The sequence below is a fragment of a genome, unplaced genomic scaffold (genome assembly GCF_019419815.1).
Source record: "Pyrus x bretschneideri cultivar Hongxiangsu unplaced genomic scaffold, Pyrus_bretschneideri_v1 Contig11, whole genome shotgun sequence".
Classification (NCBI taxonomy): domain Eukaryota; kingdom Viridiplantae; phylum Streptophyta; class Magnoliopsida; order Rosales; family Rosaceae; genus Pyrus; species Pyrus x bretschneideri.
Genome location: NW_025999402.1, coordinates 4,148,993 through 4,289,756, shown reverse-complemented (window position 1 = coordinate 4,289,756; position 140,764 = coordinate 4,148,993). Strand labels below are relative to the sequence as shown.

The 140,764-nt window shown below is 36.6% G+C and overlaps 16 protein-coding genes, 1 long non-coding RNA gene and 1 pseudogene across 22 annotated transcripts in view; 11 read left to right on the top strand and 7 right to left on the bottom strand.

Annotated features, from left to right (window-relative positions):
• LOC103962152 (F-box/LRR-repeat protein 3) overlaps nt 1-1,535 on the top strand; it is a 3,924-nt gene extending 2,389 nt beyond the window's left edge. The window contains exons 6-8 of the mRNA XM_009374826.3: nt 235-529; nt 619-870; nt 1,141-1,535. Coding sequence (XP_009373101.1) covers nt 235-529; nt 619-870; nt 1,141-1,194 — 601 coding nt within the window. The 3' untranslated portion in view covers nt 1,195-1,535. The remainder of the gene's footprint in view (nt 1-234; nt 530-618; nt 871-1,140) is intronic.
• Nucleotides 1,536-6,596: 5,061 nt separating this feature from the next.
• On the top strand, nt 6,597-8,952 carry LOC125473081 (probable WRKY transcription factor 33). Its single transcript, XM_048575365.1, has 5 exons — nt 6,597-6,890; nt 6,981-7,160; nt 7,283-7,875; nt 7,982-8,146; nt 8,242-8,952. The coding sequence occupies exons 1-5, from the start codon at nt 6,612-6,614 to the stop codon at nt 8,585-8,587; spliced, it is 1,563 nt and encodes a 520-aa protein (XP_048431322.1). The 5' UTR covers nt 6,597-6,611; the 3' UTR covers nt 8,588-8,952.
• LOC103962154 (CASP-like protein 4B1) lies at nt 8,793-10,992 on the bottom strand. Its single transcript, XM_009374828.3, has 3 exons — nt 10,530-10,992; nt 10,285-10,420; nt 8,793-9,742 (listed from the first exon to the last, which is right to left on the bottom strand). Exons 1-3 carry the CDS (start codon nt 10,832-10,834, stop codon nt 9,551-9,553), a joined length of 633 nt encoding a protein of 210 aa, XP_009373103.1. The 5' UTR covers nt 10,835-10,992; the 3' UTR covers nt 8,793-9,550.
• A 10,004-nt stretch (nt 10,993-20,996) lies between these two features.
• On the top strand, nt 20,997-23,056 carry LOC103962151. Its single transcript, XM_009374825.3, has one exon. The coding sequence runs from the start codon at nt 21,333-21,335 to the stop codon at nt 22,902-22,904; it is 1,572 nt and encodes a 523-aa protein (XP_009373100.1). The 5' UTR covers nt 20,997-21,332; the 3' UTR covers nt 22,905-23,056.
• Nucleotides 23,057-29,790: 6,734 nt separating this feature from the next.
• LOC125467962 (probable protein phosphatase 2C 65) lies at nt 29,791-32,800 on the top strand. Its single transcript, XM_048572612.1, has 4 exons — nt 29,791-30,328; nt 30,683-31,241; nt 31,474-31,697; nt 32,101-32,800. The coding sequence occupies exons 1-4, from the start codon at nt 30,101-30,103 to the stop codon at nt 32,593-32,595; spliced, it is 1,506 nt and encodes a 501-aa protein (XP_048428569.1). The 5' UTR covers nt 29,791-30,100; the 3' UTR covers nt 32,596-32,800.
• A 4,222-nt stretch (nt 32,801-37,022) lies between these two features.
• LOC103962149 (patellin-6) lies at nt 37,023-39,791 on the bottom strand. The gene is made up of 4 exons (XM_009374823.3): nt 38,877-39,791; nt 37,993-38,117; nt 37,604-37,745; nt 37,023-37,488 (listed from the first exon to the last, which is right to left on the bottom strand). Exons 1-4 carry the CDS (start codon nt 39,573-39,575, stop codon nt 37,222-37,224), a joined length of 1,233 nt encoding a protein of 410 aa, XP_009373098.1. The 5' UTR covers nt 39,576-39,791; the 3' UTR covers nt 37,023-37,221.
• Nucleotides 39,792-53,815: 14,024 nt separating this feature from the next.
• LOC103962148 lies at nt 53,816-60,579 on the top strand. 3 transcript variants are annotated; one of them, XM_009374818.3, is made up of 12 exons: nt 53,823-53,940; nt 55,050-55,262; nt 55,400-55,562; nt 55,968-56,149; nt 56,264-56,938; nt 57,046-57,132; nt 58,054-58,375; nt 58,458-58,657; nt 58,797-58,873; nt 59,266-59,367; nt 59,924-60,110; nt 60,192-60,579. In XM_009374818.3, exons 3-12 carry the CDS (start codon nt 55,403-55,405, stop codon nt 60,285-60,287), a joined length of 2,088 nt encoding a protein of 695 aa, XP_009373093.1. In that variant the 5' UTR covers nt 53,823-53,940; nt 55,050-55,262; nt 55,400-55,402; the 3' UTR covers nt 60,288-60,579. The 3 variants fall into 3 exon arrangements, with proteins under 3 accessions (XP_009373095.1, XP_009373093.1, XP_009373092.1); XM_009374817.3 differs by having other exon boundaries at nt 55,367-55,562; XM_009374820.3 differs by lacking the exon at nt 55,050-55,262 and having other exon boundaries at nt 53,816-53,940.
• An 847-nt stretch (nt 60,580-61,426) lies between these two features.
• LOC103962146 (protein SIEL) lies at nt 61,427-66,129 on the bottom strand. The gene is made up of 8 exons (XM_009374816.3): nt 65,455-66,129; nt 65,268-65,345; nt 64,652-64,885; nt 64,378-64,569; nt 64,033-64,173; nt 63,868-63,957; nt 62,691-63,211; nt 61,427-62,376 (listed from the first exon to the last, which is right to left on the bottom strand). Exons 1-8 carry the CDS (start codon nt 66,127-66,129, stop codon nt 61,449-61,451), a joined length of 2,859 nt encoding a protein of 952 aa, XP_009373091.1. The 3' UTR covers nt 61,427-61,448.
• A 5,398-nt stretch (nt 66,130-71,527) lies between these two features.
• Nucleotides 71,528-73,458, top strand: LOC103962145 (macrophage migration inhibitory factor homolog). Its single transcript, XM_009374815.3, has 2 exons — nt 71,528-71,868; nt 73,102-73,458. The coding sequence occupies exons 1-2, from the start codon at nt 71,758-71,760 to the stop codon at nt 73,327-73,329; spliced, it is 339 nt and encodes a 112-aa protein (XP_009373090.1). The 5' UTR covers nt 71,528-71,757; the 3' UTR covers nt 73,330-73,458.
• Nucleotides 73,459-75,336: 1,878 nt separating this feature from the next.
• LOC125467895 (macrophage migration inhibitory factor homolog) lies at nt 75,337-77,336 on the top strand. 2 transcript variants are annotated; one of them, XM_048575337.1, is made up of 4 exons: nt 75,337-75,525; nt 76,569-76,769; nt 76,862-76,920; nt 77,055-77,336. In XM_048575337.1, the coding sequence occupies exons 1-3, from the start codon at nt 75,415-75,417 to the stop codon at nt 76,913-76,915; spliced, it is 366 nt and encodes a 121-aa protein (XP_048431294.1). In that variant the 5' UTR covers nt 75,337-75,414; the 3' UTR covers nt 76,916-76,920; nt 77,055-77,336. The 2 variants fall into 2 exon arrangements, with proteins under 2 accessions (XP_048431294.1, XP_048431299.1); XM_048575342.1 differs by lacking the exon at nt 76,862-76,920 and having other exon boundaries at nt 75,344-75,525.
• A 2,092-nt stretch (nt 77,337-79,428) lies between these two features.
• LOC125473061 (PRA1 family protein B4-like) lies at nt 79,429-80,381 on the top strand. Its single transcript, XM_048575332.1, has one exon. It carries the CDS (start codon nt 79,429-79,431, stop codon nt 80,101-80,103), a length of 675 nt encoding a protein of 224 aa, XP_048431289.1. The 3' UTR covers nt 80,104-80,381.
• A 1,643-nt stretch (nt 80,382-82,024) lies between these two features.
• LOC125473058 (probably inactive leucine-rich repeat receptor-like protein kinase IMK2) lies at nt 82,025-85,120 on the top strand. Its single transcript, XM_048575326.1, has 2 exons — nt 82,025-84,136; nt 84,259-85,120. The coding sequence occupies exons 1-2, from the start codon at nt 82,273-82,275 to the stop codon at nt 84,879-84,881; spliced, it is 2,487 nt and encodes an 828-aa protein (XP_048431283.1). The 5' UTR covers nt 82,025-82,272; the 3' UTR covers nt 84,882-85,120.
• Nucleotides 85,121-86,798: 1,678 nt separating this feature from the next.
• On the top strand, nt 86,799-89,848 carry LOC103962137. 3 transcript variants are annotated; one of them, XM_048575319.1, is made up of 3 exons: nt 86,799-87,776; nt 88,194-88,284; nt 88,399-88,744. In XM_048575319.1, the coding sequence occupies exons 1-2, from the start codon at nt 86,877-86,879 to the stop codon at nt 88,248-88,250; spliced, it is 957 nt and encodes a 318-aa protein (XP_048431276.1). In that variant the 5' UTR covers nt 86,799-86,876; the 3' UTR covers nt 88,251-88,284; nt 88,399-88,744. The 3 variants fall into 3 exon arrangements, 2 of the variants coding, with proteins under 2 accessions (XP_048431276.1, XP_009373082.2); XR_007254976.1 differs by adding an exon at nt 89,365-89,848 and having other exon boundaries at nt 86,800-87,776; nt 88,194-88,550; XM_009374807.3 differs by lacking the exon at nt 88,399-88,744 and adding an exon at nt 89,365-89,848 and having other exon boundaries at nt 86,800-87,776.
• An 8,161-nt stretch (nt 89,849-98,009) lies between these two features.
• Nucleotides 98,010-101,437, top strand: LOC103962141 (annotated as a pseudogene).
• An 82-nt stretch (nt 101,438-101,519) lies between these two features.
• Nucleotides 101,520-105,291, bottom strand: LOC125473050 (protein DETOXIFICATION 44, chloroplastic). Its single transcript, XM_048575302.1, has 13 exons — nt 104,929-105,291; nt 104,712-104,836; nt 104,331-104,468; nt 104,102-104,244; nt 103,540-103,675; nt 103,360-103,456; nt 103,141-103,241; nt 102,894-103,057; nt 102,695-102,766; nt 102,446-102,562; nt 102,235-102,330; nt 102,035-102,156; nt 101,520-101,959 (listed from the first exon to the last, which is right to left on the bottom strand). The coding sequence occupies exons 1-13, from the start codon at nt 105,213-105,215 to the stop codon at nt 101,899-101,901; spliced, it is 1,659 nt and encodes a 552-aa protein (XP_048431259.1). The 5' UTR covers nt 105,216-105,291; the 3' UTR covers nt 101,520-101,898.
• Nucleotides 105,292-109,925: 4,634 nt separating this feature from the next.
• Nucleotides 109,926-110,749, bottom strand: LOC125471815. The gene is made up of 2 exons (XR_007253892.1): nt 110,423-110,749; nt 109,926-110,353 (listed from the first exon to the last, which is right to left on the bottom strand). It is a non-coding gene; the product is annotated as an uncharacterized LOC125471815 (long non-coding RNA).
• A 5,803-nt stretch (nt 110,750-116,552) lies between these two features.
• Nucleotides 116,553-119,666, bottom strand: LOC125471813 (protein trichome birefringence-like 35). The gene is made up of 6 exons (XM_048572599.1): nt 119,263-119,666; nt 118,842-119,121; nt 117,940-118,111; nt 117,511-117,707; nt 117,255-117,404; nt 116,553-117,043 (listed from the first exon to the last, which is right to left on the bottom strand). The coding sequence occupies exons 1-6, from the start codon at nt 119,471-119,473 to the stop codon at nt 116,713-116,715; spliced, it is 1,341 nt and encodes a 446-aa protein (XP_048428556.1). The 5' UTR covers nt 119,474-119,666; the 3' UTR covers nt 116,553-116,712.
• Nucleotides 119,667-135,094: 15,428 nt separating this feature from the next.
• LOC103965099 (abscisic acid receptor PYL4) lies at nt 135,095-136,978 on the bottom strand. Its single transcript, XM_009378119.3, has 2 exons — nt 136,083-136,978; nt 135,095-135,361 (listed from the first exon to the last, which is right to left on the bottom strand). Exons 1-2 carry the CDS (start codon nt 136,751-136,753, stop codon nt 135,343-135,345), a joined length of 690 nt encoding a protein of 229 aa, XP_009376394.2. The 5' UTR covers nt 136,754-136,978; the 3' UTR covers nt 135,095-135,342.
• Nucleotides 136,979-140,764: the final 3,786 nt, after the last annotated feature.

The following is a 140,764-nucleotide window of genomic DNA, read 5'->3' as shown; positions in this document are numbered from 1 at the left end:
TCATTTCCCCTTTGTGCACAGAAACGTACCGAATGCTTAATCTAAGTCTAAGGTCTCGTTGATTTTGAATCATGCTGATCTATGTCTTCAAAGGTCTAACTAATTTATATAGGAAACAAATCCCAACTTCTCCACAAGGTCTTCTGTGTTTGTGCTCGAATATTTGTTTGTGTAAACATATATTCATAGACTGACAGAACAAAGCATTAATGTGAATGTGTTTCTTTTGTGTAGATGCACAGGAATTTCAGACTCAAGCATGTCAGCTATTGCTAGAGGTTGTCCTGGACTTGAGATGATTAACATAGCCTACTGCAAAGACATTACTGATAGTTCGTTAATCTCGTTGTCAAAATGCTCAAGTTTGAACACCGTTGAAAGTCGAGGATGTCCTCTTATCACATCGTTGGGTCTAGCAGCAATTGCTGTGGGATGCAAGCAACTGACCAAGCTGGACGTAAAGAAGTGTTCAAATATTGATGATGCTGGGATGATCCCACTTGCTAACTTTTCCCAGAACCTTAGACAAGTACGCTTTCTCATTTCTCGCTTTCATGTGAGCTTACAGTTTGATAGAGAACACTTGTTTTTGACCAGACGGTTCATATTTTCGTGCAGATTAATTTGTCATATAGCTCAGTTACTGATGTGGGGCTGTTATCCTTAGCCAGTATCAGTTGCCTACAGAGCTTAACCATCTTGCACTTGAAGGGCTTGAGCCCTAATGGACTGGCAGCTGCCTTATTGGCCTGCGGGGGGCTAACTAAAGTAAAGCTCCAAACAACCTTCAAGTCATTGCTACCCAAAGCTCTTTTCGAACATTTAGAAGCACGTGGTTGTGTGTTTCAGTGGAGAGATAAATTCTTCAGGGTAAGTGTTTTTACTTATCAATCATCAAATCCACGAAGATGCCAACTTTTCCAACAAATTTGTTTAGTCTAATGTCATTAAAGATGTAGGACGTAACTGCAAATATTTTGTGTTTTCATAACAAACAATAATCAAGTTACACGTTCTTTGCACTCACATTCGTGCTTCCGATCCAATATCACCGCAAGAGAAGTCATAATATATGGCTATATGATTTGTTTGTTGATTGTACTTGACTATCTTATTGACTTTAGTTTGTATGATTGACAGGCGGAATTGGACCCTCAATGTTGGAAAATACAGTTGGAAGATATCATGGCGTGAGTTTTTCCCACGACTATTTCGGTTGAGTTGTTTAGGTTCTTTGGACTCTGTTGTGAAGAAGGCAAAGTCCTCGGGTTGCTCGATGTATAGTACTGGTTATTTCTTTCATTTGTCACAGCATACTGGATGTATTTACAAGTTTTTCGAAGTTGCGAACCCCAGAAACGTGGGCTTTGCTATGTAGTCTCTTGACTCTGCCACCAATCTTACCAAATCCGTTGAAAAGTTTAATGGATGGATGGTTTGGATGCAATGTTAAATGTTGATTTTCCTTGTAGCTAACGTACGTTATCAACTAATGAGTTTGGTTAATGTGATATTTGGAGCATGACTTTGGACGACTTTGATTTATGAGATTCATGTATGAAGGTGGTGAGTAAACGTTCTCCTTATTTGATAAATTTTCAGTGTGCCCGTGATATGGAGTAGTACACCACGTGTTATTATTATATAAGTGCATGAAAATTTTAGTTTTCAAGTGTCTTTCCACTTGTATTGCACCATCTCGTATTTCTGGAACATTGAAAAATCTATCTTCCTTATTTTTGCTTAAGTTAGAAAAGGGGGGCCAGTGTGATATTAGACAAGAACACAAAGTGTTTTAAGTTAGAAAAAGGGATTAAAAAGTCATGTGGCTAATGTATACACATGGTCGCGGTCTTTTTCGGTCACAAAAACTTTGTGTCATATTTTGTGAACCCCGATTGTATTGACACCACGAAAAAGCTCTTGACCGCGTTAAGCGACCCTTCCACGGTGGGTGGCCTTGACCAACTTTTGTATATGTTCAGCTCCTCTCCTACTTGCTTCATGTTGGCGCATCTGTTCTTGAAGCAACATGCTCGTATCTTTGTTGTAATCGTCGCTCGTCAACGATCTTATTGACACATCAGACATCACATTCAAATAAGTATTGGTGATCATATCGTATAATAACAATTTTCAGTAAAACAAGTTTATAGTGAAACATATTAGGGTGGATTGCCAATTTAGTCTCTGAATTATCATCTCAGTGAAAATTAGGTTCTTAAACTATTTTTTCAGAAAAATTAATCCTTGAATTATAAAAATCTACCAATTACATCCCTAATATTATATTCGAAGCTACTATATTCAATTTTCCTTCAATTTAAGTCACGTTACTTGCATGTGATACACATTAGAGGGTAGATTGGTAGTTTTCCATGAAGAAATAGTGTATGGAGTTAACTTTAGAGGGTAAATTGGTAGTTGTACATATGAAATCGTTTAAGTTAACTTTGGAGGGTAAATTAGATGTTAGATTCGCAATCTATATGAAATGTGAAGGGCTTATAGGCGAGAAAATGATAGTATTACACTTTAACGTGTGTCAAGTAACTTAAATTGAAGAAAAATTGGATAAAATAGCTTTGTATAAAATCGTAGGGATGAAATTAGCAATTTTTAATGCATTTAAGAACTTATTTTACCGAAAAATAAATTCAATGACCTAATTTTCACTAAGGTAATAGTTCAGAGACTAAAGTCACACTTCATCCAACATATTAAAAATAAAATAGTCTCGTAATCATTCGCGTATTTGAGAAAAATAAAGCACAATATCTTTTATCTTTTGTGCCTAGATTCCTTCTCTCTCAATTTCTCATGATTCGTGATTGTTTAGCAACCCTGAGTGTTGGAAATTACAGTCAAAGATTCATGCAATCGGCTTTCTCACTTTTCTTGTAGGTTGAGATGTCTTCTTCTTGTGACATTACTTTGGACATGACATTGAGAGATGGTCTTTGTACAAAATGATTTTTCATAACGTTAACATAATTTCTCAACATGCATTAAATGAGATTATAGACTTCTTCAACATGTATCGTATGATGAATACATAGATGAAAACCAAAAATTAATACTCATACTTTTTCTCACCTTCTATTTCTCTTGATTGACACCGTTGAAAAAGATAAATAGAATCATTCATTACTCTCGTTTTAGTTCAATATCTAACAAAGTTTCGTTCTCACTTTATTTTTTATAACACAATACCACCGCAATTCATTTCTTGCGAACTGTTTTCCATAAAGATTTCTCATGACCAAATAATTCTTTATTTCTTTTGGCTCATGTAATTAAGATATGGTGAAAAGAAACCAATTTGTTGAAGCATTGTTGCTGTCCAAAAATTTTGATAAAAAACAAAAGGACCCGCAGGGAATCGAACCCAGGTCGCTGGATTCAAAGTTCAGAGTTCTAACCAATACACAACGGAACCTTTTTCGTTCAAGAAGCGCCTGCCTATTAATTTAATTTTCCCGCCCTTCTCCAGTGAAACAGATTTATTTATGGGATCTTTTAGTTTAAGTACTATGTTTTTGTTTAGGTGCTAATGGAAAAGTCAATCAAAATAATTCTATAAATACTACTATAATTCAAAATAATTACATGATTGCTATTCAATCCTAACACGTTTTCAACCGGCCAACTTTTTCCTGCAACCAGTTGATCAAATTTTCCGGACTCAATATACTGGTCAACAATGATCTTAAAAAAACATGTTGAGTAATAAATTTTTTCATAGGTTCTCTAATTTTATTATGTATACATGTAAAGGAAAAATAAACTCACATCAAAACATACTTGAAGATGAAAAAAATGTGCATATTGTTTTTTTAGTTAATGTTGAATAACGACTTGAAGTTTTTCGCCGATTGGAAAAAAATTTCGACCACAATGACGATGACTAGTGGCAATTTTCTAGCACTATCACAAATGGGATGTGGCCCATGTGGGTCATGTGCAATAATTGTATTTGACCACAAATTTATGGCTAAATTAAACAAAATGGGAAGAGATTAACAGTTTTCTGAATTTGCCTTTTAGATTATTTCATATTTTGACCTAATCAATCATTAGTTACTATTAAATTGAATTCATCATTTTTTTAATAATATTAATGTTTCTATCGATTTGCCTACAATAATTAGCTTTTGAGGGATTTTGTCCTCTATATGAAAGCAATAATCAAAGTTTAATGATATTAATTTTTTAATGATATCAAAGTTTAATGATATCATTTTTTTAATGATATTAATGTTTCTTTATCATCTTAGATGACAGATGAGTTAGACAAGTTACATCATTTAATTTCAATTTTCTTATTAATTAAAACACTTAAATAAGGAAAATTGCAGACTTTAAGTTCTCCCTCTGACTTTACTAACTTAATTGGGCATGAACCTTAATCCGATAGACAAATTTGATTTTGACTCCTAATTCACATGAAAGCTAATAGGCATTACTAAATGAAATAATCAAATGAAATCCTTCTTTTAAACCACAATATATATATATATATATATTTTTTTTTTTTGAAAAGAAAGCAAAAAAAAAAAAAAATCACAAGATGAACAACCATGGAATACCAATGAAGATTGGAGACATAAATACTTGAAAGGGAATGAGGATTGGGGCTACGGGGCATGAGTCTGGAGATAGAAATCAATGGTGATTGTGGTATACGAGTAAATTTTATAAAGCTTGACCATAATCAAGGAAATCAACCGAAATCAATAAAAACAACTGGCATGAAAACGAAAAGGGAAGGAAGAAGAAGCATAATGGATAGGGGAAGGAAGAAGAAGACTCCTCATATACCTTAATCATCATTTAATTAACAATATTTTTATTAATTATTGATTACCAGTTTGAAATTACATGCTAATTAATTTAGATGATGTGGATGTCCATATCAGATGCCACCTAATATGGTATACAATTGTGGTACAAAAATATGGTAAAAATAACATTATTGATAGAGTAATGCTATTCATACTATGTTTTTGTACCACATTTTCATACTACTTTAGGTGACATTTGATGTGGACAGCCACATCATTTGAATTAATCAGATTTTTAAATTTAGTTCATTATTTAATAAACTAATAATTAAGAAAAACTAGTTAATTAAATGATGATTGTGGTATACGAGAAGTCTTTCTCCTTCCTTTCCTTGGGTTTTGGAAATTTTTCAAATGATGTGGCTTTCCACATCAGATACTATCTAAGATGGTATAAAAATATGGTATAAAAACATGATATGAATAACATTACTCTTGATATAAAATCTCTACGTTGTATTTGCAAGCATTGGGGACTTTTATTACCATAGGACACATAACCATATCCAAAAAACAAAAGAACATAAACAAATATTTTAATAAGAGTTCATTAGTAATTTCTCATTGAGTTTTACGTTTGTTCCACGTTAGCCGCTTTTACGTTTGTTCCACGTTAGCCCCTCATGTATTTTCTTTGGATCCTAATCTTTAAAAATATGGTAGATGAGAACAACAATGTCAGCAGTTACAAAAGTCGACAGAATTAGTAGTGGATATAGTTCAATTCGGCCAGTTTTTGTTGGAAAGGACCTTGGTATTGACTACATCGCTCATGAAAAATTTTCGTACCAACTCCAAATTGTTACAAATTTACATACCACAAAAGAAAGATGAAATACATAGAGAGTGGGACACGACACATTCTAGGTTTGACTTCTGGCGCTGGTGAATCATATGATGGTGTGCAAAGGAAGACTGAAATACCTCTATAAGTCTTTTCAATCATTGAAAATGTGGTATGCCGTGGAGAAGTCACCAGTTGATCTCTTTTTTCCAAAAGAAAAAAAAAATAGATAGAGAAAGGGGTGACATTGGTGGGTGCAAATTAAATAAGAAAAGAAGAAGAGGAGACAAGGGTTCTGGATTGATGAAGTGTTTTTTCAAACCAATGTAACTCGAAACAAAATCACTCAAATTGAAACACATCTAAAAAAATATATGTAAATTGAACTAATCATTCATAATTAAGGCCATTTTGATCAAAATAGTTGGGTAACCAAAATCTTATTTGAAAAAGGAGTCGCGTGTGTTATTTAGCTGACGAAGTCAGTTTATATCGTTATTAAACACACTTCTGAAGTTTGTGGATAAATTTCGAAAGGATCAAATCGAAAACATCCCAAAAGTTTGGGTGCAAAACGTGAAATTAACCCTTATGATGAGTGCCAATAATTGCCACTCTTTCAATTTTCAAGTTTTGACAAAAGAAAAATACCTTTTTTTTTGGTTTTTCATTTTAAATACATTATCACATAGAGCAAAAAGATCCCCAGCAGCCTCTTCTAACTGCAGAGCTTGTGTATCATGAGCCGCCACCTACCATACGTGGGCACTCTTCAAAGTCAAGTCAAACCCACAAGCTTTGACCGGAATTATTTTTCCCATTTTCCACGGTCAAACTTCCCTGAGCTTCTCAGAAACATCCAAAAGTGACCAAAATACCCTTCCTCTCTCCTCTGTCTCCCCTATAGTTGTGACTTGCATTCAACCCTTTAAATTGCTATCCTCACCCCTCTCATTTCTCTCTCACACCCGGAGGCCATAAACATGACTTCTTCATTCACGAACCTCCTCACAAGCAACATGGAGAACAACGGGATTGGACAGGACAGGACTAATTGGGGGGGACAATTCTCGGACTATTCGTCTAATCCGAACCGGTTTACGGACAGAAACGGGACTGAAATCCCCAAGTTCAGGTCACTCCAGCCTCCTTCTCTGCCTCTCTCCCCTCCCCCTGTCTCCCCTTCTTCTTACTTGGCTTCCACGCCGGCTTTTAGTCCCACCGATTTTCTCAGCTCATCCATGTTCCTCTCCTCCTCAAATGTAAGCTTTACAAAATTCATATGCTTCTAAAATTTCAATGGTTTTTTTTTTTTTTTGGTATGTTTATTGATGGGTTTTTTGTTTCTGCAGAATCTTGAATCTCCAACAACTGGAGCTTTTTCGAGTCAGGTTTTCGATTGGATGAATAATACTAAGGACACCCAGCAAGTAATTAGGGAGAGCGAGTCGAAAATGTTCTCCGATTTCTCGTTCCAACCGGAATCGCGGCCTGCAACTAATCTGCAATCTTCTTCTAGCATGGTTTCAGTGGTAAGAGTTCTTTACTTTGTTTAAATTTCCAACTGAACTGTAAAGTTTGAAGCTTTTTTCTTCATTTTTTGAACCGCGATTAGGCGATATCAGAAGCTTGATGATTGTTTTTGTTTGAACAGGAAGAACCATTTAAAAGGGAAAGGCAAGCGTGGGACTTTAGTACAACAAGGCAAGCTGATTCCTCAGCTGAGAAGACAGCAGTCAAGTCGGAATTCGAGCCAATGGAAGCGAATACGCAGAGTAATGGACTTAATGGTGCTCCGAAGTCCGATTACTTGCATTCTACTCAATCTTCGCAATATGCTCGAGAACAAAAATCGGATGATGGGTTCAATTGGAGGAAGTACGGGCAGAAACAAGTGAAGGGTAGCGAAAATCCGCGGAGTTATTACAAGTGCACGTTTCCGAATTGCCCCACAAAGAAGAAGGTTGAGAGATCATTGGATGGACAGATTACTCAAATTGTGTACAAGGGTAGTCATAACCATCCTAAGCCTCAGTCTACAAGAAGATCAAGCTCTAACTTGATTCAGGGTTCTTCGTATGTAATCTCTGATCAATCCGTTCCAACGTTATCCAATCCGAAAGTTGAGTCCATCACACTGCAGGAGGAGTCTTCAACCTCAATGGGAGAGGATGAGTTTGAACAGAACTCTCCAATAAGTAATTCAGGAGGAGCTGAAGACGAAAACGAGCCTGAGGCGAAAAGATGGTAAGTTCATGAAAATTTCTGATTGGGATTTGCCAATTTTGTACGTGTTCATAGCCAAAACTTTATAAATTCAATTTTATTTTACTTATATGTTTATATTTTGCAGGAAGGGAGAAAATGCAAATGATCAAGCCTACGCATCTTCTGGTAGTAGAATTGTAAAAGAACCAAGAATTGTGGTGCAGACAACAAGTGAAATCGATATTCTGGATGACGGGTATAGGTGGAGGAAGTATGGACAGAAAGTAGTGAAGGGAAATCCGAATCCGAGGTAGAAACCCTATCAATGAGTTTACTTTAATTCCAAGCAAACCCTTTTGAAATCAGCTGCCAATTAGCATTTCCAATTGTTTTCCCAATCTTCAGGAGCTACTACAAATGCACATCCGTGGGTTGTCCGGTGAGGAAGCATGTGGAGCGAGCATCGCATGACGCAAGGGCGGTGATCACCACGTACGAAGGGAAACACAACCACGATGTTCCTGCAGCGCGTGGGAGCAGCAATAACAGCAATGCAAGTAGACCTGCTGCCGATAATAGCAGCAACAATGTGTCCATGGCTGTGAGGCCCTTGGCATTGCCTAACCATTCTAATTTGAGGTACCTCAACTCTCTTCAGAACACAAGGCAGCCAGCAACCACTGAAAGCCAACCGCCGTATACACTCAAAATGTTGCAGAGTGAAGGAAGTTATGGATTTTCCGAGTTCTGAAAGCGAATTGAGAGCTCTGCCAATCGGTAACAATGTTACACGAGGATGTGTCTTCTGGTCCAAGGAACCAAGGGACGACGCATTTTTGTAATTTGGGATCAAATCAAGGCGCTTGAAAGATTAATTAGGGTTTAGTGTGTTGTTGTATAGTTCCTAAGTAGTTGTCTAAGGAGTCATTAGTATTGCATTTGTTTATTCTTTTCGCACCATGTTGTAATAGTAAGTCTAAGCTGAAGAGAAAATAAGAGGTAGAATGATATGAATTAGGAATTGTTCAAGTTCCAAAAGCACTTTTTTCATTAGAAAAAGCAAATACAAACCTATAGGGCTGCCCATATAATGGAAAAGTGAAATTGTTTCTGTTTTTCAAGAACTCTTTACATATACAAAATATACCACTTCTCTCAACCTCACTCTCAACAAGGAAGTTCAGTAGGCCAGTCTGACTACATGGTTGGTCGGTCACTCTCACAAAGAAACGAACTTTTGTATTTGGGTACCGGCCCTACATAATTACATCCCAATGTAAAGTTTTCGAAAACTTTACCTCTTACAAAAGAAAGTTACTCTATTGTTTAACACACATATTGTCAGAACACAAGCATTCAACTCAAAATCAATTGTTAATAACTGAAGAAGCCCCAAATCTTTGCTTTTATAACAAAAAGGACTTCTGATATAAAAAGAAATTTAAAAAAAAAAAGAAAGAAAAGGAATGGCAGAATCCCTCTTCTAAAACTTTCTTACTTGATAGAAGAAAAGTACACATCTTTCTACTGATGTGTAAAACAAGATACATATCTCATCATATTATTCACACTATAAACCCTAATGATCTAAACTCCAATCAAAGATGAATTAATGTACACTCCTAATTACAAGACATTTGTGACAATTAATGAAACTATATGGCACACAAACAATAAATCTTGAAATCGAAGAAATTAAGCCCGTAATAATCTATCAGATGTAAGATTGAGTCGATAATTTGTGACCGGAAATTAGAGCCGATATTGCAAGAGCTACGAAAGCAAGAAAGGCCATGCTAATGGCAGATGCTGCAGCGTCTGTGAATAGGTTGTCTTGATAATTTCTCATATTATTCGTCAATGGAATCGCCGAAGATGACGATGATATCAATAGATAGGCCATAATCTGCAACACACCATCAACTCACAAATCAAATTTTTGTCGATTATTTCATTTGTATTTCTACCCTCTCTTTTTGTTTTTTTTTTATTTTTTTTATTTTTTATAAAGACCACAAAATGTACCCACACCCAAAGAGTAGGACTAATCTCCGCTCGAGATTCGACTTGTCTCTGACCATAAAGTGCTCCCAGCTTTCGAAACTCTGCCAGAAAGGCACCGGGGAAGGTTGGCATATTGCCCATCGCACACCCTTGTTAAGTAGTGGTTTAGCTTTTTGCTTAGTTGGCACTCACATATCAAAAAAGTCATGGTCTTTTTATCAATTTCACGATCACAAATTGGTCTACGAACGTCCGTTTCATAGCTAGACCATAACGAGAACCTTCTTTTCTTTATTACTTTATCGTCATGATTGGAAGCTTCTTTTCTTTTCTTTTAAAATTCTAAACAAACTCGACTCAAAAAAAAAAAAAAAAAAAAATTATAAACAAATTGCTTACTCTAAACGCATTTTAGAAAAATGAAGGATATGAAAAACAAATTACCTGATCGCCGATGAAGTCAGCCAACGCCGACGTCCGTCGCTGAAACATTTCTGTGCCGGTGGAAAGTTCGTGTGCATGCCGGAATGCTTGCGCCCCTGTGTACAACGTCGCCAGAATCGCTATTGCCAACACATACCTATCAAATTAAATCACAAAAATGATTTAACAAATTATTAATCGCAATAAATTTTCAGATTAACAAAATAATCACCGAATTTGATCAATTTAATTGAATTATCACCCACCTGTATTCTTCATATTCATCGAAATTCTTCCCGTAGCCGTGTTTGTTGCTGGCCATGATGATGAAGGCCAGCAATGAAAAAACCAGAGCAAGTCCCCTCAGAGCCAGCGACCCTTTCCTCAACAAGTCCTCCCTCTTCCACCGCCGCAGGATCCCCGCGACCCCAAACCCTGTCCCAGCATTTCTGGCCTGGGAGGGCGTCTGGTTCTCCACGTCAGCGACCGGTGGGCGCGTTGGGACAACCGGCGGCGGTGATCCAACCTCTTGTTCATCGAATTTCGGTGGTGCATCGTCTTGATTCTTCATCGACTCTGCCGGGGAATGAATTGGAATTGGAGGAAAGACAATAGGATTTTGAGGAATTGGGAGTTTTGCCGAGTGACAGGGCAGCGTTTAGTTTTGGCGTGCCGTGTGGGAATCACTGCGCTCGCACACACCCAACAGAACGCGTGAGTGATCGGGGTAACTTTGCAAATGGGAGGACGTGGCAGACTGATTGGACAGCAGGTACACATATATAATTAGTTGGTGGACTGCTGGGCGATTGTAACTAACTAACTTCCTTGGTGACAGGGTGTATAAGGACTACAGCTGCTGCTGGTGCAGGCCAATGGTTCCGGATGATTCCAAGATCGATGATGATTGTTTTTGTAGAAACCAAGGTAAGGACAGTCTGTCCCTTTATCATTGATGCATGCAAAATATTAACATGCAATGAATCTATACGTAAACAACTATCGCTAACATATTAAATTAATTTAAATCAAAATTCAATTTATTTTCGTTGAGGTTAGTCATTCATCTTCACCGAGTGGCTCGAGGATGCCTCTATACATCACTGCAAGAAGAGTGAGCGACACGACAACTACCCATATAGTGGCTATTTGGGTGTTTTTGCCGGGTAACAATGATGTCAACGTATATTGTAATGTATTAGTCATCGTTGCGGTGTACTTATTATTTAATTTTTTTACTTTTATGACATACAAAGACGTTAAAGTATATTTTAATGCATCAGTCAGTATTGCGGTGTGGCTATTACTTAGTTTTTGGCTTTTTATCACATATTTTTTGTTGACAATATTATTGTTGCCCCAACAACAGCAACCAAATATATGAGGTAATTGTTGCTCATTTTTCTTCTTGTATGCATACGTAAAACATGATTGACCACAAAAGCCAGTTTAAAAGGTCAGAAACGTGTATGTATCAGAATGCTCGTGATAAACAGTTGTAATCGAATGATTAAAAGGTGCAATTTATAATTCATCGAAATCATAATTTCAATTCCTAATAGATGCCCATTAGTTGATTAGTTCAAACTTCAACCCTCTAATTTATTCAATGAACTTGTAAACATGAAATTCATGTGACAATCAACCAAGAACACTTGTGCAAAATAAATTTTGTATTAATGTAAATGTAAAGTCATAATATCTAATTAGGAACCATGACTTGATTTGAGGCTTGATTCATGATTTTCACTCCATCAAAAAATCTTTGATTTAAATCAAATAAATCAATCACATTTCATCCTTTATTTGACCATCCTTGATTTGGCATTTTAAATCAATTAATTTGTTTTATTTAAAATAAAAGTAATTTAGATAATTCCTTAATTACTTTACAACAAGTGTAGCGTGTCATCATTAATGACCCGTCCAGTTTTGATGAGCCACATGTAATATGTAAGATTTGTGAGACACATGATTCATGTCGCGTAAGCCCTAACACATCAAAATTTTAATATATTAGTAAGTAATTATTTTATCAAAATTTACATGTCTACATAACTCCCTGATTTATGCACAAACGAATTGGCTTGCAAGTTGTAAATAAAATGTGGCATCTAACTACAAGTTTTGCTTCCAAGTATTAATATTATGGTTGTCAATGTCTACAGCGCAGCAGCACCAAAGGAATTGGTAAGCACATGATCTGTTGACATGTTCAGCTCTTCCATCCAACCAATGGAAATACCACATAAAGAAAGAAAGAAGAAAAAGGCATGTTCACATCTGATTGCGATTATCCTCTAGAATATAGTCTTTTCCTTTTAATTTTGTATAATCATGTTATTTAACGTGGAGAAAATTTTCGGTCAGTGTGTTTGACCACGTCAACTGTGCGATCATTTTAATAAATAAATAAATAAAAATTATAGTAGGACATGGTGCCCTAGGTAAAAGTAATAAAAGCGGTGAAATGACATGATTGAACCGCCTCACCTAGAATTTTCTGATCAAAACTGGAATCTGTTAGGGACTTAGGTTAATACATAACAGTGTATAAAGCCCACTATAGCATTACTAGGCTAGGCCCAATCTTGTTGTCTTAGACTAATGCGATGAGCCACTGTATTCGTTAAATTAGGGCGAGGGCCCAGGGTAGGTCGTTCATCGCCCTCTGACAACAATTTTGACGTCTTTCTCGCGTATGTATAACATTGAATCCATACGATTTCTAAGAAGGCTTGCAAATCGTCGGAGATTTTGCTTAATAGGGAAATGATGGATTTGTAATCTTAGGATTAGTAATCATTTCTAAAAATCGTATGAATTCGGTCTTATAAATACACATAAAGGATTTCAAAAACCGTAGATTTTATCAACGTCAACATGCTTACCACATGCATCAACAGTCAGAAGTCACTTACGAGCGCAACCGACCAGCCATAGCATACATCTGCTTGTTATTCGGTATGCTGTGAAGGGGGTGGCTGCTAGAAAACCCGGGTCCCTTGTGTTGTTGTGCCCTTGTGGCTGCATCCATAAATTTCTGATACCAATCCGACACTTATTATTTACTAGTTGAAAGTGAAACGCCCCCACCAGCATCCAGACCAACTCATTTGTAGTCATAGACATCTCATCCACGCACATGGAGGTGGCTGAAGGGTAATCCAATTCGAATTTATGTGTTTTTTTTCCCCTTTTTTTGACTACAACGATATATTTTTACATTAAGAAGAGGGGGAGTTCGGCTAAACCATACAATGAGTAACCTAATTTTTTATCGAATTCGCAGTCCACGAAATTCGAACTTAAGACCTCTTACTTACAAGTGAAGAAGAATAAAATCAGACGGTAGTTAGTGACAATTCCAATTGATGATTATTCATGAAAGGCAATCTGAATAAAAGCAACGGCCATCAATCACCGGCTACTCAAGTGAGCATATTACATGTTCTATGTGTTATCATGTTTTTGTTACAATTTGACGAACTGAAATGACTCATCTCCAAATATAAATTCAACATGGTCAATCCATGCGTTAATTACAACTTGCAGAGTATTAAACATGTAAACATGAGAGCCCACGATTGACCTCATATAAGACTTTATGGTCCGTTTGATAATCATTTTCTTTTCAGTTTTCACTTTATAGCCTTCAGTTTTCAGCATGCAAAATTTTGGTTGATGGCCTACCAGTCATAGATAACAAGAAGTTTTGAAACTCTAGATTCATTTTAGGTTTTTAGAGCAAAATTTTTTGTGCAACTGAGTAATAAGCGACGAGAGAGACAAGCATAGAAGTATAATTTGTACATACATCCATTGGAGCCCAAGTTTGTCTTCTTCTGCCCTATATTTGGATGGGGAATTTTTACGAAATTTAAGCTAAATTTGTCAAAAATGCACTTCAAAAATTTAGACAAAGAGACTTAAATAACTAATTGCACTACATTTGATAGAACTTTCAAATGACACCATTAAACGTGTCAGATTGAAAGTCCCTTAACATCTTAGTTTGTAGTATATTCGATTATTTATAGCGTGAGTAGTTCGTTACCATCACATGATACATGGAAAAAAGTACTTTGAAAGTCCCTCGTCCCAACAGATTTTCTGACTCGCTTGATTTGGATTAGTTATTGATGAGGCTGTTTAATTTATCGATCCCAAGGAAAGAGATCGATAAAGTTTAACGGTACTGTATCACGAGGCGAGTTTAATTTATCTGGAGGTAGCAAAGCTGCTGCATCTGCCATTGCTAGCTAGCTACAAAACTGCGTGCATGGCCAAAGTTTAACGGTACTGTATCACGAGGCGAGTCCCATCTGCTGCAAAACAACAAAAAAGATCGATCGATCGAGAAACATACAATTGCATAATCAAACAGGGAAAACGTACAAATGCGTAAACGTGATGTTGATTTCCTCTTCATCCTCCAATGGTTCTGAAAATGTTCACATGGGATCCTCCATCTCGGTCACATTGAATCCTCCGCCATGTTTGACAAAAATAATGAATTAGGTCCAGTGCAAGGTAAATCTGCAAACACTAAGGCCTCGTTTGGCCGTTACGATCGTGTTAGATTGGATAACTTGGTGGAGCTTAAATTTTAGTTTAGAAGGGGTTCAAATATCTCAATCTAAAATGCTCTTATGATCTTACAAAAATTATTATCTTATGTGGTTAGCAACCAGCAACATCGTTTGGGTCGGCATGGTGTTGTCCTCATGATCCTCTTCATTAAACCTAAACCCAAGCCCCTCTAACTTTTTTCCTCTCTCCCTCCATTGATCCCCAAAAGGGCTAGACCAAAGTCCTCATTAAAACTCACAAGCAAAAAACTGCCTAAACTCCTTAGGAACCACTACTCTCAAATCAAACCCGACAAAAGAAATTAAAGTAAAAATGTCGGATTAGACTCTGAGCCTATGAAAAACCTTAAAAATCATAAACATAACATTAAATTTTTCTGCATGAAAAAGATCAAGATGGGCCTGATCCATCTTGGTCCCTTCGTCTTTGCTCGTTATGTTAAAGATAATTGTTGAAAGAAATGAAAATAGAAGATGAATTATACATGAAGGAGATTTAATCATCCTTTCGAACTCCTTAATATGGTAGAACGAAAAAGAGTTTTTTTTCATGTCTAATCTCTTATTATGCCCTTGATCAAGTGAAAAATCATTCACCTCGGATTTACTAAAATATTAAATTATATGAATTATCAAGCTCAATTCGAATCTAACACCAAACAAGCACCTCCGAAAACTAAAATTAAATATGACTCGGTGGTTTGTTTATGTGATGTGATCATTAATGTCCAATACTACAAAGTCGTCGCTTGAAATATTGTTTATGAATATAATCTACCTCCTTAAATGCAAACAAATGAAAGAACCAGTGAATGATGTCTGTGATGACGGAGGTCTCGGTTCAATACTCCGAGTTAATGAGTCCGTTTAATTGTGATTACGAGTATAATGAAATTTTCCATAATTTCTTTAAACACGAAAGAAATGGATCACTGTAACTTGTCACTGGGTGTCATCTTTTTTTTTTTTTTTTTTTTTTTTTTTTTTAATAGTGAATGATGTCTATGGCCTGATGGGATGACATGCATATGTGAACAACCCTATAAAAAAAATGAAAGGGCACATATAACATGCCTACGTTCTTCAATGCTACCTGCAGCGTGCCTGTTAATAATTGTGTCCTTTTTGGTCAAACTTGTTGATAACTCTCAACTTATACCATGTTCAACCCTCAGATAAAACTTAAAAATTTAGATGCCACTTAGTACTACGTTTTAGTGATATACATCTTCATTAGTAAGCGAAAGATGTTAGGTTCAATTCTCGCTAATGGTGAATTTGAACCATATTATTGTTAGTTTATAGTGGGGCTAAGCCCACCTCTCCCTTTAGTATAGATAATATCGATTGTTAAAAAAAAAAAAAAAACTTAAAAATTTAGGTAACAGAATTTTAAGCCATAACAAATAAACAATTTCTTCCTCCAATAGTTATAGCTTAAAGCTTAAAACTAATATTATTAAAGAATGATTTTAACTTAATTTTTTTCGTTAACTTTTTTAAAAGTGAAACTTATTTACATATGGTATTGAGTGTTACTAGATCAATATACTGATATAGTTAGTTAAACAAAACAAATTTGATTACGTACAAGACACAAAACTCATTAAGCGAATTAAAATCCCAAACACTTAAATTACCGAAATGTTTATTACACTTCAATATATTATGTTATCCGAAGTTCGTAGCCTTTAAATTTTGATCATCTTGATCCTAAAAATTTCATGAAATTACAACAATTATCAGTCGAAAAAAGGGTTTTCAACGAAACCCTCTCGATTGATTGTGAGGATGATAAGAATCAAAGAATGTGACTTAACTAGACTATAATGGCACATAGATGTTGATGATGATAAGGAATGAGGATCCTCTCTGAGTCCTCTTTGTGAGTATTTCGAAATTCTTTTAATCGTGTTCGTTTATCGCACATTGTGCGAGTAGTTTTCGTTAAGTATTATTTGTGTTTAATTTTAAATAAAAAAATTAAAATAATTTCTGATCTTGCGATGTACGATAAATGGACACAATTAAAAAATCCTTAAAATCCTCACAAACGATGATTAGGTGTAAAAAAAAAAACGCACAAAAAGGAGGTTAGATGGGGTGTGGAAAAACGACGAGTCAATAAGGGCGTTGATTCCGGCGACGGCTACATTGCACTTAATACGACATGTGGACCTCCGCTCACTCTTTTGCTCTTGACTTCCCATATACGCCAACAGCGCTGCCGTGGGAACCATCCTGACCTCCCATGTCCCACGCGTAATACTCCATTGCCCGTTCACATTCATAACTGCCTCATCTCCCTAATTCAATTATGTGCTAATTGTCAACCAAACCACTTCATCACGTGTCGTGTAACCACTACACCTCACTTATTGGAGCTTACGTAGCAGAAAATGTTACTGTATAAAAAGTATTAGATTGTCTTGATAGTTATGATTTTCTTCTTCAATTTACTATGGATCGAGTTAGAGCTGTTTATGCTAGAAATATCACTTGTATAAGTATTCAAAAGAATGTATTGACATACAAAAAGTTAAGATATACTATGATACACGATAAGAAAATTTATTAACACTGGCAATTGAACGAGGTGAATTGTTAATCCACTCATGTTTGTATTTTGATATCACTTAACCTTACACATGTACAAACTACAAACCCTAACACAACGGCCACACAACTTTCTTAATGGCTTATCTCTAGACTTTCTCTCCCCCTCTGATTAGTTTGCTTCGGTCATGGCGTTCCCAATCGCCTTTCGGGGCGGTTCTTTTCCCATCCTTTGTGGCAACTTCTTCGCCCTCGGTGGTGGCCACCCCATCCTATGTGGTGCTTGTTACCACTGTTCAGGCACTAGGCAGCTAGTCACTGTCACGATTAGTCCTAGGTGTTTGAAAATTAAGAAAGCACGTCTAGACCTGCTTAGGCGTCTACCTAACCAACCTGGATCGCAACTCTGACTTAGACATAAAATTGATAACTTTCATTTTGCATTTTAATTTTTCAATAAAATGTAAAAGACTTGTTGAATACTTGGATGAACACTCATTATATGTTTATTCTCCATGTTTTTAATATGTTCTAATACTTTATAATTTATATGTCATTTGAGTTTGCAATTTATGTATCCCAATAAAATTATGTGTGTGTTTTTAAGTATAAATAGGCACTTATTTAATCAATATGTAATAAATGTACTTAAATTCGCCTAGGCCCCCACCTGGTCTGCCTAAGTGCCTGCTTAGACCCTTCCTAGCCATTAAGCTTCAACCTGCCATCCGATTAGAGAATAGCATCTTTTAGAACCTTGCATGTTACCATGTCTTCAATGGTGCTTTCATCTCTCCCATTCCTCTGCCTCCACCATCAAAATTCTCTGCTTCTTCATCCAAAACTTTGCTGCCATTAATTTGCTACTCCCCTCCATTCCCCACTCGCTCCGGCTTGCTCTCATCCATACCCGCCATCCCACCAACAGGTTTGTATCTGTTCTTCTGCCTTGCCCCAAATCACAGTCTCAATCACTTATCCATATGCCAAAACTTTCCCTTGTTGTAGATCTCTCCAGCATATGCCCCCTCAGCCACACCTTTGTGGGTTGAAGATTCTGTTGGCGGAACAACAATCAGAATCAACTAAATTAACGGAATATATATATATATATATATATGAATATAATCACAAAGAATAAAATTACAAGATGCAATGAGCTAACGGATTTTGCAGATGAAGGCTTGCAGATTTGTAATGTCCTTGAAACAGAATTTCACCACTATTAAGTGCTCGTAGTTCTTTAGGCGTTTACTCCACTAAGATTCAAGTATCTATGATCAAAGTTTGAACACCGAAACTTTGATTCTGGCAAACTTATGTATGTTTCTCTCTCATAAAGGATATATGAATGAGTATGCAAATTGACGTGTTTAATACAAGTGTACGTCAGAAATATATACGCAGTAAGATGTCGTTTCACAATATGTATAACTGTTTGATTCAAATTCAAACAGCCACAACTATTTGAAATAATTTGAAAGTTAAAAATTAATTAATTAATCCCTAATAAAACGTTTAACCAATCAAGGTTTTAATATGGAAAAAGGGACATAACTGGAATTTGTGACTTTGTCGACCGAATTCAGAATCGGATCCGCGATATCTTTTTGGAAAGGAAATAACGCCACGAGCATGCACTATGAATTTTAGTCATCCGAGGTCGTTTACTAGTCCAAAAACACATTTACAGTTTTGAAGCGAAAATCAGACTTTCCATTTCACATTCCTTGTTTGTTCCAAATATTTCCGAACCTTTCCAAGATTAAAATTTTTACTCAAACATTGTTCTTTAGCACCAACAGATTCATGGCTTGACGGATTTGGGATCCTAGGATCATATTGTATCCATTTGTTGGACGGATTATGCGCGAGTTGTCCCCATTTTTGTATGACCGCTCGCTTCCTTCTTGTTTGATTTGTTGCTATGATGGCGGCCTTTTTTAGCAGCGGCGACGACTTTGTGGGCGTAATGTTTGATGTTAAGTTTTCTTGCTTTCTCGGTTTCTTCTACTTTTTTGGGGCTTCAGACTAGGTTTTGGGTTGATGCATCTTTCTTTTTCGGATAGACACTCCTTATCCGTTTCCATCCGCGTTGATCGGAGTAAAGAATTTACGCTCCGCTTTACAGACGCTTGTGGACCCGGAGGGCCAATCAAAACCTCGAGAATGGTCCAATTTACATTACGAATAAGGCCTAATAAAAGGACAAACAGAAAAAGTTCAAAACGGCTACTGCGGCGTTCGGTGGGCCCACTGTAAGCATGGCATGGTCACCGGCTGATCCGGTAATTACCTTTCGGCCTATCAGGTAATTATGTAATAACAATTATATCTTTATTTTTTTTATTTTACTTTCACTTTTAATACACAATATTAATATAAAGAAGATAAAATAATAATTATGTAATATTAAAAAAATATACCCTTATTAAGATAAACTGTCACATCATCATTGTTCCATATCTTTTATAAAAAAATTAAACACTAATCATACTCTTTAATAAAAAAAACAAAAAATAAAATTATTCATACAGAATGTGTGCTCTCGTAATTAAGTCATTTAATTTAACGAAATCCATTTATTGTCATCACATGCAGCATCTGACAGTTGTTGGGCAGTGGATGATTTTGATTAATAATTCCATCCGCAGTTTAGTGATCTTGATTATTAGAAATGGTTTTCAGAGTCCATGCATTATGTTGTTCATCCATTTCCTCATCCCTTGTCACTTATGGCTAACGATACGAGCGCTCATATGCGTTGTTACAAACAAAAACATGCATACATAACGAATGAAAATCGAACCTGATACATTTTATTTGTAAATAAAACTATATCAATAAAACGGGAAGTTTGACAAAAAAAAAAGAATAATAGAGACTTGCTTAAATTGGTCTCCCATAAACATCTCAATCAAACAAAGAAATATTCCCAACTTAGGATTAAATTATTAATAAACCCCTCATCAAGGAATCAAGATACTCATTAATACATAGATCCATAGGAGCCTTAGTTGTAAGTGGTCAGTGAAAATGTGTTGTGCTCTTACATTTACACGATAGAGTAGGTTTGAACCCTTTTAATGGCTAATTTAACATCTAATTTGCTAATGTTATCGCTTGACTAACAAAAAAAATATGAACCTTAATTCAAGGTTACCGACTCAATCGTCTCATCATAATTAACCTCGTTTGGTATGTTTTTCAAGAATCTACAAAACAGAAGATAACATTCTAACAAAAAGTGACGCAGGGACTGTCACACAAATTCGGAAACAATAATTGACCAAAACAAGTTGTAACAATTTAATTAGCTTTTCCTCCTAATACTGCAACAAGGGGAGTCTTACGGGTAATCCGTTCTTAATTCAACATGGCAATATCGTAATTACAACATATTGCAAACGCAATCAACAGCCCCAGCACGTATATTCTAGAAAACAGTATCATCCTTCCTCCCGTCTTCCTCTCACGCGTGCCAAACCGGCTCTCCCTGTCACGACACGTGCGAGTGCCGTGACCGCGTTATTCTCTACCTCCTTTCCTTTTATCCCTTCCTACGGGCTCTTCCCCAAACAGTCGAACGCAGTCTTTTCAGTTTTCGCAGTTTCAGAGAGAAAGAGAGCGCGTCTCAGTCATGCCGAAACAGAAATAAAGTTGCCAACAAGAAACCGGCCATGGCTTCTCCTTCCCCCCACAACTCCAAGATCTGCAACTCCCTTTTAAAACCACCAGCCCTCATCGGCGGCAACCACACATCCGCCCGATTCTGCTCCCGCTAAGCCAAAACCCCCGGACGATTTCTTCAGTTTTATACACATTCAATTTATTTTTTCGATTTCGATTCCCAAAACAGAGAGAAAAATATTGGTTTTTTCCCCAATTTTTTGTAGAGAAAAGGGTATATATTTTGCAGAGATGGAACCCGGCTCCGCCGCCGCTGGCAAGCCCGGCCTCCTTAAGAACGTTTTTATACGGTGTTTTTTGTTCGGCGTTTTGATTGTTCTCTGCCGCTTCGCCTACGTCGTCACCGTCACCGGCGAGTCGTGTGAGCTCGGCAACTTCTGCTTCTTCTCTCTCCCGGAAAATCTTAACTTCGTTATAGCGAAGACCGGCAGTGCGGCCATCGCCGCCAAAAACGACGCCGTGCCATCGAGGTCGGCGGGGTCCTCGAAGCCCGATCTCTACACCAGCAAGGACTGGATCCAGGCCGTCCATTTCTACTCCGCCGTTTTCCAGGATCTCATGTCCCAGGGCTTCCTCTCCCGGAAAGCCAAGTCGCTCTGCGTCGAGACCCCCTCCGGTCACGACGTCTACGCCCTGAGAGAGTCCGGCGTCAAGGACGCGGTCGGTGTTTTTAAGAAAGCGTTGCGTCCTTTGGTAATTCCGGGCGAAGCGCACCGTTTACCGTTTGCTGACAACAGCTTTGACTTTGTTTTCTCCGGCGGCGGACGTCTCGACAAGTCGCCAAAGCCGGCGGATTTCGCCGCCGAAATTGTGCGGACGCTGAAGCCCGAAGGTTTTGCGGTGGTCCACGTGGGCGCGAGAGACACTTACAGCTTCCATTCGTTTATTGAATTGTTCAACTGCAGCAAGGTCGTGACTTCGCGCGACATCGACGGCTTCAATTCGTCGATGCCAAAGATTCGCGAGATGGTTTTGAGGAAGGAGTGCGGCGGCGGCGGCGAGATTGAGGGTTTAGGCCACAGAATCGAGAACCCTGGTGGCAGTGTTGGTGCTAAGTGCTCGGTTCCTGAGCATAAGATGGAGCTGGTGAGAAAGGCGGAGCCTTTGATTGAAATAGAGCCGTTGAAGCCGTGGATTACTCTGAAGAAGAATATACAGAACGTTAAGTACCTGCCAACAATGGCGGATATAAGCTTCAAGAAGCGGTATGCTTACGTGGATGTCGGAGCTCGGAGCTATGGCTCCAGCATTGGCAGCTGGTTCAAGAAGCAGTACCCGAAACAGAACAAGAGTTTCGAAGTTTTCGCCATTGAAGCCGATAAGACATTCCATGATCAGTACAAGTTGAAGAAGGGGGTCACATTGCTACCTTATGCAGCTTGGGTGAGGAATGAAACATTGTCTTTCGAGATCAATAGCGACCCGGGTGAGAAGGTGAAGGAGAAAGGCAGAGGAATGGGGAGGATTCAGCCGGCAAAGGCGGCCAATGGCGGATTTAACAGAGAGGTGGATCAGATTCAGGGGTTTGATTATGCGAATTGGTTGAAGAAGACCTTTTCGGAGAAGGATTTCGTGGTGATGAAGATGGATGTGGAAGGGACGGAATTCGATTTGATTCCGAGGCTGTTTGAGACCGGAGCAATCTGTTTGATCGACGAGATATTTCTCGAGTGCCATTACAACCGGTGGCAGAGGTGTTGCCCTGGCGAGAGGAGTTCGAAGTATGAGAAGAGTTATGGTCAGTGCTTGGACCTGTTTGCTTCACTGAGACAAAGTGGTGTTCTTGTTCATCAATGGTGGTAACATTGTTACAGGTTTTCTTTGATTCTAGTCAACCCTCTTTTTTCTTTTTTCTTTTTTTGTAATTTTGTTTGACAGAGGAACAGGAAAAACTTTAGAATTTGTTTGTTGTAAGAATTGCAGATGAAAAAAGGAATGAAAATTTCATTACTTCATATCATATACAAGTTAATATTGTTTCGAAATACTATCACAATTTCATCTCAATTATATATTGACTCTTTTTTTGGCGTAACCGTAAGTAATTGTTTTAAGATACCGTGAGTACTAGCTTAGTTATATTATTTGCATTATGATACTATTGCATTTCAACTTTTTGGGGTCTGGAGATACGTCACACTGTCATCTTCAAGGTTCGTTAGGCATTCCGAAAATGGTAGCACAGAGGTGATCATGTCTCAAAAGTAAGGAATTGTTATTAGCATTCTAAAATCTCATTTGACATTTCAAATTTTTTTATAATTAGAAAGAAAAACTACACTTGTGAGAAGTGTAGAATAAGATTTTTGGAATGCTCATAACAACTTCCCAAAAAATATTTGTGGGTAATTTTAACAAAATTTCCCAATTAGTTTTATAAGTCAATTGGTGAATAATATTTGTTTCCTTTTAAAAAGTGAGTAGTTTGTTAAGTTTCAACGAATTTGGAAACATAATCATTGCAGTAGGATCTCTTGACAGGAAATGATTCTTTTCTCTTAATCCATCAAATTAAGATATTTATACGGTTGAAATTTGATATAACGGCTACAAATAGAGGTTCACTTTAAAAGTTATAATAATTTCAACCGTTGAATCACTTTTTAATGGTACAGATCCTTAATTTGATGAATTAGAAAGAAGGGATAAGGAGAGGATTCCCTTTCCTCTTGACAAACGATTAAAGGAATAAATCTATCGAGGTTGCGGTTCCTTTTGAAATTGTGAAATGTCGCTATATAGGTGTCATTTTGTCTTTATTATGTGTTTTGGCTTGGTTGCATGGTGGGAGAATGATTTATATGTAATTGGGTTTACTGTTTTTGCGGCGTTCTGGTCTAATCATTATATTGTGTAAAATTTTTTTTCGTGACATTACATTATTGAATTCAAACTTTCAATGAACTTATTTTATGTAAATTGTTTTCGCAGGATGGACTTGAAGTTTGGGGCGTAAAATAGGAAGTTTGATCACTTATTTGAACCAATTCAGATTCCACATGACAATAAACTTAATTTATGTTTGCTTTCACAAGAAGGGACTAGAAGTTTGGGGCTTAAAACATGAATTTTTTTTTTTATGTTTTTTGTTTTGGCACAGTCGATATTATCTACACGAAGTCGGAGAGAGTGCGATTTTAGCCTCACAATGTGGTAGTAGTAATGTGGTTTAAATTCGCCTTTAGTGAAAATCGAACTTAAGACCTCTCGCTTACAAATAAAGAGAAATACTACTAAACCGTAGTACTAAGTGACTTAAAACAGGAAGTTTGATAAGTTATTTGAGCCAATTATTGGGTCACCAACTTGAGATTGATAATTTTGGTTCAATTTTGCAATTGGCAGCAAGTTGTTACTGAAATGGTAGTGCGCATGGAATTAGGAATATAGCACATGTTCTGCTTCATCAGGACTCAGGAGAGAATTATATGCCTGCAAATATCCAGCCCATGTTGCCCTGCTCTTATAATTTTAAGACAAGCGACTCCTCTGCTCTTGATCAAATTGGTCAGTCCAAATATTGCATCATTGTCAATCTACCATTTTATCCTCACAGTTATCGGTGCAGTTTTGGCCAGCCAATTTCATGTACACGTGGACATCAATGATAAGGATCATAGAGAAATTACACATAAAATGAATGCAAAATATTTGAATTCTGTTTAAAAGATATAATCCGAATCAAACACATAATTTTAACATGGGACCTACTTATATTTTTATGTCGTGTTTTGGTACGCGGAAGATATATCAAGGATATGAATAATACCCGAGTGCTTCTTCGCTCACCCTCTCCCCCTCCCAAAAAAGTGAGTGTGATGCTCGCTCACCTCCCATCAATTGTCTCCCACTGATTGCCGTTAAATTAATTTAGTTTAATTGATTTAAGAAACAAATTTTGAAACTAAAACTAAAACTAATCTAACAACGATCAATAAAGGGTCAGTATCACCCTCAATTTACGGGGTGAGCAAAAATAAATGGGCCATTAGTTTAAAAAAAAGATTACATAAAGTTTTCTTTACGTTTGATACAATGATATGTTTACACTAAAGGGTAATGAAATAAATTGATATCGAACATACTATTTATAATATTCAAATCTAAGACATCTTACTTATAAATGAATAAACTTCCACCACCTGGACTATGCAACCTATAGAGAGTTCATTTTACAAAATCACATATAGCCCAACAAACAAGTAGAAAGGCTCACCTAAGAGCATCTCCACCAATTTCTCTAAATGTGACTGTTCAAATATGAGTTTGTTGACTCACATGACAGTTTGAAAACTAAAGTTTGTTGATTCACAATTTTGCTCAACATACTCCGCAAACCTTAGTAATTTTTTAGTACTTTTCATTGTGCAACCTTTTTTAGCATTTATTTTTAAGAAAAAAGTGGACGAAGACACATTATTATAATAAAGAGAACGTTTGAAGCGTAAGATAGAGAGTTTGTAAATTTAGAGAGTGTAGGACATTTTCTAAATTGGAAAAGTCATTTAACAACCATGTTAGAGCACAAAAAATTCTACGTGGACTCTCTTGGAAATGCACTGACTAGTCATTGGGCTAGTAGAACTTGTTAAAATCAAATAGGCTTATATCAATGGGCTGATGTTATTATCTCTACTAATTAATAAAACACTCATTGTCAACCAAAATTTTATGAAATTATCAGTTTAACCCTCTAATTAAAATAAAACATGGATAAGAAATATGAGGTAGAAATGTAATTTCACACAACCAAATTTTACTTTTTTTTTTCAAAACCTCACCTACATATAATCCTAACATATCTCTAATTAAAAAATAAATAAATAATAAAAATAAAAATAACAATTTCGCACTCCTACATTCTCTATCACTTTCTTCCTCTCTCCTTTTATTTCAAAAACAAAAATAAAAAATTTTCATACACACTTTGTGTATGCAAAGAAAAGAGCAGGAGGGGCGACAGAAAGCTTAACTTCTCTGAACTAAAACCTAAATGTATAAACCTGCCAGACAAGCTGTAAAACACCAAAAGCAGATGATTTTGAAAAAAATAAATAAATAAATCACACAACAAATAGGGAGACACACTTTTGAGTCGAGTTATCCACTAACTAGAGTTGTGAAGACTCAAAATTTATATGATAAAGAGTTTGTTACTAATCAAATATATATATATATATATATATTAACAAATGATATTATTTATACTAAGGGAAGTAGATGAGTTTAGCATCATAATAGGCTAGTAATAATGTGGTTCAAACTCGTCTTTAGCGAGAATCAAACCACTAGACCTGTCACTTACAAATGAAGAAGAATAACACTAGACTATAGTACTAAACCCTCATCAAATATACCTTTGAATAGGATGGTCATAAGCTAAACTAAGTATTATATGGTTCGAACCATCTGATTGACTAAGTCAACGAACAATTTGTTTAAACCCAATTTTATATTGTTGTGACGTTATGAGATGAATTCAGCGTTGAATGCATGATTAAAAAGAAAAATTATAGTTGTAGTTATACCACCAAAATAAAACGAATTTAGTAGTGATTAGTTAAAAAAAGATCCACCCTAAAATGATAGGGTATGGACTATAACGATTCGACTTTCATCTAACGGCTGGTAAGAGGTTTTGTTAAAATTAATTAAGATAAGAGGAACGCTTTTAGTCCAAAATTCAAGTAGAAAATCGAACCTAAGACCTCTTGCTTTTGTTAAAATTCAAATTCGTCTTTAGCGAAAATCGAACCTAAGACCTCTTACTTACAAATAAAGAGGAATACCACTAAATCGTCGTACTAAGTGGCTTAAAACAAGAAGTTCGATAAGTTATTTGAGCCAATTATTGGGAAAGAAAGGTTCCAATTCACGCATTACGTGTCGCAAAAAGGGTTCCGATTAGAGCGGAGGAACGAAGTTCCTATTTGCATCTCTGCGGCAATGAATAACAGAGTTCGATTTCTCCCACACCAACTTGAGATTGATAATTTTGGTTCAATTTTGCAATTGGCAGCAATTTGTTACTGAAATGGTAGTGCACATGGAATTAGGAATTTAGCACATGTTTTGCTCCATCAGAACTCAGGAGAGAATTATGAGCCTGCAAATATCCATCCCACGTTGCCCTGCGCTAAGAATTTTAAGACAAGCGACTCCTCTCCTCTTGATCAAATTGGTCAGTCCAAATATTGCATCATTGTAAATCTACCATTTTATCCTCACAGTTATCAGTGCATTTTTGGCCAGCCAATTTCATGTAAACGTGTCAATCAATGATAAAAATCATAAAGAAATTACACATAAAATGAATACAAAAAAATTTGAACTCTGTTTAAAAGATATGATCCAAATCAAACACATAATTTTAACATGGGACCTACTTATATTTTTATGTTGTGTTTTGTTAAGCGGAAGATATGTCAGGGATATGAATAATACCTGAGTGCTTCTTTGCTCACGCTCTTCCTCCCCCCCCCCCCCCCCCCCCCCCCCCCCCCCCCCCCCCCCCACAACAACAAAAAAAAGTGAGTGTGATGCTCACCTCCCACTAATTGGCTCCCATTGATTGCTGTAAAATTAATTTAGTTTAATTGATTTAAGAAACAAATTTTGAAACTAAAACTATTCTAACAAGAATCAATAAAGGGTGAGTATCACCCTCAATTTACAGGGTGAGCAAAAATAAATGGGCCATTAGTTTAAAAAAAAGGTTACATAAAGTTTTCTTTTCATTTGATACAATGATATGTTTACACTAAAGGGTAATAAAATAAATTGATACCGAACATACTATTTATAATATTCGAATTTAAAACATCTCACTTATAAATGAATAAATTTCAATCACCGCTACACAACCTATAGAGAGTTCATTTTACAAAATCACATATAGCCCAACAAACAAGTAGAAAGGCTCACCTAGGAGCATCTCCACCAATTTCTCTAAATGTGACTGTTCAAATACAAGTCTGTTGACTCACATGACAGTTTGAAAACTAAAGTTTGTTGATTCACAATTTTGCTCAACATACTCCACAAACCTTAGTAAATTTTTAGTACCTTTCATTGTGCGACCTTATTTAGCATTTCTTTTTAAGAAAAAAGTGGACAAAGACACATTATTATAATAAAGAGAATGTTTGAAGCGTGAGATAGAGAGTTTGTAAATCTAGAGAGTGCAAGATATTTTCTAAATTGGAAGACTCATTTGACAACTCTGTTAGAGAACAAAAAATCATACGTGGATTCTCTTGGAGATGCTCTAACTAGTCATTGGGCTAGTATGACTTGTTAAAATCAATTGGGCTGATGCTATTATCTTTACTAATTAATGGAACTTTTTTTGTGAAAAGACAACTTAGTCTTCTATCACACGAAAAAAATGATGGGCAATAATGTAATTTCATGAGTCCAAATTTTACTATTTTTTATTGAAGTCTCACCTACAGGTAATGTTAAAATTCCTCTAATATTATAAAAATAAATAAATAACCAAAAACAAAAACCTCCCACTCCTCCCACATTCTTTCTCCCTCTCTCCTCCTCATTTTCTAAAAAGATGTATTCATACACACAAAATGTGTAGACAAATGCTAGTGTATACGAAGAAAAGAGCGGAAGGGGCGAAGTAAAGCTTGACTTCTCTAAACTAAAACGTAAATGCATATACTTGCAAAACAAGCTGTGAAACACCATATGCAAATGATTTTATAAAGAAAAAAAAATCACACAACAAATAGGGAGACACACTTTTAAGTCGAGTTATCCACTAACTACAGTTGTGAAGACTACACATTTACATGATAAAGCGTTAGTTGCTAATCAAATATATCTTTTTTTTTTTTTTAACAAATGATATTATTTATACTAATAGAGAGTGGGTGGGTTTAGCATCACAATGAACTAGTAATAATGTGGTTCAAACTCGTTTTTGGCGAGAATCGAACCACTAGACCTGTCGCTTACAAGTGAAGAGGAATAACACTAGATTATAGCGCTAAATCCTAATCAAATATATCTTTGAATAGGATGGTCATAAGCTAAACTAATTATATGGTTCGAACCATCTGATTGACTACGTCAACGAGCAATTTGCTTAAACCCAATGTTATATTGTTGTGACGTTTCAAGATGAATTCAGCGTTGAGTGTATGATTAAAAATAAAAAGAATAGTTGTTGCTTTACCACCAAAATAAAACGAATTTAGTAGTGATTAGTTAAAAAAAGATCTACTAAAATGATAGGGGTATGGACTATAACGATTCGACTTTCATCTAACGGCTGGTAAAAGGTTTTGTTAAAATTAATTAAGATAAGAGGAACGCTTTTAGTTCAAAATTCAAGTAGAAAATCCGAACTTTACGAATTTGGCGATCCCAAATCTCACGTTATCATTTGACTAAAGCACATACAAATCTAAAACACTAATGTGCATGCACTTTAAATAGGATTTAATTTTGGTCGATCAACTACGATATAGGGAAGATTTTGTACCTAATTATGGTTTAAGTACTCTGATTAGCTAAAGACATTTGGGAGGATATGTAAATTTAGGATTACTATCTTCCTCCTTGGCAAAGACCAAAAGGGTACTATTGTGATTATCCTGCAACAATTTCTTGTGATCAAAAGCACGTCGAGATTTAAGAGAACATAACCATCTCCTTCACAACATGTAAAACCTCCAACAACACACGACATGAAGCTTGATTGACTCGTTGCATGCATATTGCAATATCTACGATTTACGTTTCATCCTTCTTTCCTTTTAAAAAATATGTTCTGATTTCGAGAAATATATCAATCAGTTCCGATTTCTCCACAAATACACCATCACCATTCAATTCTCTTCCCCCTCCTTTGCATCTTCACCCAATTTTTTCCTTTCGGGTGTTGATTGGTTTCTGGTGGGTCCCCATCATTCCTCTTCTCCCATTTTATTGGGAACAATCATTTTTGTGAGAGGCTTGATTAATTTAATTTCTGGAGAGACATGGGAGCTTGTTGTACCAAGGAGAGATCGTATGGAGGAGGGTACATGGAGGATGATGGTGTGGCCCATCGGAATGAGTACTACGAGGCTGAGGAGGAGGAGGAGGATAATGTAAGGTGTGGGGACGATGGGGCCCGCATAAGGTTGCAAGGGTGTTCTAGGAACATCTCCATGTACACCCAGCAAGGAAGAAAAGGGATCAATCAAGATGCCATGACAGTTTGGGAGGTACCTTTAATCAATTTGTCTCTTTTCAATTTTGTTGGTTTATTTTTCTTTTCTTTTTCTTTTTTTTTTGGTTTTACATTTGTGCTGATTTCTGATCTCTACTGTGTTTATTAACACGTATGGATTCCAAAAATACATGTTCCACATTATAATTCGTAATCTAATATATAGAAATCTACATTACAATCCGTAATCAAATCTTCATTCCAATTGAGTAAACATGTCGTTTACGGTTTTTTGTTTGTTCATAATGTATTTAAAATCTTCTTGGTCTCCTATTTTCTGCAAAACTTGTTCTTTACTAGTCCTTTATATATGAATTTAACTGAAGTTTTATGTCAATGAATTTTTTAGGACTTTACTGAGAACGGCATGTACTTCTGCGGTGTGTTTGATGGTCATGGCCCCGAAGGGCACAAAGTTGCAAGATGCGTACGTGATAATTTACCCTCGAAACTCTCGGAAATCATCAAAATTTACCAGCTCAACACTGGCATATTCAGCGACATTGATGTTGCCGGAAGCGAGATCAATGCAAACAACGGGAATAATCACGACAGGAAACCCAGTCGCAATATCTCTCTTCCGTCATGGGAAGCCAGTTTTGTCAAATCATTCGAGGAAATGGACGAGGAACTTAGCGTTGACAACACCATTGATAGCTTCTGCAGCGGTTCAACTGCAGTAACTGTAGTTAAACAGGTACACTTTATTTCTTGCACTCCAAGTTTGGAGAGCAATTCAATAAAATTACTTTTTCTTTTTTTTAATTTTATGCTGTTTCATTTTCAGGGTGATAATTTGGTGATTGCCAACTTAGGCGATTCTCGTGCGGTTCTTGGAACTAGATCAGGAGAAAAAAACCAAATCGTTCCTGTCCAGCTCACGGTTGATTTGAAACCTGATACTCCAAGTATGTTTAGTACTAGTGCTCTTAATATCGGGAAATGATTTCCGCTTACCTCTCTCTCCTTCTGCACACCCTGTTTATGTTTGTCCCATTGATTTTCCTTTGATGGGTGTGCAAGCGGAGAGAGTTGTGTGCGGAAATCACTTCACTTAACATTTCCTTAAGAATTGCATGATGATTTTGATCAAGTTTTTGAGTTTGATTGTTCTTGTTTTTTGCTACTGATGAAATTCAGGTGAAGCTGAGAGAATTATGAAATGCAAAGGCAGGATTTTATCAGTGGATGAAGAACCACAAGTGTATAGATTATGGATGCCGGATGAAGATTGCCCTGGTCTAGCAATGGCGAGGGCTTTCGGGGATTTCTGTGTCAAAGATTATGGCCTGATCTCAATTCCTGAAGTTTTCTACAGGAAGATATCAAGCGATGACGAATTTGTGGTCCTGGCAACTGATGGGGTAAGAAAGCAAGAGCCTGAATGTCCCTTCAATTAAGTATTTGTTTTTCGCTTCATAGGGTTCGGTTTGCTTCATTGGGTCTGGATTTTCTTCGAATGGTTGGTTATTTTGTTCATAAGGATCGGGGTTTTTTTTCTTTCTGTAGTTTCTTGCTTCACAGAGTGGAGTTTTTAGCTTCGTAGTGTTCAGTTCTTCCCTTTGTAGGGCTTGATTTGTTTGTTTTCTTCAATGGCTTCGGCGTTTTGCTTCATAGGACTTTTATTTTTCTTTTGTCTACAAGTATTGTTACGGTCATTCAATTTATTTACGAAGTGATGTGACAGTTTTATTTATGTAGAATATATTTGGTAACTCTTAACATTTATCAAGCTACATTAAGATATTGATGGTGTGCGTTGCGCAGGTGTGGGATGCTTTAACAAACACTGATGTGGTAAAGATAGTTGCTTCAGCAAGGAAGCGGTCCATGGCAGCAGAATTACTAGTAAGGCGTGCGGTTAGAGCATGGAAACGAAAGTTCCCAGCATCAAAAATTGATGACTGCGCAGCTATATGCTTGTATCTGAAAGACAAACCTGCTTCTTCATTAACACATTCGACATCCCACGTGAGCCGTCTGGGCAAAGCGAATGACTCTCAGCTCTCACTTTCTTATTATAGCACAAGATCGAACATTGTAAGCGATCAGGGAGGCACTGCTTCCGAGATTAACAGCAAGATGACGGAGGACTGGAAAGATACTGTGTTGAATTGTAATGTCTCACAAGATGCAAAGGAAGAGTGGAACGCCCTTAAAGAAGTTGACAGAGTAAATACCATGTTGAAGCTTCCTCGATTTTCTAATTGTTTGAGTCGGAGGAAAACATCAAGGGATTACGAAGAGGTTCAAGCTCATTGATTAATTAGCTTCCTTGATGAGGCCTTAAACGCAGTGATTTGCAACCGCGGTTAAGGATTAGCAACCAACAATATTCATCAAACATCTCTCAGCAGGTGCAGTTCCAGCTTCCTGCCAAATTTGAAAGAAAAAGTGCAGCCACAAATTCTGGTTTTAGAATTCACTAGGGAAAAACAGAACAAGTAAATATTTGTCTTACCATGAACTGTCAACGAGGAATACAAAATTACTGATATATTATATGAAAAGAATGAAGTTAGCTTCTACCTTAAAATTTTGTTTGGTGTGATGGTCACAACGTCGTGTAGTGTTATTTACCCAGATAAACAAGTGGATTGAAAATTGAAATACCCAAAAATTAATATGAGGCTGTAAGTTGGTAGAAGAACATAGGCTTCTCCCTCTTTGGCCGCAACATATAAGGCACAGGCTCTCTAGCCTCTCTTGTGCTACTACTATTGCATCTCCTGATGGCTGACTGGTCGAGTCTTCCTCAAGACCTTGTTCCCTCTATCACTTAGAAGGGTAGTTTCAATGGAGGATTTTGTTGCTCTTGGTGCAGTTTGTGAGTCTTCCTCAACAACTTGTTACCTCTATCGCTTAGATCTTGGTGCAGTTTGCTAGTCATGGAGATCAGTCGCAACGAAAAACAACTTTACCAGTCGATCAAGGCATTTTCCATTGCTTATGTCTGCATCTCATCAGGAGGATTGTATCATCTGTGAGGTTTACAATATGAAAAAAAGGCAAGTCTTAAGAACTTTGTCTCCCAGAAGTTGATCAGAGAATGCAATTTGGTTCTTCCCTAGGATTGTTGCTGACTTTATCTAAACTGGATAAAGAAACAAGAACTATTATGTTGCATCCTTTAACCCGTGCGCAAATTAAACTCGGTGGTAACAGCTTTCTATGTTACCAATATGGCCACAGCACCACTATTGCTATGTGATACAACTGATTTGAGGATTTTCCATAGGAGGAGTCCACCGGATGACTTCTGTAGAGAAGCATCCCCTTTCCTTTTGAGGTTGGAAAATATATACAAAGTTGTACCCGAGGATAGTAGCCTTCTTAAAAACACTAGCAGCGTGCCAGCGGCCAAAGTTGTACCCAAACAAACAGTCACCCTTTAATTTATTTTCCTGCTTATTATTACCACTTTGTTTCCCGTATTCATAACTAGGCAAGGCATCTTTCAGTTTATTTCCCATTTTCGTAATCAGGCAACGCATTTGTTTCCCGAATTCGTAATCAAGCAACTCATTTTTCAATCTGGTTTTTGTATTCGCAATCAGGCAGTGCATCTTTCAGTTTGTTTTCCGCATTGAATAAGGTTTATATTATCGTCATAGCAAGCACAAGGCCAATGCTAGAACCAGTTGCTTAAGGAGGAATCTGTGTATGTATACAGCACACATAACCCTAGTATATATATCCTCCTCGTTGCTGCTGCTGTTGTTATACGGCTTACTTTTTTCCATTTAATTTTACATCTTGGAGGAAGGGCAAGAATATTTGATACCAAATTGATATCTTGATGGCTGACTGGTCGATTCTTCATGGAGATCTCGTTACGTATATCGCCAAACGGATAGTTTGCATGCAGGATGTTACTGCTTTTGGTGGAGTTCGTAAATCATGGAACTCGGTCGCGACCAAAGAAAACTTTATTGGAAGATTAACACATCAATTCCCATTGAATATGTTACCAAACAAAGTGGATACCATCACTCCTGAATTTAGCAACAAAATGAAAGGTAGGTTTCACAAACTTAATCTGCCAGAATCCAAGAAACGGCAGCCTTATTATCCTTCTATGGGATGGCTTATATCTGTATCCGAAGTTTTTGAGGTCCGTTTATTGCATCCTATAAAACTATAAATCATTGCCAAATCAAACTCCCAGATACTAACAAGATTAAAAATATTCAAGAGTGGTTTTATTCTGAAGACTATTACTTCACAGTTACAAAGTTTGTGTTATCCGCGAGCCCGTCTCGGACATCGAATTACACAGTCGGAGTTACTTGTGAACTTGGAAAGGTACTTGGGAGACCAGGAGAAGATGAATGGACAATTGCTGATACAGATGTTTTAGATCAATTTTTTGATCATCTGGACTCTCTTAGAAATTCCTCACATATTTTAGACCTAACTTATTTCAACGGTCGATTTTATTCGGTGGAATATTTTGGAACTATTGTGACCTGTGACGTTGAAGATTTTGATGAACCAAAGATGAAGAATGTTGATTGAGTATAGGGTTTTCAAGGCGCCGTTTAATGGCGATTGTTCGGGTAAGTTGCCTGACTTGCAGGTTAAAAACTAGGGGAATAGTACCATGTTACTGGGATCCGAGAGTTCTTCGATCTCCATTGAAGCTTTGAACTGCTCTCGATTCAAAGCGAATTGCATATACTTTCATGGAATTGTTGTGGTGAGGGGTGCCAAGTTTACAGCTATATGTACCTTCAATTTGGAAGATAAAACCATTAAGTACATCTGCTCGGTTCCTTATACGGAGTCACCACATGTATGGATTCAGACAAGTTTCTAGCTCGTGGTCTAGACTGCGAACGTGATTCTAGTTCGACAACATAAATATTTTTATGTTACAATTTTGTAATTTAGAAAATATTATTTAGTCTTACCAATTACCCTTTCTTTACTGTTGAGGACTATTTTAGTTGATGAACTTGATGATAATTTTAAGAAACATGAACCTTATGCATTCAGATTAATATCTCCCCCAAAATCTTAATCAGTCAAAAGTACTTTGCACCAAGTTTTCTTGCTGCAAAGAATGTCATTTTCGTGCACCATCAGCTTATATTTACGTATTTCAAAATATTTATGCGACAATAAATGGGGAAAGAGGGAGCCGTTACCTTAAATATATTTCATGACACTATATTACTTTTGTCACTACAAACATCAATGCAATAAGACGTATTTATTTATATATTTTTTAACTTAAAATATGTAATTTTTTTCATCACTTCCGAAAACCCAATCCAGATTCTAGAGGCCCAGGCAACAAACCCAAGGGCCCCCAGACGGTGATCAATATCTTTCATCCCCCACTTCTGCTACCTTTTGTTAGTCCCAACACTCCCCTCTCCCCCCATACCCTTGTACAACAAGCGAAACCAAATCAAAGGCAAATATTGTGACCATTAATCAGTCTCTTTCAAGCTTCATGCCCTAGACACATCATGATCATCATTCACCAGTCACTACTATTTGGGACCATCAAGCAAATCAACCTGCTGCACACCAGCAAAAACTCTCCCTTCCAAGAAAAACTTGGGTGTAACCAAAAAATTATTTCGTATTTCTGTCTTATTCATCACATAACTTTTCAATTCATCGTTTGAAAGTTCTCTCTAATGTAAATGTAGGTAGACAAACTTAATGCTGTGTTTGAATAAAAGACTTGAAACTTTAGACTCAGTTGTTACCAACTCATGCCGTAGAAAGCTTGTACTCAAACATTACAAACACACCATAAGCGCACTACACGAAGAACTACCAAGAAGACACCCATCAATTTGTCATTTGAAAGTTCTCTTGAATAAATTGCATATAGGCAATTTCAAGTACCTCTATCTCATTATTTTAGTGCAGTTGCGGCGATTATAGCTCGGGATCCATGGAACCCACTCTTAAGAATTGACACAATTGAGACTGGTGCTAAACCAAAGTCAATAGATATGCTTTCCTCTTATGTTAAACGATACTAGCTGATGAGCATATGTTATGTGTGTGTGAACAATTTTATTTTATTTTTTGTTTTTTTTATTAAGGAGTGTGATTAGTTTTTGAAATTTTAAAGAGTATGAAAAAATGATAGTAGGACAATTTCTCTTAATAAGTGCATATTTTATCTTAATATTACATAATTACTATTTTATCCTCCTTATGTAAATATTATGTATAAAAAAACAAGGGTAAAGTAGGAAAAATAAGAATATGATTGTCGTTTTCTCAAAAGATACAAAATTACTATTTTACCCTCCTTATATAAATATTGTATATAGGGCAAAATAGGAAAAAGCAGCAATTTTTTATTTTTTATTAAGAAGTGTAATTAGTTTTTAAAATTTTTAAAAAAGGTATGAATAAATAAGAATGGGATAATTTCTATTAATAAGTGCATATTTTATCTTAATATTACATAATTTTATTCTTCTTATGTAAATAGTGTATATTAAAAGTGAAGGTATAATAAGAAAAATAAGAATATGATTGTCATTTTCTCAAAAGATACAAAATTACTATTTTACCCTCCTTATGTAAGTATTATGTATAAAAAATGAGAACCAAGAGGCAAAAGGATACAAAGTTACTATTTTGTCCTTCTTATGTAAGTATTGTATATCAAAAGTGACGGTAAAATAGGAAAAAAAAAAAAAAGTAGCAAAAAATTGACAAGGAAAGTTCTCTTAATAATAGTATAAATATATCATGCATCCTTTTATACATTACAAGTACTTTCAAGCAGACAAAATAACAAGGTTCACAACCATTGCTTAAACCCTAAAAAACAACATAGCAAGCAAACTGCAAAATCAAAAACCTTACTACTACAAGTTTAACTAATGAATCCCCTCGCAGTTGTTGAAGTTAGCTTTGGACGGGGGCGGATTTGCGGACAATGTAGCGATATGCAGCTACCTTTTTCCGGCGGGAGGCAGAGTTGTCGACTGAGAAAACCATCTTCCCTGCTTCACGAGGAGTGAAGGAGTTGTGGATTGCTTCTTCGGAGGGCATCACTTTTCTTGGCTTCTCCACTTGGATGGTGTAGCTGCCTTCTGCACTTGGCACAAACTCTGCAGTGTACTCCAAGTCCCACCCTCCCACGACTATGTCCCATGTGATTGTTGCGTCAGCCTAATCAATTTCAACACCAGCACACCAAAAATTAACCACGTTAATCGCATTTAAATCGTTAATTTAAAGAGAATAAAATGAAGGGTCATAAAAATAATGCAGAAGATTCAAGAACCTCAATCCCCTCAATCTGTATGTTCACTTTCTCTCCTCCTTTGACGGTGAACTCGGAAGCCGGTTTGGGGGGGCCGTTTTGCGCATCACTCGGTCGACTCAGGCCGCCATACTGAACCGGAACGTCCTCGGGCCTTATGAACCTGTTTCGGAACAACATAAATACCTATCTCTAGTAAGTGACCACCAATTGTACAGTGTACATAAGAGAGAACTGTTTCAAAACCCTTAAACAAAAATGGAAAAATAGGAGAAGGAATCAAAACCCGATTCTGAAACTATTAACCCCTAAGAGCTGAGTGTAGGGACCAAAACCCTAATTAAAGAACCAGTTTTTATACAAAGAGTACAAAACAAAGAGGTTAAATGTTTGATGGTAAGGGGACTCACTTGTAGAGTGTTTCAGCAACATTTCCTTCCTTTGCTATCACAAACTTGCTCTTTGTTCTTTGAGTCAGAAATGGGCTGAACATAGAATACAACACACTGAAGTACCATGGCACGTTGATGAAAATCTGAACAAAAAACCCCAAATTAGAAGACCCACATCCACATCAAAATTACCTCAAATAATACAAGTAATTAAAGGAAAAGGTGAACAATTAAGTGAGCAAGCAGGGAAACCCAGATCAGAATTAGCTCAAAAACTAGTAAGATACAGTCCATCAATTCAAATCGAAAAACCAGATCAGGATTACATAAAAAAAATACATCCCCGTGAATCAAACTAAAAACCTAATCAGTGAAATAAGTTATATGAAGTGAAGAATGAAATTGTGAGAATGTGAAGGTTAAAGAGTCCCATGTCGGCAAAACAACCTTGCAATGGCTTACAAGTAAGTTAGATACTCCCTACATTGCCAATCGGTTTTATGGTTGAATCTCAATTTCCTTTATGGTATCAGAGCAGATTAGCCGACGTGTGAACCTCACCGGCCACAGATGTTGTCAAAATATTTAGCTTCAAAATTGTGAGAATATAAAATTTAAGGAGAAAAGGTAAATCTTGCAATAGCTTATAAGTTGGCTAATTTCCATATTGTCAATTAATTTTACGGTAAAACCTCAACCCAGATGAAATTAGCTCAAAAAAAAGTGCACTAAATCAAATTATAAACCCACATCAGAATTACCTTAAAACATTACATTCCAGTAAATTAAATTAAAAAATTGAACAATTAAGCTAGCAAACATGTGAATTGCCTCAAAAATTACAGTCCACTGAGCCAAATAAAAAACACAGTGGAAACCATATAAAACGTTAATTAAATTACCTTTCTTGCGACCATTTCAGGATAGTTGTCCTGAAACAGAGAGAGGATCTGATTGGAAGCAACTCTGAGCTCCCTCTTAGGCATGTCCTTCAGATCAGTGACCTGAATAATCGAATTAATCCCGCCGGGCTTAAAATGTAGAGCATTGATTCCCCTCTCAAGGACCTGAACCCTCCACCTCAGAAACTTCTTCAGCTTCTCATCGTCCCCAAAAATCCTCTCATACATTTCCTTATCTTTGAAAACTCCATAGGCGTTGTAGCAGACAGGGTGCCCCTGTTTGTCGTATCCGTGCATGTAGGCCACCACCCCCTCCAGCTCCTTGAAACCCAAGTCCTCCTCCACGACGCCGTCGGCACCGAACTCCTTCCGCCACGCCAGGCATTTGGTAATCATGGCGAAGGAGTCGGGGACGCGGAAGTCCCGGGCCCGGAGGAACTTGAGGAGGACAACGTCGGCCTTTTCGTCGTTGCCCAGAAGAGGAATGCCCCACATGGCGGCGGAGGCGGAGTCCGAGGCGGAGAGCTTGTCTTTGAGTTCTTGGAGAGCTTTCTTTTCGGAGGATTTGAGGTTGGAGACGACGTAGGTGTCTTCTTGGAAGGAGGGGTTGCGGGGGGACATTAGAGATGTGACGAAGCTTTTCTTGCTGGGTTTTGGGGAGGCTTCGGGGAGGGTTTGCAGAGGGGTTTTATGTTCCATTTTTTGGGGCTTTGAGAGATACCCAGATGGAACCTCTGCGAGGAAAGGCAGGCGGAGGTGCTGGGTTTGCGGTATCAGAGGAGGAAGGTGTGGTTTTCGATTCTCTGAGAGCTCAGAGAGTTCTTCTGGGAGTATGATTATTGCAGAGAACGAGTTCGGAAGAGACAGAAGCGCAGAAAAGAGAGGTTGAAAAAGAGAGGGATTTGAGAGGGGAGAGAGAGAGAGAGAGAGAGAGTCTAGAGAGAGGAAGACATAGATTGGAGGAGAGAAAGAGGGATGCGTTGGGGAGCCGCGGTTTTGGGTTTGAAGTTTGAAAAGCGTCTTGGGAAACAGATGGGGTGTACTTGTAGTTGTAGGAGTGGCAAAATTTGAATGGGGAGGGTGGGGAGCACGCACCTTTCGAGCGCGGGGGGTTAGCTTTCCGAGGGAAGGGAGCCTAGCCGATGAGGGTGAGCCGAGTAAAAGAGGTGGAGTGCAGAGAGCGTAATAATAATTGAGGGATTTAGGGAAGTGGGGCCCGGTACGGGGCAGCGGGGGCAGTGGGCCTGTTTGGTTTTTTTATCAGTCTTCTGTGGGCCCAATCGCGTTCCCACGCATCAAAGCTGCAAAGCACACTTGTTTGTCCCATGCTACGGACCGATTTCTTACCGTAATCATGCTTTATCAAGTGAATCATAAACTGTTTACCCAAAAAACAAAAGTTAATCATGTACTTTTACAAAAATATCTTTGAGTGTATTTTGATACAATTTATCCTCAATATTCCAATACAGTTGTCTTCGACTAAAAAAAAAATCAATACAATTGTCTGAAAAATAAAGGATGAAGATTGATTTTAAAAAATAAAACAGTGAAGATTTTTTTCAAGAAATCAAATAGTAAAAACAATTCATAAAAATTAAACTACTTAAATATTTTTATTTAAAATATTGGAAGAGGTAATCACTAATTGTAGATTATTATTTATTTGTGGTAAGTCTATAAAAAATATATCAAATTTTTTACTTCAATACTATGTAGCATTCATTATAACGAGTGCGTAAGTCGTTAAATTATTTTCAAACCTAGCTTAATCATTACTAGTCTCTCCGCACGCGCTCACGCACATGCTAGAGGCCCTTTTTTATCACGGGCACAACGCGCCTCTTAAGATGTGTTGTGCTAGTTGTTTTTGACACACCCCGACCCGGAATGTTCACTAGGACCCGCTCACTGCGCACTCGTGTACTTAAGCACTTTTAGATTTTAATTTATTCACATTTTATACACTATTACACTTTATGGCTTCAACTAACACTCGACGGAAGAATATGTTGGGAACTTACTTTTAGGTTTTAATTTATTAACATTTTATACACTATCACACTTTATGGCTTCGTCACTTTTCAGGTATCGGCCAGCACGGCTCAATTCGAGATCCTAGTGGACATTCCGGGTTGGGATGTGTCAGTTTTCTTTCTCATATCGCGTTTTAAAATAAAATACAACATACATTGCAAATAAAAAGAAATAAAACATAATTAAATCGCGTGTAAAATGCGTGAGAAAAGAAAGACTCTTTACACGCACAAAATCACTTTTGCAGAGGTTAGTAATTAATAAAGAAAGAAATACAACAAGGAACCAAGATATTTCATATATATCATCTTTTCCTCGCCGTTTATCATAGAAAAAAAGTTGCTAAAAATGAGTTGAAAGGTTTGTGGCTTCATAGTACATCTACTATTTTTTTCTTGACATATATGTTACACTTTCTCATTCCACCTGCAAACTGCTTTGTCAATTCAATAACCCCACAATGCCAATGCTTGTTTCCAAATCATATGATAACAAATCACATTATCATAGATATTGTATTGCAAGTTTAAACATTTGTACATAACATTTTAATTGGTACTGACAATGAAATAAAAACATTAGAGATGACCAACACAATTATTCTAAAACCTTGAATTAACAAAAAGAAATGATACAATTAGATTACCAATTGTTGGGAATTTAGAAGAAAAATGCATAAAAACGAATCATTTCAAACACCAACAAAACGGGAAAAAGAACTGAAAAGTTTTGAATCTTCAAGTTCCTTAGCCAAGCAATCCTTATGTGGTATCGTAAGCCAAAAGTAATTTATGCCTACATAGGTTTTTGTCCACATACCATGTAATTCATCTTGCATTTCAAAAAAGGCTTTTTGATGTAAAAAAAGTATATAGCGAAACATATACAAATTTATAGCTAGAAAAATAGTGTGCACACTTACTCTAGAGAACGTCTAAAATTGAAATAAGAGAAATTAAACTATCCAATTATTATTGCAAACAAGTTGGCAATTAGTATTAAACTATGATCTTCACCAAGAAATTACAATAAAGTTTTCTTTAAGTTTGTCACTTTAGTCTTCATGCCAGGCAATTTGTTTGAAACTATTAGTTCTAGATATACTTGATAGTTGTAGGCATCATAGAAAAAAAATGTAAGATGTATATATATAATATATAGTTCTAGATATACTTATTAGTTCTATATATATCTCTACTTTCAATTGTATATTCAAGAAACTTTGACAATACATATCTACAAAGCTTGAGAGGTTTGCTATTCATATGTCAGCATTTAATAATACTTTCAAACTGAAAAAAAATGAATGTAAAGAAGGCATCTTAACAAATGAGAATGTAATTAAATAAAAATTTCTTGATTAGGTGTGCTACTCATATGGCAGCATTTAATAATACCAAAACAAACAAATAGTAACATAGGATGAGAATTAGATCAAACAAACAGTGAGTTAATCAGTTACAACACAACCACGTACACTTAAAATTTCAAGAAAATCGTTCTAACAAATAAATTTGTGATAAAATTTTGAAACATAATATTTTGAAGCAATGAAGAAAGTGATTGTCTACATAAATCATCATTAAACAAAACTTCAAAAAAAAAAACCAAAGAAACAAACCGAGAAGGGAAGAGGAAAAAAAATTATATAGTTGATGACAAACAAATTACTGAGATTCTTACCTCGACAATCTCTGAGATATTGGAATTTCCCTTATTACTCTCATTTGCAATTTGACTTTTGTTGTTCATGAAGTTGTTGCCTGCCATAAAAGAAACAACAATTAATTAAAATACAAATGTCATAAATCAGATTCCACATATCATGGATCAATACTACAATTGTGTTAAAGGTGAAAAGCTTTTCAATCATAAGCGCATATTTTGTGAAGGATCATAACAAACTGTAGAAACATAAGAAATTAAAATAGGGATAACAACATCTTACATGGAACTTGGAAGTGTCAATGGGTGTGTGTTGTCTATTTTGCCTAATCTTCTTCTTAAAAAAAAAAAAAATATTCAATGGCCTGAATTTTGATAGAATCTGGAAATTCAATTCAACAATAGCAAAGCACCCATGAATGTGTTGGATTTCCATTGAAGAAAAGGTTGAGAAAGTAAACGAAATAATTTAAACTGACAATGAAGAAGAATTTACAAATTGAATTAAAAAAAAAAAAAAGTGAATAAAACAAAAATCTTTTGATCACCATTAGAAACTTCATGCTTTCGGCAGCAACCATGTTGAAACAATTTTGATGCGTAATCCATGAGGAACAATGAAAGCACCTGTAATTATAAAAAATAATAGCAATCTGTAACTGAAAATCGAAAAACTAAAAAATAGCTTGAAAGGTAAATTAAAGACTTGCATTGCTAAACTGAACAACTTTTCTACACATAAACTAAAACAAGACAAAAGGGAAAAGAAATCAAACACCAAGAAACAAAAGAGAATAACAAAATGTAACGAAAGCTTGAGATGATTTAGCTTTTGCGTGATGAAGAAGAATATAAACCAAACCGTAACTACTCACAGCATTTTCAAAATTGATGCCCACGTTTATGCTCTCCTCTTCTAAACGGTTATGCCATTTGGTTTGGATTATCTCTTGTTTTCTATATGTTTAAATTCTTTATTATTAATTTATTTTTGTTTCTTTTTTCTTTCCAAAACAGTTTTCTGTTCAGTATTGTTTGTTTACCACTTTCTCCTTGTTTTCTGATTTTTTTGAATTTAATTGAGAAGGAAACAAAGGGGCATTTTAGGAGTTTTCGAATGTTTCACTTATTTGCGCTTTTCACTTTATATATAAAGACATATAAAGATAATGAATGCGTAAGTCGTTAAATTATTTTCACCCTAGCTTAGATTTTCTATTTTCGATGTCAAGTATTTATTTTTGTATTCATTCAATGTTACTTATTAGAATTGAAGAAATTGTAAACTTTCATCTCTACTAAAAGCTAATCAATCAATTACATATTGACCAAAAAAATCAATCAATTACCTATTGACAAAAAAAAAAATCAATCAATTACATTAATCTTATGGTTGGCTCTTCAATATTTTAAAATAGCCAGCTCATGAAAAATAAATGAATAAAAATACAGCACACTTTTCCTGTTCCATCTTAATTATGCTGCTTATTAATTTGACCTGGTGCAATGCAAAATGTTGGACCCTGAGGCTGTGAGCCAAAGTTTTGAATGAACGCTTTTACCGAAAGAGATTAACTTCTGATTTCATTATCTGGAGTTGAAAAATCAGACAATTTAGATCATTCAAATTTAATTCAAGGGTCTCTACTAAATCATCGCGTTGTCCCACTTTACACAAATTAAAGGTTCACCGTTAGTCCCTCAACTTTAATCTAACTGAAGAAATGGTTCCTCAACTTGCATCCAATTAGAGAAATGGTCCCTTAACTTTAACCCAATTGTAGCAATGATCCTTCCAACATAACTCATTCTAACAAAATTCTAGTGAAGTTGACGAAAATGATCATAGCTACAAATTTTGATGAGTTGAGAAACTCCAATTGTAGCAATGATCATTCCAACATAACTTATTTTGACAAAATTCTGACGAAATTAATAAAAATGATCATAACTACACATTTTGATGAGTTGAGAGACTAATTATAATGAATTTTTAATTGAAATATCATTGCTTTAATTTAATTAAAATTAAGAGTCATTACTACAATTTATTCTTTTTTTCACACAAATTAAAAACTCGGAATTAATAGTCCTTAAGGGGATCCAAATTCTCCTTTTAGCACTAATTTGCATGAAAATGTGAAAGCACAGAGTCATAGACTTTTAAAAACGGTGCAAGGACCTTTCGGCCCCACTATTAAAGAAACCCCGAATATCTGCATCGAATTCTGAGAAAATAAAAAGAAAAAGAGTAGAAAATTGATCTGAATTCTAATTAGGTAAATAAATATGGAAAGAAGGGAGGGTTAACAAGAATATTTGGGGATCTGATTAAACAAAGTAAGTTAATGAAAAGCATGTGGAATTTTGGATCCTATTATCCTTAAGGCATATATGGTTGTCTAGCAATAAACCATGGGATTAGGACCCATTCACCATTTTACCTACCCAAGCTCTAAATCATTGAAATTCATAACCCTACCTTCAAAAGTTAGTATAATTAAGGATATTCCTATGTGCTAGGGGTTGATTCAAAAAAAATTTCTTCCAAGTTTAAAAATGTGTTGAGAGTGTGAAACTCACATTGAAAATAAAAGTTGAGTGACTTCCATGTTATCAATTGGCTTTAGCGTTACGAAAAATGCTAAAGAGACTCTCTAAAAAATGAAGCTCTTCATAAATACTCTGTTACCTCTTTTTTTTTTGTGAATTTATTTGTTGAAAATTAGGTCTTTAAACTATTTTTTTAGAAAAATCAGTCATTGAATTATAAAAATATGCCAATTACATCTCTAATATTATATTCGAAACTACTATATTCAATTTTCCGTCAATTTGAGTCACGTTTACTTGCATGTGATACACATTAGAGGGTAGACAGATAATTTTACTTAGATATAGTGTATGAAGTTAACTTTGGATGGTAAGTTAGACTTTAGATTTATAACCTATATGAAATATTAAAAAGCTTATAGATGAGAAAATGATGGTACTACACTCTAAAGAGTGTGAAGTGACTTAAGTTAACGAAAAATTGGATAAAAACAGTAAGGATGAAATTAGCAATTTTTAATGAATTTATGGACTTATTTTATCAAAAAAATAATTCAATAACCTAATTTTCATTAAGATGATAGTTTAGGTACTAAATCAACACTTCATCTCTTTTTTTTTTTTTTTTTTTTTGCACAATATTTTATAATATTAGCATAATAATTAATGTTGAACTGTGATGTGATAAAGAGTTAAATCTTGAGAGTATCCTTAAGATTCCTTGTGTGTTAATTATTAACTTTTTTCATGATACAAAAACAAATTATACATAATTTAAACTTTTTTCATGGTTAAACTTAAAAGAACCAAAGTCCAGCAATTGGAATGTTAAGGTACAGAATTCTGGATAAACTAGAGTGTGCTCACATTACATTAGTTTCAAAATTCGTGAAAGCTAATGTTCAATTAAAAAAAATGATCAAAGTAAATCATTCTTTTTACTTTTCCGGGTCTGAACCAAATCACTTTTGACCTGTGCTACCCCACTTGATTAATAAAGCCCTTTAATTACCACTCTCTCCCAAAAAGGATCAACCGTCCTGGTTACACTTGTTTACCATCCTAATTTTAGTTTTAGAAATTTTAACGAAAAGTTCGTGGTACTGTTTACTTTAACGAAAAATTATATTTTTATATTAAAAAATCAAACTCGGTACTATTTATTTTACCTTTTATTTTGTCCTTATCGTTAAAACTCAAAGTTTTCAAGCCATTTTCATTAGTTTTCTTTTTAGTTTTTAGGTTTTTTATTGGGTTAATTGACTAATGTTCCTAAATTATAAACCGAATTGCAGTTTTGTCCCCAAATTCGAAAATTAGATTATGTAGTTCCCAAATTATGTCTGGACTCAAGATGCATTTTTGACGTTTCCATCAACTCTGTCTATTTCTTTATCAAAATTGGTCATGTTTAACGATGTTTACACTGTTGTTGATCCTAAACCACAATGGTGTAGAGTAACCCCTTATTCTTATTTTTTTGCTTCAACCTAGTGAGAAATTATATAACATGACCAACAGACTCTGTTTATATCAAGATTATAAAAAACGCTAGGCGTTAGTCGGATGGCAGACTGGGGTCTAGCATCTAGCTGGGGGCTTAGATAGATTTAAGTAAAATTATTATATATTATATAAATAAATATTTATTTATACTTAAAAACATATATATTGGTATACATAAATTACAAAAATAAAATGAGATATATATTATAAAGTATTAGTCCATAGTGAAAACATGAGAAACAAGCATATAATGAGTGTTCATCCAAGTATTGAACAAGTCAGTTGCATTTTATTGAAAACTTAAAATGCGAAATGAAAGTTATTGATTTTTTGTTTAAGTGAGAGTCGAGATATAGATGGGTGCCTAGCACCTAGGCGGCTCTAGGTGGAGATTTTTAGAACAGTAATTTATGCCACATATATGATACTTAAACTTATTGTATTGCGTTATCGAGATTGATCCATGACATTACTTTTTATGATAGAGAGCCGTGTATGATTTGAGGGTACGCAAGACCTTCTCCTAACTGTGGAATTAAGCAAGAAATTGCATTAAAAAAAAAATACTTAACAACAATAAAGTGCTTTGCTAGTGAAATGTGGCCGCTAGAAGTTGAGACAAGCTTTTAATCCAAAACAGAACATGCTACTCTGCCACACCTGAAAAGAACATGCGCTTCATCACACGAAATTAAACAACAAATCCTCAAATCCAACCAAGGTTCTGTTTCTCTTACAAAGATATCATCCTCTTTTAACTCTTTCTCAATCCAATAGCTTTATAATATTTGCTACAGCTCATACCGATACAGTAACGCAGGCAGAGCCTCAGCAGAGAGTCACGGTGCGGTGCAGCATTAGACAAAGAAAAAGAAGAAACAAAAGCAAATAAAGTAGAAAGCTTTTGAATAAGTGCACACATTTTACTATCTTCTTTCAATTTTTTGTCAGTCTCTCCCTCATGGCTAGAGGAAAGAAAAAACGCCACCACCGCCCAAAGTTCAGGTTTTGCAGATGAGATTTTGGGTTAAATGCATCCTCCAAATTTGGCTTGCTTGATTAAATGCCTAAAATAAAGACAAATCGGAGCATGGGTCTGAAATTTATTTGAATTTGAGTGTTGGTTTATGAACTGAAAAGCTGCAAATACAATTCTATGAAGTTGTGACAACGTAAAATAACGTGTAATGTATCTCTAACACAATGATATTGTTGAATAACATTGTTAGAACCTTTGCTAGAACTAAAGGGTTTAAAAGGTAAATAAGAGGCAAGAGTTAAAAGAAATATTCATGTCATGACAAGTTCAACGATAAATACTTAGCAAGTTTTAGTAAATGAATATTCTAATTGAATCAAAATTTAAGAATCATGCTTGATTATCTCAAATGTAAAATAACCCAATTGATTTTTTATTTTTTTTATTTTCTGGTGACCCATTGAACTAAAACTTCAGATTTTAAAAGTGGTAGGGTTTGCAGAGTAGTAGGGTTTTTCAAAATTGGGTTGTTGGTTAAACAGCTTTTGCTGGAGGGTAAATTGTCCACACATGTACAAACGACAGACAAACAACTGGTGAATAATTGAGGTCTATAGTCTGTTATTGTCATCTTCTGGTTCTGGACCCTAGCTTTCATACTGAAAAACCCCAAAAGTTGTACCTTGTATTTCTGGGAGTCTGATTTATCACCGGTTTATTATACTATACGTGACACTTGAAATTTTTATTAGGATTAGACTTCACACGCTGTCCGGACTTAGAATTAAACTTATTTGTAGAATACGATGGTTCTTGTGGATGATAAATGAGTCTTTTACTTCAGCAATCAAAAGTGTTACAGCAAGAATATGATTTGCTCAGAATGGAATGTGTATGTTGTGAGAGCAGGGACACCCTTAATATAGTGATGAAGTTCCTCTCAAAATGCTTATTATAGTTAACAGAGAGATACATCAAATCAAAATTATCAAAATGTTATCCCACCGAGACATGTATAGCATGTCTTAAGTAGGGTTTCAAATAGTAAACTAAAGTATCTAAGTTCCATGATACTTGTGAATCAATATAGATCACTATGAGAGCCAAATAACTTGAAGATCAAGTTACTTTGACTTTCAAGTATTATGGCTTCTCTTAAACAATTGACAGCTCAAGATGAGACTTATACAATGGAGTAGGCAAATGAGGAACCAAACTCCTTTCGATCCACCATATAGGCAGATCAAGCTCAAATGGAGCAGTCAATTGAGTAGGCTCTAAAGTTTGCCTTCTTATAATTGTTGGATTTGATTTCCAAACCTTCTATTTCAATTTCAATTATTTATTTTTGTATTACTTAATATTACGTAGTATTGAAAAAACCATTTCTTATGTATTTCCTTTGTTGTTTTCGACGTTATTTTTACTTTAATTTATGCATTTCAACTGCTCGAACAAGTCCTATTTGTTTTTTTTGTTTTATTGTTTGTGTATATGGGCGAACTTGGGGACTTCAAAACTCTCATTTTTGTAGGGATGTGATTTTCACATATTTGTTTTTCATAAAGTATTTTTGTTTCTTTTTGCTGATCCATCTTCTACTTAGGGTTGGTTTGATATTGCTGTGCTTTGAAAAAAAACTAATTCTGCTGTGCTGTAAGAATAAGCAGCTGTGAAATAAAGCAGCAGAATGTTTGGTAAAATTTTTTGTAAAAGTGCTTTTGAAAAAATAAAACAGTATTATAATGTTTGATAAACTTTTATGTAAAACAGATATGAAAAAAAGTTGATTTTTTAAAGCTGGATTTTGCAACTTTATATTTTTGGCTTTTTTTATCCAAAATTAAAAAAAAAAAAAAAAACTAAAACTAAATGTTTACTAAATATGAAAAAGTTTGTAGATTTTTTTTATGATCATTTTTTTCAGAATTATCCTAGTACTAGGATTTAATCACTCCAACCACTGCAGGACGAAGGAAGAAGTGCGTACAGGAAAATATTTAAATCGAGACAATGCATTAATCCACCACCATGTTTGAGGCTACGAGCTTTTGCCAGAGGCTATAAGTGGGTAAGCAGCTGCATGGTACATTACTCTGTTTAGTACATTAAACTGTAGTCCAGTGACTGATTGATTGGACTGCTTTGGTGGATTGACACACAAGTTACCCTGCCATTATCTCTGTCAGTCTCGCTCCCAACTTCCAACACTCCGATTTCCAGGAAATTTTTCAAGGGGATTGAAGTACAGAATGATATATATTAAGTTATTTTAACAAAAAATACTCTTGCTATTATTTATTTTAATAAAAAAAATCATATTTTTATATTAAAAAATTAATTAGAATATTATATAATATATATATTAGAGAATTTTAATGAAAAATTACTGTTTAATTTAATAAAAAATTATATTTTTATACTAAAAAATTAATTATGATACTATTTACTTTACTTTTTATTTTGTCATTATCGTTAAAATTCAAAGTTTTTAAATCATTTTCATTAGTTTTCATTATATTATTATAATGTTATATTTAAACTCTTTAATATGAAGTAACTTTAACGAAAGGTTTTCAGTATTATTTACTTTAACAAAAAATTATATTATAATATTAAAAAATCAATTATAATACTATTTATTTTAATTTTAATTTTATTATTATTTTTTTAAACTTAAAGTTTTCCAAAATTTTTCATTAATTTTTCTTAATATTATTGTTTATTTAACACGTATGCGTCCGTGTTACGAACCTCTCCCCATTCCCCCTCACACAACCTTTGGATTTTGATTTGACCAAGCTCCTCAACAAGAAACTGAACAAATCCAGACACCAGTGAGAAAAGAAGGGACGTTCTAGGGTAATCCAAATTAGGAGATACTATAGGTATATTAATTGTTAAATCTAACAATCGTTATTCCGGAACATTTAACAATTTTTTAACAAGAGAATATATGAAATGAAAGAAAAAAAGAAGAAAAGAAATACCTGCTGACACTCATGGCCAATGCATATTTTTGATTGTCGGATGTAATCTACCAGTTCTCAGTCCTAAAATTTAAGTCGTTGAATCAAATCTAACAGTCAAATACGTATCAATACTAAGTGTTTGTAGGCACTTTAGAAAAATCAGAGAAAAAAAAAGGTGTAAATGAGCAAACACTTTGGTTTACTCAGTCCAAATATGATACAAGATTGGTTTTAAACGGGGCCTATAAAGAATGTTTATGACTTCAACCAGTGCAAACTTAGAGAAAATACTTCATTTGTAATGGCCCAGGCAACAGCAATGCAGAATTAATTTTCATGTGAGATGGAAATAGGCAATGCGAGAGTCGACTTCTTATCGTGGGTATTTCGGGTGAATGATACCGTTGCAACGGAAAATTCTCCAGCACAACAAGTTTCAATGTAAAAGAAATAACCAACATTATTTTTGGTTCATAAAATATTTGTAAGAACAAGTTTTAATCATGGCACTGCAGGGGCATCCAAATCATAGGGTGAAATATCGGCTCAGTTTTGCTACTTTGTATAAAAACTTCTGGTGTTCTGGACCCGATCCTGTTCTTTAATATTTGGGATAAGCCCAACTCCAACCCATTGGGCCTCATGTCACTGTCTATATCCTTTCTCTTCAGTTTTTTTGCGAAAACTTTAGAGAATTTTTTATCAATATTTCGTCACTAATTGATGAAGATCAAATGGAACTCTTTTTATCAATAAAAGGAATGTGAAAATACTATTTAATCTTCTATTACACAAAAAGAATGATGGGCAATATTGTAATTTTACATGACCAGATTTTGCTGTTATTGTTGAAACTTGACCTATATGTGCTTTTAGCATATATCTAATATTAAAAATAAAATAAAAAACAAAATACAAAACCTCACTTCTCACTTCCATGTTCTATCTCTCCTCCTCTCATTCCCCCTTTAAAAACAAAATTGAAAAATATCATATACAAAGTGTGCAGGCATATGCTAATTTGAATAATCAAAGTGCATTAAATCCTCATAGAAGGCTGGTATGATATTGTGACGCTTTTAAAAACTGAAATAGTTGGCTCTTTTGTATGATCTTAACATGAATGTCAAGACATGACTTTCTCAGGAAATGATGATGATTGTGCTGTCTCAAATAAAATGACCTGGGAGGACACTGAGGATTCAATGGCACCGTTGGGTTTGGAGGAGGAGGACAGAGAGTTCTCGCCCGTCTTTTGAGCAGAAGAGCAGAGCGAGTGCCCGATCCTTCTCTGAAAATCCAATCATAGCTAACGTAGATGATCATCTTAGTAGTTCATAAGTTAAAATTCCAATTAACGTTAGATGTCCTCGTTGGTTTTCGTTTTTTCTACAACCACTCTCAAATGTATTAATATATTCGCATCAGTTGATTGAAGATGAGGACGAGCTCAAGGCTTCTGAGAAAGAACAATATGTGAATAACGGTTTTTTGGAGCGCAAGTTGGTAAGTGACACAATGCTGTGTTTGCTAAACATCCGCAGTATTTCGGTTTCTTTACTCTTTTTTTTCCTCAGTCGAGTCATCTAAGCAACTTCGAATAGCACGTAAAGGATGCATATCTCGTTCTAATTAGTTTCTCCTCAATCTGCAGAATAAAATGTTGCTGGCTGCAGACCTGATGAAAGGGGTGTTTGAACGACTTTGTTTAAGTTTTGTTTGGAGAAATGGTTGGGGATTTGATCTTTTAGCGAAATAAGATGGTTCACGAATAAAAGAAAACAAAGATTGCATTTTTTTGCCACAACAGAAAAGTTAGATTAAACTGTTAAATTAGTTGATGCTGCATAATCGACTTCATTGATCTTATTCCGTTTTTCTTCCGACTGTGGATTTCTATGCCGGTGTTTCAGAAGGCGGCGAGCTTGAAATTCAGCAGTTAAAAGTTTGGTACGAAGGTTGAATCTGCGTCTACACCTTAAAGGTTGAACGAAGGCATGGTTGTGTTGTATATGCCGCTGAAAATTATTTAGTTTGTATTAGCACATTAATCTAGTACTAATCTACTATGATCTTTTTCTTTTGCTCATAGGAAGGGTAGTGATTTTTTAACAACGTTGAGATTTTGTGGAAAACTAATCAGCAAAAAGGGGAGTGTAAAATTCAGACTAATGCTATACCAAGTTTCAACGTATGATTCCACATTCTAATTTTATCCGTTTGCACGTCTTGTATGCTTAGATTTTCCTTTAATTAAAGGATAAATAAAGAGTGCGAAAATCATCGCCCCCACAGTGGCTACACTGAAACGTCTGTATTTTGGACCAAATTGTTCCTCCAGCATCTAGGGACACCCCAACTCTAACCCATTGGGCCTCACTTCAAGGCATTGTCTTTTTGGGTTCCTAAGGTCTCATGAAATTTCTTTTGTTTTTAAGAAAACTAATGAGAAGAGCTTGAAAATTTTGAATTTTAACGATAAAGACAAAATAAAGAGTAAAGTAGATAGTACCATGATTGACTTTTTAGTGTAAAAATATAATTTTTTATTAAAGTGAACAGGCTTTTCGTTAAAACTCCTCTTATCTTTTGGGTTTTTGGTTTTCATAATTTCTTTTTATATCTATTTTTGGTTTTGTCTTATCAATTTTACCTTTTGATGGGATCGGCCTAAAGAAGAAAATATACATTCAGCAATTAGAAATAAAGTTAAAAGTGACAAGTTTACCAGATAAATAAAAAAGCTTCGAGGACTTTGATTTTAATTCATAAGAGGTATGTGCTGATCCCTTATGTGTTCGACATGTAATTTATACATACGAGGAACGGTAGAAAATGTGTACACTGTGATTTGTAAGAAAAGAATTGACTCTAAAGTGTGCATGAGGTATAGTTGGTTCTTTTATTTGTGGGTCAAAATTTTCACACCGTCATTTTCTTCTTTTTAACTAATTGGGCTCTTTTTACTTATGGAGCATAATTTTCACACTCTTATTTTTACTTCACCACTTATTATTGTATTTATGTTCTCTAACCATTCTTTGATTTATTTGATTAAAGTCTTATTTGAAAGTAATTTTAAAATGACTAAAAGTAATTTTGATAAATATATTTTTGAAATCAATTCATAATAAAAATTCAAGTGAATCTTAAAAAATAAAACACTCAAAACACTTTTTGAAAAAAACTTACAGCTACTATTCTTTCAAAAAGTAGTTCAAGTAGCCAAAACAATAAACTTGAGGTGAAAATGGTAAATAAGAGCTGAAGCTCGCTTATTTTCGCGCTCTGTTCCCTTTCTCGGCGAGGCCCCGTCGTCTCCCTTAAACCCTTGTCAGATACTCAGGCGACGGTACTCTCTCTCTCTCTACTTCTTTTCTATTTATTTGTGGTCTGAATCATCCGGTTTGATCAAGACGAAAAGCTTGCATTTTCTTTTGGTTTTTTTTTTTTTTTTTTTTTTTTTTTGTGCAATGTTTCTTGGAATTCTTAGGTTCTAGGTGATACATTGTTTCGATGATCGTGGTTTTCATCAAGATATAATCTTTTTGGTTTTCTGAATCGTAATATTAGTGGGTTTGTGCATATTTCTTCGTTTTTTCTTTTAATCAGCGGACTCCACTTTTCATAAATGGCCTTTGTTTTGGCTTCTGGTTCCGAAACTGTGAATTCTGATATCTTCTAGCTATTTTTGTTGCTCATTGTACAAAAAATTGAATGAATGGGTTTTTTCTTTTCCGGAATTTTTTTTTCTTTCTAGAAGTTGTAATTGAATTGTTTATTTGTTGCTTGATTCCGCGGATAACACACATTGCGTTAAGTTTCCGTTCAATGCTGTTAATTTTTTCAAATTTGTTGAGGCTAGTATAAATACCTGCATTATAGTGTCCTGCAGTTGGACTTGGTGATGAAACCTCATGCAAATGTAAGCATTATCTTTGTAATATTATACAAAATCACAAATCATTGGTGAAATATCAGGACATTGTTGATCAAATTTGCTGGACATACGGTTCTTGCACACCATGTATCTGAATTATGTTCTTCTTATTTTCAAATTAACTAAGAATTTACACTCAGCTCTTCTACAGAGTGCTGTACTAACTGGTTTATGAACTTTATAAGACAATGGTGAATGCATTTTTTTTCCCCTTGTGATGAAACCTCTCAATTTTCTATCTTTCATTCTTGTGTTTTCCGCCTTCCGTTACATTCTTTTAATTTATATTTGACCATTTTATTCTTTAAAGGAAACATAATGACGAGAATGACCAATTTTTTTTGTTACCCATTAGAGTGCTTTTCAGTAAATAACTTGTCATAGAAAAGGAAAAGGAATATGAAGAATGAATTGCATTTCAGATTTTTTTTTTTCCAATCGGATTTTGTTCTCTATGTCTTTATGCTTATAATAACTTATTAAGTACTTTTTTTTTTTTTTTTCAATAAAAATACAAAAAGAGGATGAGGAACTAGTAGACATGAACTATACAACATAACGCATAGGCCTTCTTTCAACACGCGGCCTTGGTATGTCAAGCATGCAGCCAAACGTTTCAAACAGATCAGTCAGAAATGCAGAGTGGTGGTTTTATAATGTAGTTGTTTCATAACTTTACTCATTTGAAAGGTTGGTGAAATCTGATGCACCTGATGGTCCTTATCGGTTGATTGGTATTTCCTCCTCCCTTTCCATTCTCATTTCATTCATTTTCGGGTAGCCTGTATTGTATGAATATGAATCTGTATATGGAAAATGACCTTTAATTCCTTTTCAGGTTTTTGATATAAATCTGCCCTGTCTGCATCAGAAAATGGGGGCAGGAAGAAAAACAAAAACCTTTATTGCGCCTCATGAAGATCTGGCGACCTACTCTGCATCCATGAGAAATTTGGGCAAGAATCACCTTGGTGGAGTCGTATTTGGTTGCACCAAAACCACAATGGAAGAATGTCTATCTAAACAACTCTTTGGTCAGTGTCCTGAACTTTGTCGCGTGTTTTGTTCCTAATTTTTTCATTAACTGTTTCACTTTTACATTTGGTAAGTGTATTGGTTTGAATATATAAAACCGGTGGAGTAGTGATAATTGGTATTGAACATCATGTGCCCCAATTTCTCCTCATCTATGTTGCAACTTGCAAGTGTATTGCCATCTTCACATTTTGTATTGGGGCCCTCTTCACATTAGATTCTCTTGGAACGAGTCCCGAAATATTGTAGCCAGTTTTATTGTGTGCACAAAACTTTGTGCAAATAATGATCTTTTTCTCTGTTGTTTTCATACAGTACTACTGCGAATTTCCTGTCTTAGTTTTAGTTTTGGGTCTATAAACTCATGAGTTGTATTTTATGGGTTGTATTCTGTACTCTTTCAGGCTTACCAGGTGCACACTTTTCATATGTAAAGAATATCACTCCTGGTTTGCTGCTTTTTCTCTTCAACTTTAGCGATAGGAAACTACATGGTATCTTTGAGGCTGCAAGCTGTGGCCAAATGAATATTAACCCGTATGGATGGACCACTGATGGTTCAGAGAAAACACAATTTCCTGCTCAGGTATTTAAAGTGATGTTTCACATAATAGATCTAATTGTCCAGAGTCGTAATTTCATTTTAAGCAAACAAGGTTTGGGTCTTTTAATACTTTTGTATTATATTTTCTACATTAAGGTTCAAATCCGTGTCCGGCTGCAGTGCCGACCAGTGCTTGAAAGTCAGTTTAAACCAATACTTGTTGACAACTACTACAGTCAGTGTCATTTCTGGTTTGAGCTTGACCACGCTCAAACAAGTAGGGTGATGTCTTTGTTCGCAACTGCTGGAATCGCTTCAAGTACATCTGTAGGTTCTTTACCACGGAATAAAATTAAGTGGAGTGATACGTTTCAAGCCCGCACCTCAACTGGTACATTAGAATGGTTTAAACCACTTACTTCAGATGATTCCACAAAGTTAGTTGAAAGAAATGATCCATTCAACGCCCAAATAGAAATGATGGAGGCTGAACAATCGGAGGAGCAACTCATATTCATGAAACTGAAAGAGTTAGCACTCCAATCTAACCTCAAGAGTAGTGAAGGTGAAGACATATCTTTGCCAAGAGTTGCTGAAGATCATCATGTCTTGAATGAATTGACCTTGGACGACAATGAGAATCCAACAGAGCCATCGGGTTTGGAGGAGAAGAGGGGGGGAAATCCTCACTCCTCATCTGAGGAGCAGAAGGTAGAAAGTCCTCAGTTCTCATCTGAGGAGAAGAGGGGAGAAAGTCCTCAATCCTTATCTGAGCAGAGGAGTGGAGAGAGTCCTCAATCCTTGTCTGAGTTTCAAGCAATCATTACAAAGGTAAATGATCATTTAGTTGTCCGTAAATTATAAAGTTTAACGTTAGGTGTCTGTGTTAGTTTTCTTTTATTTACAGCCAACCTTATGTGTTATTATATTTGTATCAGTTGAATCAAGAGATGGAGGAGCTCAGGGCTTATAAAACAGAGTTCACAGAACAATCTAAAAAGTTTGGTTATTTGGAGCATAAGCTGGTACTTAATATTAATGCAATGCTATGTTTGTTAAACTTTGTTAAACATTGGCATATTTTTGTTTCTGTAGAATCTGTACTTTATTTCTTCTGCTGAGCTGTGTAAGCTACATTTAAGAGCATGCATTGCAGATGCATTGTCTCATAAATCATCATTGACATTAAAAAGGTTCAAGTTATTTTGATTGACACATGAAGTTATCAAACCTTTTTTCTTCGGACTTTTTGCTTCAGTTGATCACTTCTTCACATTTATAATTCAATAAAACATAATGATACTTGCATACTAAAGACTCTTTGTTTATCCTTGTTTCTTTATCAATTTGCAAATTACAAGGTTGCCATATGGAATTCCAGGTCCAGGTCTGATGACAGTGGTGCTTGAATGACAAGGGGATTTCTTTTAACTTTTTTTTGTAGAAGCATAGTCTTCTCAGGAGTTGGGTTTTAAGTTTCTGCCTTCTGTTTTTGGAAAGTTGTTAGAAGGTTTGAATGACAAGGGGATTTCTTTTACATGTAACTTGCTTTTAGTTTGGGATTTCTGTTGTAATGTTCTTTTAGACAATTCAGATAATCATTCATGAATAAAAGCCGAGATTATACCTTTTTTGCTAGAATAGAAATATATGTTAAATGGTCTGAGGAAGTTTCTGGTTGCACATAAAAATCATAGTATGAAACTATTATGTAAATGATGACTGAAAGCACCCTATGGTTCTTTATTCTTCTTGCTGTTAGCCAAAAGGCCAACAAAAGTCCTTCTGAAGGAATTTTGATATTAATTTCTGACTTAGAACTCTTTCCTTGCCTTTCTTATGACCTGTGTCAGTCAGAACCCATGAACCTTTTATGGCTAATAGTTCATAATCAACTTCATTTATCTTATTTCTTCTTAATTTGGAGTTCTACACCGGCATTTCAGGAGCAGGCAGAGACGGAAATTCGATGCTTAAAATTTGGTCTACAGTTGGAATCAGGGTCTACACCTTCCAAGGCACATACTGATGAGAAGGATACTGAATCATGCAATGTGCTGCATTATGACCCCAATGACTCGATGTATCTAGTTGGTGGATATGATGGTGAATCATGTTTGTCGGCATTTGATGCTTATTATCCTTCTCAAGATATGATAAAACCTCTGAGACCAATGAGTTCAGTTCGTTCATATGCCTCTGTTGCACAATTGAATGGTGATCTTTATGTAATTGGTGGTGGCAATGGTCATGTGTGGTATGATACAGGTATTAGATCTTGGTCATTTGAAATTTATTTCTTACTGGAACAAATACATTCCTGACATCTGTTTTTGGTCATTCTCTGAAGTTGAATCATACAGCCCTGGTACTGATGAGTGGAAGCAGTGCCCTTCTCTGAGAGAGAAAAAGGGTAGCTTAGCTGCAGCCACCACAAACAGCAAAATTTTTGCAGTGGGTGGTGGGAATGGAGTTGATTGCTTTTCAGATGTTGAGATGCTTGATTTAGATGTTGGACGATGGATCCGTACACAGTCAATGTCACAAAAGGTAAAATACGGGCACTAAAGTATATCTTAATTGAACATACTTATTGTCCTTTAGCAAAATCCCTTTTCCTATGATGTGTTTTTCTTGCACAAAAAGTTTACCTCGTGGTTCTTGATACGTGCTTCTTATATTGTTCCAGCGTATGGGTCTTGCTGCAGTAGAACTCAATGGTGTGCTTTATGCCACTGGTGGATTTGATGGGACTAGTTATTTGAAGTAAGATATTGAACCTCCTTTCTATTGTTTAGTTTTTCTGCTTGTCTGTACTCAATGCTATGCGTGAACTGCTTGCATATTCATGTATATGACTTTTATCAGTGAATTCTCTTCTTTTGGATCAATCTTTTAAAATAATGTATATTCATCACACCTTGGTTAGAAGTACTCATGCTTCACTAGTTATGTTGTCATTAATAAACGGTTGACCATAAGAAAAGAACAAGAAACTCATGGCGAAGAGTGACTATGGGCATTTAAGTTCTAAAGAAAATGCTTAGGTAGGATATTTATGTTAATTCTATCGCACACCTGCTTCTGCGTGTAATTGTAGTGCCTGCATTCTGAACTATTCCTATATCAGTGGTTGACTTGAAATGTTCATATCTCAGCTCTGTTGATAGATTTGACCCCAGAGAACACAAGTGGACCAAAATTGCCTCTATGCATTCGAAAAGGGGTTGCCATTCATTGGTTGTTCTGAATGAAAAAATGTAAGTACATTTCTTCTGACTTTGGTATGGGAACTTGTCAGAAACTTGGACGTATATCAATTCTTTTGATGAGCATCTCTGCACATGATTGCTCGACTATGCTCTTTCCCGGTTGCCCAAACCGCTTAGGGCATCGCTTGGTATCAAAATTTAATTGGATTGGATAACTCATGGCATTAGTCACAGAGGAAACTTATCCCTTCCAAACTTACCAATTTTGTTGGGATTGGAATGGAGAAGTGTATGTCCTACCTTTAACTTCGAAAAAAAATCTGAAGTTGACATCCATTGAGTCTAATGTCAACTGAGTTCTCCAATGCAATCCAATCATCTACACCAAACGAAGTCTTAAGCAAATGTAAGAGGATTATATTTTTGGTTAATGTGACTCTGATCAGATCCACCCCTTAATTTGAAAAGAACTGCCAAGCATTAATAATTTTAAGAGTGCTAACCCGGTAATTAGTCTCCAACAGCAAGTTTTGCTTTTCTTTGTTAAATTTTGGTGCTGAGCTTGTTTGTTGACCTTCACAATTATGGACATTCACATGTGTAGATATGCTCTGGGAGGCTTTGATGGAGATTCAATTATCCAGAGTGTGGAAAGTTTTGATCCACGGCTCGGGTCATGGATGCCGGCCGAACCAATGTATAACTCCAGGGGATATTCAACGGCTGCTGTTGTCAAGGATACCATATATGTAATCGGAGGGATGAAAGCTGACGAATGCATAGCAGAGACAGTAAGTTTCATTTTATCATGCTTTCTATCAGTATGAACAAGACTTTTGTGGGTACATCGTAACGTTTGTATATAATGGCAGGTTGAATACTACAAGGAGGGGCAAGGTTGGCAGGAAATGGCGATGACCGCCTTCGGTAAAAGGTGTTTCATGTCTGCAGTTGCTTATTCGACCTGATCATGCAATGTTGGATGCTCTTAATTTACGAGGGAAAGTCTTTTGGTACATCAAATGCTGTTATCCAAGGTTGTGATTCCGTGAGGTTGTGCACTCTGAGTCATGCTGGAGATGCTGGAAATGTTTTTAGGGTTTAATGGAAAACATTTTGTGACCGGATACTTTGGTTTGAATATTTTAATGTTGCAAGAATCGCCTCCGAAAATAAAAGGGAGACTTGCATACACCCTCAGGATGCCACCATGGTGTTATAGACTATAGTACAATGTCACAAGAAAAAAAGATTAAAGCACATGAAATTAGTGGTCCTGGACACCAAAGTGGCATCGTAAGGAGTATACTACTCTAGGCATTGTTCTAAAAATCGGCCTAGGAGGCGCCTAGGCGCTGGGCCATGGAAGACTGATGCAATTTAGGCCAAAACATGGAGGAAAATTGGAAAGGAGCTAGGCGGGTTAGGTGGTCGTTAGGAGGTTCCGTTGTTTTTCAATTTAATCAAGTTAAAGGTTTTTTGGGTTACCTACAAACCCAAAAAAAAAAAAAAAAAACCAAAAACAAAACAACACAAAACAAACTTGGATTAAATTTATTTCTCTCGTCCGTTTAGTGTCTCTCTTCTACTTGTTTCTTTGCACTGATGTGTTCTCTCTCTCCATTGCCTCCGGTCGTGTCGCTTCGACTTTACCTACGCTGTCCCTCGGAGCTGCAATTGAAGGTTTTCAACTCTAGGTGGACAATCCCTTTTACATCTATTGAATCATTAATTAATTTGTAATGAAAGATGATGTCAATTTTGGATTATAAATTATTGATCCTTTTAATTTGGTTTTGGTTTTTTCTTATTTTGCGGCATTAGTACGTGATGATAGCCAATGCGATGATAGCTTAAGTTTTAAGTTTAAACTTTCCTAAATTCTCAATAAGTATAGTTGTTTATAGAATGTAAGTAAACACTTATTTACATTTTATATAATAAATTTAATTTAATCTGCCTACTCGCCTAGGTACAAAACCCCAACCCACTCCGACTAAATGCCTAGCATCTTAATCCCTCCCGGCAAATAGGACCAACAACTGTTGAATCCATAAATTTCTTTGCTGACAGAAATCGTTGTGGTAAATTTCTTCAATTAACACAATAAAATAAGTTACTCGATCCTTTTACTTGATCATAGAAAGATAAACATCCTTTTCTCGACAAAGATACGTTAGTTCATGTCTAGGGCCCCGACTTTTGACAGAGGAGACATCCTCAACCTCGGACAAACATTCCATACAGATACACACCTTAATTGTGAAAGAAAATGCTTTTGGGGTTCCGTAAAAGGGTGGACTAAACGTAAAGATCCGGATATCTTCGGAGCCTCCGAAAAGGTTTAAATCCAAAAACACAAATCGAGTTGAATCGTCGTCTTCGTTTACAGTCATCTTCAGCCACAGCCGACTTTCGGCCAAAACGTTATGGAGTGTGATATGGCAGGGTATGCCAATGGGCAGTCCTGCAACAAACCGGAGAGGATTTTCGTAGCTGTTGTCGGGTATATCCAGCTCTGCGTTTACGTGCTTGATTCCACCACTCAACACAAGCTGCTTGAGGGAGAAGCTTTCAAGTGCACTTTGAAAAAGGCGGGGATTACAGGAAGCTTCATTGAGAGAGGTACCGGTTTCCGATGATAACTTCTCAAGTTCAGTTATAAACCTGGAAGGTTGAAGAGATCCATCTCTAAGAAGAGATTCAACCTGTGACATCGTACTAGAGAACTTTCTCAAGGTTCGAAGATGGCAGCAAATTTCTACTTTCGACAATCTGAGCACACAGGTCACTAGTATCAGCTCCAAGATATGCAACTCCTCCCTTTTAGACAATCTTATAAATGTACTCTTCAGATCTCTAAGCCTTGTGTCCAGCTTTCTTAATACCAAGTCTAATTCTCCCATTCCATAAGGAGGAAAAAGCACTGAAGGCAGAAAGTTCATCCATGCCTTTGTAAGCAGTTTCATTATCTGAACGTATTGCTTCGTGAAGGGCAAAACACCCGCAGATGGAAGCGAGTCAGAAGTGAATGTTGCCAGCTCTTCCTTGCAACTTCTGCAAAACAATTTTACAAAACAAATAGTCAGGAAGCACTGAAAGAGGCAATTAGGATATCAAATATGTTCAAAATTTATGGTAAATATGCATGCTTGCAAACATGTCATAATTTGAATTATATATCAGACATTCCTTTGGCAGGATGATCCCATTAAACCCAGTCTCCCGACCAGATGGTATAATGCATAATCTCAAAGCATGCATATCTTTCTGGTGCCTGAAGGGAAACTTTTGTTTTATTTTGTCTATTTTTTCCTGTTTTAGGGAAAACAAATAATGTCAACGGACAACGAGAGAAAGTAATGTGTTACCTCAAAGTCCTCATTACTTCATTCACAAATCCTGATTGTACAAGTGGCCAGATATCCTTCGCCCTTGCAAGAACAACATTCACTAACTTAGTCACTTCATCATGCACCTCTAGCTGGTATGCTACAAGTGAAGTTCCTACTTCCCTTGGCTCCATTATTGGAGACACCATTTCAGAGGTTTCAGCTGAACCAGTCATCTTGTTACTAGTACAGGTTGAACCATCATTTTCAAGTAAAGGCAAGCATGGCTCCCCCGCTTTAAAGTTGAAGTTGTTGAACTCTACATCATATGGTCCTGGGGATCTACTGCACCGAGACAAATAATCCAAAAGGCTATTTTGATTGATAATATCACTCAGTGCATGAGAAATCCTTCCCAGGTACGTTACTGCATAAGAAAATATTGCAGGTGGAATATTGCAATCACGTTCATCTGAAACTGGAGCTGAGATGGCCAGAACTAGCAAGCCGGCCACTCTCATGCTATCAAAGTCCAACTTTCCATTAGAAATTGGCTCCATCTGATAGAAAAAGTAGAAAAAAAGGAACAGTGACAATCAACTTTTTTTAATAGAAATTAGAGAGATTATATTCACACACCTCAAATTACTTCTCCCACACCCCTTTAATTTTTTAATATTTTCTACACACCACTAACACTTGATAGAAAAATATTTAAAAATTAAAAAGGTGCAGGGGAAGTAATTTGGGGTGTGTGAATATAATCTCCCTCGAAATTATAGTTACAAACAAATATAGAATGTAAGCATAAGAAACATAATTGATACTTTCAAGCCATTTCCAGATATAAGAAAACTCCTAAAGCCTGTAACACAAACAATGCAAGCAAACAAAAGGGTGAGACCATATTTTCCTTGGTGCTGTTCCATACCATGCTTTCAAATAGCTTTTATCCATCTTTTTGACCATAAGACCACAATAAAAGCTCTGTTGAAAAGAGAATTAAGTTGCATTCAGCTGAAAGACTAATTTATGATAAATCTTGATTCATGTCATGCATCATTATATTTGAATAGACCCTGTCAGGAACACTGTTTGGTATCACTGAGCAGGATTGAATTTCATATTTGGGAGCTGCCCAAGCTCGACAGGAAGTTGGGTCGTGGTATTTATATAATATTAACGATAATTTGACAGCAAATAGAGGCACGCTAACCTGTGGAGAAACTTCCTCAATCATGCGGACCACAAACTTTCCATGATTTCGTCCAATATGAAACAAAGCAGATAATGCATCAGCTTCATCCTGGAAACAAGAAATTTGAATTAATTGAATTGAAACAATCTGCAACTTTGAGCGAGGAAATAATGGAAAGCTAACCTGTGGATATCTTTCCATATTTTCTAGAAGGGCATCAATAGTTAACCTAAACATCTTTAACTGAGGCAGCTTTGCCAATTTAAGTACTTTCCTTGCGGAAGATCTTATAAGGATATCATTGTCAACCAGAGTGCCAAGAAACTGCAAAAATCAAAACAATATTGGGCAGCATGTACGATTTGATGAAGACAATGAAGATATCTGGTACATAGAAGCGCTGAAATGGCTCATTTCACTGCCACCTCAAAGTATAAGATGCGTTTGCACCCATAAGCAGTAGGTGAATCAGATGTTCTGTCACTTATTATGTATAGTTAGATGACTAAAAGAATTCCAGAACATTACCATATGCATGTGTGCTTCTTGCACCTTCAGAAGGTCAAAGGTAGCCATTTGATGCATAGTTTCAAAAGCTTGTAACCGAACAAGTATTGAGTCATCATTCAGTACATCCATCAATAAGTTTAAGGCTTCTCCAGCAAACTTGGCAGAGAGTATGGCCAGTGTCCTCAATGCATGACAGGCAGCTTTTCGCACCTTCAAGATTCACAAACAATTCCTAATTAGAAAGCATGCACATGGCAAGGTTCCCTTGCAGAACAGAGAAAATAAAAGTTACCTCGTGAAATTCATCCTCTAGTCCATGCACAAAAGCTCCAGCAACACTTGAACCTGATACTTCTAGTTGTTCATCAGAGCACTGAGCAAAAGATCCCTTTCCTTTTATGGTTACCAGAACTCTCTTTGACAGGGTTTGCAAAAGAATATCCTCAGATACCAACTTTATCTTCCCAAGAGCATAAAAAGCTTCAACCCTAACCTCCATGCTCATGTCTCTCACCGTTGAACAAAGCTACAAACATACACAAACATCAGGGTAGGAACTCTACATGACACTCATAAATTTTCCAACTTTGAGACAGAATGATAGGAAGAGAATGTCCTACCATTCAACAATGCAGGGTAAAGTGTGGCTTTCCTTAATGATCTCCTAGACAAAATTTGACCCAAACAAATTAGTAAGACTATATGGACAATATGCATAAACCATGAGTGATGTGTACAAGTTCAAGTCAGCACGAACCGAAACTAAAGGGAAAAGCTAATAACTTGATGACTGTAGACACCAATTTCCAAAGCTCAATTTATCAAGCAAATCCAGGTTTCAACTATACTCAATTAAAAATATTTAACTACAATTAAGACAGATAATCTGATCAGTAATAAGAAATTACTTTGACAAATACTTCATCGGACCAATATGCTTTCGTCTCCAAATTGCACGCCACGAGCATTAGACCCCAAGAACACACCTGTGTGTTCATTCATAATGCACAATGCATAAACAAAGTTAGCACTTAGCACACAAAATCGAAAAGGAAACAGAGATATCAATCATTCAATGTAATTAGCAAAGCTCACCGTGCGAACGGCAGTCAACCGAACGCAATCTTCCATGTCGTTTAGGAGCTCAACGGCACCAAAATAGCAGCCTTCGATCATGTCACGGTCCTCGATCACACCGTTCTCACTCAACCCAACGAGCCCGTCCAACGCCTCTTTTCTCACATTCGGATATGGATCCTTCGTAAACCCTAGAAACAGAGTGAACAGCAAATGAGGCTGTACGCCGAACCTCTCGGCGTTTCTGAGCAGCCACGGCCGTACGGAGCGAGACGGGCTGAAACACAGCGAGGCGAACAGCCGGTCGTCCAATTCTTCAATTCCGGGAGCTAGGGCTCGGTTGCTCTCCACGATTGAAGCGAGCGCGTCGAGTGAGTCGGCAGCAACGCGGGGCGACTCGGTGGAGAGGAGGTGGGAACGGACCGAGTCGAATACGAAGGACGAGAGGTGGGGGTGTCGCGAGGCCAGGTCGGAGAGGAGCTTGAGAGTGAACCGGATGGTGAGCGGGTCACGACTGAGTCGGAGAGAGCGAGTTAGGGTTTCGAGGATGGAGGTGATTGTGGGCCCGGGAGTTGAGGTGTTGACGATGAGGGATCTCAGGGGAGGCAGGACTTCGGGAGAGAGAGGTTCGTCGGCGGAAATTGTCGGGAGGTTGAGAGGGTGACCGCACGTGAGGAGCACGTGGTCCTCCATTGCAGTGGTCAAGCTTCGGTTCTGCTACGCTACAGTGTTTCAAAAGGAAAACACCCGGGAGCGGGGAGAACCGAAACGCGCCGTTTCTCCTTGGCGGACTATCCGGGGATCTACTTGGACCGGTACATGGGTCGTGGGGATCTACTTGGACCGGTTCATGGGTCGTGTCTTTGTTCCGGTCCATAACTCGAGTCAGATGGGCCAACTCTAATTTATTTACTTTTTAATCTATAAAAGTGACATTGTGGATGAAAAAATTTGAACCTACGACCTCGTCGATGCAGGGATAAATACTCTGGGCTCCACTTGTTTATTTTCTTTTCTATCTGTATAGATATGTATCTTCTAAATATATAAAGGGAGCACTTTAAAATGTTGAAGCATTGAAAAAAAAGGAAATTTGGAAAATTAAGTAAACTTTGGATCTCATATATATTTGTTAGTAATAATGTGACTCAAATTCGTCTTTGACGAGAATTAAATTTAAAACTTCTCACTTATAAGTGAAGAGAAATAACACTACACTGTAGTATTAAGTGACAGATTTCATATAGAATTATAGCCACCATTTTAAGTTTATGATAATTATAACCAAAAATAGATGTAAAATACTAATATACCCATGAGGTTCTCTCCTCCACCTCCAAAGCTTCAAACTTTCAGCTCTCCTCCGAGGAGCGGAGATCTCCAATCCAACACAAGGTATAGGGTTTCCGTTTCAGGCAAGCCATGATGCACCACCCCATTTCAGCTTGTAAAAAGGTTGCCTCTTGGTTTCTGGCTTTTAACTTTTAGCTTTTGGTTTGTAGCTTTTCAATCTTTAACCAAAATTCAATCAAAGAATTTGGTTCGGAATTCAATTGCAAGAATTGAATACTTGATTTTATGCTACAGATATACAATTTAGCTCAAATCTTCAAATCGATTTGGTTGGATTCTATGAAGAGAAAGAATTTGTACGTGTCTTTCATTTCCAAGCCTATTTAAATGGTGGCTATAATTCCATATGGAGTCTAAATTGTGGTTATTTTTCCAAATTTTCCAACAAAAAAAAAAAACCATAAATTGCCTCAAGAATTTCAAAAATTAAAATTGAATTAAGAGGAGTTAAAGTAATTCAACACATTTTTATTTTGAATTAAAGCTTAACCTACTTCTCCACCCCTTAGTGGGTTTTTTGGTTGACTTCCAATTTATTTTCGAATAATTTTTTTGATAAAAAATATATAAAAAATAACTTAAATTTCCTATTTTTTAACAAAAACTATCATTAAAAAAAAATGAATTTAAAATGTAAGACCAATTGTTAAACGGTTACGCGTGTGACAAGAGGCTATGTACTATTATATATATGTATTTTAACCTACTTATTTAGACAAACAATATTCAATTTTAAACTCGTAATAATTACAATCGATTTTAAACTAATTTAAATTGTTTGATGGAGGATTCAAACGTGGAAACACATTATTTAGCTTTTTAACTAATCTAAATTTTTTTTTCTTTCTAAAATTTATTTGCACGCGAGACTATTGGTTAAAGAAGGCTGGATGTATTTTATTTGAAGCACTTGGGGTGGTGGAAAAGAAGATTATCTGCTCTAATAATGGAATGTGGCGTAGCCATAACCCTTGCTTGGAAACATATGTGTTTCCACCATGAAATTGAATAAAAATATAACCATATATTTCATGGCGTTAAATAAAGCCAGCCAGCATATGCCAACGAGGGGTTGGCTTATTTAGTAAGGTTTCTGTCTTATGTGTCTTATCAATGTTTGAGTCTCGTTATCAGTATTTCTATTGGCGCGTGATGTAAATTCTTACGTAAATTCATACAGATGACAGTTGTCAGTTAGGTACCATATGTAAATGAGTAAATCATTTCAACTCGAGATTGTGGATATATCCTAACGTTGATGATGAAAATAATCAATCACCACCTAAACTTTTCTTCACACAAAAAAAATAAAATAATAATAATAAATAAATCAACTTTTGCGATCTTGTTGAGAAGGACGAGAAGCCAATTGACGTTCCCAAATAGGAATCTTCCTCTATCGCTTTAATTATTAAAAAGATTTAATTAGTGCGAATTAACTAAACTTATGAAACTTTTTCTATAATTAAAGGATGTTCAAAGTCACGCAATATAACTCCAACGACGTGTTTACTTACGTATCAAGAATGATAAATGGAATCGTTCTAATTCTGGAGTTCTATATGTTACGTAAATTTGAGTATTGGAATCATTTCAATTTATAGCTTACCTTGTGTTTACTTAGTACATATAGAAACATGGGAAAAAAAAATATGTGAGTTTCCGTTTAGAATCCGCAATTGGATACTTGAAAATCAAGAATGAGGATCACCTAGGGAAGACTAGTTGATATGGTTTCCTTTCCTTACTTCCCCTATTCCCATGTTCCCTCTTGTTAAGTAAAAAAGTTAGTGATTCAAGTTACTGGATGTATTTATCGATGTATCTGATATTCCATGTTCGATTGTTCTTTTCCTCGTATTGATTTGTGTCTGAAAAGAAAATACGGCTCTTCACACTAAACTTCAACGTAAAAAGCATGGTTAATCTTTGTATTATTGAAACACATTCAATCCTTAAAAAACGAGTGCATTTCTTGATGTTTAAATAATATATATATGGTGACTTGAACAAAGAATTAGAAGCCGCCAAATCGTTCAAAGTATGACTTGATCTTTTCCTAGTTCCTAATCGGGTCATTTCATCATGCTCGCACCGTTAATTGTTTGGTCAATTTCGTCACTAATTAATACTTTCATACCCGAATCATGGACCAATCATGTTATTTACACAGATCAACAACGCCTAGACCATTGCGTACGGTCGCTCCTGAGTAAGTTGTATTCTATGCATGCCACTTGATATATAATAGTAGTCCACATTTAATAACATTTTAATACTTGATACCCAAAAAACTTTCACACTATAGGTTATGCTTTGGTACAATTTGGGTCGGCTAAAATTAAGTTGATGCCTGATCTGGTACCAAAGATGCATAAGAGCGAGAAAATGCGAAAGAGCCAACATCACCAATAACATGAAAAAAAAGACAATATTAGTATTTTCCAAACGCAATGTCAATTCTTCCATGACTTGGCCATGAAATTAATTGATTTGCTGTCAAATCTGACAACAACTTCAAATCTATTTTTAGTTGACATTTTGGGCCGTACAAGAATTAATAACTAATCAATTAACAATAGATTTGAAGTTGCTCTGAAAGAAGGAGATTAATACTAATTCATGTGTGTCCAAAAAAAAAAAGAAAAGGTTTTCCCATCTCACTGGAGTAAAACTTATGAACTGTCACTTAGTACTGTGGTCTAGTTGTATTTCTCTTTACTTGTAAGTGAGAGGTCTTAGATTCGATTCTTACCAAAGGCAAATTCAAACCACATTATTACTAGTTCATTGTGAGGTTTAGTCCACTCCTCTTCTCCTTAGTGTAGATAATATTGTTTTTTTTTTTAAAAAAAAAAGATATAAATTATCCATTCCAAGACAATTTACATCTGCCATTGGAGATACCCTAATTGGTTTTTTTTCTTTTTTTTTTTTCTAAACAAATGATAATATCTACATTAAAGGATGGATGAGTTGACTAAGCTTTACAATGGACTTACCATAATAATATGATTCAACTTTGCCTTTAGCGAGAATCAAACCTAAACTCACTTACAAATGAAAATAAATATCACTAGACCATATTACTAAGTGACAGATGACCTTATTAGTTTTAAAATACAAGAAATGTGTATCTGGCATTACGTTTTAGTTTCATTGGTGAAATCATATTAGAGAGTTCCACTTTTGAGAACGTCTTCTTAGTATTTCTTTTGGGAATTTGATGTTGAAAAGTTCTCATTCCCAAGCAAATTACTTGCTAATGGGTTGAATTTCATTGGTGAAATCCCACTTTAAAATTAATTCTAGGCCAAAGCATGACCTAGAGAGAGAGTCGTGTTGCTGACTCGTTGTCGTTGGGAAGGTGTTCGTTCACATTGGGGAGCAGCCGGCGGAACCAACGGCGGCGGGGAGGAGGGGAGAACTGATTTGTATTCTAGAACTCTCATGGTTGTATAAATTATTTATATTTTTTTTTGGTGGTGGGGCGGGGAATAAATTATTTATATTCAATGTGGGCAGACTAGACTTAGCAAGAAAAGTCAAAATTTTAAAGGGCATTATTTACGTTGTTTTAATTTTAAAGGGCATTATTTACGTTGTTTTAATTTTAAAGGTGCAGGGAGAGGCGCCGGCAAACCGCCGCAAAAGAGGGGTAGTGACGGTTTGTTGTGTGGGGATTGTTGTTTGTTTTTTCGGTTTTCTTTTTTAAACTTGAGATGAAGTGAGTTAAAGAGGAAGACTCTAATGATAAGAGAGATCTACAAATTGCCCGTTTTCGTATTTTTGTTTTGGTTTCTCTAGTCAGTTTCCATTTTTGTTATATTTCCGAATATGAATGCTAGTAGTAGTTATCTTCTCTACTTGCCTTCTGTTTTGTGTTTTTTTTCAAAATAGTGGGTGGGGCTAGAACTTTATAATTTTATTTTATATTTAAATTGGTTTATTTATTAAGGGTATAAGTGTATTTTCGAGGACATTAAAGTTTTTAATTTAATGTGATCGTACACATATCAAAAGTTGAACGGAAAAGACACAAAAAATAATCAAATAAGGAAGGCTGTTAGCCTTCCTCTTTTTTGGAATAGTAAAATTATAATTATTTAGGATGGTAAGAGAAAATGAACATGACAACTCGAGAAAATATACATGTCAACTCGAGGATTAAAAAAGTGTAATTGAGAAGGTGAGGTTTGGAAAGGGATCCTATCTGAATTCCTTTCCATTAAATCCATTTAGTTCGAAATTTGAACTGTTAAAATTTGATCCAACAGTTACAAATAAAGGAATAAATGTAGCCGTTTGATCAAATTCCAACGGTCCGGATCCCGAACTAGATGGATTTAGTGGAAAGGGATTCGGAGATGATCTATTTCCGTAAGGTTTAAGCCTAAATTCGTTGTGAAAAAGTGACTGACATTTTCATTATTAATAATGGAGTTTAAACTGTCATGACACGTACCATATTGCCATCAATGCCATGCACCATTATTTACGCTAACAAGTGCGGAATATTTAGTATTAAATTCATCATTTATGAAAATTAAACCTTAAACCTTCCACAGTTCCACTTATAAATGTAAATATATACTATTAGATTATATCACTACATAGCCACTAACGTTTAAATAATTTAGTATCGAAATTTAAAAGCAAGCCGCAAACGTTGTTTCATCATCGAGTCATCTCAAATTCTCAATAATACGTAAGTTATGAGGTTACCAAAAGTATGGTCATTTCTCTTGTATATAAAATTTAGTGTCTCGTATAAGCGAAACGGGGAAAACGTGTAGATTTTATGAAGTGGGTTTGCTCTTATAAGGAGCCGTTGTCTCGTTCTAATCTCAAGCTTTAATCCCATACTATTTTGCCAATACAAATTCACAAACAAGTTTTGGGTTTTGGAGTTTGACAACTCAACAAAAAAAAAAAACCAAAAAGAAGGAAGATCAGAAGCTCATAAACATGCCTTGCCTTTATATCTCCACCAACGTCAACCTTGACGGAGTCGACACTGATTCCATCTTTTCTGAAGCCACCAAAGCCATCTCTGCCATTACCGGAAAGCCCGAAAACGTAAGCGCTCTCTCTCTCTCTCTCTCTCTCTCTCTCTCTCTCTCATTCTCACACAAAAATACACAGTTTATGTTGGAAATCGGGTGTCAACAGTTTGCAGCGTCTGTTGGTTAACCGTTAATTGTAAAGAACAATAGGTTTAACTTTTTGTTTACAACCCAAATTAGGTAACGTTTGAGTGGCCAGGGTTCTCTAATGTACAAGTGATTATTTCTAGAGTCTAAACCTACTAACTGGCTTTTAGTCGAGCCAGCTAGGGTTTTGATCGTTTATGTAGCATTGAGATATGAACATCCTTTTGGGCTCTGCGATCACTTATTCTGTTTTGTTTTCGTTCTTTATTCAGAAGTGGGATTTCATCTGGATTGGTTTTTTTTCAATAAGTCTTTTGAGTTGTAGAATCGAAAGAACGTTTCTCTAATCAATTAACCAGCATCAAAATCTCATCTCTGTAAAATGGCAATTTCTGGGTTCTGTTCATTCATCTGCCAAGTTTGAAAGTCAGCTTAAGCAGATGGGGATGCCATGTCCTAATCTGATCGAATAAGGGAATTTTTTGATGGTTCAGAAATGACAAACGACAACACCTGGAATGTCACTGTGACAAACGACAACACGCATTTAGCTTTGCGATGACATGATGTATTACTTATTGGCTGTTGTTATCTGCAATAACTTTTCGAATGCAAGTTATTCTCCTGCCTTAGCCAAAGCCCTTCTGTTGAAGTTCAAGGGCTGCTGAGAGACTGTTCAATCTGGTAGTGATTTTTTTTTTTTTTTTTTAACGTTTGTTTTTGGGGTAGGAAACTCTAGCAGTGATTGAAGATCTCCAGTTGACGAGGAGATTAGGGTTTTAAATTCTAAAAGTCAGTTGCTATCTGATTAACTAGTGTATTAATTTGGAGTGATCAAGGACCACTTGTTGACATAATATAAGGCACTGGAGTAGCTGTCCTGTCCATTTGGTTGGAATCGCACTACTTCCTCACTTAATAGTCACTACTGCTTACGCATTTCTGCCTAATTTGACTCTTACGTGCCAACTTATCTTATCTAGGGTTGTACTCGAGTATATGTCGTCCACGTGGGAGTGGTTCAGTCTCGGTCATGTAGGCTTGACAATGCATCAATAATGATTAAGAGTTATTCACTCGGACATGAACGACTATACTCAGCATTCCTCGAATACTCATTGGTTTTTTTTTTAATTATTGAATTTCTCTTTGCTTGCAGTTTGTGATGGTGGTACTTAAGGGATCGGTGCCCATATCGTTCGGGAAGAGTACCACTATACCGGCGTCATATGGCGAGTTAGTAGCAATGGGTGGCATTACCACCACCGTGAAGAGGCAACTGATCGCCACTCTCGGCACGATTTTTGAGTCCAAGCTTTCGATCCCGAAAACCCGATTTTTTCTTAAAGTTGTTGATTTAAGTACTCCTACAGGTTCTAAACTGTAAAATGAAAATACCTAATGTTGTTCTTCAACAAAATAAGGGATGCCAAATCCGATCTATTGTTTTTATGCACGGTGTGAACTTGTGATGCAAAAAATCAACGAATGAATAGTGCCGATTCCAAATAGTGAAGTTCTGTATCTTGTCCAATAATATTTGGGAACCAACTTTTTTCTTGTCATCCACGCAGTAGGCTAACTTTTCATATGGGTCCATGCAGATGAGGGCTTCTCCAATGAACCATCGACACAAAACTCTAATTTGATTTTGATCTCAATCCAAAAGTTACACGAGAGTTACGAGTTTGTTTAGGATTGCTTTTAGAACAGTTAAAAATGTTTTCTAGTAATTAAAGATATTTCTGCTTTTGTTGGGGAAAAGACAATGATTTTGCTACATAGGAGGTCTTTCCAAAAAAAAAAAAAAAAACCATCATTTAGAAAGCACTCCGATTTGCTTTTTCTAAAAAGCACTTGCACTTGAATTTTTTAATAAAAATTTTCAATGTGTTTCTAACAAATGCCCTTAGAAACAAAAATGCTTCATAAAGGAGTCCTGTACGATCTCAACTCAAGTCCCAAATGGTTGAATCATAGATGAAAGAGAGAAAAGAGAATTGGGTCCCACCCACCACCACCAACGGAAAATTCAAGAGGAAAAAAAAAAAATTATTACTGACATTTCAAAAAATTCATTACGCATTTTAAATTATATATATATATATATATATTTTTTCAAAAAATACATTTAAAAAAAGTATATAATTCATGAGCGTTATTCTTTTTAAATTGCAGATAATAGCACAAAAAAACTCGAAAGATACGACAATTGAGTGATGTGCAAAAAGAAAAGATGAAATTCATTGCACCGTTGCTTTTGAATCCGGAAAGTTTACCATTTATGCGTCCCAGCTACATAGCATTCACCACCGGGTGGTGTTAGGCTGGACCATACCATATGCATATTTTAGGGAGAAGTAGTTTTCCTCTCTATGAGGAGGAGGGTTGTACTATTCACATGTTTTGTTACAAACTAGTTAAATTGTACAACGAGAGATGATATACGAATCACATGTAAATTTGGGACAAGTGAGACTAAATATAGCGGATGACGGATATCTTGTTCGAAAGGTTGGAAAAACTTCGGTATGCATGTTTTAGACTTCAGTTTTTTTACTCAAAAACCCACAGAACCTTGACTCAAGTTAGTCCCTATATGTCTATTATGAGTCTGGAAAAATTTCACACCCATTGGACAAACGAGATATTTTTAATGAATTTTATGCTACATGTCGTTTTATGCGTACAACAAGAAGCCCTTTATTATTGAATCTTAAAGTTTCACTAGTAGCTTTCCACTTTCCTCGTATTTGATTTGATGAGTTTAGATTTTCTTGTATGACTCTTTTTTTTAATAATTTATTTACACTCTTCAACTACCACCTTTTTTTTTTTTTTTTTTTTTTTTGTTTCCCTTATGCGCCTCAAATTTTAGGGTGTGACAATTTTGACTGCTAGAATTTCTCCGTATATTAAATTTTAGGGAGGGTGTTGAAAGTATTTCACACTAGATCATGAAGTTTTGTATTGGTTTTTGGAAGATTTTGGACATCTTCACGATTGCTAATTCATTTTGTGTTAGATACTTATATCACTTTGTCCATTGTTCCATTTCTTAGAACTAGCAAGGTTGGTACAGGAATATTCACACGTAGATGATGTCGATTAACACCGCTTTTGGGCCGTATTTCAACCCAAAAAGATACCAAACAAGACTTTAGATTTCTAACCAGTAGGCCCAAAGTTCGGCCCAATTTTACTCAACTGAAGGACTTTTAAACTAAACATGAGAAGGCCCAGAAATGCAAATACAGAGTTGTGCTTTCCCCTCTTATGGGCCGATCACCGGATCTGATGTACTAGAATGGGCCCAAAGAGTGAAAATATTATGCCGGACCCACAAGGGGCATTTTGGATATTATCCTCCCTCCTTACAACAGAACAGGAGAGAGAGTGAGGGTTTTTGTTTACCAACGCATTTGCAGAAAACAGCCAGAGAGTGAGAGAGAAGGTTCGGGAAGACGAAACGATGCCGTGCCTGAACATTTCAGCGAACGTGAACCTGGACGGCGTCGACACCTCCGCCATCCTCTCCGAAGCCACCTCCACCGTCGCCAAGATCATCGGCAAGCCCGAGGCTGTACGGCTTTCTCCCTCTCTCTCTCAGACATTTACAAACCTTTTACTGATATTTTAGAATATTTTTCCTAAACTGTAAATTTCATGTATTTCTGTGTTCATATTTTAAATTAGTTTCATTTATTTTTGATGAATTAAGAGTGTATATGTGAATTAGCTTGGTTTTAGGTACCTATTTGCTAAAACAAAACTAGGGTAAATCGTTTTGGTAATTTTCACTATTTGTTCAGGAATTTCGACTAAGTAATTTTGGGGGATGACTGAGTAATTTCTTTACTTCTAGGATGTATAACTTGAGCATTCAGAAAAATGGTAAAAATTACTTAGCAAGTTGAACTTGTTAGGGATTGTGGATTTTTTTGTTTTGTTTTGGAGAGAATGTAGTTCTTAGGGCTTGTTTTACGATTCGACTCAAACCCCTAAGCTAGATGCTTCACCTACGAGTACCCGACCTCAGAGAGAATAGAACGAATCGCTGGATAAGGGAGCAACTCGAGATAGATGCAATATCCTTTCTCCTGCGCTTTTCACTTCTAATAGAAAGAAAAATGTATTTTCATCTCGCACTAATTCTTATGTTTTGTCGGTCAAATAGCCTTAGGTTTAATGCCTGCCTGTAATCACATAAGAACTTTTCAATTTATCACACTAGAAGTGATTTTGTCCTGCTGTAACCACTCCCAGAAGGAATGTTATAATAGAGTTAGGAAAATGATTTTCGGACAATAGTTTTCTCCTCTGTACAAGCTTGGTTATTTCTGTCCCTTGATTATCCTTTAATTTATTTAATCGAAAGGCCGTAAGCAGGGTGCGTAGGAGGAGAAATAGGGTGTGCGAAAATCACTTCCCTTGAGTTATAGCCTCATAGGCATGCCTTTTGATGATAACTTCAATGTCGTTTATCCCTGAATTAGCTGAGAAAAAAAATTAATGCTCTACTGATATTGGAGGAGAATTGTACATTTTAAGTTCATAGTGACTTTTTGGGGTTAAACTTTTTATCCTGTGGTTGATGGTGATCTTGTCGAATGTGTTGATATGCAGTATGTGATGATTGTGCTGAAGGGATCAGTACCCATATCTTTTGGTGGGACTGAGCAGCCAGCTGCATACGCTGAGTTGGTCTCCATCGGTGGCCTTAATCCTGATGTGAACAAGAAGCTAAGTGCTGCAATTGCCGCAATTCTTGAGACAAAGTTGTCTGTGCCCAAGTCACGATTTTTTCTCAAGTTCTATGACACCAAGGCAAGCCAACATCTCGCCTTTTTAATTTTCCATAGAAAGGGTCATTTGCATATGCATGGCTTCTTCTCATTGCATTCTTCCTGTTTGTTTAGGCCCATCAGAGTCAAGAATATGCACAGTGTTTGCATGCTTTACACCAGAACTAGATCATGTAAATAAATCTTTACTATTTAAAACCTCAAGCACTGCTCCTTTTAGCTTCTCGCAGGAACCAAACTCATGTTTAGTAGCAATTTATTCTACTTGTTCCTATGTTTGATGATTCCGATGTTTGCTATTCTGCAGGGTTCCAACTTTGGATGGAACGGGTCTACCTTTTAGAGTACGTTTTACCATTTGAACAATGTCTCAAGTTCGCCATGAACTTTCAGACAGCTTTATATATAGTGGTGATTTCGTATTATTATCACGGTACTTTGAAATCACAGACGACTTTATTGTCATTTTCCGTATGTATGCTTAAGTAGAACCTAATGGAATGGTTGAAGGCTTGTTGTATTCTCTGTTTGGCATAAGTTGTTTTCATCTGGTACTGATCAATGATGTTATGGAACCCGTAGTTGGCAATCCTGGTGTTATGTTAATCAATTTTATCTGGTGTTTGCATCTGTCCGGGTCTGTTCTATGTCTTAAACTCGAATTTGTTTTCAAAGTCTATATTTGAAATCGGACTTTCTCGATGCAGAATAGGCATAGTTTCTTGCACACCATGCTTGCAATTCATAGAAGCACTATTACCAATCTGTTCTTGATCTAGTCCCCATCTGCGTAACTGCGTTTATACTTTCCCGGAACTCTATCCGTGGTTAATCGGCGGAATTGTTAAATGTTGTGTTTGGAACGTTGGGTTGAAAATCTGTGTAGCTAAACTGCATTTGTTAGCATACTATGCCTGCCTCTGGTATTAGTTAGGATGGTTCTTTCATTTGTTTTACTCAAATGCATGTGCAAATCTTGTGAGTTGTGAGAAAGTGGCATCAAAACCTCCTACCCTTGGTGCTCAACGTCTAACAATTACATTGCACGATGCCAAATGCTGTTATATGGTACACTGTAACGTCGTTGAATAAATTTATTAGTATCGTAAAAAGTTATACTGTATATACACACATTGTCTCTTATACAAGCGATAGTGGGAGAGATGAACCAAATGGAGGACCTCGGATGTTTTCATGAACAAAAACGTACTACCAAATAGCGTGGCTCTAGTCCACCCTTAGACCAGTCCCTCTCTCACCTAGATCGCTAAATTCACACCATATTTGGTGACTGCTTAGATTGAGAATTTATAGTATATATCTAAAATTTAACATGTAAATTCAAAACTGTTAGTTTTTATAAAATATTTCGAATATAGCCAAAATTCCACTTGAATAGACCCAATTGCCCTTAAAATTTACACTAGTTACGTCAAACCCCTTTCAAATCTTGTGTTATTGTTAATGAGGTTTTGGGAATGGTAACCTGGACATACATGAATGTATATTAGTTACAGCCATGGTTGAACATGGAAGACACCGTGAATATACGTTAGCTGCACCATTGCAAAGATGAAAACGCATTCTACTTGTCTATCCTAAGTATAAAATTCGAAGAACTCTACCACAAGTATAAAGTTCAAAGAATAAATTAGATTATTAGAACAGGTGGGAGCCATGGCAGTGGCCATTAAATCAAAAGGATCCAAACGTGTTATAATTGCTGGACTGGGCATGCCTTTCATGCTCAATATCCATCTCTTGATTAAATAGCTAATCTGATTTTGGTGATCCAACTAATATGCAGAATGCCAGGAGAACATTAATGGCAATTTCCATGAAAGTTTATGCAAAATACCAATTGAATCTTACACAAAAACATACATGAATTGTATTTTTGTGTAATTTTCTTCATGATCTTGGTTGTAAGTTTGTCAATTATGAAATGAACTTGAGAATATAATGGGCTCAATTCCATCAAAACAAATACCCTCTTTCTCAAGTTCATCCTCTTTCTATATTTTCGAATTACAACATGGAACCTTAAATTGAAAATGAACGAAAAAGAACGAACAGAAAAAGCACCTTTTTGGTGTGTGGTTTTGTAATTAGGAGGGTATTTTGGTATATTAATGTGAGGTTTTGGGTAGATTAGAGAGTTTATATAAAAATTGACATTTATGAATTTAAGAGCTAACTTTTGATTATAAACGATAAATTTTCATTTAGATTCAAGATGAATGCTTTTAATCAGCTACGAAATTAATGGAAAAAAATAATAATGGTGAATAAATAAATAAAAACAAGAAAACGAGTGGAAGAGAGTTCAACTAAGTTCCTTCTACATCTACGCCGTCCATTTGGATTCTGACGATTTACGCGGCTGAGAGACCCTCAAACGATACAAGTACGACCCTCCGAGCAAACAGCAAGAAGAAGAAAAGCCACCTTTCACCAATCGGGCTGTCAAAATATCTTTGACCTGGTTTTCGTCGTTGACTTTCCGTCGGCGAAACGTAACGACGAAGCAAGCAGAACCTCACAAGTCCTCTAAACTTAGCCCCTCTCCGTCCCCCGTTATTTAACCAAAACCCCCCTAAATTTTTTCCACAAATTCTCCCAAAAAGTTATCTGAGAGATCCGAGACCGAAAATCCAGGTCCACCGACACCAGAACGTAAAATGTCGACTCCGACACCCCCGCCGCTCCTCCCGATTTCTACAACCGCAACAGCCGTCGGCGGCGGCACGGCCCAGTCCCAGGCTCCCATCGCTACCCCGGCCTTCCGCGCCTTCATCAACCACATCTCCGACACCTGCAGCAACGGCCTCGCCCAGCGCCGCCCCTGGTCCGAGCTCCTCGACCGATCCGCCTTCGCCAAGCCAGAATCCTTCTCCGACGCCACCGTCCGCGTTCGCAAGAACTACTCCTACTTCCGCGTCAACTACCTCGCCGTCCTCGCCCTCACCGTCGCTCTTTCCCTCTTCACCCACCCTTTTTCCCTCCTAGTCCTCCTCGGCCTCCTCGCCGCCTGGCTCTTCCTTTACCTCTTCCGCCCCTCCGATCAGCCCCTCGTCATCTTCGGCCGCACGTTCTCGGACACCCAGACCCTCTTGGGCCTCACCGCCCTCTCCGTCTTCGTCGTCTTCCTCACATCCGTCGGATCCGTCCTCATCTCCGCTCTCGTCGTTGGTGCCGCAGTCGTCTTCGCTCACGGCGCCTTTAGGGTTCCCGAGGACCTCTTCCTTGACGAGCAAGAGCCTACCGCCTCCACCGGTTTCCTCTCCTTCCTCAACGGCGCTGCTTCCAATGTCGCTGCCGCCACATCGCCAGCCGTCGTCGCCGCTCGCGGTTGATCTGATCTATCTCCCCACATTGTGATTAGATCGCGATCAAGGTCATGATGGTATAATTAGTTGAATAACCACAAAAAATTAATAAATTTGAAGTTTTTGTTATATAAATATATGTAGGGTGGATTTTATTGACCAATTTGTATGGATCTGTGTACTTTAGTTCTGATTAGATAGCGAATTCATGTTTATTCATGGTTCTTGGTAGATCTATCAATCGAACTTTTGTCCCCTTGTATTTCTTCAGTTGGTTTTGTCAAATACGAATCGTAATTGCTACAGATCATTTCTTTTTGTTCTATCTGCAAATCTGCAATGTGCATCTTCTGGGTTCATCTCTATGAACCGTTGTTCAGACCCGAATGCCTCGGCTAGTTAATTTGTATGAGTGCATGAATGTTAGTATCTTCTACAATGTCTTTGATCTAATCACTAGATTGCAGTCTTTGATACTTTTCCTGTGTTTGAGATTGTTATCAGCTACATTGTTACCATTTCGGTTTTTCTTTTTTTAGGAAGATTGCCGATTAATCTATTATCCATGTAGTCGATAATGTCTTTTTCGATCAAAAATGATGTTTTCATCTGTGTGATAGTCAGCAAACATGCCTCAATCAGGTTTCATTTTGCTTTTGCAAGTATGGATCATGATATATGCAATGCCATTGCTGATACCCGGTCTTGATGATGGGTTAGAATTCGGTTATCATGGAAGCATATCCTCATCCACGATGTGGTTTGGTATTGCTGTGCTTTGAAAAAAAGCTGCTTCTGCTGTGCTGTGAGAATAAGCAGCTGTGAAATAAAGCAGCAAAGTGTTTGGTAAACTTTTTTGTAAAAGTGCTTTTGAAAAAAAAAAATTTCACAAAGCAGCAAAGTGTTTGGTAAACTTTTTTGTAAAAGTGCTTTTGAAAAAAAAAAAAAAAGCAGTATTATAGTGTTTGGTAAACTTTTATGTAAAACAGATGTGAAAAAAAACCATTTTTTCAAAGCTGGGTTTTGCAGCTTCTTGTTTTTTGCTTTTTTTCATCCAAAACTATGAAAAAAAACTGAAGCTGAATGTTTACCAAACACAAAAAACAGCTCCCAGCTTTTTTTTATACCAGTTTTTTTTCAGAATCACCTCAGTACCAAATCAGGTCGAAATCTTTTCGTTCTTGATTTTTATTCCATGGATGCATAATTAGTGTACCATTGTCTTAGCGGTATATGGTTTTTACTGGAACGCTGATGGGGGCGTGGAACGATCGCGTTGTTATCTGTTTGTGCAATGCTAAATCTGGGTTTTCTTCCTCTGCCCTTGTTTGTGTTCTTCTTGTTAAAAGAGGGAGAAGGTAGCATGCTTTTTCTTCCTTTTGATATGTTTATGTCAAGCAGAAGTTTTTGGCTCTTCCAAGTTTACTTTCAACACATTTGATTTGGTTGTTCGGGGCCATGTTAAATAACAATGCTTTTAGAATAAGTAATCTACATTCTACACCGCAGATTGTGTTGTGGAAGAAAATTACAAATGCGATTACCAGACCGTGTGCTTTCAGGATGAAATCCGACTCTGTTATCATCACGCTTTTGACGATGATCAAGGGAACCAGATAGAGTAACTTTCTATAGTTTTCCCAGAAAACAAGTGCGATGCTATAAACATTCATTCATGCTGATGCCATTGCCACCCAAAGGGTAAAAGGAAAAACTTTTAGGGGGCATCATTGATCTCGAGCCAACCTAGGACGTCTGCAAAAGTTTTGTACTTCCACATAGCTCGAGGTTATTATGGTCATTTCGTCATACTTGAAGCATTGGATTGGAATTGGATGCCAAATAATAATATAGCCGTTGGATTCCAGTCAAGTGAAGAGAAGACCCACGTTTTTCAACCCAAGCCGTTATAACTTATACGGTGGAAACCCCACGACACAAAAAAAAAACTAGCCGTTAACTGATAAACAAAACATGAAGAATTGACTCTGTCTCCGACCTCACTTGTTCCCTCACTCAGATATTTCTCCCTCTTTATTTATCTTCCATTTCATTTCTTCACTTGCACAAAAAATAAAAAAGTTCACAACTTGAGCTCAACCCGAAAAAAGCTCACTCCTTTAATCTTCTCTTCGGGTTTCCATTCGCTTGTTTTCTCCAGCATCTTCGAATCTTCCTGGACATTGTGGTCCTTCGATGTTCATGGAAAATAAGTTGTTGTTTGTCATCCATGCCTTCCTCTTTGTTCAGCTATTAATTGTCACTTACCAGCCTGTTTCGGGCCAGCGAGGGAATGATGGAGTGATTGTGACTCAGTCCGATTACCAAGCTCTTCGAGCATTCAAGCGCGAGCTTGTTGATTTCACTGGTGCACTGCGCAGCTGGAATGACAGCGGACATGGAGCTTGCTTGGGCGGGTGGGCAGGGATCAAGTGTGTGAACGGACAGGTCATTGCAATCCAGCTTCCGTGGAAGAGGCTCGGGGGCAGAATCTCGGAAAAGATTGGCCAGCTGCAAGCGCTTCGGAAGCTCAGCCTGCACGACAATGTCGTGGCTGGCCCTGTCCCTTTGTCTCTTGGCTTCCTTCCCAATCTCAGAGGGGTTTACCTCTTCAACAACCGGCTTTCGGGTTCTATCCCGCCTTCGATTGGTAACTGCCCTCTTCTTCAAACTCTTGATTTGAGCAAAAATTCGCTTACAGGTACAATCCCTTCTAGTCTTGCAAATTCTACCAAGCTGTACAGACTTAATCTGAGCTTCAATTCGCTTTCGGGTTTCATCCCAACTAGTCTCACCAAGTCCCCTTCCCTCATCATCCTTGCCCTCCAACACAACAACCTCTCTGGTCCTATTCCAAGCACTTGGGGTGCAGGAAATCGAAATCATAGTTACAAACTTACGATCCTGACCCTTGATAATAATCTGATTTCCGGAACCATTCCAAGTTCTCTGAGCAAAATGGGTTTTCTTGAAGAGATTTATTTGAACAACAACCAGATTTCCGGGACCATTCCCGACGAAATAGGGGAGCTCACAAGGCTCCAGAAGCTAGACTTATCCAACAATGCCATCAATGGCAGCTTCCCTTCTAGCTTCTCCAACCTCTCCTCCCTTGTTTCGTTGAACCTCGAGGGCAACCGCCTCAATAACCAAATCCCGGAAGGCCTGGAAAGGTTGCAGAACCTCTCAGTACTTAACTTGAAGAAAAACAATTTCAGTGGCCACATTCCAGTATCTGTTGGCAATATCTCTGGAATTTACCAACTCGATTTATCCGAAAACAACTTCAGTGGTAAAATTCCTGCTTCACTTTCCAGCCTAGCCAATCTCACTTCCTTCAATGTTTCTCACAACAATCTCTCTGGCCCCGTCCCTTCTCTCCTCTCGAAAAAGTTCAATACTAGCTCTTTTGCGGGCAATCTTCAGCTGTGCGGGTACAGCGCTTCAACTCCGTGTTCTTCTCCCCCGCCTCAGATTCTTCCATCTTCTCCGCCAACAGAGCAGCCTTTGAAGAAAAAACATCACCACAAACTTAGTACGAAGGACAAAATTCTCATAGCGGCGGGTTCCCTCCTGGCGGTTCTGCTTCTACTCTGCTGCATTCTGCTTGTTTGTTTGGTCAGGAAAAGGTCTGCTTCAAAAGGAATGAATGGTACAACGGCTAAGCAAGCCGCTGATGCTGGGATCGCTGCCAAGGCAGTTCCTGGTGGTACCGGAGTTGAATATGGCGGTGAAGCGGGTGGGAAGCTTGTTCATTTTGATGGGCCGTTTGTTTTCACAGCTGACGACCTGCTGTGTGCCACTGCTGAAATAATGGGGAAGAGCACATATGGGACTGCATACAAGGCAACATTAGAGGAAGGAAATGAAGTTGCAGTGAAGAGATTGAGGGAAAAGACAACGAAAGGTCAGAAGGAATTCGAAACTGAAGCTGCAGCAATTGGGAAGATTCGCCACCCGAATCTCTTGGCTCTGAGGGCTTATTACTTGGGACCTAAGGGAGAGAAGCTTCTCGTCTTCGATTACATGTCTAAGGGTAGCCTTGCATCTTTCCTTCATGGTAAGTTGATTCAACTATGCTCATCTATTTCCTTTGATGACATGCCTAAGCGCTTTTAGTTGTCGGAAAGCACCTTTAACCCCTTAACCATCTTATGTTTGTGATGTATATTTCTTATGCAGCTCGAGGGCCAGACACCATCATTGATTGGCCAACAAGGATGAACATAGCGATCGGCATCACTCGTGGACTATGCTACCTCCACAACGACGAGAACATTGTACATGGCAATCTCACATCCAGCAACATTCTACTTGATGAGCAGACCAATGCTCACATTGCAGACTTTGGCCTTTCGCGCCTCATGACTGCGGCCGCCAACACCACTGTGATCGCCACCGCAGGAACTCTCGGCTACAACGCACCTGAGCTCTCAAAGTCCAAGAAGGCCACAACAAAGACTGATGTGTACAGCCTTGGGGTGCTCATACTGGAGCTCCTGACAGGAAAATCCCCCGGGGAACCGATGAACAGCATGGATTTGCCCCAGTGGGTGGCATCAATTGTGAAAGAGGAGTGGACAAATGAAGTTTTTGACTTGGAGCTCGTGAGGGATGTGCAAACCATAGGTGACCTGCTGCTTAACACATTGAAGTTGGCTCTGCATTGTGTGGATCCATCGCCGGCTGCGCGGCCGGAAGCTCAGCAGGTTCTGCAGCAGCTGGAGGAGATTAAGCCTGATCAGGCAACTGGTGGTTCTGCAGCTGAAGGAGGAGCTGAAGTACCCCCACAAGAAGCTGAGTAAAAAAGGGTTTATTACTTTATTTGGGATAAATGTGGGTTTTGTTGTTATCTTATCACTTAATTTGTTCATAGGATTAGGAGGAGGTATAGGCATTAAAATTAAATTATATTCTTTGGTATATGTAAATACAGGATTTAGTTATATTTTTTTATTCTTTTTGTTGGGGATAATAATCTACTCTTTCAAGTTGTGTTTCTGTTAACAAAGCAGAAGAATGAATGTTTTATTATGTTATATTATGAGATTGCTTAACTTTCTTTTATGCAAAAAATAAAATAAATAAAACACATAAATTAAATAGTGACCACGATTACAACCAGTTCTCGTACAATCAAATATATAATGAAATCCAGCCTTGATAATTGCATCTGACAAAAAATTCAGTTCTCTTTACACGTGTCCAGAAAATGTACTCAAAATATTTTGCAATATCCTTGATATCATCAATGAGACGCCAAGGAACAATGCAAGATCCTGTAATAGCATCAATCACCAACTTAGAGTCTCCTTCCACGCAGACTTTCTTGAAACTTCTTCTCGCTAACCAAAATGCATCCCTCAAGGCCAAGCATTCAGCAACACAAATTGAACTTTCACCCAAGGACCTAGCACCAGCAACAATAGGGTCTCCAGTCTCGTTTCTAATGATGAAACTAGCAGCAGCCTTAGAATTCACCACCGTTGCTTACCTTTGATAAGTATATGGTTGTGTGTTTAATTATTTCCAAAATAAATTGAAAAAGTAGAAATTAGTTTCCCTTAGTTTCCCATCTTAGTTTCCCATCTCTAAGAATCTTTAAGAAAATACAACAAATTTGCATAACACGAAAATATTAAAGACTTAGAAGAGAACTTGCACAAACAAACAATTTATAGGAGTTGATTTAGTTTATTACGTAGCAAGCACTCACTTCTAGATATCACTCAAATTCGTCCTTATGGAAAGGTATTAAATTCGAATTTGATCCTAACATGCACAAAACTAGACGAGAGAATGGCACATCATATATGGCTTCGAAAAATTCTACTAAGGACTTGAGAGACTAGATCGCAAGTGAAGAGTTCAATAAAATAACTGCGTGAATCTAATGATAAAGAAGAAAAATTGTGATGAACATAAACCAAACAAAAAATTTCTTCAACTGAAATAAACCCTACATTCCAAAATATGTGTGGGGGCATTTGTGGAGCCAAAAATAATCAAGAGGCGACACGTGGATTTTTGGGTAAAAATGACAAAATTACCCTCGAGACACACCAGGTTTCTTACGCACGAGCAACTGGCAAGTCTTTCTCAACCAAGCCAAAAGTGCCCAAAATAGGTAACAAATTCAAAATTATTTCATCCATCCTCATCTTATATTCCCTACAAGGTATTTACTCCATAACCTTCAAAACATTCCATATAAATTGAGTTAATTGGCCAATTAATGGATTTATTACCTAGTTAATCCATTAATTGCCAAATAACTCACCCATTACACCCCAAAAAGCACCCAAAGGCCGGCCACTCTCTTTCCCAAAGAGGGCCGGCCATGCTCTATAAATTGGACCCCATTTTCTCTAAAAAACTAAGTTACACATTCTTGCAAAACTCCCAAAAACTCTCCAAACATTTTTCTCTCTAAATTATAACTGACATTGGAGGTTCTTCGGCCAAAGCCCCTATTCATTGTGGGCACGTGAGACTTTTGGCCTTGACCAAGTATGTTGATTGTTTTGTAGGTGCAATTTTGTCAAAAAAGGAGAAGGCGAAAATTTGCATCTACAATATGTTTCTCTAATTTTAATCTAAAAAATCCATGTAATTTGAAAAATTATTCTGAAAATCAAGTAAAAAACCCTTTTTACATTTTTTGTAGGGTAAAAAATAAAATAAAACATCTACAAATAAACCAGTCAGTGAGCTACCAACTGCCATTTAATTCATTTCTGTTTCGCGCACTCTTGATTCTCTCTCCTCTCTCTCTTTGTGTCTGCTAATCTGGTCATGCGATGGAAGACCATTCCCTAGACAAGGTAGCGATGTCAGGCCCAGCCCTGGCCTCCACGATCCAACGCTTCTCCACCTCCCCAGGCTCCGTCGACGGCCTGATCTTCGGCCATGTCAGCCACATCCCCCCTACTCTTACCGACGACTCTCCCAATTCCACCTCCTCCGCCACTCTCATCGCCACAGTCACCGCCTTCTTCTGCTCCGGCTCCACCCTCTCCTTCTACAACTCCTCCGGCCGGGTCGACCCCCTCTCCCTCCGCCGCCTCGTCCAAGCCCAGCAGGCCCAATCCCCCTCCTCCCACCTCCTCGGCTGGTTCTCTGGCCGCCGTAGAACCCACCTCCGCCCCTCCCTCCGAGAATTCTCAGTCTCCAACTCTCTCTCCTCCAACCCCACTCTCAACTTCCCAATTCAAAACCCTCCCGAGAGCTCCGCCGCCGCCCCAACTCTCACCCCCTCCCTCTTTCTCCTCTTCGCTTCTCCGGTCACCGATCAGACCATCCACACTCACGAGTACCGTGCCTATCAGTTCCGGCCATCCAAGCACTCCTTCGAGCCGAAATCGATCCAGATCGTCAACATTGGGCCCGCGTTCCGAGCCCATTACGGGAATTTCAACCCTAGCTCGCCGTTCCCAATTTTGCCCTGCGAGCTTAGGGTTTCGCCGATGAATGTCGACAGGGGAGAGGAGAGCTTAGATCAACTCAAGCAGCACAACAAGGATCAGAGCGAACTTGATATGTGCAGTGAGGGTTTGGATGTTGGAAGCCTCAGTAGGCTGATGGGTTCGGAGGCCGCGAATTACACCGCCGGCGTCGAGGACTTGTATGAGAAAATGCTTGTCAAGATTGAAACTTTGACCAGGCTCGTTGAGCAGAGCTCTGCCAAGGTTCTTGAGCAGGTGAGCACTTGCTGAATTTAGTAAAATTTTCGGAGAATTCCATGTGAATTTTGTTGGGATTTTGTCAATGTTGTCAAACAATCATGATATGTCATTTACAATATCGAGTTTGTGTGCAATGATTGCCTTTTTGTTTACTGAATATGGTAAATTTTTGGAGAATTGCAAGTAAATTGTGGATGGGATTTTGTCAGTGCAGTCAATTAATAATGAATTTGTCATTTGAAATATTGAGTTTGTATGCTACGATTGCCTTTACTGAAATTAGTAAGTTTTCGAGAATTTTGTGTGAGACTTGATGGAATTTTGTCAATGCCGTCAAATAATCATTAATTTTCAATGTTAGTGATGTCAATTGTGTGCTTTGCATCCCATATTAGGAAGTTGTTAACTCATTCTTTTGGAAAATCTTGGCAGGAAAATCACAATAGAAAGCTAAGGTACAAAGCTGCTAGGTCTGCTGGGTTGGAGTAATTGCGCAATTCTAGCTGGTGGCATTTTCTGGGTGGTGAGTTTGGTTAATTTTCTTTTTCCGGCCAGTTTATTTTAATTCCTATATTCATACAGTTTGAATACATGATATTTTACTTTAGTTTCCAATAAAAAGAATCAAGTATTGTAGGCAGACACCAAAAGCCATAAGACTTGGTCAAATAGCGACCGCCTTAACGCAAAGCATACGCTTTCGCGTGAAAGGCTTACACCTGATGGGAAACTCTCGAACCCCTGTACGCCTGGTTGAAAATTCATAGGCGCCTTAATTCTCTCATTGAGGTGGGTTTTTTATTTTAAACCTTAAAATAGATTATAGTGGTGTTGTTCACAACTGTGAGATCGTGGAAAGAGAGAGATTGTGTCAGAGTCCCTTGCCATTTAATGTGGAGTATATCAAATGTGACATCAATCTATACAAGCCCCTTTGGTTCCAATAGGCTTGAATTCTATACACAGCTTAACATTTGCATATATGACCAATACTCTCATGTTTTGTATTGTCTCCTGAATCTGTTTTTGTTTTTGCTTCTTCGACATCGTTTTGTGTTCCTTGTTTTACATAGTGATCTTGCAGTATTTCCGTTTGAATTTAATCTTCTTACTAAAGTCCAGATTCTAGTCCCTCTTAGAGTTCTTTTCTGGTAGCTGAGCTTGTCCACGTCCTTTAGCACCAAATATCATCTGTCTAGGGCGACTTTTTCTAGATTCTCTCGAATCTGCCTTGTATGCTGTACACTACATTTGACGATTTCTTTTGTGAGACATGCATTCAGATGCACTGTGGCTATGCTAACTTGCTCTTGCCCAGTATGCACCCTCTGTGAAAATTTGACCCCTTTTCATTAATCTTCGTCTTTTAATGCTTGTATAAAATTTTTGGTTTCTCTTATAAGGTGACCCTCATTCTCTTTTCTACGATGATAACTAATAATTTCCCTTGTGTGGAATCGCATAGTATTTTGAGTGTATTCCTGATTTTCGTTTGGAATCAGTGAATATCGTTCATGGTAAAGATTAAGTTTATCCTAGACGCATGTTGTGCTTTCTAAGTTTCACTTTGCGTTGGTTTTTCTGTTGGAATCACTGGATACAGGAGAATGCCCAACTTGGTGGGTGTGCTAGCTGATGTATGTAAGATTTAGCAGCCATGGCATTGCTTTTTGATGAATCATACGGTCAACGACTTCCTGAGATGAAAATCTGTAGGAAGCATGGAAGTGTTTATGTAGTCATATGGTTGGCATGTTTTGGTGGTAGTTGAAGATGTCCTTTTGTACTCGTATGCTTTTGCCGTATCAAGTCCCGTGTATTATCCATTTATCCATGCGTTTGTTAAAATCACTCCGCTTTATAAAAGGATGATGAAGGCAAATGGATTTGCGGTGTTTTTATCTTTTCTTCTTCGACCGTGGCCCAGGGCAATTGCTAGCTTAGCCCTAGGGTCTAGGTCACGCAACTGAACGCCATAGACACAAGAAGATACACCTTCGGTTGTAGGGCAGAATTTATCCTTCAATGAGGCGATGTTGAATTTGTAGGAACTCTTTTGTCCAATTAATTTTCTTCTGTTTTGTGAAGTGTTGTTACGTGATAATTTCCTACTCACGAACTTGTGTGTCGTGTGGACAACTAACCCAAAGCATTGCTCTTGTTACGTTATGATGCCATCTTATAAAAAAATTCGAAAAAAAGAGTAACGCAACAAACAAAGAGTTGTATGAACGATATTATTAACTTATAACGGAGCAGTTGCAAAGAAGAGCAGCGTGCCCGTTGCAAGAAAGTTATATTTGGGAGCACTAAAACCGGAGACAAGTTGCTACATACAAATGTAGGACATAGTAGGTGATCTCTCCTCATTCACATTTTCGGTCCTCTTGATATGAGAATCTCCCCTCAAGCGGTCCTATGTTCGACTATTATGCTCCGCTCCCGTCTTAGTTTCGTGTTAGTTTAGATGTTAAAATGGTGAAACAAAAGTCTTAGCCATAAAAAGGAGCACGTCTTTCGTTACATATGGATAGGTAGGTACCACAAGTTTTGGCGAAGATTTATTAACATTTTGACTGAAATTGATATGTAACCTAGCTGAAACAAGTTAATTGAACTCCAAGTAATTAATGACCAAACGGGCTGGTTGAGCGTCATATTCTCGAGGATGAATTTCATTGAATCACAAGTACAGTGAAAAATATATATAAAGATTGATTGATTGGGTAGAATTCTCAACGAAATTCATTTCGTTGGGGAGTATTAATTTCAATTACAAATACAATGAAATGTGAATTGAACTTGGAAGCATGTTATGCAGTAGTATGTGTTGATTTGAATGAGGTGAGTCGAGAATGCAAAGTCATCAAGGGCAGGTTGAATGGCCTCAAATTATGAATGCCCCAAGAAGCTCTCAGAAGACTCTTCTTGCATATTTTCAGGCGATATGAAAGCAACATATTGTTATTCCAATCTTCATCCAAACTGTAGAAGATTGGTTTTTCTGAAATTACCCTTTTCCTTGGTAAATTCCAAAATGTCTCTTATTGGTCTTGTTTTCTGAAAGTGACCAGATTGAGGTAATATCCTCCCCATAGATATGGTCAGCGGTGCCCTACTTCTGCTAGAGAAAGACTGAAATTTAGGAAAAAATTACAGTAAGACTCGCATCTGAATGAGGCTGAGTAAGTAGGGCACCGCTGACCATATCTATGGGGAGGATATTACCTCCATCTGGTCACTTTCAGAAAACAAGACCAATCAGAGACATTTTGGAATTTACCAAGGAAAAGGGTAATTTCAGAAAAACCAATCTTCTACAGTTTGGATGAAGATTGGAATAACAATATGTTGCTTTCATATCGCCTGAAAATATGCAAGAAGAGTCTTCTGAGAGCTTCTTGGGGCATTCATAATTTGAGGTCATTCAACCTGCCCTTGATGACTTTGCATTCTCGACTCACCTCATTCAAATCAACACATACTACTGCATAACATGCTTCCAAGTTCAATTCACATTTCATTGTATTTGTAATTGAAATCCCTGATTTCGTTTAGCAAGCTAGAGTTGTGACCACATTTAGGGTTGTTCGGATATAGATTATGCAACTGTCAAATATGAGCTTATTTAGATATATATTTAAATGGGTAAAGCCTAACTCTAAATGGAGGACCGAGTAGTATTTATCTTTCAGTGTGGCCTCGAACAAGGCTTGCAGCGCATCATGTTTCGCTTGTTCGGGTTTGACTTGCAATCATCCTTCCTTCACCGCTCACCTAATCAGATCTCGTCAACATGTTTTCACTGTCGTACAAGCCTTGAGAAAAGATAGTGCAACTTCTGCACCACTCCCCATAGGCCCTTTCCATCAGTGGAAACTAAGACTTCAAGCTCGGGCATCCGCAATCAGGCTGATATGCACACCCATCAGAGTGATTTGGTACAACTTCCTGAAGATAATGCCCCTTGGGTGTATTATCCTCTACAAAGCCTAGAATTAGCCTGTATCCGCAGCAAGAGTCGATCCTCTTTATGTAGTACTTGCCACTTCTAACAAATTGATTAAATCTTCTTGCTCGTGACACTTGACTTGTCACAAAATCTAATGACATGGCAGAATCCACCGTGCCATTGCATATCAAGGACATTATGGGTGGGCTATCAGAGACTAGACTAAGCTTTGTGCTTTGATACAGAATGCCACCATCGTACAAAGTTTGTCGTGAATCTGTTGCCATAACGATTGCATGTTGCAATATAATAATAAAGCAAGTGGTGCCTTTCACAAAAGGCGAGGGTTCCTATTGAAAACATGTCATTATTTTGATCAAGCAACATCACAACAAAATTTACAAACTCAAATTGATGTTTCCAAAGCCTGGAAAAGTTTTTGGGTATAGGCCTTTGGAAAATTTAACCAAATAAACTTTTTCAGGCTTCGGAAAGATCAATTTGAGTTTGTAAATTTTGTCGTGATGTTGCTTGATCAAAATCATGCCATGTTTTCAACAGGAATCATCGCTTTCTGTGAAAGACACCACTTGCTTTATTATTATATTGCACCATACAATTGTTATGGCAACAGATTCACGACAAACTTTGTACGACGGTGGCATTCTGTATCAAACCACAAAGCTTAGTCTAGTCTCTAATAGCCCACCCACAATGTCCTTAAGATGCAATGGCATGGTGAATTCTGCCATGACATTAGATTTTGTGACGAGTCAAGCATCACGAGCAAGAAGATTTAATCAAATTGTTAGAAATGGCAAGTACTACATGAAGAGGGTCGACTCTTACTGCGGATACGGGCTAATTCTAGGCTATGTAGAGGATAATACACCCAATGGGCATTACCTTCAGGGAGTTGTTGTACCAAATCACTCTGATGGGTGTGCATATCAGCATCAGAGTGCATATCAGCCTAATTGCGAATGCCCAACAGAGAGCTTGAAGTCTTAAGTTTTCACTAATGGAAAGGGCCTATGACATGGGGAGTGGTGCAAAAGTTGCATTATCTTTCCTCATAGGCTTACACGACAGTGAAAACATGTTGACGAGATTTGATGAGGAGAGCCGTGAAAGAAGGCTGGAAGGACGATTGCAAGTCGAATCCAAACAAGCAGAAAATGATGCGCTGCAAGCCTTGTTCGAGGCCGCAATGAAAGATAAATACTCGGGTCTCCATTCAGAGGTAGGCCTTTATAACCTCTATATATATATATATATATATATATATATATATATATCTAAATAAGCTCATATTTGACAGTTTGCATAATCTATATCTGAACACCCCTATTTTTATGTGATAGATTTACATATTACTGCAAACGCCACCAACACTGTCATACATCACAACAAAATTTACAAACTCAAGGTATAGGTCTAGGTCTTTAGAAAATTGTGACATTGTAAACAAATAAACTTAACAATGGAGAAATATTTAATCCAAATAGAGGGAATCGTCAAATTATGAACAATATCATTAAAATCATGAGTGGCTAACAGATAATGACAACTGAGGCAGACATGTTCACCAAGCAAAAATAAGCATATTAAGGCAGAAATTTTGATTTAAGTAGTCTGGGAACATATAAAGTGTCAAAGAAACCTCATAGCTGAAAAAATTTGGTCAAAATTTTGGGTTCGTGAATTAAAAGATTTAAAAGTAGCAAAGAGAACAAACAAGAAATGAAAAGAAATAAAAATACTCAGAGCGAATATATCAATGAACTACTGAGGGCTGGATTAGTATTGATGTGCTTTGAAAAAAAAAATTACTTCTGCTGTATTATAAGAATAAGCAGTTATGAAAATGAGTAGTTATGAAATAAAGCAGCAGAGTTTAGTAAACTTTTATTGTAAAAGTACTTTTATAAAAAAAATGTAATATTATAATGTTTGGTAAACTTTTATGTAAAACAGATGTAAGAAAAAATCAGTTTTTCAAAGCTTGCAGTTTCTTATTTTTGGCTTTTTTCATTAAAAAAGTTGAAACTGAATATTTACCAAACACAAAAACTGTTTTTTTATACTAATTCCCCGAGAGCCTAAGCATGGAGGAAGGTTTTTCTGTATTTCTCGGACCTTCTCACGCATGCGTGCCTCCTCCATTGCAGCTTTTCCTTTATCTGGCAAATTAACGCTTCTCAATAAAGTAAAAACATAAAATATTTCCAGTGAAAACACATATGCAACAATAATTCACCAGGTTTCTTTGCAGACTTCCCAGTTCCCATTTTACCACTGGAAATCAAGCCTTCAGGGGTATGAAAAATCTGAAACAATACAAGTGGAAACAAATTTCAGATAAACTACCAAACATAGTAAAATTGACCTGGTTCAGAAGGCACCGAAAACTGCGCTACGTTCTGCGGCTGATGAGATTGTTTTTATTATTCATCTCACCGGGGTCTTCATTTGGTGAAGGTACTGCCCCATCGGGAGATCCTTCTTTTCACCTGATATCAGAACACCACAACGGCTTGGTCAAGGGTTGGAATCATGGTGCGGCTTTTATCAAAGTATAAGACCCACCCAAATGGGTCAATCTGGCTGCTGGCTGGGTGCCGTCGGCTGTGTCTTTCTGGCTGTTGAGCGGTGCGCCGGGGGCTGACAGGGTGAGAGAAGTGAGAAGTGAGAAAAGAGAGGCTACGGGAGAGGATGAGGGTGAGGAGGAAGGCTACGGGAAAAGAAGGCAGCGGCAGAGAAGATGGAAAGAAGATGATAAAATTTTAGGGTTTATTCTATGATTTGGTTGGTATAAATAGGGCACACATTCTATTTTACTTCTTACATATTTTTGTTAATTTTTGTCCGTTGATCTTTTTCAATTTATCAGATCCAACAGCTGAAAATTAAAAGGATGTGTGAGAAGTAATAAAGGGTATATGGATATCATATCCCTATAAATATTGAAAAAGATAAGGGACATTTTTGTCTTAAAATTTTAATCTAAAATATACCTATTCTTAAATATATCAATTTGTTATATGTAAAATGTATCATTTTTTCAATATAAAATGTGCAAATTCTTCATATAAAATGTATCTAATTTTTTAATATAAAATCCATTCAAATTTTTTTAATCTATTTTTAAACTTATATGAATCCATTCTTTTTCATTGATTTGAGGATATAATTATGTCAAATTTAATAGAAGAAATTTATTAATGTTATTAAGCTTAATATCTTTCTTTTTGGTTGTTCTATGTTTTGAAGAATGTAACCATGTTTTGTACAATAATTTTTTTTGTTAAGTTTGATGAATGTACTCATATTTACATAGACACACACAATATAATAGAGAGTATAATTTATATTTTATTATTTTTAATCCCATAAATTATGGGTTATATTTAAAATCCCATTAATATAAACAAATACAAATTTCAATTTTTAATTTTTAATTTTTAATTTGAAAAATATAGTAACTTACACTATTACATTAATGTCAGAGATTTCGATCAAAAACTAAAAATAGATAAGTTTTCAATTAAAGAATATTAATAGCTAGAAACTGCATTCAAAGCGTCCCAAAAAATATTTCAGAAATTTCAAGAAAAATGATACTAGTCGCATCTTCTATACTGAAACGAGAGGAACACGCCAAAAAAAAAGTTAGAAACATTTTTTCAAAAAATGGAAATCAAAGTTGTTTGAAATTTGAAACAAAAGAAAAGAAGGATCGGAATTGGAACGTCACCGTTGATAAGATCGAGCTTCTTGCGGCTGATTTTGGAGTGCATTGTAGCAGCCTCCCTTCGGGAGTTCACCATTTGTAAAGAAAATCATAAAACTCCAAAGAAATGTCAGTTGCCAAGAGAAATATGGCAAGAAAAATCACAAATCCAAATAAAAATAAAAATAAAATAAACAAGAAAAATCGAGAGACGAGTTTTCTTCGGTGCGCCAATATATTCATACAAAAAGTTTTGTCGGGATTAACACTACTTAATATGTTGAAAGGTAAAATCAGAGAAACTAAATTTGTAAATTAAATAACATAAAAGTTGACACGTGTTATTTCTTATTAATAATACATAATTTAATTTGTAAATTTATGTACCAAGCATTACTCCTTAAACACCTCACTAGTCACAATTAAAAATTGTCTCAATAATTCCAGGTTTACCGTTGCTTTTGTTAAATCCACCCCACCCTCCAAAAACAAAAAATGGCACAACCATTCACCTCACTACCATACCCTCACCGGTGACTCTATCGTGTCATCTCCAGTCAAACGAAGGCCAAATTACTGCCTTGACATTATTCCTAATACAATTCAAATCTTAATATTACGGTCTAGTTTTATTTCTTTTCATTTATAAGTGAGAGATCTTAAGTTCGATTATCGTCAAAGGAGAGCTTGAATCACATTATTGCTAGCTCATTGTGAGATTAAAGTCACCCCTCCCTTTGGTGGAGATAATATTGTTTGTTTAGAAAAGGAAAAAAAAAAACACTCGATCTGAGAACTATACCAAGTTCAATTCGGAATTCCCAAGTAAAGATATGAATAGTATTCAAAATAAGTACAAGAAGTTGTTACTGGTTATTTAATACCTCAACAAAAATTTGGTGCATAAATTTAGTATACGCAGCATCACCCTTTTGTAAAAGAAGCTGTTATTGGTTGAAATTTTTTTACTAGTAATTTGGAAGCATTTCTCAAGTCTACATTTTCCTTTTCTATTTTGGTTCTTAATCCAAAACCATAAACTTGGCTATTTAACATTTAACAAGTAACTTGTAGTTTGATTGATTAAGAGCATTTGCCTTTACACTCCGGTTTTTCGTTTGAATCTTCCTTGCCTTTGCATTTCATGCATTTACTGTAGCTTACTCTATTATTTATATAAAAATAAAAAATAAAAACTGTTTTTTCTTTGGTTTCGCAAAAAGACAAAAACATAAACAAACTTTTGAAATTTCTTCTTTGGATGAAAAGTTCAACTCTTTCTTTTCCTTGAGGAACTTTCTTAGTGCTAATCACCGCAAACTTCATGATGCGGTTTGGTACAGTCAAGAACTCCTACCTCGTATTCCCAAATTTATTATTTCTTGGTGCTTTCACCACAAACTTCATGATGTTATTTATACCATCTTAGGTGACATCTGATGTGGACAGCCATATTATTTAAAAAATTTGCAAAACCCAAAGAAATGAAGGAGAAAAACTCCTCGTATACAATAATTATCATTTAATTAACTAGTTTTATTTAATTATTAGTTTATTAAATAATGAACTAAATTTAAAATTTTGATTAATTCAAATGATGTGGTTGTGCACATCAAATGTCATCTAAGATGGTATGAAAATGTGGTACAAAAACATAGTATGCATAATATTACTCTATTGATTATAACATGTCAACTCATAACACAACGATAGTAATTTCTACACATTTTTTTATTTTATAGTTGTCAGATTATTAATTTAAAGGAATCAACGATGAGAATTAAACACAAGTATGTAACAGTTGAAAAAATATGAAAATTACTTCTCTTGTAAATGTATTATTTTTTCTTTGGTTTCGGAAAAAGACAAAAACAAATCAAACTTTCAATCTTTGGATGAAAAGTTGAACTGTTTCTTCTCCTGGACGAATTTTGTTGGTGCGTCACCGCAAACTTCATGGTGCGGTCTGACACTCCTACTTGGTATTCTCAATTATTATATTCATTATCTGATAAGTTTATTGATTATAACATGTGAACTCATGGTATCATGTTTTAAGTGTTTGTTTAAGTTTACTGATTTTTACCTATTTTTTTGTTAATTTGTAACCATCAGATTCAATAATTGCAACAAACTCAACGGTGAAGATTAAATAAGAATGTGTAAGAGATTGAAAAAACATGAAAATCACTCCTTGTTTAAAACTATTTTAATAGATAAAACACTTCATCTCTTAAACGTTCTTTTGAGACATGCTTATATAATTTTAAAACACTTTCTTGTAAACGTCTTTTCGAGCCCTGTCGTACATGCTTGTACTAGTGAAATCATAATCAAATACAGGGTTTTGCATTAAATTGAATGCCTAATAAACTAGCTTCATATTAGAGCACTAACCGCAGCTACCATTATAAAGGCAACAGAAAAGGCAAAAAAAAAGACTTCGTGAGTAAGAAACCGAAAGGTCAATTGCGTGTACGACTGTTATGTGTAGAAGCAGGGCCTACAAATCAACCCGTGAGCTGTCCATGTCATCAACTTGACATTATGTCTTTTCGGGACCATCTCTCAGTACCTTCGGCCCCAAGTCAGTCTGACGCCATGGCTTAGTTGTTATTATCGGCTCCCATAAAACCCACTAGCCGAAAACGGAGAAAACCCCAGCTCCTCCAAAACGTCTCGAAACCTTGCTGAAGGGGCAAAAGCCAGTTCGCACCTAAACCCTACATAAACCCTTTCCGAATTTTCAACTAATTAGGTCGAAAAGGTCATATATTTCTGCATATTCGACATCTGAAGGAAGAGTTCGGAAACCGACACAGATAAAAAGGAAGAAGAAAGCAGGCAGATTTCTGGACTTGCATGGAGTCCGAGGCTTCGGGCGGGTGAGTTCTTTAGTTTTTATTTGTTTTTTTTTTCTGGGGTTTTCCGTGTGATTCATTTCCTTGGAGAAATCGAAGTTTTGGGAAATTTTGGAAGTCTTTCCCTGCTTGGTATTTGGTCCTGGCATCGCTTAAAACGATTATGACCGCGGTTGAAGAAAATTGGAGTTCCGTTATAAATCAACTGATAATACAAGGAGTAGCCAACCTCTTACAAGAGCGTCTCTAATGAACTGCTTTATACGAGTCTGAAAAAAGTGGTGGATATAGTTCAATTTAAAGCACTGATATGGCTCTAAAAAAAATCTCTTAATAAGCAGCTATATATCTTTCGGTCTCTATATGAGTTATATATTTATTTATGTAAAAATTTGATTATACCGATAAATTTATTTTTGTTTTAACTTATAAGTTAATTTTTGAACGTGTTATCTTACATTTTTCTTATGAAGTTTTCAACCTAAAAAATTCAAATTTTGAAGACGTTAGATTTTATCACTTCATGCACTGTTGGTTAAATTCTCTTATCTCAATATCATCTATTCATTTATTTTTATAAAATTAGACAAGATAAGATTTCGTTTCATAACAACTTTTGAATTTGATTGTTTATGCTTTCAAATAACAAAATTACAGTTTACAATTTAAGAACAGAATTGTAATCTCTTTACAATTTTAGTATGTTGTTTATTTATGCTTTCCGTTCAGGTCTCTGAATTACCAATGTTAAATTTCATCACTTTTTTTTATGAACTTTTCAATCTCGAAAATGAACACAAAACACAATATTTTTTTTCATTAATCAATAACACAAAATTTATTTATGTTTTCTTAATTAAACAAACGGTTAAACAATAAATTCTTAAAATCATGTTTTGGAATTAAAAATAGAGCTCACCCATCTCTAAACTAAAAAACAGAAAGAAAAAAAAGGAAAAAAAGAAAAAAAGGACTGGCCCCTCAATTTAGTGTGTGTCCTTGCTTTTCGAAACTAGATGTAGCCTCATTTTCGGCTCACTGTGAAATTCATTAGAGCTACAAATGTAGTAACCTTGAGAAGGATAAAATCTCAATTGGGGATGTTTAAACCATTTCAAGCCAATATGTGGACAACACAAATAGGATGACGTGAAGCATGTTGTCGCTGAGCTCACACATGACCCAATATACTCTGATACCATGACGAAGTTTCATCTACTCTTCATATTACCAATTAGTTTTACGATGGAATTCTAACTTTCTTCGTGTACAAGTGCGATGGTTATTCAGGAGTGCTTCCTGAAAGAGCATTTGGGTTTTTCATAAAAAGTTTTATATGTTTATAATAAAAGCACTTGCAGCAAAAGTTCTTAAAAGCACTTTTAATAAAGTCTGCAATATGTTTCTAATGGACGCACTTTTAGCAGACACACTTACGAGTAGAAATGCTTCCTATCAAAGCAATCCCAATCCCCAAACGAGAGGTGCCTAGAAATTAATTTGTTCGTGCTGATTGTTTGAAGGCTGAAACTAGCTTTGAAAATGGTTTAACGTTTCAGGGAAAGGAAATTGCGGAAGAGGCGCAACGGGTGCGATTCGATAGAGGACACACTGTCCAAGTGGAAGAACTACAATGAGAGGCTTGATTTTGGAAAAGATGTAGGGAAGAAGACTCGAGGGCTCCGGCGAAGGGCTCCAGAAAAGGGTGCATGAGAGGAAAAGGAGGGCCGGAGAATTCAGATTGTGTATTTAGGGGTGTTAGGCAGAGGACTTGGGGAAAATGGGTGGCGGAAATTCGAGAACCAATTCGAGCTAGAACCGGTTCTGTACCTAAGAAGAAGAATATGCGTCTTTGGCTTGGTACTTTCCCTACAGCCTATGAAGCTGCTCTTGCTTATGACAAAGCTGCTAGAGCAATGTATGGTGCTTTGGCCCGGCTCAACTTCCCCGACAATGCTGTGGACTCGAAGGACTACTACTCTAATTCTGTGTCATCTAAAACACCATCGTCGCATGAGTCCTCATTGACGTACAATAATGCGGATGAGGCAGAGGGAAGATCAGCTTTCTTTGAGGATTGTGTAGCCAAAGAGCAAAAGCAGGAAACGGATTGTTCTGTGTCAGAGGAATTACATGTTTTACGTGCTACCTCAAGAGAACCAAAAGCTGTGAAATGCGAATACGAAACTGAACGTGAGCTTGTTAAGAACGATGATGTTTTTCAGACCGGGAGCTATGGAAGCTTCGATCATTGGGGAGATTACTTGCCTAATGAGCCCCCAGTTGTGAATTTTGATCCGGTATTTGATCGGAAACCTTGTAACGATTTGGATGCTTTGGAGATACTTTTGAGGTCCAATTATGATTACTTAACTGAGGTTGTAGATGGGGAATGCAATCGGAGAAACAGTTGCAAGCCTTCAAATGATGTCAAAGTTGAGACACCGGCAATGAGGGAAGCCGCGGAGAAACCATTTCCGGTGATTCTGGAATCCGGAAGTCACAATGGGTTAGATGAGAAGTACAACTACATGCATGGTGAGCAAATAAACGCGGCCGAAAATCTTGTAACCAATTTTGAGCCTCCTGAGGATGTTGAAATGAAGTTATCGATGACGGATCAAGAATTGCAGGAGGATTTGCAGAAACGACGAGATTAAATGGCCATAATCACGATGGCTTCATACATAGTTATGCTTGTTTAGATGATTTAGATGTGGCATACAGTCCGATATATGGCATTAATCCTTGGAATGATATCGGAATCCAGAAAGAGCTCGATGACAGACTTGACTACGTGCATAACTGGCCTGCAGAGGAAACCTATGGCATTGATGCTGCTGAGGACCAACAATGGGGGAGGACGCATAATCTCCCTATTCAGTTGCAGACACAACCACATCTCGACATACCTGGAAGCTCGAATCACGCAGAGTACGCACGTTTAGGCGTGGATTTCGATTCAGTTTTATTTCGACAGAGTTACGATTCTGGTGAAATGGAAGATCAGGGGCCGCCTAAATGATTCATGGTTCCCTTACTCTTAATTGAGATTGTTATTTGGATTAAATCGGATATTTTAGCTGCATCTTTAACCCAAAAAATAATGAAATCTATATATTCCCTTCCATTTCAGAACCTTTGATGTCGTTTTGTAAACACTTGTAGGCGTTTTATAATATCATATGTTACTGCCACTAAAAATAGTGATATTTGTCACAAACGCTTCCTTTTTTTTTCCGTAAGAATGTATATCTAAGCTATTTTTTAGCTACAGTATTTATATACAAAACCCCCCTATATTACAAGAGCCTGGTGAAGTATCGAGGGGAAGAAAGCTTCGGTTTGGAACGCCGATCAGCATTTGCATCCCGACATATCTAGCGAGTAGTCGGAAGCCAGTCGAAGTCACTCTCTCTTGTTGATCCAGGTCGTCTTAATAATCGGGTAGGCCCTTGAACACCATGACGTAACCTATGTTCGAAAACAGGTTACGCCATTAGCATCGGACTTTGGAGACGTTACTTGTGTTCGATAACCCCTGATGAGTATTTTTCTTCTCCTTTACCAGGAGATTGAACATTCGTTACCCTAAGTTTCCTGCTTCCTCTCATCCCAGACCAATTTCCACGGTCCGGTTCTTGTGCCCAACCTGGAGTGCAATAGTATTTGTCAGGAAGAAGTTCAAGTTGCGCGATGACATGATCTCATACAGAAATTAATTTACCTCCAAATCCCGGCTACTACGCGCAATGCCATGAAGAGAAACAGCCCCGTCCAGACTCCAGCAAGGCCAAAAGACGGAGAAGCAACAAGTATGACTGTGGAAGAAATCAGCCCTACTAATACCTACCCAAACAGAAAGAGAGGTGAGAGGAGACGATGTGTTATAACCAATCTGTTGTTCATGGTCGGAACTGGGAATACCATTGAATAGGCAGCATATCCAAAGTCTGAAACTCCATAGTACAGTCCGTCGATAACAAATGCTATAGCGTTTATTGGCTGAGATCCAGCAACAAACTGACAAACAGAATCCATATCAGGTATGTGTAGCAGTGCAACTAATGTACACATGATACAAGTAATTGTACATAGACTTCCAACAAGTAAACTGTTGAGATATGTAGTTTCCTACCAATAAACCAGACCATGCAATTGCCAGGACTTGTGGGTCTGTGCTGAATAAGCTAGAAAACGCTTTAAAACTGATGAATAATATAATTCCCAAACCAATTCCCGCCACTAAACCAATCTGTTTGAAATTCAAAGAACAGTGAATGGAGATTCAGGGTTAGCTATGACATCAATACCATAACAACGTGGAGGAAAAAAAGGATATCAATTAACGATGCGAATGAAACAGGTTGAAAAGAAAAATATGAACCTGTAGAACCCTATAAATCACTAGGCGTGCTTGTTCATAATCTTGTTGGGAGTAACCACTGGCAAGAAGTGCCTGTGAAGACACATCATTGTAATGATTAAACTAAAGCTAGTTTGTTCACATAATTTATTTCGTTAAATTCTTCTATGTAAATTGTTCACATGTCATATGAAACTTGTAAAGTAAAAAAATGTCACACCTGACCAGCAAGTGCTAAAGCATCAGTAAGCAAAGATACTGCCAACCAAACTTGAATGCAAATCTGATGGCCCGCCATGGGGATAGGACCTTCCCGGGCTGCCATGGATGTGGCTAGTGTCGTAGTTACGACGACTGCTAAGCTTCTGCCAATAAGAAGACCCCCTGACAAATACAAAGGACATATTTAGATAAACTCAAATATCTCTATCATCTATATTTTATAAACAAGTTCACAAAGAACCTACCAGATTTAAGGTAACCGACGATTCTTCTCCCATCAATATAGGTAGGGACAAGTAATACTTTGCTATTCAATTTCCACAGAAGAATAGCAGCAATCAGGTACCTTGTGAAAAATAGACATGAAGAGTTCTGTTAGAAAGAAAATTTGACAGAATTTTATGATAGGAACATCAAGATCAAAATCCACCAGTATAATTAAGTTTACCACATCATTGACGTACTCAGAAATCACTGTAGCAATAGCAGCACCGCGGATTCCAAAATCAAAAGCAAATATCAAAATTGCATCCAATATAGCATTAAGTAAGTTGCCAGCAACTGACATAAAAGAGCAGACATTGTCATTTTATCAGTTGGAATACAGTACAGTTGAGTTCAAAAAGATGCAAAACAATACATACCAATGGCATACAGAGGTGTCTTTGTGTCCTTAAAGCCACGAAAAGTGCCTTGTGAGGCAAGTGCAATTACAATTGGTGGAGCACCCAATGCCCTTAGGGCAAGAAAATTCTCGGCAGGTATTCGCATTGGTGAATCCTATAACAATAGCAAACCTCAAATAAAAAATCCAGAAACATCATCAGTCAGTTTCAAAATGTATAGATGCTACATATCCCACAGTGAGAAAATTTTCCTACTCCTTATGCATCTTTTTCTTCCATCCTTATCAGCCAACATTGAAACCTTGGTACCCCTTTCAAATTCATTTGAATACTGTGATAAAGTCTATAGTGACGCAGAGAAGGAAGAAAGAGGTTTGCTACATACTAGTGAAAAAGCGACAGTAAAAACTACCTAAATAAATAAGAAATTCAACTCCAAATCATGTGAAAGAAAGAAACTGCACAAAGACATCAAACAAACTGAATTCAACTCAAGTACTATACTAAGAATCTAAGATGCATTTGCGGAATAAAGTAGTACAATGCAACACAAACTGATAACTGGTGAAGATTGACATACAGCATATATACCCATGGCATTCATCAAGACACCCGACCCAAGAAAAAGTGCTACAGCTTCAGCAATGCCAATGGTGGCAGCAAGAGCCAACGAAGTGGACACCGAGGGAAGGAGCTTCTTGCCCTGGCTGTCACCCTGGAAATCTGCACAACACCATTTTGAGTAAAGCAATTAATTAATTCCAAAACCTCAAACGTAACAAGCCTTGCTAGAAAAAGTTACTAATTACCATCCTGGGCCTTGCTAGCCAATGCCTGATCTTCAGCAACAAAAGATGTGGTGATGTTGAGCAATGGAACGTTAAACAATTTAGAAACTAGATTGAATACTGAAGCTGACACCCCAACTGCTGCCAATTCAACCGACCCTAAACAATGCAGAAACTGTCAAGATTTCAGATACATGGATGAACGACCACTACTAATATCTTACCACCTCCTAGCACAGCAGGTATGGAGTTTTATCACAAAGGCCTCGGTGTCATTAGGAGTAGAACCATGTGTAGTGGGATTCTTGTATTATTTATCAAATACACACATAACTGTATCAATTAACAAACAAAAAATCAAACATTTATTAATTTAGCATAATCAAAGAACAAGGTAGATACCTAAATGCCCAACAAAGGCTGTGTCAACCAAAGAGGTTATGGGGTCAGCAGCCAGCGCCAGAGCAGCAGGCAATGCAATCGCCAAAATGTCCACAAATATTCCATCAAGCTTAAACCTTTCAGCTCTGCAATCATATATTCAAATCACAAATTTACAACAAAACCACAACAGAAATGGAATTTGAAATTGGGTACAGAAAATACGATTGCAAGCTACCTTAAACGACGAAGTCGGATGAACAGGGAGTCGAAAGAAGACAATCTGGGAGGTGGGTTTTTGACGGGCGGGTCAGCCCGCTTAGAAGCGGTGGCGGGCTTCGATTCTTCCGGCGAACTTTGCAGCGAAGTGTTGGAGTTTTTCGGAGACGACGACTTCAGGAGGGTCCGGAGAGCGACGGAGGAGGATTTCGGGTTTCTGAAAAGTGTTTGAGTTTTTGAAAATGGTGGGTTGGGTTTGGAGGAATATATGCAGAGAAGGTGGTGGTGTGAGAGACCAATCGCCATTTTTCAAATTCTTAAACATACAAATTCAGACTCCATTTTATAAAGAGAGTGTGAATGTTGAAGAAGGCCTGCAACCATATGTTTTTGTGTTGTTTTATCTTAATTTTTCAGCGACGATTTTAACGGTTATGATTTCGCGCTCAGAAAAATATCTTTTGCTGGGCCGAATGCCGTGGCTAAAAGTGTGGTTGCCATCAGTTGAAGCCCAATGGGCCATCAAAATCAACGAGGTTTTATCATATGCCCTTTCGGGTGCATGAATTGAAGCCCAATGAGCAAATATTTCAAGTTACAAGTACTCATGTATTGTCTTCCTCTACATTGGGCATGTTTACTAATTTTTTCAGTTAGGAGAACAATGTGGCAATATGGTAGTGATACATAGTTGCTTAGGTATGAGATAAACAACCATTTTTCCTATTTAGGTGTCGTTTAATAATCATTTCGTTTTTCAGTTTCTGTATTTGCCTTTTCTTTTAACTGAAAACTGAAAGTAGTTATCAAATGAATTTACAATTTCCAATATTTACCAAAAAAGCAAAACTAAAAACTAAAACAAATTGATTAGCCCTTATTTACATTTCTTGTGCGTTTGTGAACACAAAATATGTCATGAATGAGAGCGATATTCGGACTTTCCATACGCCTCATTCATTGCAAGTAAACATATCTTTAAGGGGAAACTTTTCCATATCATGAATAGGAAATGTTAGTAATCGGGGAAATTAGGGGAAGTAAGAGGAGAAAATCAACTACTCATTCTAGTTGATCCAAATTTTTTTTATTTTATTTTAAAGGTATTCGATTAAAGATTTAACGCATAACACGTTTTTTTTTTGGGAACTTTAACAAAAAAAAAAAAAACCATATTTTTACCTTAAAAAGTCAATCCTAGTACTATTTACTTTACCCATTATTTTGTCCTTATCGTTAAAACTCAAAGTTTTCAAATCATTTTCATTAGTTTTCTTATTTTTTATTCCTTGTTCGTTGCCAAGCGTGGGGGAAGTCAAGAATAAAAATAATTATATTTCCTCTCCGGTAACCATGGCAAACTCATGAATTAGAATAATTATTTTCCTCTCGCATTCATTCCTTGTAAGATTTCAAGAAAGAGATAAGTATAAAATATTAAAGTATGGTTTTAGAGAAAAAGAACTCAGTTGTTATTGCACTAAAGTATTCATTACCCAACTATTATGGGACTACAGTCGAGAAATTTTTTTCCTATAACTTGACTTCTCAATGACTTGTTTACTACTTGTAACGGAGGAAGTCGTGAATCTATAAAAAATAATTAAGACAATGAGTATGAGATCAACTAGCTCCTAGTTAATATAATTCTTATTTTTTATTCGATAATGGATTTTAATATGTTTTATTCCGTTTGTTACTAAATACGAGAGAATAAATCCAAACTCATGTCAATAAACACGTCATTTTTTTAAACATAATAGGATAATTGTATGATCAATGGTTGAGTAAACAAATGCAGAAAAGTCAAGAACTAGAATAAATCCAACTCATGTCAATAAACAAGAGAAAGCTAAGAATTAGAATTTGACACATTCGTATATTAATAAATATAAAAAAGCCAAAAAACTTAACAATTTCAATTTCATTTCACGTTAGTACACACGACATTGGGATTTTTCATGGACACTATCAAATCGTGAAAGAAACAAAAACTAGTTGAGTATTTTCATGCATTAATCACATAGAAAAACAAAAATTATGGAACTTTTTCTCCGTTCCTTGATTTCCATGTTGCTTGTCTCTCTCTCCCCAAATATCTGTAAACATGATTATATAATTACAACCTCTTCTTTTGAATTTAACCTGTATATAAAAAGAGAAGACACAAATGATAAATCATTCATAATCTTTGTTTTTTTTGTTAAACGATAGATTTTGTTAAATTAGATGTTAGATTAGCTACCGACGAAGTTCGAACGTACGCATCATGCAAGGGTTCAACTCCTTTCCACCATTGTAGTAAAGTGCCACTTGCAAATCACTGATAATCTAAAAAATATCCTTCGTAATTTTCAAATAAAACTATTTAATTAAAAAAAATACAAACTAACAGAACAAAACTACGTTGTGAGCAGTTTTTTCTTTAAGTTTATAAAATTAAAATATTAAAAACAAAAATAAAAGGAATAAAATTACAAGTAAAGAATAACAAAAATATCCTTGGGGTTAAGGTAATACATCTTATACTTTTTGGCTTATTATATTAACACCCACAAATTGTTGAATAAACCACACATACTTAATACATCCCACATACTTCTCCATAATACTGTCACACCCCACATTCTTAATATACACCTTACATTTTCTACATGCACCCCACATTTTCTATACACCCCAAATTTCTTAAATCTTATAAAGCTTTTAATTTGGACAAAAAATGCCGGCTGGAATTTTGACAAAAGATGCTGCCTGGGATTTAAAGCATATGTGAGTTTTTTTCAATTCTACCATTAAAACCCATGTTGTGACATCCTACATCGCCTAGGGGAGTGATCCTTATATGTATATTCTCATCCCTACCTAGCACGAGACATTTTGGGAGCTCACTGGCTTCGGGTTCCATGGGAACTCCGAAGTTAAGCAAGTAGCGCGCGAGAGTACTCCCATGATGGGTGACCCCCTGGGAAGTTCTCGTGTGAGTTCCCAGAAACAAAACCGTGAGGGCATGGACGGGGCCCAAAGCGAACAATATCATGCTACGATGGTGGAACGGGCCCGAGATGGGATATGGTGGACCCTGGGGGGGGGAAGTGACAATTTGGTATCAGAGCTTAACCCTGGCCTTGGTGTGCCGACGAGGACGTCGAGCCCCTAAGGGAGGTGGATTGTAAGATCCCACATCACCCAGGGGAGTGATCCTTATATGTATATTCCCATTTCTACCTAGCACGAGGCCTTTTGGGAGCTCACTAGCTTCGGGTTCCGTTGGAACTCCGAAGTTAAGCGAGTAACACGCGAGAGCACTCCCATGATGGGTGACCTCCTAGGAAGTTCTCGTGTGATCCCAGTCATCCCTAGGAAGTTCTCGTGTGAGTTCCCAGAAACAAAACCGTGAGAGCGTGGTCAGGGCCTAAAGAGGACAATATCGTGCTATGGTGGTGAAGCGGGCCCGGGATGTGGTGGACCCTGGGCCAGGATGTGACACATGTTGTCTGTTTTAATATTTGGTGGTAATTTTAGTGTTTAATTCTTCATGTAATCCCTGTGATCCTTAAAAGATGAATACGAACATAGAAGCTTGAATAACACATCAAAATCAAGATTAAATAATTATCGATGTCGTCAAAATCACTAAAACAACAAAAAATATGAAGTCTGACCTCATGTGAAGCTTCCGAAACATCGATTTCGTGTTTCATTCGTCAAAAATAACAATCAACATGTTTGTAGTTTCATTGGTTGGGGTTTTGTTCAACAATGGAGGTCGGAGGGGTTTTGATAGTTGAAGAAGATAAATAATACGTTAAAAGTGATTTGAGGTGTATATATAATTTTATTTTTAACCTAATAACGTCAAAATTGCCATTACATGGTAGGGTAAATAAGTCATTTAATCTTAAATTTGAATGCGGGGTGCATTCAACATTTGGTGGGGTGCTAATATAAAAAGCCTACATTTTTATGTATTTATTTGTAAATCTTATTGGTTCTTTAATTATGGTGGACTGCATAATTTTGATGACCAATTCAAAAAAGTGTTAATTACAACTGCTATTCAGACAATTACATAGCGAGCTCATGTTGGAATGCACCATTTCTTCTCGTAAGTGCTATTGTTAGAAATGCTTTTATTTAAAAATATTTAGGAATCTCTAATCAGAATTAAGGGAAATGATAAACATACATTTTTTTTAACTTCTCACACACTCTTGTTTTATAATATTTGTTGTTTTCATTTATTTTATTAAATAAGAGGGCAAAAAATAAAAAGAAGTGTATAAGAAGTCAAAGAACTTGTGTAAAAATCATCTCCCAATTTAAAATTAAGTATTTTCTAAAAAAGCACATTTCATAAAACACTTTTACGACCCAAAAATGATTTTTTTTTTCTCTCCACCAAACACAATCATAAAGAAATTTAGTTGCCAAAAATCACTCTTAGTCTTTCAGAAGCAATGTTAAACATGCCAATATTAAACATTTGTCATTGGACACTCAAAATTTAACAACTAAACTGTCTAGCATGTAGAATACATCGAAGCATACTGAAAAAATCAAAACTCCAAAAAGACAACAGTGAAAAGAAATAAAAATCAAAGCTGTCAGGAGTGAATGGTTTGTATTTTAGTGGAAGCAACAACCAAGGGAATTGTTACCTGAAATGGTAACAAAATAATCAAGAGTACGAAAATATGTGCCGGAATTGCACAATCTTTTAGCTAAACTTTGGGCAATTGAAAGTGAAATATCTGAGTCCCCTAACATATTCACTCGCCAGCTTGGGTTGGGAACTGGTCAACATCCAACTCCAAGTCCTTCACCTTTCCATGCGTCTTCGGATAAGTCTTTCAGCTTCATATTTTCTTGTTTCTGCATATTTTTAATCTGTTTTTAAAAGCTTAATTAGCAATTTAGCACGGTAACTTTTTTTTTATGGTGAACTAATCTAGTACAATAACTGTGGATTGTGGAAGCAAAGGAAGCAACACATGAAAAAGAAGGATCGTCAACAAAAATAATCAAGGGAAAATCATTATCGTATATTAAGGACATACATATTTATCTTATTCTTTGGCTTTGGGGGTTTTTTACAAGTTAAGCTTAATTAAGCAAATATTTAGCTTCAAATTGCTAAATAATCAAAGAAAAACATCAAATTCAGATGTAAACGGAACAGATAAGTTGAACATGAAAATGGCCTAAATCCCCTCATTCAGATATACGTGTCGTTGGTCCGTCTCTGTAAAATCTTGAAATGATCCCTTCGTTCAGATGTAAGGGCCGCTAGTCCGTCTCTTTGAAATCTTGGCAAACAGTCAAGATCCCTTTATTTGACTCAGAATCAAACACTGAGTCTGCAGATGTTTCAGCTTTCAAGCAGATATGTTTCGCTTGCAACACATTTTTGTTTACCAGATGTTTCTTTTGGCGATGCAAAACTTCAAATAACAAAGCATATTAGCCTTCTCAAACATAAGATTATGAAAACAATAACAAATTAAGCTTACTTTAAGTGTTCTTTAAGCCAAAGTTGTAGTGCGAGAGAGAGTAAGAAGAAGCCATGAAGCCCAAGATGGATAGCGCGATACGTGGTTAAACCAAACCGAGAAAGGCGCTATCCCTCCTGAGCTTAACAGGTTCTTCCACACTATTTAAACTCCTAAGCCACCAGCAGAAGAGGAAGAAGAAGACGATGAAGCAGCTTGGTAGCTAGAGCTTCTGAAATATCTGAGTATGAAGGGGCTATGAGTTATGGGAAGGGCAGTAGTATTTATAGCAGTAGAGTAGCTAAAACACAAAAATTACAAACGTCATCTCTCTCTCTCTCTCTCTCTCTCTCTTTTGAAGCCATGAAAAAGCTTGAAAAAACTACTTACTAAATAATTTAACAAATTTACTTTTGTGGTCTACCTAATATTTTTATTTAGGTTTATAATACTGTGGCCTTACTGACAACGTACGTTACCTTTTTTTTCCTCCTAAAATACGTACGGTGTAATGCATGCACTCAAGAGTCAAGACTTATGAATTGGTGTCAAGCATTACATCGCTCTATATACATTTGGTTTACTATTATTTACGTTTCTATTTTTGGGATTTATGTGTGATGATTTAGACTTTAGAGGGGACCCTTCACCCTCCTTTCAGTCTTCTTTCATAATTAGTAATATCTTTCCCTTATTAGGTTAATTCTTATGATCTATCGTTATGACATTATATATATTCACTTTAGTTAATGGAACTATCTTTCATAATTTAACGACTAATGGAAACATTTGTCACACCCAAAATGCATCATTTTCTCTCACACATAATCATCATCGTGATTCGTATAAATCACACGGTAAAGCGGATTAAAAGTCAAGTCAAAAAGCATAAACTTGGACCGAACAAAGCGTTGTAGATCTAGACTTCGATATCTAATTCAAGCCCTTGACCTGACATTTCGAAGAGCGAGACAAGGTGCTTTTGTGGGATTTTTCAACCAAATTCTATCGTTTTAGCCCAAAATCAGATTCTGATATTTCAAGACGTTTCCTATATTTTGTTATTTGTTTGATTCCTTTTTTATTGGGTGATTTCGAGGGTATTATAAACAGATCATCTTGCCTTTGGTTTGTTGTATTATCAATTATTCAACATTAAACTTTGAGATTTTCCCATACCTTCTGGTGAATTGCAGTGCTTTTGTTCCTTAAGAATGTTGTTTATTCTTCTCTTTGTCACGTTGCATCACTCCATTTGACTCCACCTGTAAGAAACAATTGATAATACCAGCAAGGAGCGAAGAAGTACTGTTTATTAATATGATCACTTGTTGTGTTAGCTCATTGTAGTTTTTTAAGTAATAGTAATTTACTGAGAAACGATCATGAACGTAAATAGAACATGCATGCCAAACTTAATTAAGAGGCCATGCAAACTAATCTCTCTCCTCTTTTATCCCCTTTTATTTTAACAATTGCGATTACGCCATGTTTACATATTGTTTTGAATTTTTTATATAAAGAATAAGACAAAAAGAATAATGTGAGAGTAAAGGATAGAAGGGAATGGTAATAAGAGGGAAGAGAATCATACTCCAACTTTATCATTATAAACTGTCAATTCACAAATGAAATGCATGTTCATGTTGCATGCATCAAAATACATAAATTGTTTATTATGACATGCATAACATACCACCATACTAAATAGTAACACCAAATAAGAACTTGTTTAATTGAAAATGTGCGTTGAGAAATTTTTACGCGTTATTAAAATACAAGTTAGTATTTCATAATGAATCACAGTTATTCACTTTATCAATATTTATAAGAGAATAATTGAAAATTACAATCTCATAATTAAACCAATTCACAATTTATAAAATATCGAACTCAGTCGTTTTTTCTTTTAAAAAACGGTTGTACGCACTTTTTTACTGGTTTACCTGACGTGGTTGCTGTGTCTGTGTTTTATCTTGAAAAAGCTTTCATGTAACGTGCATATCATGATATTATCCAAAAGTCTGTAGTCTTCAGAGTTGGGGAGTCCCTTGGAAATTGCAGAGTCCTGACTTTCATTTTCTGCTACCCGGAGTCCCAGGCAGGAGAGCAGTCTCCTGCTTATTACATGCCCGCCAGAACCAACCAGATTTCTACACTCCCCTTCACCCTCCCCGATGCACATTCTTCCCTAAATGCCCTCCCAGGACCCCACCTTACTGCTACTGGTTGGAGGGTATTTCAGTCGTATTACAACTTTTAGGTCATCGTGCTTTACGGGGTAGGAATTGACAACCGGACCATGCCATACTGTTGCACCACGCTATCTTCAATTCGATGGTTTGTCTTTTGGACCGCTGCATTCGCTCGTCACCACTCATATGGCCATGACAAAGTCAAATGCCCTATAAATCTTACTTTGACTTAAAGCAAGTTTCAATTATTGTTAAACATAAAGCCCTTAGAATTAAGAACATGCCAAATCAAAACAGCGATATTAGTGACTACGTATTTCAAGATGGGTGCATACAAACGAAATGTTAAGAAAAGTCGCTTGCTTATTAAGAATAGTCATTTCACATGTTAGTACGTAAATGATTACTTTTTTAGCACTATGCCCAACATTTTACAGTATAAATATTCGGTAAGATTACCTAATCATTTGGATAGTCCGATCACATAAAAGTAAAGATGCATTCAACTCTTTTTTTTTATTTTTATTTTTTTTTAATTTTTTTTATTACAAGTGATATTTTACATAACCTATTAATAGGAAAGAGTTTGAACCCCAAATACAGTTAATTAAACAAAGAAACCAAAACTATTAAAGGAATCTACCACTTGCAAAACACACTCAATTTCGATCACACTAGAACACACAATGATTTTGCCTTCAGCAACCCTACCCAAGAATATTTCTTTCTTACATGCTTTGCGAGTTTGGTTACTGGTTAGGGAGGCATATTCTTGCCCCTCCCACTTCCTGTGCCCTCTCGTGCCTTTCTATTTGTGTGGTCACGGTTAATCCACGTCAACATTTTATTTAGAATCTGCCTCCACTGGTTAGTTGGATTTGGAGGTTGGGACTTGACCACTTGGCTACTAGATTTGGCACCTTTTTCTGGGTTTTATCAACGTCCCTTTTGTGCGCTAGATTCTACACACACATGCGACACTGGTAATTATGCTAGTTTTCTTCTAAGCACTTCCTCATCCCTTTTCTAATGCGACACAACTGAAAAGAGACCTCTCACCTTCTGGTTTTTGAACGGAAGCTGTTACATCAAAACTTGTTTTTCTTTCTAATTTGAGCTAATTAAACCCTTGTCACCACGTGTCCCACTGTCTTCCTTATTATATCATCATTAACTTACTATTTTTTAAGCAAATTGCAAGAATCTGCAGCTAATTAAGTTAGAAATATTCCCTCTCGTTATAAAGGTTTTCTTAAACAAATCAATCGGCCCGTACAATTGTCGGTAAAATGATGAGTTTTGCGCGAGTGAGATTGCAGGGCCAGTATTAGTGTGATGAAAACGGTGGTGGTGGTGGCCATCTCAGGAGGACCATTGATCGCTGTCAAATGTGGGAAACTGGGGGGCCATGTAGATCCATCTCATGATCTAGCTAAAAGAATTAGATTCGTGTAGATTCGTGTTCTTATTGAGTTAACACGATTGAAAAAGTCACTTACAAGCCACCTACAGGTGTTTTACGCACAATCATTAAGAAAACACATACTTATTCATGTTACCGCGATTGTTAGTACATAGTTGATGCTAATTCTCCATGTAATGGCATTGCTTATTCTCCATAAATAAAAAGTTAGGCTTTTTACCTATGCACGCCAATTTTGTTATAGAAAATTTCCATTACTGCTTTTTATAGAGGTGTGAGCCGTGTCATATTCCAATACGGCTACCATTCCTGAAGCAGCTATTGAGCACCGCTTTAGTAAGTTAATATCTAACCAACTAACAAGATACTAATCTTTATGTCATTGTCTCACTAACTAGCTAATCAGATATAAGTTATACTAGCGATTAAGTACTGACAAATGATTGAACAACTTGTGATTTGAAAACATTCACTTGCATCAAAGGTTGAAAATTGGACTAAAAGTGTGACTGATTTAACTGTACCATTTTTCTTCCCTAAACATGATAAACGAGTCAAATTTGATAACAATTCAACTATAGGGGATTTAAGCTTTTAATCAAGCGTGATTAAAACTAACAAAACTTGTTAATTCTATGCATGCAGTCGACAAGTCAAGTGGCACACGTTGGAAGCACCCACAGAGAGAGAGTGTGATAGTAGGACAATCTTTTGCTGGATCCCGTAAAAAGTGATATCTTCGCGGAACGGACAAACCAAGTGCCCCCCAATGAGTCAAACAGTCAAACCACGAAATCAGGGTGCATAAATGTGATCATCATAACGCGGCCCCAGACCCGCAAGATTTCTGTTGCCGCCCATTCACAAGACGCATATCTTTCTTTCTTGGTACAAAATATTTAAGTAACCGCAAGAGTTAGTCTAGCGCAAAGCGAGAAAAGAGTTAGAGTTCAATCGAGTTTGAATTTTCACAAATGTGTTCTTTGAAGCCATAGTTCCGTTTTGCTGCCCTTAACTTGGAACCAAAAATACGTTACTGCTTCATGTGAATACTCAGTTTGTATGGAAACAAGAGTTATCTGTTATTAGTGTTTGGTGGAAAACTCCCAATATTTAAACTATATAATTGTATACAGTGTTCTTGTCCTGGCGTGAGTAATGCAGCCAACGGCATAACCGGATCAGGCGCCCTATCTTGATGTCAAGTGATGAACGTGGGATGTTAATGGCTCGACAGATGTTGCCTCTGGCTCTGCATGCAATGCGATGCAATCATGCAGTGGTAAATGGTAATGGCAAATACAGATTTCAGGTAAATGTGTATGATTCACTAATATATAGACACTGATGAGCTGTGTACTAACATCATATTCAAGATACTGAGTACAAGATGAGCTGTACTCAACTTCACGAGAATTCTACTACGTTTCGATGATGAGCTATACTGAAATTCGTTAGAATTAATATATACTGAAGTAAAAGAGGTCAAGATTTTTTTTCTTGTTAGGTTAAAATAGTCTAAATAATTCGACGATCGTAAACTGATGGATACCATGCTCTGGTGTAAAGTAGAAAAATCTCTAAATCATAATAGTTTTCAAGTTTTACAGTGTGTAAAGACGTATTAAGTACGAACATCTGTACACGACTACTTAGCTTATGTATGAGACTAATCAAATTGTGGCATAAACCCATGAAGTGGCGCTACGCCACAAACGAACCAAGTGTATCACTCATTAGTGTTAACAATTTATGTTGAATTTGTAAACAACTTGTATGTAAGTAGTGTCATCCTGCTTCAAATCCGCATAGTTTAGTAGACCATTTTAATGAAAAATTGCATTCTGATTTCTTCTCAGTCCAACTCGTCTTCAATTTAATTCCTCCTCATCACAAATTATAGACGAAAGGCCATTAAATTATTGTATACACAAATATCAAATCTACCAATACGTATATTTTACGAGTGACTATCTGTATGAGATTGATTATGAAAATATTCTCATTATTCAAAATGAACAATTAATTAATTGAGTTTGAAACCCTTCATAAAGCCATTGCACACATCTGACTCTCTCTACTTTGGGAATCGTTCCATCTTCGCTCAACACAAAGTTGCTCAGAGTCAGTGCTCCTGCTGATCAAATATTAAGAGCTCCCTTTATCATCATGTTACTGATTTCACGCTCTCGTTTTCTTAATTTGCATTTTTTTTCTATTTTTGTCCCCCAATTTTCTCTCGGAATTATTCAATCCAAACAAATGCTAGAGGTAAAAGAACAAAATGGGAGTGCGAAAATTATGTCCCGTATTGATGCAAGAAAAGATTCGGTAATGTATAGTTGCTAAAATTGCAACCTTTTGTTTTGGGCTTGGAAGTTACGGGTCTTAAACTTATTTGAATTGAGCAGAAGCCCAACGCAGAGATATAAGAGTAGTAGTTCATAAATGAACTCATGACATTGACAGAAACAACAAAAATTAAGCTCATAATTCCCAGCAAGCATGGATCTAATATTGCAAGAACAGGGGATATACAAGTTGAATACTAGCACTATATTTTCAATGAATTGAACTGTGTAACAACGGCATTAACGGTTACTGGTCCGGTTCGTAATGCACATGAGCTGAGAAAACAAGGCAACCTGTTGTATAAAACCACTAAGAATGCCTTGAAAAAATTGTACATTTGCTTACAAGAATTGGAATAGCAACTCGTTCCATACATCGGGTACACCAGGCAAGCACCAGTGTATGCAATCGGAGTAACTCGTGGGATTAGACAATTGCTCAGGCCGCAGTGGCTCCCAGAATTTGCGGTAGATGGAAGGGTGGCCATCTTTCCGGTACTCTGATAATTGAGTAATGTTGATAACAGAAACCTTCGAACTCAACTTGCTGAGGACCTTCTCCACCATGCTCATGGTGGGCAGGTCAGAACCACTTCCCCAGTAGCCCTCCGAGTCAATGGGGGATTTCTCACTGTAACAATTACCTTCACTTTCGGGTTTCCACTCTCTACTCCTAAAAGTTCAGGAAATTCCATATTAGATACATACAGGTCATATTCGTGGTTTACCGAAATAAAATGTCATTAACTAGACAATGCTGGTCCGCAGCGTGAGGATACAGATGTAACTGAATTTTCGGATACTTTTCCAAAATCCGAAATCTTCAGAGAAATAACAGCCAAAGTGGTAGATAAAAGAATATTGTAGAAGAGCAAGGTGCAAACCAGAGATGCGTAGGAGACGTTGTAACGAAGAAGACCTGCTTCTTGAAGGGATTGACCTTGGAAGCCCAGTCGGCCCAAGCCCCCATGGCCAACTCCATGGCTCCAAGGCCGTCTACTTCTTCACAAACACTGTTTGCTTCAGCGCTCCATCTGTATGAATTCAAAGTCTGATCAATTTGGATACCAATTCATTATGTTTTTATATAACTCAGTTCTTTCTAAACCGAAACCTGGATGGTATTGCGATTATACTCACAACAGCTTAACTGGGCCTTGTCTCCACCAAAGGTAGGAATTGAATATCAGTATATCAGCATCCTCCCATATTGATGCATGCTTAAGAACTGAATCTGGTCGGATTATCCTATCAGATGTTCGGTGATTCACCGGGTCATCAGAATTAGATTCTACAAGAAGCGGAGCCCAGAGAAATTCCACAGTAGCATTATATTCCTGGAAATTACACAAATGGAATTTATGCACCCACCTACTACAAGGAACCGCACCCAAAAATTTCACGCATGTTCTAGTTTCATGACGACACTTATTACCAACATTCAATTGTTTCCTAAAGAACATTCCATGATCTAAACTAAAAAGATTTCTCTTAGTCACAAAAGAGCAGCCTAATGCATTATACATAGTTGCACCAAGGCCCCATCTTCTAATAGGAAATCATGTTTACCTCTGCTTGGAAAATGGTAAGGTCAGCATTTGGCGACATTGATCTCTTATCTGCGGGAATCACAGACTGTAACAAACAGACCATCGATATCCACTGCCCTCTGTTTAGTGAATCCCCTACAAACATCAGCCTTTTGCCTCTCAATTTCTCCCACATTTCAGTCACATTCCATCTATACAGAAAAAGAAAACAATCTATCAATAAAACCAAACATAATTGTTCTAAAAATCCCTGCCTAGCGCCTAGGCGGCACTAGGTGGCTGGTCACCATCCCGATTAATGCCTAGGCGTTTGAAAATTAAGAAAGGGCACCTAGACCTGCTAACGCGCCCTCCTAGACCGGCTAGGCGCCCACCTAGCTCGCCCAGACGATGACTTTCATTTTGTATTTTATTTTTTTAATAAATTGTAAGAGACTTGTTGAATACTTAAATCAACACACACTATGTGCTTGTTCCCCATGTTTTCATTATGTTCCAATACTTCATAATATATATGTTATTCTATTTTGTATTTTATGATGAAACGTATATTTTAAGTATAAACAGACACTTATTTACACGAAATTTAATAGAGTTACTTAAATCCGCCTAGTCCACCTAGGCCCCTAGGCACTAGGCCCTAGCCCACCACCCGATTAGCGCCTAGCGTCTTTTAGAACCTTTTAAAAGGGAAATCAACATTTCCATTCTCAAACAACCGAAAATACCATACTTGTTATACAAGCCAAACTCTAATAAGATCAAAACACATTCCAGTTCATTGATTCGAGTATCTTGAATTAGAAATTGTATTAAACCGACTCAGAACTAAATGCTTTTTCCAATTCTACTATAGAAAACAATCAAACAGACAATGTGGGATTAGAATTTCCAATCCCAAAGAACCAAACACCTCTTTACCTCTTCAAGTTGCAATTGTGGGGTTGCCATCTCCAGTACTGGTACCCCAAATCAGGCCTCCCATGCTTGTGACAGGCCAACTGGTCCGACATGTAAGGGCACTCCGACTCCTTGTACAGCGGATACGAAGCATTATCAAACACCCATTTGCCGGAAAACACATCACACCTCTCCAAACTCTCTCTCCGGTGACCGTACTCCGGCGTCCTGGCAGTCCACAAAATTTTCTGACCACTGTACTCTCTGGTGGAGTTGCATGTACTGAATCTATTCAAAACCCCTGAAAATTTACAAAACCAACTTAAACCCACCTCACCAAATCAAAGAAAAAATTTGATCAAGAATTCAGAAAAAAGATTAAAAAAAAATACAGAAAAACAAACCCAGAAAGCTTTTTTAGCAGAACCAAACACAGCCTTACCTGGAGCATGATTTTGCGGGGTGAAAAGATTCGGCTTTACAAAAGTGAACGAATCTTGACGGTGAAGAACGAGATCAGGGCTCTCTTGAATTTGCAGAATGCTGCGTTCTCTGTGGAGATTCGAGAACGCTATGAACAGAAACAAGACTAACACCAGAGCAGGAAACTGGGTTTTCTTCTTGCTCCACTTCCACCTCTGCGACTGCTGCATCGCCAAAGATCGAGACTTTTTGCTTCGTTTCGGAAAATTATTTGACCAAATAATTGAAAGACAGAGAAAAAATCAAATGGGGGTTCGAATTTGTTCAATCATTATCGTATGAAAAGGGACAGAGACTGTATGAAATGATGGAGTCGTTGTCTGAAGAGTAAGAGGGCGGCAGGTAAGAAGAAGAAGAAGACTGATGATGCAGGTGGAAATATAAAATTAATTGTTTTAAGATTTTGTTCGCATTTACATATTACATGATGTCAGCTTATATACTTTAATCAGAATTATGATTATATAATCCTAGTTTATCATAGGAAGGAAGGTGATGATATATGATTGGGATTGTTTCGAAGAGATCCCTCCGGATCTCTTCCATCAAATATTAGGGATCCGGATATTCAGGTCCTTGAAATTTGATCTAACGATTACAAATAGGAGTTCTTCTAAAAGTTATAATAATTGTAGTCATTTGATCAAATTTCAAGGATCCGGATCTTCAGATCCCTAGAACTTGGTGGGAGAGATCCAGAGGGATCTCTTCCCGTTTTTATATAGTTTGCAAGCCAGAAACCATGCTAAGAGAAATTTTCAAACTAGCAATAGCCCAAAAAAAAAAAAAAAAAACAAAGGTTTTCAACGAGAAACCAAATTTGACAGTACCTTCTAATTTTTTAATTAATTATTAAATTCTTTTTATTAAACTTTTATTGGTTTAAAGCTTGTTTTTTTGTTTCTTTTCATTACCAATGCAATGTTTAAATATTTTTATACATTTTAATCCATTTTCGTTCATTACCAATGCAAAGAAAATAAATATAAATTTTTATTTTATGTTTAAAATTGACATATCGGGTGGAAACCAAAATTAAAAGATGTCAAAGTGCCACATAAGTTGTCAAATTCAAATTTTATGATTTTAGCATATCACCGAAAATGATTACTCTTTCAATTTCATATCACATGATTTAAGAGATATAAAGAGCGAAATATACCAAGAAGTCTAGTGGAAGCCAAATTTCAAGTTAGGGTGAAATCCTTTAGCTTTGTACATGAAATAAGTAATGTACATGACAGCACAAAAGGTCAAGTTTGAGCGAAACCCTTTGGCTTTGCTAGGCTTTGGACATTAAATCTACATTGTTAAGAAACCCCATAAATGCCTTAATCTTTCTTTGTTAAGTACACCAACCTTGTTAATTGTCATGCAATTTAAAGCCACGTCATACTTTCATTTAAAACCCAAGTCGATATGTTTAACCTAACCGTTTTACTAGTAGATTCTATTATACAACTAGTCAATTGATATGACATATAGCGAGATGACAATGTATTCCTACGGCGCTCAAGGACCCGTTCTATATTTACATTTTGAGGGGTGACCATTCGAATATGGAACATCTTTCAATATTGAATAGGAATTCATATCTGGAACATCTTTCAATATTGAGTGGAAAGAGATATCGTTAGACTGACAAATATTAGATAATCATAAACTTATTTAAGCATACAACAAAATATGTACAAACAAAATTAAATACAGAGTTTCAATAAAAAAAATAGATATAGAGAACCGCTAAAGAGACACTAAACCGTGATGCGTTTTGTATCTCAATTTTCAGAATCAATTATTAACCAACACATGATCAATTGTACCTATGATGAACTAATATCGTCAAAAAACGTAAAATTGCTAGTAATGTCCCATATTGATACCTCTGGTGAGTGGGTGACATGCTAACAAAAAACAGTTTGGACCTCCAACCTGTATGACCACGTCTTTAGAGCAATCTGATAAACCCTAAACATCTCAACGTCTTTCAAATTTTCAATATCCCAACTGGGAAATCTGGGCTCTCAAAAGATCCCCCACCTTCAATCATTGCCAAAAACAAAAATCATAATTAATTAATCGAAAATTTAATTGCAAAGTCAAATAAGTAGTTCTATCTCCGGTAGAATAAAAACAGTTCTATCTAACGTCTACCTAAATTTGTATCCAAAAAATAACTTCTACTTCTTCTATCTAAAACTACTAAAGGATTTTTCAGTATACTCTGAGATCTTTCATATTTCGAGAGTTAAAAATAAAATAACCAACATCTAATGACTAAAACTTTAAAATATAAAATATTTCGAAACACGATAGAATCTTGGTATTTAGAAACCCTACATACAAGACATTCATTTGGTCCCTTCTCCACCAAAGATACGAATTAAGAACAAGAAAGTCAGCGTCCGTCCAGTGCCTTGCATGTTTTTCAATTGCCTGCGCTATTACAATCCGATCTGGCAATCAATCGGTGGTTTACTGGGTTGATTCCGCAAGCAATGGGGCCCAGTAGAACTCAACTGTGGCATTGCATTCCTTAATTTAATCACACTGATTAAACAAAGATTAGTTGGTTTAATCAGAATTATAATATTTGGCTATGAAACAAGGAAACATGAGAAGCTAAGGATTCTGACAGCCGAAGATTCTGCTTCTTTGTTAATCTATTTCGAAGTTCGTGAAATACATGCAATGGAAATGTTATCTTATTTGGACTTTGGCTAGTAGTATGTATTCTTCTGCAATAATATGTTATGTTTTCAGTTGAATCGTGTTTGAATACGTGTTCGTGATCAACAGTTTAATAACATATTACGTCAAGGTTTCGTGTGGGTAATGGCGGAGTCAAAACAATTTTTATGGGTAGGTTGGCTAAAATAATTACCATAAAGTAAAATATTTTATTTCTTACCTACATGAAATTATATTATAATACATGAATATAAAACTTTAAAATCTGAAATAATAATCCAAACTAACAAAACAAGTAATATAATTTCATTTTTTTCTTAAAAAGTATTGCATTAATTACATATTAAGTTATATTTTTTATTAGAATTGGGTGGGGTGTATATAAGTATAATAGGTTAATTACATAAGCTATTAGCAGGAGTTCAAACTAAAGCTTCCTAGGCTAAAGCCCACCTTAGTTGTGGGTGTACCTCTGCTAGTGCATATGGGCAATTTTTAACGGTCGATAGAATGCCTATATGATCATAAATAATAAATCGTTTTTATTAGTACATCGATATTTTTACATTAAAAGGAGGGGAAGTTCAGTTAAGCTACACAATATGCAGTTTAATTTGGTATCGTATTCGTTATCTATGAGATTTGAACATAAAACATCTCACTTCTAAGTGAAGATGAATACCACCAAAAGCACAAACATGCGTTGGGCGCACCCCAATCTCTTGAAGCATGTTGGTTTTGTGCTAATTCACAATCCAGTTTGTACTGGGTTTGAGACTAACGGCCAATCCAATCCAATTAAGAGATTTTTTTTTCTTAGAATAAGAAAAAGTCTTTAATTGAATTATATTCCCCAGTTTTATTTTTGTGGTGTTGTTTCTCAATAGTAGTCAAAATGACAAGAGAATTTTCAATGTGCCCAGAACACGGGGTATTTCTATAGAAGTAGTGAGATTCTTGTGTTAAAAAATTAATAACATAAAAATAAAATTTCCCGCCACTTACATAATAACATATGATGTACCACTTGTATTACGGGCACAAAGAAAAATTTCTCCAAGACGACACCCAAGCTCAAGAAATTGAATGGAGAACTACATTTAATTATTGTAGGTATGTAAAAAATGTGAGGAAATTTTAATTTGGTAGTTGAAACAGCTTTTTAGATATGATTATTGAGAACATAATCTTCTCAAGGTTTGGATTTAAATAATTCATTTCTTGGTTCATCGTTTTCGGAGCAATGGGTGCTTTTACAGGACCAAATAGGGTCTAAGTTTCAAACCTTATGAAACTGATCCAAGAATTAGACACTATTTATAAAACTTGACCAATAAGTAGACACTATTTATGAAACTAGATCAATAAGTAGACACTATTTATGAAATTGGACCAATAAGTAAACATTATTATGAAACGAAAGGCATTATTTCTGAAACTAAACCAATAGGTAGAAACTATTTATGAAATTGAACTATACACTATTTATGAAACTGGACCAAGAACTAGACACTATTTATTAAACATGATCAAGAACTAGACACTATTTATGAAAGTGGACCAATAACTACGTACTGTTTATGAAACTGGACCAACAAAGAGACATTATTTATGAAACTGTAAAAATTACCATACATCATTTATGAAATTGGACTCAATAACTAGGCATTATGTATGAAACATGACCAAGAACTAGGCAATATTTGTGAAAGTAGTCCAAGAACTAGTTTTCAGTTTCATAAACAGTGTCTGTGATAGACGCACGGGTCCGTGCTTCATGTCTTTCTTTTTTAATTTTCTTAACATTAAAATTGTGTCATTTTCAATAAAAATTTAAGTTCTTTTGTCATTTTTATTAAAATTTAAGGGTTTTTTTTATTAATATTGAATTCTTTTTCATTAATAAAGTTATAGCATTGGTTTTTATTAAACGGCTTTTTAGCCAAAATGGTCTTTGACATTTGTATAACACATCAATTTAGTCCATGAGATTGAAAATCAATAGAAATGGTCCCTATGATTGTCCACCATCCATTATTTTGGTCATTCTGTTAAAAACTCCGTTAAGTGTCTCGGAGCTCTTGGCTGGAAGTTTGGGCAATTTTCAAAACTTTATAACTCAATCTTTTCTTAACCAAATTCGACCCATAATATATCAAAATGAAGATAGGAAAGTGTAGAATAAGATTATACATATTTGGAAACCCAATGGTTGCTAGAGATGGCCAGAAAATAGCCTGAAAGGTGACTAGTCTGTGAAAAAACTGGAAAACTCGTCGGAAACTGGGTAAACTTTAAACGTTCATAACTTTTTCAATACACAACGAAGCAGAATACAAAGCCTTACTAGCAGCCTTTGCTGGCAAAAGACTTAGCAGTGGAGAAACTTGCAATCTATTTAGATTCTCAGTTGACCAAGCCTCAGAAGAACACACGATGAAACATTTAAGGATTGTGCAATACTTGGAGAAGGTCCAAGAATAGCTTACTATGCTTCTTGCTTACACAATTACGCGGGTTCCACAAGCAGTTCGAAGTCTCAAGCAATCGCCAAACAAGACCTCGCAGGCTGAGGATTATTTCAGTTGTTCAGCTTTCCTCAGCTGGACTCACAATAACGACTTCCATACTTTCCAGTGCGAGAGGGTAAACCAATCCCCTGACACCTATCTAGGTAAGCTCTTCAGTGCGAGAGAGTAAACAAATTGCACTTCAATGCAAGAGGGTAAACCAATTACTCAACACCCATATAGGTTTGCTCTCTAGTATGAGAGTATAAACTAATTACTTTCTAGTGCGAGAGGGTAAACTAATTCCTTGCCACCCATCTGGGTCTGCTCTCTAGTGTGAAAGGATAAACTAATTTCTCTCCAGTGCGAGAGGGTAAACCAATTCCTCGACACCCATATGGGTCTGTTATCCAGTGCGAGAGGATGATGAACTAATTGTTTTCCAGTGCGAAAGGGTAAACTAATTCCTCGACACCCATTCGGGTTTGCTCTCCAGTGTGAGAGGATAAACTAATTGGTCTCTAGTGCAAGAGGGTAAACCAATTCCCCGACACCCATATGGGTCTGCTCTCCAGTGCGAGAGGATAAACTCATTGCTCTGCAGTGCGAGAGGGTAAACTAATTCCCCAACACCCATTCGAGTTTGATCTCTAGTGCAAGAGGATAAACTAATTTCTATCCAATATGAGAGGGTAAACCAATTCCTCGACACCTATATGGGTCTGCTCTCTAGTGTGAGAGGATAAACTAATCCAGTGCGATAGGGTAAACTAATTCCCCAACACCCATCTGGGTTTGCTCTCCAGCAGCCAATTCGCACTCAACAGTTTGCTCATCCAACACTTCATCTTCAGTAGCTCCGATCTTGGCAGCTAAGAAATCAAACTCAAGCAGTTTCCTTATTTTTGGCAAATAGCCCAGACTTCGCAGCCCAAACCATGGCCTATGCCACGCCATTTCCTTGACCCATGCTGAGCCAACCTTTGGCTTTAGTCAAGCTGAGTAGCATAAGTTGTGGCCCTTGACAAACTACCTCCTTGGCCAATGCCAAGCCGACTCCTAGCCCTTACCAGCCGACGAGCCATACCACCTCGATGACTGCCCCGTGATAGCACCACCCAAGAAGAAGACAAAGAAAATTAAAATTTTCTCACATCGGTGTGGCGCAGAGCAGAACAAAAAAATCAACGGAAGACAGTTCTTTGCACGGGCAAGCAAAGAAGAAAGTTAGGAGAGGAGGAACAAATATCCTCTAACTTTCTCTCTTTCTTGTAGGGATAAATAATTGCCCTCCGAAATTGATTTAATCTCCTACTTAAGGTAGGCTTAAATAAGCTTCATAGGCGATTTATTTCCCTTTCCTAAAAGAATCTAATTTCAAGTCCAAGTGGGAATTTGCATCAAAGTTGGAGATCTCTACACCTGCTGCCCTTTCCTGCAAGTAAGCGAGCAGGTGTGGAGGCATTTGTGAAGCCAAAAATAATCAAGAAAATTATGGAGACGACACATGAACTTTTGGGTGAAAATGACAAAACTACCCTCGAGGCACACCGAGATTCTCACACACAAGCAGCGGACAATAACGGCTCAATCAAGGTCAAAAATGATCAAAATAGGTATTTATTCAAAACCTATTTCATCAATCCTCATCAAATCCTCCCCACAAGGTAACCCCTATTTATTCTCTTCAAATTAGGATTAATTACCAAAATTTTAATTGTTTAATTTTCTAATTGATTGCAAGATATTATTTTGACATAATATCTTACAATTAGAGCCAAAAACCACCATAAGTGGCCAGACCCCTTTTCTCCGAATAAGGGCCGGCCACAACCCTATATATAGCTCCCCATTTCTCCAAAAACCCAAGTCCATTTTTCTCCTAAAATTCTCTAAACGTTTTTTCTCTCAAATTCTAACTTTGGCATCGAAGGTTCTTCGGCCAAAACCCCCCCTCCCCCCAGTCATTGTGGGTGCGTGAGGCTCTTGGCCTTGACCTTAGGTATTAATTGTTTTGCAGGTGCAATTTCGTCCAAGAAGAAGAAGATAGAAATTTGTATCCACAATATTGACTGTAGAAAGTAAGAGTTGATGTACATTTTCTTGTTGTTGTTGGGGATATACACATTCTAATAAATGGTGGCATTATTGGAAACTTCTTGAATCCATATATACATATAATTAGAATGCCACACTCCGTTTCTACAATTTTTTTACTAAACATTTGTGTCTTTCGAAGATTTGATTAAAGCGCTTTGACTAGTGGCCACCTAAGCATTTTAAATTTATTTTAATTATTTTTTTTCCTAAATGAAAAATGTTATATGTTGATTTCCCACTTAATCTTTTTAGTTAGGCTTTTTAGCCAAAATGGTCAATGAGATTTGCATAACACATCACTTTGGTCTTTGAGATTGAAAATCAATATAAATGGTCTCTGAGATTGTCCATCATCCATTATTTTGGTCATTCCGTTAAGTGTCCCGTAGCTCTTGGCTGGAAGTTTGGGCAATTTTCAAAGCTTCGTAACTCAATCGTTTCTTAACCAAATTCGACCTATAAAATATCAAAATGAAGATATGAAAGTTTAGAACAAGATTATACTTATTTGGAAGCACAAGAGTTGCCGAAGATGGCCGGAAAATAGCCTGAAAGGTGACTGGTCAGCGGGAAAATTGGAAAACTCGCCGAAAACTGGGTAAACTTTAAACATTCATAACTTCTTCAATACTCAACGAAATCGAGTGATTCAAAAATGAAAATCATACTTCTCAATTAGAAGAAGATAATGGTACCTTTCTATATGGCTAATTCTCTGTGGTTTGGCCGAAAAATGGCTCGAAAGTAGCTAACTCGAGACCAAGACAACCACTTTTGAGCCATTTTCCGGATAAACCATGACGAGTTAGCTGTCAAGAAAGGTACCATTCTCTTTATCTCGTCGAGAAGTATGATTTTCGTTTTTAAATTACTCGATTTCATTGAGTATTGAAGAAGTTATGAACGTTTAAAATTTACCCAGTTTCCGGTGAGCTTTCCAATTTTCCCGCGGACCAGTCACCTTTCAAGCTATTTTCCGGCCATCTCCAGCAATCATTGGGCTTCTAAATGGTATAATCTTGTTCTACACTTTCCTATCTTTATTTTGATATATTATGGGTCGAATTTGGTTAAGAAACGATCAAGTTATGAAGTTTTGAAAATTGCCCAAACTTTCGGCCAAGAGCTCCGGGACACTTAACGGAGATTTTAACAGAATGACTAAAATAGTGGATGGTGGACAATCTCAGGGACCAAAGTAATGTATTATGCAAATCTCAGAGAACATTTTGGCTAAAAAGCCTTTTAGTTAATTGAGGTTTTTTGGCATGTCAGAATCTATGCACCTTTTTAAGGGATGTTGGATAATTAATAGATATCAACTATTAAATCATCAATATTATCTCTTAATTTTTGAATTTTTAACATTTATTTTTCTATAATAAAACCTCATTGATCACAGAAAAAGCTTACATCTATAGAAAAAATTTAGATAGCCAATCCAACATGATGAAAACACCATGGACGCTACCTTTATCTTGTTGAGTTCTAGTTTGATTGCGTGGTTGGTTGTGTAGTATGCAACAGAAAACAAGTGATTTTAAAATATTGTAGCACAATATAATTTGCTTAAAAGCTGTTAACAAAAGGGATTAGTAGGAATGAGATTAATGTCATTCGGCATGAGATATATGAACGTGAATTTTAAATTGAAACCAAATTTAAATATATTAATTTCTAATTTGAATTGTACTCATGCCATGTTGAAATGTACTAATATGACTTGAAACGTACCGATGCCAAATTGAAACATACCAATGCTGATATGATATGTACCCATGCCAACTTGAAATGTACCAATATATCATCTAGAAATGTACCCATGCCAAATTGAAAGTACCGATGCTGATACGAAATATACCCATGCCAACTTAAAACGTACCAACACATCGGCTAGAAACATACCAATACTAAATGGAAACACACTCCATATCATCTACCACTAGAATCTATTTTCCAAATGTACCATGGTACGAATACTCAAATCAAGAGGTTTGCATAAAATGAAAATAGAAGGGAAATGAACATGACTCACAAAGGAGGACGGAAGAGTATCGACTGACAACAAAGAAATGGCACAAAAAGATTGTAGAATAGTCGTGAAAGAAGATGACATATATATATATATATATATATATATCACGTTAGAAGCATAAATAAATCAAATTTGATATGTTTTTAGATTTTTAAAAACATATGTCTACTAGATTCTAGGAGATTTGGATAATCATTAACTAATTGGTACATTATATATATGGCATATTGTGTAATTTTGCATTAAAAAAAAAAAAGAATTTTAATGAAACATTCATGGTACTGTTCACTTTTAACGTTAAGGACATTTTTACCTTGAAAAGTCACTCATGATACTATTCACTTACATCTTTATTTTGTCATTTTCATTAAAACTAAAGTTTTTTAGGACTTTTCGTTAGTTTTCTTTTTTTAAAAAATGCTACTTATAATATATTTTGTGACAACCCATTCCAAATTTTACATTTTTATTTTATTTTAAAAGCGTGAATTTACGAAATTGCCCTAGAGGCAAGGACTTTGACTTCCGTTGACCATCAACTTGAGAGATGTGAGACTTATTCTTTTAGCATATCCTCGTAGTACTCGTTGGTACGAACGTATAGGCGAAAGCCGTTTGCGAGTCCGGATTATAACGGTATAGTTACGGACGTTCGAAATTTGTTATTCAAGGTTTAGTGTTAATTAAATTAAATCCCCACTTTGTGGGGTGAAGCCCAATCAGAAATGGAGGAAAGAAAGAAAAGAAAAAAAAGAAAAAAAAAAAAAAAAAAAAGGAAAAAGGAAGTGGCTTCCCGTCCACCCTCACCCACCGCGAGTTCCCATTTTCCAAGGCCGATTCCGGCCAACTCTGGTGGAATTTTTCGATGCCACCACCACCATCTTGAAGCTCTCATTCCCCTCTACAAAACCCACCCAAGAACCACCTTGATTAACCATGGTATGTGGCGGTTTGAGGCCACGAAAGTTGACGAAAATCAATAGTGCTCCGGCCACCCTTTTCGATTTTTAGGCAAATCGGCAAAGCGATGGCTGATGCCACCACTTGGGCTTTGTAGCCCATCATCCCAGGAGCAAAACCCAACCAACCTTGACCCCGTTGGACCACCGTAGACGACGAATCGACGTCGAGAAGTTTTAGGCAACCGCCGGCTTCGTGGGCAAAATTGACCATCTTTCGTCCACTTTTGGACTTCGTGGCAGGTATGAAAGTTGCTCCACTCACTGAGATATTCATTTATGTGAAGTTTGAGAATTTTTGGAAGTAGTTGGATTTTCCGGCGAGTCGGGGCGGCCGACCGCCACCCACGGCGGCACGTGGCCAGCGGGCCGCCAATGCTATTTTTAGGCTATGTCGAATGTCTTGAATTCAGTTTTGTCATTTGAATGACATAGGTTGATCGTTGGAACCTAAATTCTTTACGATACGTTACTTGATAAAAATGTGAATCGATGATCCGACCGTTGGATCGTCACCAAAATTGGATACATTATAATACGTAATATTTAAAGATCATAGGAATTTATGGATCGGGAATCCGACTTACGGATCTTCCTGAATTGGATTTGTAAGTTAGTAAAATAAATGTTCACGGCCACTTGTTTTAGGCAATTGGCGGAGATCTGACCGTTGGATCGTAATGAAATTTTAATATGTTATTCTAGAAACATATTGTGGATCGTTGGGAGTTGCGGATTGGAAATCTGATATGCGGATCTTCCGGGTCAAGTTATACAGGGTTGTAGACCCTACCGTCGATCTTTGATCGACTGTTGACTTGTGGTCAATGGGTCTCAAACTATTTTAGAATGTCGTTGAGGTTGTGTTTTATGTGAATTACGTATTCTACGGATAAGAGTTCTGAGATGTGATTTGATAATTGGTCACAGGGACCAATCATTCAGGACGCCTTGATGCATGCGCTAGAGAATCATAGCGTGGACTCTAGGTGAGTGGATCTTTTCCTTTTTATCGTACATATTATTGAGAGTTCTATCGACACTTTTCAATTGATTAGGTATATTACCTTCATATAATTATTGTGAATGCTTGAAGTACCTATATGAACTACGAATGGCTTGATCCCTGTTTAGGGTACGTAGGCAGTCTAACGAGACATTAGATGCAGCCATAAAATATTTGAGACAAAAGCCTTGCTTGGGAAATTGAGTAATGCGAAGGAAATTGGTAAAGGCAAGTTTTAGTTTTGTGAATTAGTTAGTTAAATTAGTGTTAATTGGGTTGTCATGGATAATTATCCCTGAAAATAAGTAGTTAGGGAGTAGGGCGTTATTGATTGTACACTTCACACCGTATTGTTTATAATTGAAAATGCTACAACATGGTTGAGTATTAGATTGCATCATGGTATATCCATATGTATATTACTTGCATATAATTATTGGGAATGCTTTCAAGTGCAAAGGTGAACGCAGGACACCCAGGTAAGTTCAGGTGCGTTTATGGTATTAGTTGAATCGATTACGTTATAGCATTACTACAGTTATGTGTTAGGCAACTTCGATACTGTAGTACTGGTTGCCATGAGTTGCACATGTTATATTGGGATGCATTGAGAGCTCATAAACCTGCACCCCGGTGTTAGTGCTCCCGCCCGTGGCCAGGGCACATTCCTTCACGTGATGTTCACCTCCCGCACCTTACGCTCACCTTGGATCCAAGGTAGGTGCACAATCCTGTCGTACAGACCACTTTAGGTGGTTCCGACTCATAGGTGACCCGCGATTATTCGCACAGTCTTCACGTGATCGTAGCACTTGAGCGTATTTATTTACACCCAGTCCTGTCGTACAGACCACTTTAGGTGGTTCTAACTCGTGTGCAGGTATACTTATTGAGCTATTGACTAGCCATGATTGATGAGATATGGATAAGTCGTACAGGTCACTATAGGTGACTCCGACTTATATGCTAGCCATGATTGATGAGATATGGATAAGTCGTACAGGTCACTATAGGTGACTCCGACTTATATGCTAGCCATGATTGATGAGGTATGGATAAGTTGTACATGTCATTTTAGATGACTCTGACTGATATATCACTTTGTATTGATTAAGTTCATTTGGCCTACTTATTAATGTATGGTGGAGTTGATGGCAAACCGTGGTTTTGGTCATTTCTGAGTATGGTTTAGATGTATGTATATATGTTGTCCTATCCTATAGAAAACGATAAGGGAATTACAGTGAGGGGTTATTACTGTTAGAAAGGTAATAGTTTTGGGAAGCTTGGTTTTACTGCTTACTCACACTTTCTGTTTTGTACCCCTTTAGGTTTTAACTGCTGAGTTCGTATCGACGAGGATATATAGCTAATCTTAGTATTGGTAGCTACTTTTAAGGGTATGATTCTTACCCACACTACTGTACCTTACTTATGCTCTGACATCGCGTGTGAAATGGGTTCGCTCCCACTCGTAGCGCACTCTGGTATTTAGACACTTTTAGATTCAAATTTATTCACTTTTTATACACTATCACATTTTATGGCTTCGTCACCTTCCAGGTGTCGGCCAGCACAGCTCGATTCAGGGTCTAAGTGGACTTTCTGGGTCGGGGTGTGTCATATTTGACACCTAAAATGTAGGAACATGTTTAATAAAAATTCTAAAAGGTATAGATGTTTAATCTAACAAATAGAACATCGAGGCATTTAAATCTAAACGCCCCTTTATTTAATAAATAAAGATGACTAAACAATTTTTAATTTAATTAATTTTTTTTACACGTATGATCTTCAAATGATGATTGAAAAAATAAACAATTTAAATTATGTAATTTGTATAATAAAAATGCATTAATTGATATGGATGGACAAAGTGGTGTAATCTTAAGGGGGACTATGCATTGTATTGTGTAGTTCTAGTACTAATTACACCGATGACTTTGACTTTTGTTCAAAACCCTCATACATGTCGCGTTGTATAAGCTGTAAGATGTACTTTGAATGAACAATATCAATGTTGTTAGTTGTGGACAGTTAACATGTCTCTCTGAAATATTGACAAGTCAATGTTCTTTTGCCGAACCCATAGTGGTAAATTCAGTTTGCTTTAACTTTATTTCATGAGAATTTTTAGTGTTCATAAAACACTATACTTCAAAATATTATAGAATTATGTTGGCCTTCTTTATTAATATATTCTAAAAATAAGACATATTATTGTTGTGTTAGGGGATTCATAAACGTTCAAAAAGCAGGTTATCTACTGAGATTATCTCCCACTCAAGATGTCCTAATTTGTTTCAAGACAAGACGGGAAACAGCGCATTACGTAGTGATCGTTCAATGACCCAAATAAACACTATCATAACACGGAAAAGGAATGCAATCCTTTTTGTACTATTTCCAGAGTAATGTTATTTATATCATATTTTTATACTATATTTTTATATCATCTTACGTGGTATTTGATGTGAACAGTTACATCATTTGAAAAATTTGTAAAACCTAAGAAAAAGAAGAAAAAAAGACTTCTTGTATACCATAATCATCATTTAATTAACTAGTTTTTTTTAATTATTAATTTATTAAATAATGAACTAAATTTAAAAATCTAATTAATTTAAATAATATGACTGTCTATATTAAATGTCACTTAAAATAGTACGTGATACAAATATCATTACTCTTATTTGCTTCAAGCAAAATAATTGTGACATGCGTGTTACATCATGAGTTTTTCAAGGAAGCAGCTGCTGCTAGCCTTCTAGGTCATGATCGAGTGATGATGTGATCTCTCTACCTAGTCAATAATTTCCATGCAAAAAAGCAAAGAAACCATACGACAAGATGAGGTTCAAAGATGTACACTTATTTTGTGTTTAGTTAATATCTGGCATTTATTATTGACTAATATATATTAATTCTTTTTAATTTTATTATCATAAACTTAACACATATTAATTAATAATATAAGCTACAAAAAACTATACACAAAATAAGTGTAGAAGATTTGAACTCTACGATACCCTTGATGCACTAGTCTGAAAGAGAGGGAAGCATCCTCCTCATATATGGATTAGGATTCTCTCGCTTCTTCTTTCCATCCACTTCCACTCCCTTCTCTCGTATTCTCTATTTTGTCTTTCACTTTCTATAAAAAAATTAATATAAGATGTTAATATGGTTTAATTGTGACCGTTCAAATAGAAGATGATGAAAGAGGAAAGAAAAAAAAAGAGAGATAATCCTCCGTGTATATACGAAGAGTTAGAGCAGACGGATGGAATGGGTCATATACCGGCTCATACATGGGTAGCGTGAGGGAATTGGAAAAGTAGACAAGAATACCCGAGAGAGAGAGAGAGAGAGAGAGAGAGAGAGAGAGAGAGAGAGAGAGAGAGAGAGCCTTGTCTTCCATCCCACTTGCTTACCAACTTGCAAATCAGATTAGACATAATAGTCTCTATTCAAACATATTCAAAACTCAACCATTCACATTTCAGCCACCGATCCATCGACCAACACCCCCCCAACTTGCATTTCTTTAAACGAAAATCATGACAATGAGAGAGAGAGAGAGAGAGAGAGAGAGAGAGCAAGTTGCATGCAACTGCTTTGCATGTATCCGGCCTTCCTTTTCTTTTCTTTGGAAGAACAGCTAGCGAATAGCTATCAAAAAGTGCAAGTTGCAAGCGAAAGAGGCAGCTAAGCTATTTTATTTGATTCCTGTCACGTTGTTCACCATTTTTTAATGCAAACTTTTCCTACATGCTTTCGTTCTACTCGATTATCGAAACCATCCATACAAGACGACAATATATATATGCCTTCATATTCTCTCCTGTTTTTCTAGGTTTTCTTAGAAACGTTTCTCTCTGTCATTTTCTACTTGATCGTGATTACCGGGGGAAAAATAAAACACTGAGAGATAAATAGCCGGCTTCATTTTCAATTTTATTCACTTTTTTCTCTGCCATTTTCTAGTTATTATTTCTTCAAAATTAATCAGAAACCTATTAGCAGAGAATAAGAAGATGAGCTTCATTTTTTTAGTATTTGAATCTTGATTTTGTGTATAACACTATTATACATCGTACTTAATTACAAATCCTTGTTAATGCATGATTCTTTCTGATCCCGACAATTACGAATGAACACAAGTTCATAGGAAATTCAAGGCCCAACGAGCATGGAAAGAAGCCAAACACTTTAAGGGGCCCATGGCCTCCGAATGTCTTAATAAGATATCAATCTGATTAACAGCTTAATCTACATCATATATGTTTAATCAATACCATCTACATTGCATGTCACCGAAATCCTAAAAGACGTGCAATTGATTCTTGCGCATTAAACAATGATAAAGTTGATATCTCATGGACAAAACACAATTACATCGATACAACGATAAAGTTGATATCTCATGGACAAAACACAATTACATCGATACAACTACATCGATACAACGATAAAGTTGATATCTCACGGATAAAACATAATTACATCGATACAACGATAAAGTTGATATCTCATGGACTTAACTAAATTACAACGATAACATAGATTGGTAGCTAACAATTACAATTAACTAAATTACAAAATATAATACACAAAGAATTTACACAAACTACATTACTATTACTCTTAACTAATTATGCCAGTGCTGTGACATGCACACGTCGGTCGAGTGGTCTTGTTCTTGAGAACCTAGCCATGCAGCTAGCTGCCCACTGCCTCAATGGTCGTCAGCAGCACTGCCATTACCATTACCCATACCAGTCAGAAAAGTTCAACCATCCAAAACATTAGGCAGCAGTAACCATGGCTTTTGCTCTTTTTCAGATCATACTTACAAATACAACAATTCATTCTTTAAATTTTAATAATGTGACATGTCTTCTTAGTTGCCATTATAAATTTCCCTAATATTCCGATAAAATATAATTGAAGATTGATATACCGATAAAATATAATTGAAGATTGACAAATTGAAGATTGACAAATTGAAATAAGAGTAAGATTCTCTCCGCTATTTTCTTCTCCGATCTCCTCCTATTTGAAAGCTTATGACTGAGGAAAGTAAGAGAGAAGGGGACTGAATGGGAGGGAATTTGAAGCGAAGAATCCTACTCGATTTGAAAAATGATCAATTCAGCCATTGAAATTTGAAAAAGTGATCATTTTAGCCAGTTTTTCGACATTAATGGATATCACGCACAGTAATAGCACCGATTAAAGCCATAAACATTGAACCATTGAAGCTGTTTCATCGGATTAAAATCACAAAACGATGGCGGAAAGGCCAAAAAAAGTACAAACACAGATGACTAGCTCATAACCTCAATCATAGACATTCACGATAGTTTTATGAGGCTAATTAATCCGTGCAAGCACAAAAGAAGATGAAGGAGCTAATTAAGCTAGTAGCTAAAGTATGATTAATTAATTTTAATAAATGATTAATATTATCATTACTTGCGTCTTGCTAAATCCTCGGCGATCTGAGCGAGAGACTGCAAGTTGCAGCGAACAATGGTGTCCACGAACGTACACGTATCATCCTTTGTGTTCCCGAGCGGCACGTCGACAACGTACGACTCCACCACCACCGTCCCGCCGCCCGCGCACGACGATGGGTGTAGTGTCGTCACCGACCTGTAGTTCGACAGCCGGTGGTCCCCGCCCACCATGCTGAAGCTGATGACATGGCTTTCGTCGTCAAGGATCTCCAGCCTCTCCGTGCTGCTGTTCGCCGGCAGCCCCGATATCACCTGCACCTCCCGCAGCGTCCCAACGTCGCCGCCGCCCTCGATGACGTGGCAGCTCTTGACGAAGTGTTTGTACGCCTGCGGGTTGTCGAAGCGCCGCACCACCGACCACACGGTGGACACGGGCGCAGCGATCTCCTGAGTCACGGCGGAGCAGCACTGGTTGGGCCCCACCGCGTGCGTGTGGTACCGCGCCACGGCTTCCGGTACTGTGGCCCGCTTCTTACCGTTGTTATTACTATTGTTGTTGAGTAGCAGTGCAGCAGATCCTCCTTCTCTTTGGCTTTGGTACTGCGACGACGCCGTGTTCGATGTAGCCGAGGTGGCGGTGTGGATACGGTGGATCAAGACTGATGATTTGGGCGGGTTGGGAGGCATTTGAGTAATTTCACTCTGGAGCAGATTTAAAGTGGTATAGCTTTTTGGGTTTTGGGTATATGTTGTAAATTTGGAGAGCTGCTTCTGCTTTAGAGGGAGGCTCTCTGCCTTGCTCTGCTCTGGCTTCCGGTGAGATCTTAATTCTTAAGGACTCCCTCTTTCTCTCTCTATCACGCACAAACAGAGAGATGAGTTGGTTGCAAATTTCAAAGCCAAGAATTAGTGAATATAAAATTGGAGAAAGTTCATGTGGGGGATTATAATTTATAAAATAGAAACAAGTTGGTCCTAGAAGCCAAAAAGGAAAAGGAATAAATAAAGGAAAAAATAAACGCAAGTTGATCGGGTTGAAATTAGGCTGTGCAATCTGCACTTTTTTTTTTTTTTTTTTTAAATCTGTCATATATCTTGCGTTAATTATTATCTTTTAATTTTTTTCGAACCATTTGATTTGAAGGTTAAAAATTAAAATAATATGTAAAAAGTAAAATAAGATGTGTAAATAGCGTCACTATAATATTAACCTAAAGTAATACTAGATAGATCAAAATTTTAAATTATATTTATAAATCATATGATATATCATCCATAAAATATAAATATGTTAATTAATATATACATAATATTTTAAATATCAACAAATACTTCGTATAGTTTGCAATATCATTTAAATAAATAATTTTTCTAACGGTACTCGGTTTTCGTAACAGTCATGTACTTTTTTCTTTTAATAAATAAACCACACAAGTTGATGGTTACAAGTTGACCCTCCTAAAAAAGAACGCGGGGATTTAATTATGTTATCATGTCATTTAACTATCATTACCAACTCATGATCTGATTAATTTAAGGTTCCATTTGGTACGCAGACATGGCGAAACGGAATGAAATGGAACGGAACGAAGGTTTCGTGTTATAATTTTTATTTTAAAATTTTTTACTTTTGTGTTCCACGGGGTGGAACGAGTTGCTCTAGAGGGAGGTGGAACGAAAATTTAACCAAAATTCGTTCTATAGGATAGTGCGTCCCATTATCTTTAACGCATCAAACGTGGAATGAGCGCGTTCCGTTCCACTTCGTTCCATCCCATTCCACGTACCAAACGGCACCTTAGGATTTATTATAGTTAAAATTTATAAGGTTGTTGGAGAGATGTTTAGAGTGTCGGGAACATAATCTAGTACAACAATGTAATAATATAATTAGTAAGAAATTTAAAAAATAATTTTTCAACTAATAGTATTATGACATTTGATGCATTAAACCTTGTTCCCGGCACACTTAAGTTTTTCTCAAAGTTGTTGGGCCTCACAACTTCGCCTTCAAGATTGGCACGCTCTAACAATAAGAACATGTTTACTTAATAGAAATTGAAAAGTGAAAAATAAGAAAATTTAGAAACAGAGAAAGTACTAAAAAAAAAAATTGAATCAACTAGCTTCATAGTTGCTCTGATTCCTGAAATTTAGGTATTTGATAATGAATATTAAGGGGAGCTTATTTTTGTTTTTTGTTTTGTTTTTTTTTTTTGAGAAAAGGAGGGGAGCTAATATTAAGGAGAGTTTATAAGTGAATTGATTCTCAAACATATTTTTCTCATACTTATAAGATCGACTATTCTCTTTATCAGTTTAGTTCACTGTTTTGAAATATCAAATTGTGGATTGTTATGTACAAACTATATTATTTTTATTGTGGATGTTTTTATAAACGCACACATAGTTAAAGTCAGAAATCAAAATAATTTAAATAACCAAGTGCTATTGTATACAAGAACAATTTGGAATCAAAATAATTTTAATACTCATTTCATTCAAAAAAGCTATGAACTGAAATGAAGGAAAATTATTTCAATACTCATCTTTTTTCCTTCTGCATACCGTATTAATTTCATCTCTTATTTTTTCCTCTGAATTATTCAATACAGATGCTAAAAATAAAAATAAAAACGTGTAAAATAAAAAGTGTGTGAAAATCCTTTACCTCTTGCAAATATCGCATCACAAAGCATATAGAGATGATTTATTAAGCAAGAAATTGGTCACGGAGATGGGACTCAAGTCCCACTCTCACATGCAACAGAAGCTTCATCATATATGACATTTTTGCATGGTGGTGTTTGTCTCAAGTGCTAAGAACATGAGGGTCCATAGGGTACCGGCCGGACCACCGGTTGGTGCGACAGAGTTTGCTTCAATTTGATGGAATTGGACCATATATAATTCAAATTCATGACTGCCGGTGGTCCTTTGGATGGAAACTCCACAACCCTAACGAAATTAGAAGCTTTACAGTGCAAAACCCTAATCTCGGTTAGTTTATACGACATAAGCCAATATGGCGTTTTGGTCATTGCATATATATCTAATATTTACCAACTTATTTAGAATGCGATCACCAATTTGAATTTGCCTAATGCCAAATTGGGATCAAGTTGCAAGAAGCCACAGCCCACAGGGATAGGATAAGCATTTACTCAGTCCCAGACCCCGATTCTGAGCGTGAAGACAAAGGTTGAGAAATAAAAACTTGGACCAAACTGATCACCAAACCCTTTCATCCTTCGTCCCTTTCTTATTAAATATACTCATATTCGTGTTAGCCAGCGTTTACTCTTCCACTCCATGCTTGTTCGTATTGAAACCCGTTTTTTCCAAGCACTTGGAGCCAAAGTTTTATAGATATTAGTAAGTGCGACAGTCATTTCCTCAAGTACGTAGTGCGTCTTATTCATTTATGAATAATAATATAAGTGGATAATATGAGTTGTTATATGATCAAATAAGATATAGTAGGTGCAGGATTTTGTTTTATTATTTATACTAAATGGGTGGGGGAGTAAGCTAAGTCTTATAATGAGCTAACAATAAGATGGTTCAAATTCATCTTTTCACTAGAATCGAACCTAAGCTCTCTCACTTACAAGTGAAGATAGATACCACTAGCTAAACCATAGTACTAAGTGGCGGATTTCGTAAGATAGATACCACTAGCTAAACCATAGTACTAAGTGGCGGATTTCGTTTTATTAAAAACAAAAACAAAAAATACATCGAACCATCGTAGGATATATATGTATTCACTATATTATAGGACTTCTATTCATAATTGTTTCTCTCTTTTTTCTCTAAAATATGACATTAATATATATGGTAAATATGTGATCCCTAACTTTATCGTCTTGTTATTTTACGTACACTGAGGCTGAAACAGGTTCTCCACTAAAAAGGAGCTCGATGCATAAGCCATTAATTACAACATGATTATATTAATATTCCCACGTGACTGTGTATTGGACTACACATGACAGTTTCTCCAACTTTGAATCTCTTTAAGATAGACGAAGTACACAAAATATGTAAATTTGTATGTGCCAGTGTGTTCTTCTCGAGTTCGATATATATCTTTCAACTAAAGTACTTGAACCACTTGGTTTCTTCTTTTCAAAATACTAATCAAATTGCTTTATTCAATCTTTGCTTCTTGATTTCTCTTCTGGATTGATTCCATTCTTCTAAAAGCATTGCTTTCCTTCCACTTGACATTTAAAAACATACCTAATATATTGTGGTCGTTAGCTATCTTATTCTAGTTTCAAACTTCTGGCATCACCTCATCCTCCTATCTCGACTCCCCAATCCCATCACCCGATCCCTTCCTTCTCGAATCTACACAAGGAATACAACTATCAACCACCATGCCCAGCCACAATACTACCTAAACCCCCCCATGACATCGAATCTGGAACAACGAAGTTTGTTTTTATTTTAGTTTTACATTTCTTTTCAATTGGTAGCTTTTAAGTTTCATTTTTTAATGAAATAAAGTATGATTTATTAAGGGTTAGATTTGGTATATTTGCAAAGATAGTGGAGTATCCAAAGAAACTAAAAACTAAAACATGGGCGGCCAATAAAGTTATGTTTATAAAAAAATAAAATAAAATAAGACATGTACTAGTACAATTGGTACAATTGAAATAATATTATAAAGTGCACAAGTGGTTACAA

Bases quoted from the DNA above. Each gene is read 5' to 3' on its own strand.
- LOC103962151 (XM_009374825.3), top strand. From the start codon at position 21,333: ATGGAACCCGGCTCCGCCGCCGCTGGCAAGCCCGGCCTCCTTAAGAAC.
- LOC103962146 (XM_009374816.3), bottom strand. From the start codon at position 66,129: ATGGAGGACCACGTGCTCCTCACGTGCGGTCACCCTCTCAACCTCCCG. The intron at 65,346-65,454 runs GTGAGCTTTGCT...ATGAACACACAG, and splicing joins GGTTGACTGCCGTTCGCACG to GTGTGTTCTTGGGGTCTAAT. The intron at 64,174-64,377 runs GTAATGTTCTGG...TGATTTTTGCAG, and splicing joins AAGAAGCACACATGCATATG to TTTCTTGGCACTCTGGTTGA.
- LOC125473050 (XM_048575302.1), bottom strand. From the start codon at position 105,215: ATGGCGATTGGTCTCTCACACCACCACCTTCTCTGCATATATTCCTCC. The intron at 104,469-104,711 runs GTATCTACCTTG...TGCATTGTTTAG, and splicing joins AGCCTTTGTTGGGCATTTAG to GGTCGGTTGAATTGGCAGCA. The intron at 102,157-102,234 runs GTATTCCCAGTT...CTGTTTGGGTAG, and splicing joins GATATGCTGCCTATTCAATG to GTATTAGTAGGGCTGATTTC.
- LOC103962154 (XM_009374828.3), bottom strand. From the start codon at position 10,834: ATGAAGAATCAAGACGATGCACCACCGAAATTCGATGAACAAGAGGTT. The intron at 10,421-10,529 runs GTGGGTGATAAT...TTAATTTGATAG, and splicing joins GATGAATATGAAGAATACAG to GTATGTGTTGGCAATAGCGA. The intron at 9,743-10,284 runs GTAATTTGTTTT...GGTGTGTTGCAG, and splicing joins CTGACTTCATCGGCGATCAG to ATTATGGCCTATCTATTGAT.
- LOC103962149 (XM_009374823.3), bottom strand. From the start codon at position 39,575: ATGGAACATAAAACCCCTCTGCAAACCCTCCCCGAAGCCTCCCCAAAA. The intron at 38,118-38,876 runs GTAATTTAATTA...TTTTTTGTTCAG, and splicing joins CTGAAATGGTCGCAAGAAAG to ATTTTCATCAACGTGCCATG. The intron at 37,489-37,603 runs GTTCTTGAATCT...GAAATTGATTAG, and splicing joins TACAGATTGAGGGGATTGAG to GCTGACGCAACAATCACATG.
- LOC125473061 (XM_048575332.1), top strand. From the start codon at position 79,429: ATGTCGACTCCGACACCCCCGCCGCTCCTCCCGATTTCTACAACCGCA.
- LOC125471813 (XM_048572599.1), bottom strand. From the start codon at position 119,473: ATGCAGCAGTCGCAGAGGTGGAAGTGGAGCAAGAAGAAAACCCAGTTT. The intron at 118,112-118,841 runs GTAAAGAGGTGT...TTTTCTGTATAG, and splicing joins CACAATTGCAACTTGAAGAG to ATGGAATGTGACTGAAATGT. The intron at 117,708-117,939 runs GTAAACATGATT...TGTAATTTCCAG, and splicing joins TTACCATTTTCCAAGCAGAG to GAATATAATGCTACTGTGGA.
- LOC103962137 (XM_009374807.3), top strand. From the start codon at position 86,877: ATGGAAGACCATTCCCTAGACAAGGTAGCGATGTCAGGCCCAGCCCTG. The intron at 87,777-88,193 runs GTGAGCACTTGC...AAATCTTGGCAG, and splicing joins CTGCCAAGGTTCTTGAGCAG to GAAAATCACAATAGAAAGCT.
- LOC103965099 (XM_009378119.3), bottom strand. From the start codon at position 136,753: ATGCCTCCCAACCCGCCCAAATCATCAGTCTTGATCCACCGTATCCAC.
- LOC103962148 (XM_009374820.3), top strand. From the start codon at position 55,403: ATGGGGGCAGGAAGAAAAACAAAAACCTTTATTGCGCCTCATGAAGAT. The intron at 57,133-58,053 runs GTACTTAATATT...CCGGCATTTCAG, and splicing joins GTTATTTGGAGCATAAGCTG to GAGCAGGCAGAGACGGAAAT. The intron at 58,658-58,796 runs GTAAAATACGGG...ATATTGTTCCAG, and splicing joins CACAGTCAATGTCACAAAAG to CGTATGGGTCTTGCTGCAGT.
- LOC125473081 (XM_048575365.1), top strand. From the start codon at position 6,612: ATGACTTCTTCATTCACGAACCTCCTCACAAGCAACATGGAGAACAAC. The intron at 7,876-7,981 runs GTAAGTTCATGA...TATATTTTGCAG, and splicing joins GAGCCTGAGGCGAAAAGATG to GAAGGGAGAAAATGCAAATG. The intron at 8,147-8,241 runs GTAGAAACCCTA...CCCAATCTTCAG, and splicing joins AAGGGAAATCCGAATCCGAG to GAGCTACTACAAATGCACAT.
- LOC103962145 (XM_009374815.3), top strand. From the start codon at position 71,758: ATGCCTTGCCTTTATATCTCCACCAACGTCAACCTTGACGGAGTCGAC. The intron at 71,869-73,101 runs GTAAGCGCTCTC...CTTTGCTTGCAG, and splicing joins TTACCGGAAAGCCCGAAAAC to TTTGTGATGGTGGTACTTAA.
- LOC125467895 (XM_048575337.1), top strand. From the start codon at position 75,415: ATGCCGTGCCTGAACATTTCAGCGAACGTGAACCTGGACGGCGTCGAC. The intron at 75,526-76,568 runs GTACGGCTTTCT...GTTGATATGCAG, and splicing joins TCATCGGCAAGCCCGAGGCT to TATGTGATGATTGTGCTGAA. The intron at 76,770-76,861 runs GCAAGCCAACAT...CTGTTTGTTTAG, and splicing joins TCAAGTTCTATGACACCAAG to GCCCATCAGAGTCAAGAATA.
- LOC125467962 (XM_048572612.1), top strand. From the start codon at position 30,101: ATGGGAGCTTGTTGTACCAAGGAGAGATCGTATGGAGGAGGGTACATG. The intron at 30,329-30,682 runs GTACCTTTAATC...TGAATTTTTTAG, and splicing joins ATGCCATGACAGTTTGGGAG to GACTTTACTGAGAACGGCAT. The intron at 31,242-31,473 runs GTATGTTTAGTA...GATGAAATTCAG, and splicing joins TTTGAAACCTGATACTCCAA to GTGAAGCTGAGAGAATTATG.
- LOC125473058 (XM_048575326.1), top strand. From the start codon at position 82,273: ATGTTCATGGAAAATAAGTTGTTGTTTGTCATCCATGCCTTCCTCTTT. The intron at 84,137-84,258 runs GTAAGTTGATTC...TTTCTTATGCAG, and splicing joins CCTTGCATCTTTCCTTCATG to CTCGAGGGCCAGACACCATC.